Source organism: Ylistrum balloti, unplaced genomic scaffold (genome assembly GCF_031769215.1).
Source record: "Ylistrum balloti isolate Yb309-2 unplaced genomic scaffold, AGI_CSIRO_Ybal_v1 Utg371644, whole genome shotgun sequence".
In the NCBI taxonomy this organism is placed as follows: domain Eukaryota; kingdom Metazoa; phylum Mollusca; class Bivalvia; order Pectinida; family Pectinidae; genus Ylistrum; species Ylistrum balloti.
In genome coordinates, this window is record NW_026782836.1 from 153,836 (window position 1) to 298,014 (window position 144,179).

General features: G+C 34.8%; 3 protein-coding genes and 1 pseudogene across 3 annotated transcripts; all 4 read right to left on the bottom strand.

Annotated features, from left to right (window-relative positions):
* Window positions 1–10,793: 10,793 nt before the first annotated feature.
* Window positions 10,794–13,833, bottom strand: LOC132563235 (uncharacterized). Its single transcript, XM_060227989.1, has 6 exons — window positions 13,620–13,833; window positions 13,257–13,329; window positions 12,439–12,614; window positions 11,976–12,127; window positions 11,330–11,522; window positions 10,794–10,834 (listed from the first exon to the last, which is right to left on the bottom strand). The coding sequence occupies exons 1-6, from the start codon at window positions 13,831–13,833 to the stop codon at window positions 10,794–10,796; spliced, it is 849 nt and encodes a 282-aa protein (XP_060083972.1).
* Window positions 13,834–17,290: 3,457 nt separating this feature from the next.
* Window positions 17,291–21,027, bottom strand: LOC132563236 (uncharacterized). Its single transcript, XM_060227990.1, has 7 exons — window positions 20,970–21,027; window positions 20,469–20,481; window positions 19,967–20,095; window positions 19,404–19,532; window positions 17,885–18,016; window positions 17,551–17,682; window positions 17,291–17,414 (listed from the first exon to the last, which is right to left on the bottom strand). Exons 1-7 carry the CDS (start codon window positions 21,025–21,027, stop codon window positions 17,291–17,293), a joined length of 717 nt encoding a protein of 238 aa, XP_060083973.1.
* Window positions 21,028–27,435: 6,408 nt separating this feature from the next.
* Window positions 27,436–42,741, bottom strand: LOC132563237 (uncharacterized; annotated as a pseudogene).
* A 4,555-nt stretch (window positions 42,742–47,296) lies between these two features.
* On the bottom strand, window positions 47,297–98,165 carry LOC132563242 (transmembrane cell adhesion receptor mua-3-like). Its single transcript, XM_060227997.1, has 77 exons — window positions 98,132–98,165; window positions 97,354–97,515; window positions 96,544–96,705; window positions 95,612–95,773; window positions 94,923–95,084; window positions 94,374–94,535; window positions 93,512–93,673; window positions 92,659–92,814; window positions 92,312–92,473; window positions 91,491–91,649; window positions 91,012–91,173; window positions 90,223–90,384; window positions 89,805–89,966; window positions 89,393–89,551; window positions 88,740–88,904; window positions 88,443–88,598; window positions 88,030–88,191; window positions 87,591–87,746; window positions 86,858–87,022; window positions 85,906–86,064; window positions 85,337–85,498; window positions 84,314–84,475; window positions 83,999–84,157; window positions 83,417–83,578; window positions 82,966–83,127; window positions 82,485–82,646; window positions 81,638–81,802; window positions 81,312–81,470; window positions 80,313–80,474; window positions 79,669–79,824; window positions 79,219–79,380; window positions 77,736–77,897; window positions 75,659–75,820; window positions 75,272–75,433; window positions 74,320–74,481; window positions 73,890–74,051; window positions 73,140–73,301; window positions 72,702–72,863; window positions 72,002–72,163; window positions 71,420–71,581; window positions 70,790–70,951; window positions 70,351–70,512; window positions 69,651–69,812; window positions 69,349–69,507; window positions 68,910–69,068; window positions 67,810–67,971; window positions 67,366–67,527; window positions 66,467–66,628; window positions 65,973–66,134; window positions 65,526–65,687; window positions 65,037–65,198; window positions 64,599–64,760; window positions 64,253–64,414; window positions 63,598–63,759; window positions 62,483–62,644; window positions 61,862–62,020; window positions 61,502–61,663; window positions 60,674–60,835; window positions 59,801–59,959; window positions 59,164–59,322; window positions 58,733–58,894; window positions 56,324–56,485; window positions 55,877–56,038; window positions 55,520–55,681; window positions 54,974–55,135; window positions 54,402–54,563; window positions 53,764–53,925; window positions 52,703–52,861; window positions 52,292–52,453; window positions 51,767–51,928; window positions 51,313–51,474; window positions 50,840–51,001; window positions 50,273–50,308; window positions 49,382–49,690; window positions 48,764–49,078; window positions 48,208–48,372; window positions 47,297–47,496 (listed from the first exon to the last, which is right to left on the bottom strand). The coding sequence occupies exons 1-77, from the start codon at window positions 98,163–98,165 to the stop codon at window positions 47,297–47,299; spliced, it is 12,513 nt and encodes a 4,170-aa protein (XP_060083980.1).
* Between the last annotated feature and the right edge of the window lie 46,014 nt (window positions 98,166–144,179).

Sequence of the window (144,179 nt, forward strand, 5' to 3'; positions counted from 1 at the left end):
GCGACCTTTAGTAATCCTTTGTAAATACTGAAGCAACCTTGGCCATTTTAAAAACGACTTTGTACCGCTTCTATATCCTTTTTCAGAAGGAGATTGTCCGTCTGCCTAAATCCTAAATATATGTGTAGAACAGTTCTCAATAAAAATAATCCTTTTATCTCAATTTCGAGTTAAAGATATGTTTATCTCATCAAAATATCCAAATATTCGATTTTCATGCAAATTACTGTTAGCAGTTCATCGAGAACCCAAGACTTTTTTTTTCAAATTCAATATAACTTTAACGCAGATTGAATAAAAGACAAAAAATGGGAAAGCACCTGTCAAGACAAACTTGGAATCTGATACATTATAGCTTATCAATGAATCAAACTATATCAGACAGCTGTTCCGTATTAACTAGTCAATCATTCTTTAGACCGAAATTTTCAAACGTAGAATGCGGTTGAGGAAAACCGAGCTTGTTCAAAAGAAATGTTTAAAAAATGATAGGAAGCTGAACGAACCTCGAATTCAATAAATTTCATGAATTTTATATTGAATGATTTAAAAGCATCATATCGTACAGATGAATCCTAATATTCTGTACCGTGCAACTATCGTATTCTGAACCGTACCACTATTGTATTCTGAACCGTGCCACTATTGTATTCTGAACCATGCCACAATTGTATTCTGTTCCTTGCTACTTTAATAATAATAATAATAAATTTATTCAGGAAAGATTTGCACAAATGTATACAAAGCATGATAAATAAAATACATGTTACATAGTACATAAGGTGAAAAATTGACATAAATAAAACATGCAACACCGGAACATAAAATCACAATAAAGACAGCTGATATATATGTTAAACAAATCTATCCAAGGATAGCCCAAAAAGCGTAACAATATACGCTTATTTCCGTTGGGGTCCTTCAAAATGTAGATAAAAAAAAATTATCTGTCTCAATAGTAAACATAATCACTGTTATGTTTCTCTTTCATTTTGTCTTGAAAGTGACGTTTTACTTGAGATTTGAATCTAACTTTTTTGGGTATTGTTTTTGTATTTTCTTGAAGTAGATTCCATTCTTTAGCTCCGACAAACAAGAGGATGTATATTCAGCTCCATGAATCATTGGCAGAGTAAAATTATATGTTGATGAACGAGTATTTTGCAGACATGGATTTTTTTCAAAAGATGCATACATATAATTCGGAGCTTTTTCATGGAAAATATTAAACATATGATTCATTCTGAGCTGACTTACTCTTGAAACAACATCAAACATGTTTACCCGAAGAAAATCATTATGTGTCAGACTGTACCTATTGTGAACATTCAAAATAAATCTAATTACTTTGTTTTGTGCTACTTGTAAATTCTTTTGAAGTTTTTTCGATAAACCTTCGTACCAACTAGTACATGCGTAGTCAAAGTGACATAAAATCAAAGAAGAACATAGAGATTTTCCTGACCTAAAAGATAAACACTGTTCATTTCTATACAAAAATTTGAGACGTTGGTTGACCTTTTTGACAATTGAATTTACAATTTCTTCACCCGATAATGAATCGTCGATGTCTATGCCAAGATATTTCACACATCTTTTGACTTCAATTACATGATTATTACACACAATTTTAAAATCCGAATTTTTTGCCACTGGATCTAATTTCCTTTTTGGACCAAATAGAATGCTTTCTGTTTTACCTAAATGCAATGAAAGTTTGTTATCTACTAACCAATCTTGACAGGACTTCAACATCAAAGACAAAGTTTGAGAAATAACTGCTGGGTCTCGGTGGGAGAATAATATTGCAGAGTCGTCAGCGTACAGTATTATTCAAATGACATAAACCTTGGCATGCAGATTACTGCCATGCTTTTATTGAAGGCTAAACTGAGATGCCAAGCAGTTCATGATACCATATATGTATAAAGATATATATTTTCCAGGTATTATAATCAGTTATCTAGAATATTGCTTATAATATTCTTATCGCTTAGTCAGACCTGGCGTGAAAGGTGCTTGAACAAAGGTTTTTTTATCGCTTAGTTGGACCTAGTGAGAAAGGTGCTTGAACAAAGGTTTTTTTATCGCTTAGTCATACCTGGCGTGAAAGGTGCTTGAACAAAGGTTTTTTTTATCGCTTAGTTGGACCTAGTGAGAAAGGTGCTTGAACAAAGGTTTCTTATCGCTTGGTCAGACCTGGTGAGAAAGGTGCTTGAACAAAGGTTTTTTTATCGCTTAGTCGGACCTGGCGTGAAAGGTGCTTGAACAAAGTTTTTTTTCGCTTAGTCGGACCTGGCGTAAAAGGTGCCTGACTATAGGTTTCTTATCGCTTAGTCGGACCTGGTGTGAAAGGTGCCTGACTATAGGTTTCTTATCGCTTGGTCGGACCTGTCGTGAAAGGTATTTGAATAAAGGTTTCTTATCGCTTAATCAGACCTGGTGTGAAAGGTGCTTGATTATTGGTATGTAACACTTCATTCTATACATACTTATGTAATGATATATTTATATAACCTATTTAGTATACTTTTAATGACATAGACATGTTTATAATGTCTTGACACAACTTTGCTGATAATTACGCGTTTCATCTCAGATAAAAGAACACTATGTTGTCGCGCCATATGCTATCGGATAGAGACAGGACATGCTGTAAATATTGTTGTGAGAAGAGACATTGACTCAATGTGTAATCGAAAGAATAAATACACCAGGTATATCATGATGTATATATCTTTTATAATATATATGGCTTACAAAAGTACAACAATCTTATTCCTACAAAAAGGAATTAAGAAATAAAACACATCAGAATCTTTATATAAGAACATTAAGTTTTTTTCGTAGCATTTCTTCAGGTTAGTAATGTCTATAGAATAGAAATTCTTATAACACAACCAGCAGAAGATAAGAGTGTGACGTTTCGGTGACTACACGGTCACCTTATAGTTCTTATAACACAACCAGTAGAAGATTAGAGTGTGACGTTTCGATGACTACACGGTCACCTTCATCTTATAATACAACCAGTAGAAGATTAGAGTGTGACGTTTCGGTGACTACACGGTCACCTTATAGTTCTTATAACACAACCAGCAGAAGATAAGAGTGTGACGTTTCGGTGACTACACGGTCACCTTATAGTTCTTATAACACAACCAGTAGATGATTAGAGTGTGACGTTTCGGTGACTACACGGTCACCTTATAGTTCTTGTAACACAACCAGTAGAAGATTAGAGTAGGACGTTTCGGTGACTACACGGTCACCTTATAGTTCTTATAACACAACCAGTAGATGATTAGAGTGTGACGTTTCGGTGACTACACGGTCACCTTATAGTTCTTGTAACACAACCAGTAGAAGATCAAAGTGTGACGTTTCGGTGACTACACGGTCACCTTATAGTTCTTATAACACAACCAGTAGATGATTAGAGTGTGACGTTTCTATGACTACACGATCACCTTCATCTTATAATACAACCAGTAGAAGATTAGAGTGGGACGTTTCTATGACTAAACGGTCACCTTATAGTTCTCATAACACAACCAGTAGATGATTAGAGTGGGACGTTTCTATGACTACACGGTCACCTTTATCTTATAACACAACCAGTAGAAGATTAGAGTGTGACGTTTCTATGACTACAGGGTCACCTTATAGTTCTTATAACACAACCAGTAGAAGATTAGAGTGTGATGTTTCGAGGACAACACGGTCACCTTATAGTTCTCATAACACAACCAGTAGAAGATTAGAGTGTAACGTTTCGATGACTACACGGTCACCTTCATCTTATAACACAACCAGTAGAAGATTAGAGTGTAACGTTTCGATGACTTCGAGGTCACCTTTATCAGACAAATGATCAGTGTGGAGCGTAGTAATACTGACGTACGTAGTGTACGAGATGATAAGGGATCGTCTAACCGTTTCCGCTGTAGTATAATCTTATTTACACTATGGTCGAAAATAGTGTGACGAGATTGTAAACAGATTAAAGACAAAAAATACACAATATGATAACACTGTATTTTAGTCTATCTTCTGCTTGTTTTGTCAAAAGAACTTCTATTCCATGCCGTTTTTTCCGGATTTCCTCTCCATTTCTGAACTACACTTATGTTCCCTGGAGCTTTATTCAACAATGCCTCGATTTGATGAAATAGTACTGAATATCTACAAATCAAGGTCTATAAAATTGCTTCTTATCAAGGACTATTTAGTCCTTAGTATATTACCGAATGGGTTATCCTGATTATGTCATTTCTTTGTGATGACGCTATAAAATGCGACGTTGAGTGGTGCCATCATCCGTGGACACCGTACTCGTATGTCTTTTATCGCAAAAATAAAAAACAACAACAAACAAAAGTATTTTAATACACAACCGTGATATATTGAAATAAATAACACTTCCCTGAAATGTTCTACTTTATCCAATGTAGTCATGACAAATTCAAATGAATTGCTTGTGTTTTTCAAGCGAAAATGAAAGTCCTAATCACATTTTTGGTCACCTACTTCGCTGTGGCCAGATCCGATTTCAATACTGAACTAGCCAGCCTCCTCCAGGACCTCACGCCGGAAGTGACGCACGCCTTACAGGAAGGAAGCCATGTAGCGGGGCATCTACTTCATCATGGCCTGGAGGGCTGGGCGAGTAAGATAAGTCATGTGTTATATGAGGAAGTTAATGATATTATCTGTTTGTGATGTTTTCATCATTTGGTTTAGAAGCTTTTATAAAAATTATTCTTTAGAAATTATCCTATATTAGGAATTTTTTTTTATAATTATAGAACAAGTGCATCTCCCGATCTAAATTTTTTTACGTCTTTTCCCCCCGAACTTTTTCACTTTCTTTGGTCACCTCCTACAGATGTAGGTTTCAACACTCTGGGCGCGACACATCACTGGCGCTTTAGAGACGAAATATCTTTTTCATTAATCATTCTGACTGTGTGTATTCTAAATTTGTACAAGAAGGTGTTACTCTTGTGTTTTATGTACATTTAAACGGTTGTTTTTATAAGAAATGAAAATATATCATAACTTAGTATGAAATTTAACATGAAAAGGCCATATGAATGGAATGATTGTATTTTCAGCGCTGTTACGTCCCGCTGACAACAGAAGAGAAACAAGGTAGGCTTCAGTAGATAGACATTCGTCATCTGTCTCGGCAGGTTCGCTGATTTAATTTGTCATACCTTGATATCTTACAAAGGCTCAATTGAGCAGCAAAGGCCAACTTTAACTAAAACGTTTTTTTCATACCAAATTATACAAATGGACGATAAGCATTTCAAAAGTTATAATTGTCACTTAATAACCAAATGTCATTCCTCTATTTACTATGCAAAGTCAGCTTACGGAAGAGGTAAGACAAAAGCTGGAAATCGTCTTGGAAGAAAAAGCCGCCGGGTTTGAAGCCCTTATGAGGGTAGCTCTCGCGAGACTTCAGTCTATCGCCTCAAAGGTAGACGACCTTGATTTCCTTCAACAACCCATCGCGGCGTTGAACAAGGAGATTGACAATGTCATCAGTAAGTTTTATGAAAGCAATTTTATAAAACTTTTCAATCTACACTTTGGTGTATAGATATTCATGCTACAGTTGATTTTAGCTGAAATTTACATCAAACACAATATCACGTGAACTGACATTTAGATCTGGCGAAATCCACATGTATCATTGTTTGATTATAACAACAAAAGGTATGGAAATGTCTTGTCACGTCGCCTTTACATAATAGATAAATTACTTCTAAAACACATTGAAAACTATAAGTAGACTGTTTAGTGTTATGATTAGTCACGTGAGGTTGGTACACGACCCGTGAATTAATAACATTAATAAACAGAACGGATCAAAATGATCGAATAGAAAAAACAAACAAAAAACTACTTGTCAACATAATCATAATCCAAACAACTTGGGCGAAATATGAACAAAAGAAAAAATTACGCGGAGACTCCTGACAAAGTACAAGGAGAATAAGACCAGGTGTTCCGGAAGAATAAGCATGTCATAATCAAAACTCAAACCCAAATAAAACTAGGGCAAAATATGAACAAATGGAAGATCTACACGGATATTCCCATACAATACAAGGAGAATAAGACCATGTGTTCCGGAAGAGTAAGCGTGTCAACATAATCATAATCTAAATCCAAATTCAATAAAACTACAGCAAAATGAACAGAAGAAATCCTTTAACACGTACAAATGTACAAGTTTACTATTATGTGGAAATAAACATCTCTTTTACACGTGCCTTGTCAATAATGATTTCCTCTTTTAGCAATAATTAACATGATGTACATGTCTATCGATAACATCAGGTAGTAAACATTTCTATCTATTTATAGCGGGTCATCATTCCCTCTCCGATTCATTAATGGCTGGCATCACAAACGAAATCAAGGACATACTCGCGGGATCAACTACGTCAAATGACCTTGACCTTGCAGATAATTTTGCCACTACCATGAAGCCACATTTGAATAATATCGAAACTGTAAGTGATTGTTTATTGCTACACCTGTGTTTGTATTTTGACCAAATTAATCGGAACTCTATTTCTCTTCTTTGGTACTAATCAGGAGAAATTCGACAGAGCCCAGTTATATCGTATCCGTGGTTTATTATCCTTGTATCAATAGTGATTTTTTTCAATTGTTAAAATCACATTCCTAATTCATAACACATTTTCATCAAAATACCTGATTTTATACCTATTGAATTACGAGTTGGAAACTTTCCGGTTTAGGCTGTGGCAACCATGGGGTCGACTCTGAAACAAACACTCGGTGACATCATGTCCACAGTTCAGCAATCCATTAGTTTACACGGTAAGACGTCACACAGTGTGTTATAATGTCGCTAGGATTTACCTATACACAAATCTTATCAAACAATTTTCGGATTCAAAATCTAACAGTATGTGAAAGAGAACATAATCCTAATACAGTCGGAGGGATTGATAAGTTAATTGTCTGTATGGCTTAAATAGATATTTTATATTATCCAATATTCAAATAGCTGTCTAGAATGAGCTACCGAAATCTTTTGTTGATATTGAAAGGAATTCCCATTCGATATGAAATGAAATCTTTAAACGTCTTCGGTCGTATACACTGTAATATTTTAAAGCTTAACAACATTTTTTAATCCTCAACTGCTTGCAACGATGTTACATTGACTTTAATGTAACAGACGGAAACAAAACTGAACTAGCTTGACTTGTCTCTGATATTGCCTCTGATGGAAAAACAGACTGATAACCTGCCAGTATCCTCTGGTAGTAACAAATAAGGACATAAAGAATGACAAACTTATACATCCCCACGGTAGTACAACATACGGACATACAGACTAACAAGCTGTAAATCCCCTCGGTAGTACCACATAAGGACATACAGACTGACAAGCTGTAAATCCCCTCGGTATTACTACTAACGGACATACAGACTGACAAGCTATAAATCCCCTCGGTAGTACCACATAAGGACATACAGACTGATAAGCTATAAATCCCCTCGGTAGTACTACTAACGGACATACAGACTGACAAGCTATAAATCCCCTCGTTAGTACCACATAAGGACATACAGACTGACAGGCTATAAATCCCCTCGGTATTACTACTAACGGACATACAGACTGACAAGCTATAAATCCCCTCGGTAGTACCACATAAGGACATACAGACTGACAAGCTATAAATCCCCTCGGTAGTACTACTAACGGACATACAGACTGACAAGCTATAAATCCCCTCGGTAGTACCACATAAGGACATACAGACTGACAGGCTATAAATCCCCTCGGTAGTACCACATAAGGACATATAGACTGACAAGCTATAAATCCCCTCGGTAGTACCACATAAGGACATACAGACTGACAAGCTATAAATCCCCTCGGTAGTACCACATAAGGACATACAGACTGACAAGCTATAAATCCCCTCGGTAGTACCACATAAGGACATACAGACTGACAGGCTATAAATCCCCTCGGTAGTACCACATAAGGACATACAGACTGACAGGCTATAAATCCCCTCGGTAGTACCACATAAGGACATATAGACTGACAAGCTATAAATCCCCTCGGTAGTACTACTAACGGACATACAGACTGACAAGCTATAAATCCCCTCGGTAGTACCACATAAGGACATACAGACTGACAGGCTATAAATCCCCTCGGTAGTACCACTAACGGACATACAGACTGACAGGCTATAAATCCCCTCGGTAGTACCACTAACGGACATACAGACTGACAGGCTATAAATCCCCTCGGTAGTACCACTAACGGACATACAGACTGACAGGCTATAAATCCCCTCGGTAGTACCACTAACGGACATACAGACTGACAGGCTATAAATCCCCTCGGTAGTACTACTAACGGACATACAGACTGACAGGCTATAAATCCCCTCGGTAGTACTACTAACGGACATACAGACTGACAGGCTATAAATCCCCTCGGTAGTACCACTGAAAACTATTCAGCAATGTTATACAGAATTTTACTGTTTCTTTTTCAGGCGGAGTATCACAGGATGCAATATCCCGTCTGACAAACGTTATACAGACTGGACGTCAGACAGTAATGGACGTAGGTCAGCGGGTGACAAATTCTCTGGCTAATAGTGCCATTGAAACAATAATAAAAAATGCCAGCTGATGATTTATTGAATACAAATAAAGGTGTAAAATGGTCTCCATATTGTTGTTTATTGTTTTTTCTACTAGTACCAGTCGAACTACAACAATTTAATCCTTAAAGCCTGTATATGTTGTTCAACAATATAACGAAGAATGTCGTTGCCGGTTGACTAGTTAGCGCAGCGGAATAATTTTCAGAGGAAAATTGTAGACTAAAGGGGTAAAACGAATGCTGTTAAGTGTTGATCGATTCATAACATATTTCACTGTAATCTTTGTGTGTGTGTGTGTGTGTGTGTGTGTGTGTGTGTGTGTGTGTGTGTGTGTGTGTGTGTGTGTGTGTGTGTGTGTGTGTGTGTGTGTGTGTGTGTGTGTGTGTTTTTTTTTTTTTCTAATGTTTTTAATGATTTGTAATATTATTAAAAGCTATTAGGAAATAGAGAATACATGGTCAGTGTCTTAAAGTAAAAGCCCCTGGCCCGCCACTTTTGTCTTTCTACAGCTTATATCTTAAGACACTGACCATGCATCCTACTTATCCTGCAACATTGTTTGAAAATCGAAAACAAACAGATTTGTTGCTCAATCTGTGTTTACCTGACAAAGACGTTTCGCAGCATTTTGCCTGATGACGGACGCCAAAAAATTGCTCCACGCGGAAACAGTTCCAAACTTAATCGGATACAACAGCGATTTATTGATTAATTCAACTTATTCATTAGAACATATTTAATCGCCTATTTCAACAACTATTTATATCTGTAAACGTAATATTGAAGTAAATTCAGTGTGTAATTCTGTCGAATTATCGCACGTGCTAAAATACGACTGTTTTCCGTCACTGCCGAATACAGGAAAACTATATGTGGCAGGTGTATTTCGACAACGACAGTTCCAGATTCAGGACGAAATAATAGATATATTTTACGAATTTCGTTATATGGACTAGCATGTTAAGTAATTCCTGTTTATCACGAACTTATTTCATCCTAAAAAAAGAGCTGTAAATGAAACCAAATAAATAAGTTTCTGAATTAATTCTTCGACATCATTTTTTATTGTTGTATTAAGTTTTAGATTTGTCATATGAACAAGATAGATTTAACCCCATGGTGATTTATATAGTGTCAAATATATAAGATGAGGTCAGTGTACTATATACAGATGTCCCGTTCCCACAACGAACCTTATTCCTGTCTTTATATAGGACGTATATCACGTGATCTCCCTGAAATCCATGACCCACGAGATAATTCAGATTTATCTGTTACAGAATACATCGCCGAGTTTTCATTTCAACATATCATATATTCATGAAGATCTAAATTGACACATTGGACGCCATTTCTGTATTTATGTAGACATATTTTGTATCATCTTTTTTCAAAAAGAACAAGTAGTTTGAGTATAGTTTATAACACTGACAACAAATACCCCGGACGGAAGTGTTTTTACTTTAAATGTACATAACACACTTCAATGAATTGCGGTATCATGCTTTGGAAAAAAAAAAAAAAAAAAAAACAGCAGGAATTCAGCCTGCACAGATTTTCCACAGACAAACGAATCTCCGCGTAAATCTATCTTTTTTGGTGTGATCAATATTCGGTAGTTAGTCAGGCTTATTTGTTTCTTTAAACTAATTTTGGTTCTGTGGCGTCACATTTCTTTCTTAAATTTATTGCAATTAATATGATGGTTGCTGTTGATGACAAAAAAAGATGTTTCCCATGTGAAGCGTCGTTTTATAGGTTTTATGTTTGAATTAAGATTTATTAACGTGGAGGTATTTTGCTTTTTCTTTTTCTTTTTTTTGTTATTTTTTGTTTTTGATTGTTTGCTTTTTTGTTTTTGTTTTGTTGTGTTTTTGCATATACATATATATGTAAAGCAGGGACATCAACCTATTGACTATCGCAAATATTGAGAATATTTTAAACGACGATCTAGACCCTATTTCTTTCTTTTTTTAACGAAATACCATTGCAATCGATAAAAGACGCTGACACATTTTAATGAATGTTTGATAAAGTGTAATATCATAATTGGCATATGGGTTCCTTTCCCCTGAGCAGATTGAACAATTTTGTAGTCAGCATTTAGTTGAGTACATCGGGATGAACATTGGACATTGCTTGGTCTGAAAAAGATAACACGTTACATATTTCTTTTGCCTCTTAATCTAGTCTACTGATTGTGAAGCTTTGTGTTGATGGCAATTCGTCAACTGATCACAGCACCTCGTGTTACATAGGATAAAAATAGATACGATTGTTTGTAGTACAAAATTCTTAGTATTTCACACGTCCACAGCTCATGAGGATTTTACTCATAAAAGAACATGCAAATTAAAAAAAAGAAAAAAACAAATGTGTACCAGCACAGTCTATACATACATGTACTTTCTCTTATTTTCTTCTTGTGTATTGCAGATTTACATAAATCAGCGCTAGTTTAAATTATTTCTACGTAATAATGGTTAGAAACCTGTAAAGAATCATTATACTGTCCCTATATATTCGGCAGATTTAGATATGCTTCAGTAGGATACGTAAAATGAACAGAGCGTGGATTTTACAGACTTGATTTGAAACGCATACAAGTACGTGTGAATTAAGAGCAAATCTGTACGTACGGGTAAGAGCTGACGCCACGCCTTTCAGCGTGTTGAGAGCATTGGTGCCTTGGTTGATGATGACGTCACCGGAAGTGCCCATATGAGATAGTTGTTGACCCAGTTTTCCTCCTAGCGTTGACAACGTTTCTGCCATGGACTGAGCAACGGACTGTGATTGCTGTTTAATGAGGGACCCTGCATTGTCTAGAATCTATAACCAACCGTTTAATTTGTTGGAAAATAAAATTAAGATAGATTAAGATACAAAAAAGAGAAAATGAAATCAAGGAAAAAAATATTGAAAAAGAAACATATTGAGAATAAGACAAAGTGTCCTTCAGCAATACAAGGCTGTATATATATAGAAGACATCTACCTTGTGAATTAAATACTACAGTTATGAATTGTACGTATAGAGATAAGAACTAGAATTAGCGATGGGAAGTAACATTAATGATAATGTAGTTTACTTTTGATGTTTACTGTTTCCTGATTACATATATCGATATCAAAATCACTTCTTGAAAAGTAAACATAAACTTGTTTATCAATCTTCAAAAATCTATCAAAGTTGAAGTTTTAAATTATGTTACGTGCATGCTTATACTAATTGTAAGAAACCCAAATGTTTACTGTCTCTGAATTCTGTGTGTAAAAATCTTACGTTGTTCACAGCATGGACATGGGACGCGAACAGTGACACAATGTTGTTTCCAACTGTAGACAAGGTATCAGAGAGCGCATTTCTCTTCTGGTGGGTAGCCAAAACAGATTGAAGATCATGGAGAAAGTGGCCAGCTAACATACCATGTGATGCTGTAATAAGCAAATTTCTTCACTTAAATATAAAATTATATTAAGCATATGATATAGGTATAAGTATCCATTGTTTGATGCATTTTTATGATTCATATTGGAAACTACACTTATTTTTATTCGAACATGTTGGCAGAAAAAAAAAAGATAAATGATTTTAAAATTCGTTGCACAACGTTTACATATCGCAAATACTTAACGAGAACGAATTTTAGAGATTCTTGCAGTTTGTAATATCGTGACAATATTTCGTCGATGAAGTTGGTATGTTAAGTGAATCTGATCATTATTCGATCAGTATTCTAACTTACAGACAACACTGTCAACCTTAGCTGAAATTTCTGCTGGCGACAAATCGGGGATTTGGTGAGAAATTTCCTCCAATCTGCCCAAGGCACTCTGGAATAAACCCTGAAGCTGGCTGCTTTTTGCGTCAATAGTTTGCTGTGCGAGGTTTAAATATGGCTGAAGTTGCTGTGTTACTGCACTGAATACAAAGCACATGTATTTATGTCAAAAGAAATTTTATTAATACAAGTATTTACCAAACAGGCAGGAATCAAACAGACATCTGCATCCTTTCAGGATAGTGTTGTAGTGTAAGAAAGGATTTGTGTGAGTATATTATGTTACAAACATGTTGACCTATACAATAAAAACCAACTACGATAACTACACAAGGGACCTACAAATATAACATTTCGAACTACCGGAAGAGGCTTCTAAATTTTGATATTATAAAAAGCATTCTTCTTGAAATCTTGTACAACAAAATGGAAATATCTTCATTTTAGATAAATTGGCAGTAAGCCAAACATATTCAAAGAAAACCTGATAGACAAATACATGACGAAATGATGTAAAGTGCAGCATCGGTGCAATATATCCCAGAAATCCACATTCCTGCCAGCTAACAGAGCATGCGCACTGACACTAGTTAGGTCCAGACTACATATTGTTATACATGTTGACTCGATCAAAACCATTAAACAAACTCATGATACATATAATAAGATAAATGGACCCTCCTCAACCAATCAAGAAAATATATTCACTGTTTCATTCGTTAATATGTAAATGGCCTAACTTTAAAACACAATAAATTTTACATATCTGAAGATAAACTCACCTCAGGTCGCGCTTTGTGGCTGCTGGCGGTGCTGATGTTCCTGTGAATGCGTTTATTGTACCAACTAGCAAACCTAAACGAAACAGGGATGGTGCGTAAAATATTTAAGTCTTTGTGGAGCACCATTTTGACTGTACTGTTAGACATTTTCATATGTCTGTGTTTCGTGTTTCTGATTGACTGTCAAAAGGAGTCATATGAGGAAATAAGACAGAAATGAAAACCTATCTTTTTGTACTTAATCCTAAATTGCTCCACTTGCGAAAGACCTTGGATTCCAGTCTGACTTGTCTTTATTCTGAAATTAAAATTGTTTTTAACTTTGGAATATTCACATTTAAAAGAAAAAGATAGCAAACATACTGTGAGCTGTCTGGCCTAGTAATTGCTTGCCCTGTTCTGCAGCCTGGTTCAGCAGTTGATTGCCAACATCCGTGGCCTGCTGGCCCATTTGATGGAAAGTTTGCGTAAAGGCGTCACCGATGTGAGAGAAGGACAGTTTTAGATCGTCCATAAAGGATCCCTGGGTAGTACAAGTGAGTGCTAGGCACACAGTAATGGCTACCAACAGTTTCATAGCTAGGCTGTATTGAAGCTGAAATTAGAACAAGTTAGATAACTTTATTGAAGAAGGTCTTAACAGCAACTGGAGGACTGAAAGGTTTTAAACCAGGTAATTTTTTTTTTACCTTTTTATGATTTTTTGTCTTAATTTGAAGAGAGTTTATACACGCTGAGATAGAAGGACATACCTGTCTAAGATAAGAGTATATAAGTGTTTCTGACTTACGTTATCTTGTGTCTGGGACAGTCCACACCAAACTGACCTTCGTGTTGTACATCATTCCTGTTTCGTAGTAGATAATAAGATAATACCAGATTAGGCCTGGATCAGAGAGATAACGACGTACTTTTAAAATATACAAGATATATACAGAATATGCAGCTATAGCTGATGCCGCACATTAATTTTAATAATTGTTTGTATGTAAATGCAAACTAACCTTATTTATGGAAATCAACGTAAAATTTACAATCTGAATGATAAATGTACAAACTGGAAAATTCGGGTGAAGGATGATGTGATTGCATATTTGAACCCAATGGTAATGGCAAGAGAGAAGTGACTCAAGGAGACACACATACACACACACACACACCCTCACACACACACACACACACACATATATATAGATGTCGACCAATAACCAAAAACAATAACTAGGTAAAGCGCAGAGACAACGGAAATTTTAAATTCAGTGTTTTATCATCAAGCGAAGAGAAAACAAAAACATTGGACGGCAGTTTCAAACAAAGTACCTTTAAAAAAATCAAAATGTTACAATAATCATACTGTAACATGATCACAGGAAGAGACGTAGTGTAGACGTTTTCTCCTTACTAAGTACTGTAACTCGATGACAGGAAGTGACGTAGTGTAGAAGTCTTCTCCTTACTAAGTACTGTAACTCGATGACAGGAAGTGACGTAGTGTAGATGTCTTCTCCTTACTAAGTACTGTAACTCGATCACAGGAAGTGACGTAGTGTAGATGTCTTCTCCTTACTAAGTACTGTAACTCGATGACAGGAAGTGACGTAGTGTAGAAGTCTTCTCCTTACAAAGTACTGTAACTCGATCACAGGAAGTGACGTAGTGTAGACGTCTTCTCCTTAATTAAGTACTATGACTTTGAAGTTTACTTTTCGTTGAGAACTTAAGCTAGTTAAATTGAAAAGTTGAAGTTGATTTAAAGTCTGTGACTGACCCTGTAAAACAAAAGGAAGCAATAACTAAATGGAATCATGTTAAAGGTGTATATCTTTAATGTCAATAATCAAATAATACAATTTATACAAAATACATGGTCAGATATAAGCTGTGTGTTTTCGCGAGGGTGGTAGAAGACAAAAGTGCCAAGCCTATGCTTATGGATGAAGCTAGACATTTGTGATATGCACCCCTTTTTGTTGTATATTTTAACCCATTTCACCTTCATATCCTAATTAACTACAACCTACATATGTTTTGAACTATTCAAGTATTGGATTGAATATTAGATTGAAACAGAGATTCCAGATAACACCAATGATCCTGATAGAACATTTACTGTACACATTTTGAAAAGAAATATAGGGATATCTCAAACTGATAAAAGTGATATTTTTTATCACTGGTAAAAATATCACTTTGACGATTGACCAATCAGAGAGCGCAATATATCGGGGCCAAATCAGCAGCCATTCCCATATGTCGGGGCTTTGTTCACTGGGAACATAACCTTCAACTCTACCGTTAATTCCCATTTTCATGGCAGTCAGTAGACGATGCTAGCCAGTAACTCTAACTATGTTATCAGTGGTCAAACCCATCCCCGTTCTGAGAGTCTTAAGTGTGGACCAAGGCATTTTAAAAGAATCCGTGTCATTGATAGTGATAGCGACTAGGATGGCGCCATACTTTTTCATGCGCGGAAGAATTTATCAAACATTGTTTTTATTTTTTTTTTTTTAGTTAACGTTTAAACCATTTTATTGTGTGTAAGTGACATCAATAAATTACAAAATCCATGTCCAAACACAAATAAACATGCATTATGATTTATTTATGAGTCTGTATATTTTTACTGATTTTTCATAAAATGGACTATTTTTTGCCGCGCACAACATCGTTGTATAATGAGTGAGTAGTGTGTGGAAAAAGCATGGTCAACTTACCCATTTTAAAGTTATCGTAAGTTTGCCATTGTTTTGATTTATTTTTGCGATGAAAATGTAATAAACAGAATATTTATTAGTGTCTTCAGTAATAATAAATATATTTCACTCGTGTTGCTAATATGTTTGGTATACCAAAATATTAGCCACACTAGTGAAATATATTTGTTATTACTGAAGACACTATTAAATATCCTATATTTCATCAATATTACTTAAATTTTATCAGTTCTATCAGTTTAACTAAAACAGAGGACGAAACCAATTATATTTACTTTTTATTATAAAACAATCCTTAGACATTAAAGATTGTTTTTTTGTCGTTGTCTCCTTGTACTTTTTTAATGTTTTTTTTTCCCTGTTATGCTTTCGTTGCATCGAATTTTTACCTTAGAGAATGATTGTGCTATCTTTTTACAATTTTCGTGTTGTTTTTCACCTTGGCGTGCCTTAGTTGTTTTTTCGTCGTGCAATATAAATCCGGACGTGTTCGTTAGTATGCCTGGTGGTTCCTTTGATATTTACACTGTTCTCATCTGGCAAAGTGACAATGATTTACTTATTTGGTTTGACCAATATTTATATAGCAGGTGTAAAAAACAGAAGACGCCAACCCTTCCGGAACACCTGGGGGTTTTCTTCATGTACGTTTCCAGGTGTCTTCATGTGCATCTTTCTGTAAATCGTTCTTTTGTTCATATTTTGCAATATATTCATCAAAGTTGTGTTCGAATTATGGGTTTGTTAACAGGTCGGTATTTTAAATGTTGTTTTTTCTGTCTGTCTATTTTATCAGTGTTAGGTTGATATTGTAGCAGTATCGTTACATTTGAAATCACTCCAAGAGTATCATGATAACTATACAAAGGAGGGCGGTAAAAGTCTGGTTGATATACATCCTTTAACTCTCAAAAGAAAACTCAGGTTACATTCTTTATCCTGAGTTTATTTCCACTCGAGCAGCAAGTCATTTTATAGAAGCCGATGTCTATATCATTGCACAACATACGGAAGACGCGTCGCATGCCGTGTCTTGACCAAGCCTACAATTACGTCAGCACAGACCTGTCCGTTTCCCAGCTTCCTGGCCATTTGAACCACGCTCTTCAGACAGTCATTCCAGGTGACAAAGGCCAATGACTTCCAGACTGACCTAACGCCCCCTCCCCTATCTACATAGGTAAAGACAAAAGTGTGATGTTGCTATTATACGCATTAGTGGCAGAAGACTCTATTCAACAAATCACTGACAACTTTTGAAAATGTTTACATCTTTTAATAACGTCACTGACAAATTTGTAAATACATTTACGTTGTCTATGGTGCTGGGGATGTGACCAGGTTATGGAGAGCGGTTTCAGCAACGTGAGCCGCAGTTTCAGCAAAGTGCTCCCCAAGCAATGCCAACTGTTGCGCAAACTCATTCAGAAAATCGGTATCACTAATAATAAAAGAAAATAATAAACGCATATTTCTTAACAAAACGCTTTTCTTTAAAGAATAATAGTTTCATCTAGTTTTTTGTTTTTTTTTGCAAACATTTTAGCATCATTTAAAACACACACTAGATGAAATACCTCCTTTTCGGGGATGCTGAAGGTGCTAGATTGTGTAGAGCGGATTCAGCGACATGAGCAGCGGTCTCAGCAAAGTGTTCACCCAGAAGAGCCAGTTGTTGAGCAAATTGATTCAGAAAATCGGTGTCGTCACTGAATAAGAAACATAAAAATATTTGAAGACAAATAAACATCAATGTGTATCGGTGTCACTAACGAGAAAGGAAATCCTGCCCAAAGAGACGCTTTTGTGTATGATACGGGTCTTTTTGTATATCGACATATTAAATATCACATGAAGATTTCACCTTTGTATGTGTATCAGTTGGTAATATACATAAATATCTCTAAATACCTCCTCTTTGGGGATGCAGACGGAACTAGGTTTTGCAATGATATCTCAGCGACATGGGCTGCAGTTTCAGCAAAATGTTCACCAAGCAGAGCCAACTGTTGAGCAAATTGATTGAGGAAATCGGTGTCGTCACTGAATAAGAAACAAAAAGATTTGAAGACAGACAAACATCAATGTTTATTTATAAAATCTTGTTTCACATGTATATATCTAAGTATGGAATCAATTAACACGGTTTCTTTTCAATGTATTGAACAGGTCTAAGTCTGCAGTTACCAGAACTTGTAAATGGATTGCGTTAAAAATATAGTTCCGACATTTTGAATAAGATGATGATAAAAAAGTATTAAGTAGGCAATTCACGATTATACGACACATCATATAAAATATAAAGCCACCGTTTACTTGTAATGATAATAATGTCAATTTCTCCCTCTTTTGACAAAATGATTGAAACTAACAATTGTATCGTCTACGAATTACATATCTTCATATTTATAGTATAGATATATGTCACGTGTAGCATATTAATTATTCGTGATGTTTTTTGGACAAGAGTCCATACGTTGCTAGAACTTGTCTCTGATCCACGTATCAGCTACTGATGATAAAATATGTTTAGATAAAATCAAAGAATCTTAAAAATCAGGAAAATTCTCCGACAGTTTGGCAGAAGAATGACGTTTATACTGAGATCAGGTGTTGAGTTCTACGGTCGTCTCCCGTTACGCTTCGAACTAGGCAGCAGCCATTTAAAAGTGTCATGGAGTGTATTTTGTGGCCTTTCTCTGAGGCCTATGTACTCATGACATCATGAACTCAGTCATGAAGCAACTCTTTATCAAAATCTCTCAGTAGGCGGTCTTGGCCTGGTTGGAAATTTTCATTTTCAGGCAGTGGGAGGGTAAATAAACATTTGTTTGATGTTCGGCTGAAAATGACCATTAAGTCATATCTGTATTTATTTAATAGATTATTATAAATATTCTTTATCATGTTCTATTCAGCAAATCTGGAGCAAATTTGAAGACATTTATGCAAAGTTTAGCATAAAACATTCGTAAGGGTTTCTCCTCTAAAAGAATCTGTGTAAGACGTATTCATACGGCGATATCAATATTGATGTGGTCAAAGTCATCGGCAGATGGAACGGGCCAAATTTTGTAGTTTGAACGAGTCCAAATTGAGTAGAAGTTGGAATATTTGGAGAATTAGGCGTTTAATTGTTCATTTAAATTGAATTTGTTTTGTTGCTGTCCTGTTAACCGCCAGTGTTAAATAAAGTTGTTTAACAATGTTTGGTTGCGGAATAAAGCCGTTGTACCTGGTGACAAACCCTCGACCTGCGTCCAGTACCTAGCGACTGCGGACGTAAGCCTAGAACCCATGACTCAACAGGTTGAGGACAAGTGATAGAAACAGTATGACGTCTAAACCACTTGGCCACCTCGGCCCCAAAATTTGAAAAAAAGTATACAGCAATAGCAATGAAGGTCAAAAGTAAAACTGATGTACTCGCCTCCTTTTCGGGGATGTTGATGGTGCTAGATTGTGTAGAGCGGATTCAGCGACATGAGAAGCGGTCTCAGCAAAGTGTTCACCAAGAAGAGCCAGTTGTTGAGCAAATTGATTCAGGAAGTCATTGTCACTGATTATGAAACAGAATGAAAATATAGCTATATTCCTTTACATCTTTGTGATCATTTTAAGCTGATGTTAAAATTACACATCTTTTATAGCTTTTCAACAATATGAATTTCAGTGATACGATTTCAGTAGAATGCCGAAGAAGTTATTTCAAACTTAACTGGTTTTTCTATGTTATATGAATAAAACACAACTTACAATCAAAATGTGCTTTAACCTATAGTTCTACAACCGATCAATGAAATATGACATGTTTGTTTTGTGTGCTTTTTGTGTTTTGTTTTTGTGTCTGTGGAAGTTACAACGTAAATGTAGATTTGGACACAACTTTTCGGTTTATTTTTCGGTATTTATAAACGTTTGATAGCAAAATTTCAATGTCAATAATACAAAGACCTTGCTATGATGATTAAGTTCTTATATTAAGCAGTATACCTTCTCTTTGGGGACGCTGATGGAACTAGATTTTGCAGAGCGATTTGGGCTGCATGAGATGCTGTTTCCGCAAAATGCTCTCCAAGCATAGCAAGCTGTTGTGCAAATTCGTTCAGGAAATCTGTATCGCTGACCAAAACAATGAAAGCAATTTTCAAAGAGATATTGTGATAAAATTAAATAGTGTTTTTGATGATGTATCATTATACTTTGTAGCTCGTCATTAAGATATCGAATACATATTATTTAATGTTATAACTAATAATGAATAAGACATAAGTATCTTTTATGTACATAAATACGGAATTTACTTATCACTTCCTAGTGAAAAGAAGCAAGTACATACATTTAATAGTAGTGTTACTTTTATTACAACCAATGGTCAGAGATTTGCCTGAGTTATGTTAGCACTACGATTAAATTGATGTGAAACTAGACATAAAGATTAATTAGTTTCAAGAAGGACATTTTTATATTAGGTTCAACATGTAAGCGACCTTACCTTCTTTTGTTGTCTGAAATTCACAAAACATCGTAAAGTATTATAATTAATACATCCATCATTCTTTTCCGACAAAAATCGAATATCTGAGATGAAAGGCAGCAAATCATACAACAATTATAATAACCTTCACCAAATGTAAAACCAAAATGGCGTAAAAAAGGATGATTTCAAGTGAAGTGACTCACTTCGTCACCTAGATTTTACAGGCATATCCTACAATCACTATCGGCTACTCTCAGCTGTCTTGTATCCTTGCGAGAAACAGTTCATTACTATATAAAAAACACGTCCTCATTATTTTGCTGAATTCTGTATTTGTAAAACTTATAAGTGAAATAGCATGCAATCGAGTGTCGTTGAGGTCAAATGTTTTATAACAGGAGAGTAACATTTCCAAATTGAAGGAAAGGGGATGGAAATGATATAACTGAATGTTTAATGGGAAAACCAATCACATGTGCAGCATGTGCATCGAAGCTTTTCGTTGTGATTATTTACCTGGGACAACAGCTGCCGCCGTCAGAGTCACAACGGAGAGCAGTACACACAACCTCATATTGCTAGAAAAAATAATGCTGTAATATAATTATATGTAAAACAATATTTTTATATAAATAAAATAAAGAAAGTTTAAATCTTTAATGTCATAAATATCAATACATTATCTTTGTAAAAAAAAAACCCAACCAAACAACGAATTCAATTAAATCGCCACCGGGCAATATCATTGTGACGCTCTCATTTGTGTTATGAACATATATACATAACGTCCATTAAAGTTCAACGTTCCCTTGAACATGGGTAACTCAACTAGATAAAGACGATAAAACATTACAACACATTCCTGCTTAAGATAAATATCACTATTTACAGAAGTTCCATTATATCTCTCAATTGCAAATAATTGTGGATGATCCCGAACAATACACGCGGGAGAACATTCACATTTTACTGTGTTACTGTTACAATAGCATTGTCGATTCCACTAGATACATAAGTATAACCTACCTACCTTCTTAATGTCGTAATGGACAGAAGAGACGGTGTCTCGGTTCTAATCTCAAGTCTTCACAATAAGCACGTGACTATAGCTGATAAGATCAGGAAACTTATTTCATATGTTGATATAAAGAAATAATTGAGTCATTTCTTAGGCAGTATATTTTGAAATATATCAACATGAACGATGGTTAGCGGTTTGGGTTTTATCGTATTCAGACATAATATTTTTACATTTCCATGCCATTCTCTTGGAAACGGTAGACTGAGATATCTCCAACCGTCACGTGATTGGCGAGTAAAGTCTGTAAGGCATAGAACCCAACCGCTTGAATGGCGGCATTTTGTAGAAGTCAGCTGCCAACACGCACACATATAAAAATCAAGGAATACCACAGCTTCAAATTTTGAAGTAGAGGAATATGCGTTTTACGCGTGAACAATATTATTGACTTCCTAAAAGAGATGCTGCTGAGCAAATCTGAATCAGCACAAAGGGAGATAATCCAAACAATTGTAATTGAGGTAATTTACCTGAAGAATTTGGTCGACATTTCGAAATGCGGAACAAAAAACTGCGAAACTTGCAATATCCTTATTACCTGAGCAATAAAGAAATGCTATATCAGGATGTTTTTCGAGCTGAAGTAGCAAGTCCCTTGATTTTGGAGAGGAGTTGATGTGTCTTCATTTCTATAGAAACTCCCATTAGTTTGACTGATCCATACCATGAATGTCTGGTTGGTAGCATGCCAAGTAAGATTCCTTAGCTTTTTAAATATGTTTTGCTATTAAATCTTCTCGAATATTTAAAAAAAATGCAATGGTTCATTTACCTATAAAGTTTATACTACCAGAGGTTTCTTACCCTAAATTGTAAAAATACAAGCTTTGCTTATGGTATTGGATGTGCTCTGTGTTTTGTCGAAACAAAAGGATAGTTAAGACAACGTAAGCATTGTCATCGTTCAGCAGTCAGCAGTGGAGAAAAAGCAATATTTGTGTCAACGTTTCAACCTCCTGGACCATCTTTAATGTCGATGAATGTCTGTATTTTGGAGAAACAAATTACCACCATGGATGAAGTAACACTTATGTTCAGTATGTATTCACTCCTGAATCTAGACGTAATCCTAGCCACGGAAATATGCATTAAAATAAATATGGCAGTTTGAAAATCTAATGGATACTTCACAGAAACCATTAGGGTTGTCAAATGGTGCAGTGGTAACGCACTCGCCTTTCTCCAAGCCATCCGGTGTTCAATTCCAGGCCACGTGGGTATTCCCCGGGTACTCTTGTTTCCTCCCACAACAAGACCCCTTGTGTGCTTCCATCCAGGCCAATAAAATGATTGATATATGTAGGAAAAATTTGCGACGCAATTGTTGTAAAATAAATCAAACCAGTTAGGCATCCATCATGTTTGAACTACGTTACATTACTGCTTCTGTGACCTGTGGAATCTAGATTGGATACTTCATAAAATTGTTCATGAGATGGAACAAATAAGACTTTTTAAACCTGCCCTTACTGACTGCTGTGATCCTTCATCAACTCGTCAATTAATGGACGTTAAGATGTAAATAAGGGAGTGTATGCTGTACACATCAGTATTATTTCACACCAGAAATATTTTCAAGCTGACATTCCAAAGTACTTTCAAAGCAGAAACAATCCTCTAACTCTAACTATCGTCCAGCTGTTGATTCAAGCATTATTCAAAATGGCAAGCTACGAAGGTGTTTCATGAAGGGTCCTAAATACCGTGAAACCCCGTCCGTTAACTGCAGTATACATTTCAAGATACTTATGGACTTTGTTGTAAACGATGCAAGAGAATGGATGGAAAAGTGAAAATGTTATGTTCGATACACTTTCTGATGGGGTGAAGTCCTTTCGGTCCATCATTCTTAAAATGATTTGCAGTCTTAAATCTAAACTGAAAACAAAACATGTTACATCTTCAAGATTCACATGCTATTTTTTTTATTGAGTCCAATAACTTGACCCTTGTCTACAAACATTATTAAATTTTTCTCAAAAAGAACTTGTCTTTGACATTCAAATCATAAAGCATGTGGTATGCATGTTACGCTAATCTAAGGGGATTGAAATCCACCATTTTAAGTACATTTTCTTCAGAATAGAACTTGTAGTATGATAGAAGCACTGTTTGATTTGAAAAGAAGTGTTTATAACAGTAAGACCCCTCAAGTACTTACCTTCGAACCAACAAAAGTGATTAGTAGAAGTTGCTATAAATTGTTTCGCAATTTTACCCGTGCTTTTCGTTATCACTCTGTTCTGTCTCTCTTTTTTGCATTCTGCTATTGGATTTCTTTTCTATGTAATACTGAGACCATATGAATTAGAATGATGTGCAGGCATTTCTGTGACCAGAAGTAGACTGTTCATCAATTTGATGCCAATGACAACGTGCAGTGTTGAATAAGTCTGCATTCTTTATTGCTTTTCATAATACGAAAGTGGTTTAAAGGATCTTACATGAATCAGTGATAAAAGTCTTGTGCTTTTTAATTTAGTCTTTTGCTAGGTAAAGTGGAAAATTCATCAACAGTTTATAAAAGAGAAGATGATGTAAGATTCTGTTCATCACACAACAAAATAGCATTATGTGTTAGCATTGAAATGTATTCAGAGACTGAAGCTTGTGTTATTGTTAGAGTTATACTTACAATAATATATAAATAATGATTTTTGTTCAAAGATAGTTTGTTTATGATATATACGAATAATTGTGGTAAAAAAGGATCATAATTTTTCATTCTCTAACATCAGAATACTATTGGACGATTGCACATTAAATCAATGTAATTTGTTCCCATATCATGTCACAACAAAGATGGTGTACAAAATATAGACACACTCGTGATATATTAAAGAATTAAAGACACAAGGCAAATGATGCTTTCACATCGAAGGTTAATTGTACTGGCTCATATTCAACAACATAGATGGGTTTAAGTGAGAGAGTTTTTTCCCACTAAATAACAAATTGATAAAACACTAGAGATATAGAAATGTGGAGAACATGAACCAATTTTTGTGAGTGCAGATGGCTGGACGTGGACCAATGAGACAACACCTACACGATAAGCTTGCACGTGGCAGTTGAAATCGTGACCAGTCCCTGGGGAGAAGACATAGGCTGTAAACAGTTGGAGATTATCTCTGTATCTATTCATACTAGAGCCAAATAGATTTTAATAATTACTCTTTTTTATGAAGTTTGGAAAATTCGAATACTACATAAATAATCAAATAATGAATACTATCTTACACTAATGTATTTATTTTCTATGAAATTAATTTTTGAAAATAATCTCATTTGACTGATAAAAGGTAAAGTGACCTCATTTTCATTCAATATTGTTTCTTTGGTAAGGTCACAATATATATGATGTCATGAGGTTATGACATTGCAATTTAAATTTTGAAATCTCCAGGCAATCACGGTCATTATCTATATGTGTAATGAAAAATACTATGTAATGGTGTAATTATGCTCCTTCCAGAACACTAAGTGTTATTGTCATTGTACTGCTGAGTTCAGGGGAAGAGATTATGATTATTTTGACATGCTGGTATTTTCTTGGTGTTCCGGAAGAGTAAGTGTCCTCTGCTTCATCAACGACACACGCCATGTAAACCTGGGTCAATGCCCTAGGGTAATGTCTCAAGTGACAAAGGGTTCTGTATACAATCGTTTTTGATATCAATCGTTTCGAATTATGGTTTTACCACACTCCAATCTACATATATATAATCAAGTAATGAAGTAAGGACGTTTATCCGTTAGCCCGAACGCAGCTATTTTTTATAGTATTGGAACACGCGTTTTTTTTAAAATTTTGGCCTACATATATTATTAAACATTCATCATTGCGTGGACAATGCTGCGTGCTTGTAAGTCATGTTAATGACACCTGTTCTGATCGCACGTGCCGGTGACCTGCTATGATCTATCATTGTAACATGAAAAGACCTGGATAGATAAAATCAGGACTTCCTCCTCATTGTACATAGATATATGTTTAGATAGTATATGTATCATTGCCAGGACTATTCAGGGAGTGATTTAGAATGGATACATATACTCAACAAAAACAGAAAGGTTAACATGTTTCCTGGCGAATACCTGTAAATGAGTGAAAACAAAATGACGTTTGTGCAATATTAGAAAATGGTAATGTTTTACATTACAAAATCCAAGGGGGTTACCAAAATCCTTCAAGCGTGAAAGTCTGTATTAGCGAAAGCGCTGCACGAGGGTTTCTTCGACTAACTTGTATCTTCGCTTGAATTTCATAAACATTCAAACTGACAACTGTCCCTTAGATCCTTCAGACTTAGAAATCACCGAATCTTGCTATCTATCAACTTTATCATTATGCCCCGGCTGTCACAAGTACAGAGAGAAAGGGCTGTAGGCATGATCCAGGCTGGGAAGTCTCGCCGCCGAGTTGCACGGCATTTTGGTTGCAGTGTTAAGACAATTTGCTAGTTGGTAAGTCATTTAAACCAGACTGGGTCAACATCCGATCGTCCTCGAAGTGGCCGACCCCGTAAAACGGCCGCCAGGGATGACCGTCGTATACGATTGATACACTTGCGCAATCGATTCGTAACCGCAGTAGAGACTACAAGGACATTGTTTGGGCGTCGTGTGTCTCCCCAAACAGTCCGCAACAGGTTGAGGGCCTACCAATTGAAAGCGCGGCGTCCCTACACTGGACCCAATTTGTTGCGACGTCACCGTAATAATCGGCGTAACTGGACCCGTGTTCACCGTCGTTGGGCCTTACGACAATGGAACAATGTTCTGTTTTCAGATGAGTCCAGGTTTTGTCTGCAACACGGTGACGGAAGGTGCAGAGTGTGGAGGCGACGAGGGGAGCGTTTTGCGAACTGTTGCGTCGCAGAACGGGACCGCTTTGGCGGCGGAAGTGTAATGGTTTGGGGTGGTATTTGTTGGGGGACTCGTACCAGGCTTGTTGTGTTAAATGGCAATTTAACCGGCATTCGATATCGGGACGAAATTTTAAGACCAGTGGTTCGGCCATTCCTAAGACGCCATGGCGTTGGCGCCATTTTTCAACAGGATAACGCACCAGCGCACAGCAGTCGCGTCAGCAGAACTTTCTTGCAACAGAATAACGTACAGGTGTTAGATTGGCCATCTAAATCTCTGGAACTTTCTTGGGCGACGCGTGAGAGAACGTCAAAATCAGCCGTCAAACTTGCAGGAGCTGGCCCAAGCCTTGATCGCTGAATGGAACATCTCTCCTCGAATTATCCGCCGGTTTACGAGTTCCATGCGACGACGCTGCAATGCTGTTTACTTCGCAAACGGTGGCCATACCAGTTACTAATGGTGTTACCTTTGAGATTGACCCCAACGTCCTATACAGTCGAATAAAATCAACTGAATGCAAAGTTTTATAATGAACCATGACTGCAGTTTTATCAGAATTGATCAATTACTTTATTCGTACATGATTGGTAAGGATTTATGTAGGGGTTAATTAATCAATCACAGAATAAAGTAGTGTTACCTTTCTTTTTTTTTGTTTAGTATAGTTGTCTATACCAAATATATTGTGCGTCTTATTATCATTCGTTTTTGACATCACATTTAACTGATCATTAATAATGATGCTATCTGTCAATTATTAGATATAGGTATGAAAATACTCTAATTCATAATCATTTGAATTCACACCTTGTATGAACATTCACGTAAAATGTCAGTTACTAGTTACAGGTATGAAAATGTCAACATTTTCATAACCAATAACTTGCAGTAATTAAATAAGAATAAACAACAAATTCTTTGATAGTAAAATAAATATATTTCTTATTTGTTAACCATAACATTCAGTGACACGAATTCAATACGCTCTCTGAACTGGACACGCGTAGATATTGCATTTACGTCAGTTTACTTGCGACCTGTAAGATATAAATACGTATCGGTGAAGAAATTATAGCAATGTTGATTTCAACAAATTGTACTGTCAATAAATGTAACAAAAATTTAGTCAATAGGATCAAACAACAGGCAGAGCGAATATAATTTCTCTCGGAGGTGACTAAAGTGTAATAGGTCATATATAAATAGAAATAACTAGTATTAGAATAGACGCACTTTCATCCATTACACACTTCATAATACCATATCATTATTGGCAGACATTGACCAAAAATCCATGTCCATAAATATACACGGTGGTTATAGCTGTCAATATTTTTAGTTATATATTGAAAATACTGTAATGGATATATATATGTCAATTTTATAAAATATTTGCTGCAAAACAAGGACAAATATGTTTAACTGGAAAGCCAAAGTCCGAACCAAAAAATTCAAGTATTGTATAAATAAACTGCAATCGAAAATCGAAATCGATATAAAGAACTTCAGATTGATCAATAATGTCATCAATGCGTCTTGTATCATATCTGATATATTCCCCTTAAATGAATCTGTTGCGATCTGTTGGAATCATATTTGATCAAATATTTTTGTTAGACAGTATGCTAACATTTTTTTGTCTACATTAAGTACTGTGATAGAACTCCTTTGGTTCAAACCATATATACATTCAAAACTATTAGGGATAGTTAACCTTGTTTAGAATTTGAATGAAACCTGTCATATATCCATTATTCAATGCTTTTTAGTATATTATCTTTTGAATCTATCCAATTCTCTACCTTCAATTGTACCAGTAAGCGTCGAACTCTGTAGATTTGATTGTTTAATTATATATATTTTTTATAGCTTGATAAATTCTGCTGCAGTTAATAGATCATCATATGTTTTACTTCATGTGTTCTTAACCTTAACCATCACATGTTACAGTTTGTACCTAATATCACTATCAAACACTTACCAGCAAGACCACCTAGAAGAGCCTGCTCTCCTGTAGTCACGGCCGTTTGAAGAAGTTGTTCACCGACCTGTGTCAGCTGGTGTCCAAGATCGTTCCAAAAATTGCTAAAAGAGACGAAAAGGTAGAAACGATTTTGAAGTAAATTGGTCGCTTTACCAAATATCAAGTGCTTCATATGTTCTTATAATCACGTTCGAATGCTAGTAGCTGTATGATCCAGTCTATTTATTGATTTGGATTTTGGGTATCTAGTGTTATGTTGAAATTTGCTATTGTCTTTTGTGTCCTTACTGCATTTCGGAATACTTGAATACATTGGGCTATAAAAGACGTCATTTAAAATCAACATAGTTCAGGACACAATACCAAAAGCAGTGTATAATTTCTTTGATATTAACGATTCCTATATGGGCACATTTTTTCTACATTGCTAAGATTATGATTTTGTATCTGTTTATGTCTTTTCTTTTTGCAACATAAATGCTATATGACTATATTGAGAGTGTCAGAGGGGTATTTATTTAATCCTCCTAGAAAACCGCAATAATTGTAGACCTCCAAAATTAACCTTGCCAGACAGAACAAACTGTTAGGAGATCGTTAGCATTTAACTGATATGTACCTTCTTTTTCCTAGGGCACTAGTAAGTAAAGCTTGTTCTCCGGTCTGAACTACCTGTGTGAGAATTTGTTCACCAGCATGAGTCAGTTGTGATCCAAGATCGTGCCAGAAATCACTGAACGGAAACAAAATAATACATGTTAGCGAACCTTAAACAAACGCTTCTGACATATGTCTACTTCAATTATCTTATTTTCAGTTGATTAGTGTTTCCCTTGACACGCATTATGTTGTTTCTGGCAAGAAATGTTTGATTTTGAAATCAATGTTTTGAAATGATAAAATCTTAATGACAAGATCTATGAAGACCTTTTCTAATGTTTTGCCTTTAAAGTTTTACTTCAATAATTAAGTAAGGGTTACTTTTAAAATAAAAATAATAAACAGAACAGAGAGAGAGAGAGAGAGAGAGAGAGAGAGAGAGAGAGAGAGAGAGAGAGAGAGAGCACCCTTACAGGTGGCAATTAACAAGATACCCATGTAACTTTAATGCTTGTCTGATTATTTCACATGTACCTTCTCTTTCCAAGAGCAGCACCGAGTAAAGCCTGTTCACCAGTCTGTACAGCGGTTGTGAGAAGTTGTTCGCCGACATGAGTCAGTTGTTGTCCAAGATCGTGCCAGAAATCACTGAACGGAAACAAACAAAATTACTTGTTCGCGAACCTTAAACAAACGCTTCTGTCATATGTGTACTAGAATAAACTTTATTTTCAGTTGAGTAGTTTTCTTTGACACGCAATTCATTATTACTGGCTATAAACGTTTGATTTTGAAATCAATGTTTTGAAATGATAATATCTTAATGACAAGATCTATGACGACTGTTTTAATATGTCACTTTTATAGTTTTATTTCATCGGTTATAAAATAAATGCTTAAAGAATAAAGAGTTATTTTCAAAACAAAATACTATCAATAACAGCTATAGAGAGCATTCTAACAGGTGGTAATTAACTTGATATTCATGTGAATTTAATGCTTGTCGGTTTATTTAAAATCTACCTTCTCTTTCCGAGAGCAGAGGTGAGTAAAGCCTGTTCACCAGTCTGTACAGCGGTTGTGAGAAGCTGTTCGCCGACATGAGTCAGTTGTTGTCCAAGATCGTGCCAGAAATTACTTCAAAGAAACCAAACGAAATTGAATTAATAAACGGAATTCGTGGTTGTCGATTCGTACGTCGTTCATGGTTTTTACCCATTTCACACGAAGCGTATAAAACGCGTACGGAAGTATGTTCATGATAAAAGTAATACACATATGTTCATATGAATTTGTTGTCATTACAAAAATAATATTCCCGCTACCAGTAACGGGCAATACGAGAGACAAACTAAAATATAGAGTTGCGGAATGATGCTCTTCTGTAAACATTTGTGGAAATGAATATTTATAGAATAGTTTTATCTCTTACCTCCTCTTTCCGAGAGCAGCACCGAGTAAAGCCTGTTCACCAGTCTGTACAGCGGTTGTTAGAAGTTGTTCGCCGACATGAGTCAGTTGTGATCCAAGATCGTGCCAGAAATCACTGAACGGAAACAAAAAATACATGTTAGCGAACCTTAAACAAACGCTTCTGACATATGTCTACTTCAATTATCTTATTTTCAGTTGATTAGTGTTTCCCTTGACTCGCATTATATTATTACTGGCTATAAATGTTTGATTTTGAAATCAATGTTTTGAAATGATAATATCTTAGAGAGAGAGAGAGAGAGAGAGAGAGAGAGAGAGAGAGAGAGAGAGAGAGAGAGAGAGAGAGAGAGAGAGAGAGAGATGTTTTGCCTTTAAAGTTAACAATATATCCATGTAACTTTAATGCTTGTCTGAAGGATTACTTTTTAAAAGTTAAAAACTAATAAGAGCAGTTGGAGAAGAGAGAGAGAGAGTACAGAGAGAGAGACAGAGAGAAAGAGAGACAGAGAGATAGAGAGAGCATTCTAACAGGTGGCAATTAACAATATATCCCTTTAACTTTAATGCTTGTCTGATTATTTAACATCTACCTTCTCTTTCCGCTTGCAGCGCCGAGTAAAGCCTGTTCACCAGTCTGTACAGCGGTTGTGAGAAGTTGTTCGCCCACATGAGTCAGTTGTTGTCCAAGATCGTGCCAGAAATCACTGAACGGAAACATAAAAATACATGTTAGTGAACCTTAAACAAACGCTTCTGACATATGTCTACTTCAATTATCTTTATTTTCAGTTGAGTAGTGTTTCCCTTGACACGCATTATGTTGTTTCTGACTATAAATGTTTGATAAGGAAATCATTGTTTTGAAATGATAATATCTTCAAATAGTTTCCAGAAGAGAGAGAGAGAGAGAGAGAGAGAGAGAGAGAGAGAGAGAGAGAGAGCGCGCATTCTAACAGGTGGCAATTTACAAGATATCATGAAACTTTAATGCTTGTCTGATTATTGAACATATACCTTCTCTTTCCCAGTGCAGCACCGATTAAAGCCTGTTCACCAGTCTGTATAACGGTTGGGAGAAGTTCTTCGCCGATATGAGTCAGTTGTTGTCCAAGATCTTGCCAGAAATTACTGAACGGAAACAAAAAAATAATGTTAGCGAACCTTAAACAAACGCTTCTGACATCTGTCTACTTCAATTATCTTTATTTTCAGTTGAGTGGTGTATTCCTTGACACGCATTATATTGTTTCAAACTATAAATGTTTGCAACGGAAATAATTGTTTTGAAATAATAATATCTTAAAGTAGCATCCAGAACAGACACAGAGAGAGAGAGAACGAGAGAGAGAGAGATTGAATATTCTAACAGGTGGCAATTAACAATATATCCATGTAACTTTAATGCTTGTCTGATTATTTCACATCTACCTTCTCTTTCAAGGTATAGCACTAAGTTAAGCCTGTTCAACAGACTAAAGAGCAGTTGGAGAAGCTGCTCTCCAACCTGGGTCAGTTGAGTATCAATATTTTGCCAGAAAGAGAGAGAGAGAGAGAGAGAGAGAAGAGAAAAAAAAGATAGAGAGAGAGCATTCTAACAGAAGGAAATTACAGATATCCATGAAACTTTAATGCTTGTCTGATTATTTAACATGTACCTTCTCTTTCCAAGTGCAGCACCGATTAAAGCCTGTTCACCAGTCTGTACAGCGGTTGTTAGAAGTTCTTCGCCGACATGAGTCAGTTGCTGTCCAAGATCGTGCCAGAAATCACTGAACGGTAACAAAAAATACATGTTAGTGAACCTTAAACAAACGCTTCTGACCTATGTCTACTGAAATAATCTTTATTTTCAGGTGAGTAGTGTTTCCTTTGACAGTCATTATATTGTTTCTGGCTATAAATGTTTGATTAGGAAATCATTGTTTTGAAATGATAATATCTTAAATATAGAGAGAGAGAGAGAGAGAGAGAGAGAGAGAGAGAGAGAGAGAGAGAGAGAGAGAGAGAGAGAGAGAGAGAGAGAGCGCATTCTAACAGGTGGCAATTTACAAGATATCATGAAACATTAATGCTTGTCTGATTACTGAACATATACCTTCTCTTTCCAAGCGCAGCACCGAGTAAAGCCTGTTCACCAGTCTGTATAGCGGCTGGGAGAAGTTGTTCGCCGATATGAGTCAGTTGTTGTCCAAGATCTTGCCAGAAATTACTGAACGGAAACAAAAAAATAATGTTAGCGAACCTTAAACAAACGCTTCTGACATCTGTCTACTTCAATTATCTTTATTTTCAGTTGAGTGGTGTATTCCTTGACACGCATTATATTGTTTCAAGCTATAAATGCTTGCAACGGAAATCATTGTTTTGAAATAGTAATATCTTAAAGTAGCATCCAGAGAGAGAGAGAGAGAGAGAGAGAGAGAGAGAGAGAGAGAGAGAGAGAGAGAGAGAGAGAGAGTGTGTTTTTTTAACAGGTGGCAATTAACAATATATCCATGTAACTTTAATGCTTGTCTGATTATTTCATATCTACCTTCTCTTTCAAGGTATAGCACTAAGTTAAGCCTGTTCAACAGACTAAAGAGCAGTTGGAGAAGCTGCTCTCCAACCTGGGTCAGTTGAGTATCAATATTTTGCCAGAAATCAGGGATCGGAAACAAAAAAAATATACACGAGAGCATTCTAACAGAAGGAAATTACAGATATCATGAAACTTTAATGCTTGTCTAATCATTTAACATCTACCTTCTCTTTCCCAATGCAGCACCAAGTAAAGCCTGTTCACCAGTCTGTACAGCGGTTGTTAGAAGTTCTTCGCCGACATGAGTCAGTTGCTGTCCAAGATCGTGCCAGAAATCACTGAACGGTAACAAAAAATACATGTTAGTGAACCTTAAACAAACGCTTCTGACCTATGTCTACTGAAATAATCTTTATTTTCAGATGAGTAGTGTTTCCTTTGACAGTCATTATATTGTTTCTGGCTATAAATGTTTGATTAGGAAATCATTGTTTTGAAATGATAATATCTTCAAATAGTTTCCAGGAGAGAGAGAGAGAGAGAGAGAGAGAGAGAGAGAGAGAGAGCGCATTCTAACAGGTGGCAATTTACAAGATATCATGAAACATTAATGCTTGTCTGATTACTGAACATATACCTTCTCTTTCCAAGCGCAGCACCGAGTAAAGCCTGTTCACCAGTCTGTATAGCGGCTGGGAGAAGTTGTTCGCCGATATGAGTCAGTTGTTGTCCAAGATCTTGCCAGAAATTACTGAACAGAAACAAAAAAATAATGTTAGCAAACCTTAAACAAACGCTTCTGACATCTGTCTACTTCAATTATCTTTATTTTCAGTTGAGTGGTGTATTCCTTGACACGCATTATATTGTTTCAAGCTATAAATGCTTGCAACGGAAATCATTGTTTTGAAATAGTAATATCTTAAAGTAGCATCCAGAGAGAGAGAGAGAGAGAGAGAGAGAGAGAGAGAGAGAGAGAGAGAGAGAGAGAGAGAGAGAGAGAGAGAGAGAGAGAGAGTGTGTGTTTTTTTAACAGGTGGCAATTAACAATATATCCATGCAACTTTAATGCTTGTCTGATTATTTCACATCTACCTTCTCTTTAAGGGTGTAGCACTAAGTTAAGCCTGTTCAACAGACTAAAGAGCAGTTGGAGAAGCTGCTCTCCAACCTGGGTCAGTTGAGTATCAATATTTTGCCAGAAATTACGGAACGGAAACAAACAAATACTTGGGAGCATTCTAAAAGAAGACAATTACAGATATCCATGTAACTTTAATGCTTGTCTGTTTATTTAACATCTACCTTCTCTGCCAACAGTACTGAGGATTGCACTGAGATACATATGACTGGAGTTAATTGTGTGTGGTTCGTTACTAAAACATATATCTAGATTTCAAATGCCTAAATAATATTCAATTCAAGAAATAATAAATTCTAAAAGATTTTAACATTTAGATTATTATTAACTTTATTTTCACTGCAATTTAAGTGAAATGTCCTGGGGAATAAGATTACATGGCTATGTGCAATGGCTGTTTTAACAGTGATCTTTAAAACATGCTATTTCAATAAAAAAAATTAAATGACCAGGACAAAGTAAAGATGTCTGTCAAAGTCATATAAAACATATATTGTTTTGGATTTGATTATTACTCTTATCTGATCATATATATCACAAAATGATTGCTACTTTTTGATGATATCTAAAATTGCAAATTGATGTCCTTGTAGGAATTTTAGATTATTATTAACTTTATTTTCACTGCATTGCTGTTTACTAACATTAAATTGAAAGCCAATTGACAAATCCGCAAACATTAAAAACATTAATGTCCAGTTACTTTTTTAAATCGAGAACTCATATTTATAATGTAGATATTACTTTAGCATATTTATAACGATTGTTTAACATTAAAATGTTGTTCGTGGAATTGGTACCAGAACATTGTTTAAAAAGTAAATTTCATAGGCTATGATAACCACAACAATGTATCAGAAACGGAAATCAATGCTACCAATTGCATTCTCTGATTAATATATGTTAATAAATGTACTTACCTTCGTTTGTTTTCTGTAATGTAAAAGAGATATGATTGGCTGATAGTTGTTAGGAATTAGCAATCTGTATGGAGTTCAATGGCATATGATTTATAAATGTATTCACATTGAAAGCGAAGGTTTGAAAACATTTAAGATGAAAAAAAATAAGTGTACTTTTAGGTAAAAGGGGTTATAACCAAAAATAGAACGAACGTTTACCTCGTAATACGGCCGCTGAGCTCACAGCTATCAAACAAAACAAAGCTAGAAACCTCATTTTGTAATCTGAAATTGACAGAATAGTTTATAAAAGTAATAAACAAAATAAAAGATTAACCTCATTTTGAAAAAAAAATCAGTAAGTTAATAATTTACAATCGTAGTGAATTTAAACAAAAATACATTTATTTTCCTAAATCAGAGAAATTCAACATATCCCACATGCCTAATGAATACATAGTAATAATAAAAGAATACATGTATCTATGTTTAGGTGAACAAATCAAAGTATATTTCTAGGATAAGCTAGTCCAAGAACATATATTTTTGAAAACAGAAGTCTGCCGGATACAAGTTGGAGGCTTCCAATGAGTTACACTTTGGAAGAGTTAATATATTGAAATACCTAATTTTATAAGGAAAGATAAATATGTTTAAAGGGATAATAATTTTAGATCAAAAGGTTAACGATATCGGAGTTAATGAAAGTAAAACAATAAGAAATTTATATTGATTTGATCAATTAAATGTGTTAAAAACTGAAGCGGAATGGATCCAGGCTTTAGAATCATTGTTATATCAAAGCGATGAGACTGAATTGTCGATAATATTAAAAAACATGTGTTAGATCTAGTTCACCATAATTCATTCTTTGTGGCTAAGCATTCTTTTGACACCAGTATCTTAATTCTTTTTAAAATCCCGATTGCCTTTTTTGCTATTTTACTAAAGTTGTTAATACAATATAATATTCAGGTTGTTACCTGGGAGAGCAAAGCCAACAGCTCATTAGAAAATGTTCAAATTGAAAAAAAAAACTGTTACCTATGATGTGCAATTTTAAATGTAAATTGTTAACACTGTATCTGTTACCTTCCATATAATGTGTTCGAAGGTAAACCAGCATAATATTATGAAGTTGTTCCTTACTTACCTTATTCATTACAAACCTACTGATATTCGGAAATATTTAATTGCAAGATTTAAATCAAACCATCATATTGTATCATTGTATTATGCATGTATTCTATCATTACGATTCGCTTTCGTCAAATAAATTCACCTCAAAGTTCAGCAATAATACGCGTAATGAATATTAAATTAGATGATTTAGAAAATCGCCTACCTGATCCAAGTCGGGAACTTCAGTTTGGCGTGGACTAATGCGGTTTTATACTGTACATACGGAATGTCACGTGATATCTAAGTTGAAAGTTGGTTGATACGTGTGTCTTATCGCATTTCAGAAGCTTGAAGATACGGCTACCAATAACCTTTTCTGCAAACTTTATTCCATTTTTTATTTGTATACATAAAAGAACTAGGCTTGCTTGATAACGAAGGAAAGCCCACCTATACATTCTACTGTATTTCAAAGTTCAAAATACTGACTAACCATGCTTCGGTATTACAATCATTTATACTGCCTATTAATGATAATATGACCTACCCCCCCCCCCCCCCGGACCTCCCCCCCTTTTTAAAAAAAAAAAAAATTAACTTCCTAAACTGCATAATACTCTATATAAGCAACGTTTTATTGCAGGCTCTCCAAGTTGTAACTAAACTTTTGTCAATATCACTTACCTGCTGATCCTGTATTTAGATTTTAAAGAACTCTAGAGAGCTTTTGGCCAATCTTCAACACTCTCTCCTCTAAAATAATTTCTTCTGTAAGAACAATTGATTTTCAAACCTACACACCCCAATACTCAATTCTAAACTTAAAGAATTACAACGTAAACGCATTTGTTTTCTTATTACTAGTAGTGAAGAGCTTGATTTTCCTGGAAAGGTGAACGACAGTACAACTAGTACAACTATATGGTTGTGATCTATACTGAAGCGCATTTCGTAAAAAAAGAGTTCAAACCAATGAAAAAATATACAGTGGACGAAATCCTAAAAACATGATTTAGTTTCTAGTTTACAATAACTTCGTCTAGTTTGGTGGTAAAGTCTAGCAACAGACAATTGGTATACCTATGGGGGCTTACTATTCTCCTCTGTTGGCTGACATTTTGGTCCCACTCGTGGCTGAATTTATCGAAAAGTTTATCTAGACAGGGAGGGGTACTAGCAAAATAAATAAATTTCGTAATTTATACATTTATGAAGATTTTATAACAACGGCGAATACATATATATATATACTGGAATATCTTTCACTATTAGGGTAATACTGGTTTAAGGCCATTTGGTATCACTGACAGATCCTTGAAGTACGAAACAGCTGAATGATGAATTTTATTCCAATGCTTCATTGTATCTAACGCTATGTTTGTATTAAAACTTTTTATTCAGTTGAATGGTTTTCGTACAATCTTTGATGCCTTTTTTTGCTTACTGCGATACTGACATAATTGTCTTTAGCAGGTATTGCATTTTATTTTATTTTCAAAGAGTTAATCCGGGACATGTGTTTTTTCCCGCCAGAACAGCAATGAGAGCTATCTTTACGATCGGTATCAATTCCAACTATGATTAAGCTTACCTCAAACGTTAATCTACATATCAAAGATGCATTACTGAAATATTATTAAGTCTCCTTATAACTACTCTATAGAACGCATACCTTTACAGCTTAATTGTGACGTTATATTCATAAGTACCACACATTCACCACGATTATGGCTGCTCAACGTTGAACACATAAACTCATAACGTTTGTTTAAAACACACTTATACTGCTTTAATTTAAACCTTATTGTAAATAATTGGTGTCATAGCCATTGCTATTTTTTTGTTTTTTTTTTTTTTTTTTGTTTTTATATTTATTTTTTATTAATTTCTTTTTTGTTTTTTTATTAAAGGTATTGGATACAATATGCTATGCTTTTAACTTTACTATAACGAAACGGTGTCATTATTTATTTTAGATGTTTGGTAATTATTTTAATATGGTTAAATATAAGATCTTGAATCTTGAGTGTGTTTTTAAATATCATGTATGGTGATAGTACTCCCTTTGATTACTTTTACTTTAAATGACATATACTTTTCTATCTCTGTTACTAAGATCGGCACTATACTTCACAAGGAATTTGGAAGTTATCCCTAAGGTCACATTCCTAAGGTCAAGGTCAATACCATAAAGCGTTCGCACTCGTTTAGAGTGGATGGCAATGAATATGATTGGCTACATCTAGCTACATCTTTCGCTTTTACAGTGACATTGTAAGCCGTCAAAGTGAAAATGCTTATAACAAATCATTTGTGTCTTATTTATTTAGTAGATTAGTATCACTAGCAGTGTTAAAGATGATACTTTATTTTGCTTATTTTACATTCATGTTGCTTGAGTTCCGCATATAATTTAACTAACTGAGCATTAAGGTTGTCTTATGTTTTATATCATTACTATGTATATATCGGGTGCTAAGAGACTGAATAACGAGTTTGGTGTTGATACGAAAGCTATGTCTAAGTCCTAAATTAGTGTTTTTCTCTCATCACATCGGTTTTCCCTGATCGTGTTTAGTGCCCTGTCTACACTCCCACGGCTTACAATTTGGGTCACATTCGTTGGAGGGCGGACGGAAATTTTCACATGAAAACGACTCAGCACATTTTAAGGGATGGGTCGTAAGAATAGGAAGTGTCTAGTGGGTTTAGTCAGATAAGAGTAAAATATTATTACATTGTACATAGTATTTTTTTTCTGAGAGAAACTTAAATTCTCATTTCCATAAAGTTGTGAAAATTAACAATCCCTGGCGTAGTTTGAGGCTTTCACCGACTTCGGTGCATGAGATGATTTGTCAAATAATCAGAAAGTCGAGAATTCCCAGCTGGTGCCATGCATGAAAACCTTCCAGCAGGCTAAGGCTTAAAACCCTGTGGATTTCTACACACAATTCCATTAAATATCACTATTAACACCTATTAACGCCTAATCTAAAACATGAATGTAAATGAAGATTTTGACGCAATTTGAACGAAAAATGTTGCAAACATTGCATCAAAATTCAGACAGTTTCCTGGCAAATTGCATCATTTTAACATGTGCAAAGACACCTATTATGGTTTTTCGCCAGATCTAAATAGGTCGTTTATATATTCGTTTGACATACAGAAGATAAATACATTTGTTTTAAATTTTACCATTCACTTTATATTCTAAGCCTGATTGTATCCTGATAAATGATTGTTTCTGTTCGGGTAAACACGTGCATTTATTTGCTTTATAGTGCTCGTAGTGAGAATTCCTATGGATATCTTTTATACCCTTGTTCTTAACCACACTGTGATCTCGAAATAAAAATTTATGCAAATAATCGTTATTTCATATATCGCCCATATATCAAGCTATTGTGTGAGAGTAGAATTTACAGTGTGCTTCAGTCTCTGAAGCATCTAGAATATTTTGAGTATCGTTCATATTCAATCTAAACAAAGTATGAGCTTGTGGAGTTTAGAATGTGTTCTTGACGTTGAGAATGTCCTTGCTGCTATGTTCAAAGACGAACCGAAATGTTCAAGTCGCAGAGTCTGTCAATGTCATATGACGAGGTACCGAAGGGAGCTTATTTGATTTCTTACATATGAAAATGTCAGCATCAGGAAACAAAAATTGATAGAAAATAAATTTGGTTCGATACCATTTTCCTTGGAAGAGGTAAATATTGACCTGATTAATAAATTCACTCCATGGATTTAAAGACTACAAGCGAATCAATGTGTCACTGTTTGACACAGATTTGCTGGTGACAAGTAAATCATTCTAGGGTGATTAATAAAAACAAAGAAAAAAAAGTTTTTTATCAACCATATCTGCATCTCGGAGTGGATATTTGATATCACTTTAGAAACGACAAAATGATATATTTTAAGTCTGTAACAATAAATAGTTGTAATTTGCATCATGTGTTGGCAGTTTGACAACATAAACGTACGTAATTATAGACCTTGACTACCGCAATTTACATAGATAAAAGTCTGTTAAGTCCACAATCGAAATTGAAAACTCCTAAGTCAACTTAATCCTATGTGCGTCGATAGAAATTGACTTTTTGTATATGTTTTATTTTAAGTGGGGGGTGATTTATATCTCCCCTTTATGTCCCCTGAAGAATAGTGCAGTGCCCTAAAAGTTTGCTGTTATAGAGATAAGAAGTCCACACAATATGTCAAAATATCAGGTACAGATATGAAGTGCCGAACATTTGACAGGAACCAACGTAAATCGATTTCTCACGATCCTGACTTTGACTGAAATTAAGGACATCATTACATTTATTTTTAGATTGCGATATGTGTCAATGCATAACAACCGCACGTAAGCAATATTTGAATTTGTCCTACAACATTATATATTTATACCAATTCACAAAACCTTGAACTTGTGGTGGCATGATCCGGCCATACACAGATTCAATATCTAGAAAATTATTGTTATTGTTAAGCTCTTCAATATATTCAACCTTGTAACAAAACAAACAAGATAATAAAAAAGAATATATTGTCAATCAGAAATTCATCACAAAATACTGTTCAGTATCGTTCACAGGCATTATTGTACCAATGTGTAAAAACAAGAGACCGAAAAGACAACGTTCCTTCAGTATGGAATGAGGTATTATGAAATACAGATATCATTAATTATACTTCTAGAGTAGGCAGTGTAGCAATGGAAATTTCATTTGAATTTTTGATAATATTTATTTACCACATTGTTTGTAATTTGTCTTTTATTTTGAATTTTTAAACTGCGAATTTTAATGAGAATGATATACCAAAAGGATTAAATCAATTCAGAAAGTGAATCCTATGCAGCACCGCCTCGATTCACAGAGTCTCGGAGATATATTCCTACTAAATCCACAGGAATTTAGAAAATAACATTCCAATTAATAGAAGGGATTTCACGATATTTTTAGTCCTTCATAAAGGTTAATGTTTGGAAAAGGCTTGAATCGCCCGTTACTATTTGCCCAGATGGATCTAAGTATAAGGAGAGATATAACAAATACATGTCGAAGGATTAATACTCTAAAGATAACCGTCAGTCAGATTTCACAGAGTTTGTAATTGAAACGTTTGAACGCTATGGGCTTTGATTAACTGTAGGAAATAACGATAATGTTAATGATGGAAGGATAATGTAATGCTAACTTGGACAGATTTAGATGTGAAATATTATTGTTGCATTCACTCCGTTATTTGCGAACTAAAATTCTATGACTGGCCGAGTTGCTAAAGAAATGCGGCTACGTCTATGGAGAGTATGTTAAGGTCTTACTTGTGTCACGCCATCAATCATTTTATGAGGTCACTAAGCTATTTCTCAAAGGTCACCATACGTTATCAGTTATAACTGGATCCTGTTGAAGTTCACACCTCGGCGAGAGAGAGCGAATACAACGTAGTTTCAGAAATTAATGCTTTTTTCTAGCTAAAAGTCTTCAAATTGGGCAGTGAACTTGAGAAGTGAATAGAACCACAAAATCCGGGACATCAAAGTTCCAAGTTACCATGCGGTGATTGTAATCAAATGGCGCAGGCATGGAATAAAGTAAAGTGATCTTTATATTGTTTACTATACCGTCTGTTAAGTAAATGATTATTATGGCTAATTTAGTTTACTTACAATGACTCTTCAATCGCAGTCTTTAAAAAAGGTATGCTGTCATTCAGAAAGGCAATGATGACCACAGATATGAACTTGTACATATATAATTACACACCCTATTCGTGACTCTAAATGTTTGGCCATAGCCGTAAAGTTCCCAGGTGTCTGCACTATAACAGCCCGTACTGGCTTGTATACATTTTACTAACGCCTCTCTGCTGACTGTGCCATACAATTAACTTCCAACACCACTATTTATATTATCCAACATTATCCTTACAATATGGATCATTTTTAAGTATTATGTAATGTTATTACGTAATGATCGTTATTTTGGTACAAATGCAATAATGTTTGCAGACAAGGATCAAGTTACTGGTAGCTTTTTTTCATACCTGTTATGTAAATCTTGTGGTGTGTATTTGTCAAGATGATCGAGGAATTCTCACCTGTGTTTTATTTTTATTTTCGATTTCAAGCTGCGTATTCTTTCACGAAAGATGGACCGAATGGACTTAACACACTCAGAAAGTAAATCCAACGCAGCATGTTCTCGTTTTGCCCATTCTCTTTCAGAGTTTTCAACAGACACCATAAGTACATTGAAGTTCACATTCCAATTAATAGACAAGGTTTTACGATATAACAGACTCTTCATAAAAAGTTGCCGTAACTTAACATTTTGAATAATGCTTAAATCACCAGTTACTATGTGCCCAGTTGGACCATAGCTATAAGTAGAGGTAGAAAAAGAACAAGCTAACGCAGGACTTGTTCTGGGTCATTTCCATTCTGTTGCTGCATTATTTGTTTGTAGATGAAATATTTTGATGTAATGGGTTTGGAGCAACTGTAGGAAATTACAGGGGTGTTTCTACTTTCAAAGTATGGTGGAATGTTAGCAGCCTGAACAGACTTCTCGTGTAAAATATTGCTGATGTTTATAGCATCAACTCCCATATTGTGCCACATCATCAATATATTTATAAAGTCTTAAAGCAAGCAAGTTTCCACAGGTCACCAGATGCAGTATTAGCTTAATCCACTTGAAGCTTTCATATTAAGGAGAGAGGAAGCGAATATAACGTAGTTCGAACATGATGGACACCTACCGGTTTCTGTAAAGTATCCAATAGATTTTCAAACGTGACTGTTTATGCGCTAGATTTATCATAATGCCGATATCAGTGGCTACGACTACTATCGCATAGGGAAATCCTTTTCTATTTCTCAAATACCAACTATGATGGTTTAGTTGTCTGGTACATCCATTTACAAGATGATATTGACCCATGAATGATATTCTTAATGACCTGATGTCATCTGCTGTCGGTCACTTTGTTCCTAAAAACAGTAAAAGTTAGAACCAATGTTAATGTCTGGATAAAAAATGAAATCAGGACAAAATAAGACTTATAAATTCTAAGGCATAACTTAACAACAACGCGGCCTTTTGGGACCAATTTAGAACCATTCGAAACCAATTAATTGTCTTAATCTGTGTAGCCAAAGCAAAGTATTCATATCAATTAACGTTTTTGGTTGCTATTTTTTTTTACAACCCCCATCGGAAATAGTGGCTAGTTGTAAAATCAGTAATGAATCTTCACACCAAATGTGAAACTGACTCTTCTTAGGTATCAAACGGTGATCTAAAAATAAATCACATTGATAAAGCTGGAACTTTCAATGATTGCTGACGATTAACCACCTGACAGTCCTTTACCTAGAAAATATTTTGTCATCACTCAATATAACGGAACGGAGCGTTATTCATCAACTGAATCTCCTAATACTAACCAATCTTCTTGGCCTGTCACCATTCCTCCAAAAAATATTAACGGCTTTGCTCAATCTTTTGTTTCATCTCTCTTTCACATGTTTAATATGTATATATCTACATGAAGTTTCCCTGCCTTATGGTAAATGATCATGTAACACCTGTATTCAAAAGGCAGAGTGAAACTAGAAAATGTCTGTAAGACATGAATGCCCCCGCCCCCCCTCCCCATATGAAATAATAGTGAAAGGTCCGAAAGAGATGATTTTGTTAATTTGTATGCAACTATGTACAACTTAAGTTTCATACTTAAAATGACAAGTTGATTTAACGTACATGAATTTGGAATTTTGTTCTCTGGAAAAAATGAGGGAGTATATTAGTTCCTTATGCCTTAAAACCCACAAGTACCAAATTATGTAGAAATAAGATGATGTTCCTCTTTTTTGAGTTATCTCCCAATGGTGGCCATCTTTTTTTAGAATGCCGAGAAATTCAACACTGCATGAGGTCTTTCCATACTTGATATTTGTATGAAGTTTCATGAAAATTGCCTTCCGATTGAAGTTGTTAGGTGGTATATACTGATTTGGGATGCGACGCGACGAGACGGGACGCGACGGGACGCGACGCGACGGGACGGGACGGACGGACATGGGCAACGCTATATGCCCCCGGCCATAAATGGCGGGGGCATAAAAAGCGATACATCTAAGAATAGGCCTCTCTCTTTTACTCCTGTTCAGCATTTAGCGTCTATATATAAAATACACATATCTAACGCCCAAGTATTGATTCCAAAGTTGTACGCTAATTGCACGGTCACTTCGGGTGGATAGACACTGTCATGCATATACAGGTAGGTTCATAGGTACAATACTGTAACTCATAGCACGTGATTTCCATAGAGTGTAGCCACACGGTTCACCTAGTACCTACAGGTGTCGTTGACTGGACCATCTGAATTCATACATGGATTAGACTGAACCGAACCTCATCATAAGTGAATATAGACCATCTTAGTTCCACATAACCGGGTTTCTAGCTAAACTATACCTACGTTAGACTTTTTATATCAAGGTATTATCAAATTTTCAAAAAATACATCCATTTATACATTATCCATTCCATTCGTAAGCATGTAAAATGACGGCGCATTCTGCCTTAATATCCGCTGCATTTCAACATGTGCTGTCCAATCACCCATGACGCCATATATTGTACTAATACATGATAATATAAAACCCGATATAACGTTTATAAGTTATATGATATCATAATTAATAAAGTTTATAATATATATATATTGATTAACAACTACATTAAATTTGCTAATTGTCATATGCATCGTCCTGAAGTAATATTGCTACTAAAGTAATCACATACTGTGTACGCGTATGTAAACACCATACAATCGGTACAATACAAAGGTAAAGTCAGGTTTACTATTTTATAGATAGACTAAAGAAACTTATCACAGATTGGCAACATCTAGGTACATGGTATATCCAACTAAACAATATTTCATATGTGGCTCGTCACAATCTGTAGTTTGTGCTTGCTTTTGTTAGGTGTCATATGGTACCTTTCTAATATGGCAACCTAATTCTATAAAACAACAAAACATTTGATTATGTAGAACTATGAGAATATACATGTGACCGTGATACAGGTCAATTATCTAATAATTATTTATGATGTTTGATTTTATGGTCTAATATACATGTATATATTTATAGAAACAAAATGGCATTAATACCAATATATTGAAAAAGTTTTCATCTTAACTAATTAGTAGGAGACAGAGAGAAGTCATAGATGGACTAAAACTAAACTGATAAATTTTACAAGCAGGATTAACCCAAGGATCAGTGTCAGGTTAATACTTGTTTTTATTATATATCAATATAAATGGTGATGAATTAGTCCCTAATGTGAAATTATTTACTAACAATACGTTCCGATATACTTTGATTGAGGGAGGCAGACAAGACGCCGCTAATATCCTGAAAAATTGATCTGAAAAATGGGGAAGCATTAAAATTCTGAGTCCCTTACACTTAGACGGATTGACTCTACGATTTTTCATCCTGAGTTAAACTTCAACAACTTGGTTATAAAAAAAGGTTCACAGGTATCATCATTTTTGTCTATTTCTTTCAACAGCCATGTTAACGAGTAATCTTACAAAAGAGTTGACTTAGAATGCTAAAATATCGAATTGACAGAAATTCGTTTTAAATCGTTCATTCGTCGAATTATAGAATATGCAGATATAATGTGGGCAAATTGTACTGAACAAATATTTTGGAGTAAATCCAAATTACTGGCTTATACAGAGAATCTGGTTTACTTCCACTTGTAAAATGTCTTTACCTTCATCAAAATATTTTATTTCAAAGATTTTTGTCAATATGTGCCCTGCTCATAATTTTGATTCAATGCACCATTACATCAATAATAATATTGATTAATATCATCTTTCTCATAATAGACGTTTTAATGTTCTTCTAGCAAGAACTCAGATATATATTACTGGTTTTCCAAAAAAAATTGTCTGAATGGAGTATTCCATCTTGTCTGTTTCCCACAATGTCGTTCATGCAATAACATGATGTCTTATTTCAACCCGTTGCAAATGCTGGAAACCAGTGCACTTCATTTAACTTTATTTCAATTAAGAAAGTATGTTAGTAACTGGAACGCCGATTTATTCCATTCTCATCAGGTTGAAGGCTGTTCTCACTTTTTTCTTCAATGTCATCTTTTCACTATCCAAAGACAAATCCTGTTTACTTCGCTTGCCTGAACAAATGTATTCCTCTAAACATTTAAACATTTCATACATTGTTGTGTCCGGTTTTTGTCTGATTTCTATACATTTAGCAAAGGAGGATGAATATGTATGGACAATTTGCCTTACTGCTTTCCATGCAAGTTGACTTTCGGCATGATTCTAGTGGATTCCTGAGTGATACCACTAAAATACAGTATTTATCACTATTGATTTATCATTGGACGGATCTGTATTTTTGTTAATATTAACAACGAGAGGGCTTTCAGAGGATATGCCCATTGTCCATTTCCTTTTGTCAGTAAAACCATGACAATATTTCTAAAGGAAATAATGAACAACAATGTATAAATAAAAATAGAATCAGAAAGACAATCACGCGCAAAATCAACAACGGAAGACACTGTTTAAACATACATGTTTTAATATCTTCAGGACATGAATATAGAAATATTTTGTAAATCATTTGCAACGCTTTGATTATTGTTTGTATCTACAAGCTAACATACAATGTAAGAATAAACATATATGCCTAAAAGCAATGTTAATACTTTCATAGTTCGAAATATGCCTATCATGAAATGAAACTATTAATCAACATGTTCATGAATATGATGACAGGAGAGTATAAACGAGCAAGCACTTTACATTCGAGTTAAAATGTCAGCTTAACATTAATGTATAGAGGATGAAAGGGAAATTAGTCAAATAACATAATGAAAATAATGTGTATTAAAAGGATGAAAATAATACAAATAATCTATTTAAACAATGAAAACGAGCTTCAACTCCAGTATTTACACTATAAATAAGGGCGGTTGCGATGACCAGAGAGTCCGGATGTAAATAACTTTATATTACACGAAAGGTGATTCCGGAGCTACAGCTTCGGTATTACTTAAAAAGATATAAAAAAGATTGAATATGATGAATCTTTAAATTTAAATATTTTTGTTTGTGCCACAAAATGATTCCGCGTATCTATTTACACAATAGGGTGGGCCATTCATTGAGAAATATCCATGTTGGCATTCTCGTAAATGTTTAAATCCATGGCTACACAAATAGTACTTTTTACAATCCACTTTATCAGGTATAGCCACGCCCGGTGCCTTGCCAGCACAAGAGTATAACTCCGCATCTGTAAAATCAAATAGAAAATTTCATTAGAAACAAAATTGTAACTTCAAGTTAGAGAGTTCCACGTAAATAGAATCAAATAGTCGCGCTTTCAGGAAACAAATACGACTTTGAAATGAAAATGAAGACGTTATTTGAAACACACACATTTGTAATAAAAACACCGCTGAAATTAATTGTGAATATATAAATGTCTGCAAGTATGTTGCTGTGCTGGATACAATCGCACAATTTACCTATTTGATATTCCAAGAATAAGAAAACAGGATTCCTTATTAATCAGTGAACCGATTATCTATATCATAACCGATCATTTCGTTTAAACACATCATCCTGAGTAATTGTTTTTAAAACCTGAATTATATATTTTTATTTCTTTAACTGCACATCTTGATTACCAGTTTTGGCTTCACATATCATCGGAAATCTTCGCGGGAGTAAACAGCACTCAGCCGTCGGTATGTATACTATATCTCTTAAATAAAACTAAAGGTTCTATGCGCTTTGGTGCGTTTTTTCAATAATTTATAACAAAAAAAATTTTTTTCTCATTTTGAAATTAGAATTATCAAGCCCAGACCTCAAATTAATTGCTCTGTTAACATTATTAAGACTGATTAAAGACAAACATTTAAACCTTGTTTTGTCATTTTTAATTTATGGATTTTGTCCGATATATATATCCCAAATCATCATGAAAGTAATATCTTACCTGCTGACTGGTTCTCAAGTACACATTCTCTCCTTGTCTCGTCAAAGTACAGTCCATCAGGACAATTATCACTCATAATACGTTCTTCTAAGCAGTAGATATACTTCTTACGGGTATACGGGTGTTTTATTCTTGTGTTCAGTTCGGCATGGTCACAGATATTTTCTGAAAGAAATTCGAAGTTAAGAAATCAAAAAGTGTAACTAGTAAGTTCTTGTTAACATACATTATATACATGTATATAGTTTCTTTGCTTTGAACATTTTTCGTTTTTGGAATATTGCAGAAACCTTTTGTTTTTTTACCTTCATACGCAAATCTACATCTGTCCAGTTACCTTTCACTATTTTGCGATAGACGTTCTATATAGACTTATGATCATTAAGCAAATGCTTCCAAGTAAAATATCACAGGAATCAAGGTTTCATTTAAGTTTGACTTATTAACAACATCTATCTTTCGCCTAACGTCTGCATATTGCTTATTGTTGTATACATTGTTTACAATACAAATGGATAGACTCAGTCCACTAAAGTGTTAGTTTACGATCACATACCAGAAATAAGCCAGATGTCGACTTCTGCATATTGCCTCGAACCAATGGCTTGACACCGTAGTTTTGCACCGTTCCATTTCATGGTGAATAGAAAAGTAGTATTAACGACTTCGTGTCGAACGCAGTCAGTGTCAGTTACAACGTTTCTGCTGCTATGGAATACGAAATCTTTAAACGTATTCTCATCCTTAAATTTAACCTTCCACCCAAGTTTTCCGTTTGGATATCCCGGATTACCAGAACAAGTGAATACAGTTCGCCTCTCTCCGAAGATCTCACCATCTAATGAAAGTTTTGGAACTCCTTTGGCGAGTGCTGATTAATACAAAATACAGATAGTAGAATTACATTAATTTACTAAATAGTTTCTTACAAGTGTATAATAATAGAAGGCAGTTCAAGAGATACAGTATCGTTGTCCTGCTTTGTTTAGGAACCAAGTACATTTCAATATTTTTTGTTTGAAAGTGCAAAACTTGCTTTGAAAATAATTTCCAACCTGTTACTAAAGAGTCACTGGAAAAGAGTTATTAAGATAACCGACCTCTGAATACAAATATCGATGAAATATTTATGAATAATTTATTGTCCTTAAACAAATTATATAAATAAACGTACTTTTTGCTACAATTTGGGCTGTTTGAGTATATTGTCCGTCAACCGCGCATGAGTATGTGCCTTCATCTTTACACTGTAGTCTACCGAACCGGAAGAAGATTCCCGCTTTGTTCCCTCTCATCATTGGTTTGGCTTTCACAAATCGATCGAAATTAGACTGTAGTTTACCAGTAGATGACGACAGTGTTATCATGTCTACGTTATTTCTTGATATCACGAGTGATTCCCAGTCGGTGAAATTTTCTATATAACATTTAGATGTTACTCTTCTATCACCAAGCACGCCTTCATCACCCTTGAAAAATAATCCTGTCCAAAACATAAGATAATAAATAGGATTGAATTAAAAATGGTGATAAACAAGCTCAAACACGTATGACACAAAACATAATATATACATCCTTTCAATTACTTAAACATAACAACAACATGACATTGGATACTAGGTAACTTCAACAATTTATTTTATAATTGTTATAAATGACCGTCACGGTAATGTTCAAGAGATACTGATTCATACAATGATTATACTTGCGATTATTTATTGATTACTTTGTTTACTTCAAATAATCATCAATGTATTTACGTAAACAATGTTTTATTACTTATGATATGCAAGGATCGACGAAACAGGATTTATTAATATATGCAGTTCTAATGAAACTATGAACGTCTCAGACATGATTCATGATTGTTCTTATATTAATCGATTTTAACGGAAGTAGAAACATCTTTCGGTTATAATGTTTTAAGTTCGAATACAAATGTAAGCTTTTTTCTACATGTAGATTTTTCAATATACTTATGTAGTGAAGCCAATTTAATCAGACAGCTTTACTACATCGAATTCCAGCATTTTCGAAGGTATCTTATAACCGCAATTTTACGTACCTTTTGGAACAGGTGGAGGCGTGGTAGTAGTTGGCCCTGTATCATAGAAACATAATTTAAAACTTTTATCTTTTGTAATCCTCTAAATGATACAGCAGTAGACTTGCTACAAAGTGCACTGCTTGTGCATTTAAATACGAGTCGAAGTGGAAAAAATAAAAAAAAAGTTGAATTTGAGTTTACACACGAGATATAGTTAGAAAAATCCAAACGCCGAAGTGGATGAATTGAATAAAAGGAATCAAATCTATGTGACCCATAATTACTCATTTTAGGATAGTTGATTTGATTTAAGATTAGGACAGCATTTGAATACACAAAATGTTTAGTACTCTAATAAATTTGTTTTGTTAACATGTAGATATTCTATGATACTCTAGTGGTTTTGAAACTTGTTATGCAACCTTTATATGCTTTAGAAAATGGTGAAGTTATCCTATATGATACATTGGTCACATGACAAATTTATGTCCAATGAAAATCAATTCTCTATACGTTGTAACTGTAAAAATATCTCTTTGCAACACACAATTATTGACTTGTACATTTTATGTAAAATGAACTTACGAATTTGGCAGGAATTGGTGGTGTTATCCCAGAAGAGTAGAATTTCATCAACGCATCTGCATGAATATTTATTAGGTCCACCCATCTCCCGGCATTTCAGATGTTCATTGTACATACAACTATCAGGATAGCCAGACTGACAGTCGGCTCCGTAGGTAGGTCCTTCATTAACAGATACACACATATAACATACACATGATCAATATTCCTTATCAGTAAAGTTTAGAGATACTTCCTTTATCAAACCTTTTAAATTGATATTGCTTCCTGTAGACTTCGGAACTTTTTACTCCAAAAAAGCAACAATATTGAACATTTATCTACTGTTTAATGTGTTACCACTAGATCGTTATGGGATATAAAGCCGTTTATTGGTTAATTTCTATATATGTAAAATGTTTCCTGATTTTTTGGAAAATGAATAACGAAAATCCTAGCTTATTTGTTAATACAGGTACTATAGTGTTACTTACTTGTTTTACACGTCGACTCTTTGTGATCCCAGTATTGAATATCAGTATCCCTACAGCGACAAATGGTACCAGCCCCATTACTGTTAGGTAAACATTGTAGTTCCGCGTTGTGGTTACAACTATTTTTGAATTCTGCCTGACATGATTCCCCAAATTCTGGTCCTGTAAAACACAATTTTCATTATTATAAAAGATGTGTGCTTAGTAGTTTTGTATGCCTTTTACATTGTAACAAAATGCTGCAAGTTGTTTTTGTATGAGTTATTGTACATGAAAAAAGGAAGCATAACGGCAGTTTTAGTTTATGTCGGTTATGCAAAATAAGAGTATAACACAGATAAAACAATAAAAAAGAAGAAAGAATTAATGATTTGAAAGAAATAATAAACCTGCAGATTTAAGATTTTACGATACAAACAACACAAATATATTGTATAGAGAAATAATTGCTTACTGATTTTGCAGTCCATTGTTTTCGAATCCCAGAAAGTACTGTTTTCGTTTTTACAACTACATGTGCTGTCACTCCCTTGTGTTTCAGGAGAACACACAAGCTCGGTGTTGTGAACACAGCTGTTTTTAAATCCAGACTGACACTTTTCGCCATATTTTGGTCCTAAGCAGAGATGTTAAACAAAGTAGTTAGTAACTGTTCAATGTTTAAATCTTTAGTCGCGAACTTTGTTGTCTTAATATCTATATATATCGACACGAAGAATGTTTTGTAGATCCCATATCGACTTCCTTCACATGATGACAAGTGTTCACTGAAAACGTCGACTTTCGAAATTATTTAAATAAATTTTATGTTTTCACGGATAAAACATGCTTTAAATATTTTGTGTGCTATTGGTAGTAATGGTTATGCTAGAAATATTTATAAGATTATCTAAATCACAATTTTGCATAAAAACTTGCTGTTTTTTCAAACATAAAAAGGAAGTAAAACTATCTACAGTTGTTAGATATATCTACGTACGTGGTTTACATTTAGATTTGTTGTGATCCCAGAACAAAGAATCCTCATTTTTACATTGACATTTAAAATCATTGCCTGTTAATGATTTCAAACATTGCAAATCCGAGTTGTGTTGACAGCTGCCAGGAAATTTGGACTCGCAAATGTCACCATAGCCTGGACCTACAAAGACGATATGGCTAAAAGAATATATGTTTCGCACAGAAACTTCTATGAAAACTATTAAAGTTGTTTATTTCAAATTATTTGCATCATTTATAAATCTATCATCAACTTGTCATTTTATGATTACAGATATCTTTAGTTTTCTATTTCGAATTATTCTCAACAAAACTGTAGAACTAAGGTCCAATAAAAGTTGGAACGAAAGTGGATAATACATTTGAATGCTTTTAGGAGATGTTAACATACGATTAGTGCACTTCGTTCTTTCCGTTTGCCAATATGTCGTCGTCTCATTCTGACACTGACATCTCGAATCACCAGTACTTGATACGACACATACGAGCTCTGCCTTATGAACACAGCTGTCTGGAATGTCAGCGTTACATGTCGCACCGTACGCCGGGCCTGTTGAAATTCATTTTCAAATATATATGCCAAATTACGACCATTAATTGGCTTTCTATTCAATTAGGGTAAGAAGTGATTTGGCAGTAGATTTTGATAACTGCGCAATAAGTTAACAAAAACAAGTCTAACTGCCGACCCCAACCCTTGTTAACAAAATGTTGATAAATATATATCTAAAACAAAATCAATTAAACTAATCCATTATTTTGACATTTCAAATTGTATTTTTCAACCTCATCATATTTTTCTAATCAATCTGACCATTCCCCGCATATTTCATTGATGATAAGAGAGTGATACAGGTATAAAGTGCGTAATGTCGGTTGTTTACCTTAAGTACACATACTATTGTATAAAACGTAAGCGAATATTTGCCCTGATATTACAAATAGTGAAAACGCGGGTATAGAAAGTGGGATACCTGAAATGATAGGAGTATTGTAAATCTATTGTCGTGCCATCTCCCTTCACATCCATAAAAAGAGGGAATATCTCAGACGCTAGATGTTGAATTTTGTGTATATTTACACGCAGTTAAACATTATCGGTTGTAATATCTAAGACATTTACAAATCAATAAAGAAAAGCTTCCATCATTTCAAGGATTACCTTGTATAGAACGAGCATGTGATTACTCCATGTTTAAAACTCCTTTAGTGTTGTATGATTACGTATTTTGAATCTCTGAAATTTCTGTGTTTGAGTTGTCTACCCTTGCATGTGCATTTTCAAAAGAAGGTAAGTTGTTAGAATTGTGATTAGGGTAAATTCGATCACATGTCGTGTACATGCTATGTCACCAGATGACTGATTAGTTCATTGAAGGTATATCCACGTGATCAAAATTACCCTGTTTTAATTAACAGCATAATACATATATGATAAAAGATATGCCTTACGTTCTTGACACGTCTCTGTCGTATTGTCCCAAAACGTTGATTTTTCATCGGAACATTGACACTGATAGAGCCCAGTTGTTGTCGATTTGAGACAATTAAGCTGGGAATTGTGACGGCAACTGTCCTTTTGTTTAGCGTCACACTCATCTCCATACGCTGGACCTGAAAATTAAGATTCATAATTGTTATGAATTATTCCCCTTTGTTATGGTTGTATGATGCAGTTTGATTGGTTGTTTGATTGTATCAACTAAAGTTACATTTAATGATTCTTACTCACGACTCATGCTGCATTGTTAAAGAATGAGGGTGTTCATGGGAGTATTCCGAAGAATTTGTACACCATGGAAATATAGGTATTCTGAATCAACCTAACACCTGGTGTTAGTGTGGAGATTTATGCTGATATATATCTCTTTATCAATCACCGACAACTCAGATTGTTGTTCCCTTATGTGTCAAGGATATCAGCATAGTAAAATATAAATGCAATTTATCTAAATAAATTGTGTCAGTCCCGAAACCTAATGTTTTATAAACGCATTCGTTAACATCAAATTCATTTTAAAATTGCAGTTCTTGTATATGACTCTTCCCAGTTGCACTTTGGGGTTTCGTAAAAGTGCATGTATTCTTACGGGTTTGACAGGTGCTAGTTTTTAAATCCCAGTAGGTGTCGATCTCATCACTACATTGGCATCTAGACAATGTTTTGCCGGGAGACGACACACATTTCAGCTGGGAGTTATATAAACAGCTTTCTGTTAGACCAGACGCACATGTATCACCATATCCTGGTCCTGTATATAATACAGAAAATATTATCATAAATATAGGTAAGAAGATTTCGAATATACATACATCAAGATTTATTGCTAAAATATCATAATCCATTTAAAATAAATTACATGAGTATGTGACTGTAAGCATTCTTCAAATGAACCAGGATAAGTCGTTCAAATATATGGATAAGTATCGAATTAAGCGTGTGTTACATCAATCAATCATTTAAGTTTAAATCGTCAAATGCAAGGTAAGCCAACTATAGTTAATTACGATTATTATACACATCAAAGACAAACTCTCGGTGGAGTAAAATATTTGAATGGATCCATATTCAATAGTCAAGGAATGAGACAATGTCTTTACTTGTAACCATTTGTGGTCGATGATAAAGTGAAATAACAAATGTAAATAGTCCTATACTTACGTCCATTGCATGATTGTTTATCGGGATTCCAAAAGGTAAGAGTTTCATTTTCACACTGACAAATGAATTCTCCGGTCGTAGTTGAAGGTAGACAAACCACATCAGATTTAAACATACAACTGTCTCGAAGGTTTTCCTGACACGTATCGCCATACTCCGGCCCTAGAATAGAAATTGTAACATTCAGGCTATAATGGTAAGGTTGGCATTTCGATGGTACAAAATTTTGCGCTTTTATCCAAATGCTTGAGTAAACAGGATGTATACGTGAAGTAACATGGTCCATGGTATAATTATCATCATCGAAAATATCCTTAAAATTAATACCCACGAATTCAACAAGTTTCATAGTATCTAAATACCTTCGTATAGATTTGGCATTATCGTCGTGATTAATTAAAACATATGTACACAGTATCTCGAAAAAACAGTCCATTTTAATATTTTATTTCTTGTTTTCAAATACACAATAATACGACATTGAAACTACATTATAAAAGTCTTTATATAGAACTATGAAAAATATCTAATGAGATTTAATCTTACTTTTTGTGCAAACAGAGCTATCGGGATCCCAGAATGTTTTAGCTTCATCTGCACATTGACATGTGTGTTTTGTCGTTGTTCCAGTTGAAATGCATCGTAGTTGTTCATTGTGTTCACAATTTCCAGGGATATCTTTATCACATGATGATCCATATGTTGGTCCTATGTAGGAAAAATAATATTTGTTTCAAGCAATTCGCCGTCCCATGTCATTTCTATTAAAACCAGTTGACAGTGACTTACCAATCTTAAAACGGTCATAACTGATTTTTTGCCAACACTCAGTTTTGTTTTACAATAAAGATTAAAAAAATGCAAAATGTAGTAAATAAACAAAATATTTATTTTTTGCCTTACTTGTTTTACACTGCGATGATTTGCTGTCCCAGTATGTCGATATTTCATCTTTACATTGGCATATAGCATTTCCAGATAATCCTGTATCCATACAAACTAGGTCGCTATTGTACCGACAGCTTTCTGGGAAATTTACATCACACGAGCTTCCGTAGCCAGGCCCTAAAATCGAAAACGTAGAAAGTTTGGATTCTTTTATAGAATATTTCATCGTTTCGTCGTCGACTTGAGATTCGAAACTATTTGTATAATTTATGAACAGAGTACAAAATATTCAATACAAGGATTCAATACTATTGGAACAATTTGGTACATGCATCAATTAAATCAAACGTTCTTATATATATATATATCACTAAACACTTAATACATACAAAAACAGCTTTATTTGTACTAACTTGATACGCGATAAGGAACGAGTTCTAATTTCCACTAAATGTCACTTACTCTGTTCACAGGAACTTAAAGTAGTTTCCCAAAACGTTGTGTTTTCGTCGGCACATTGACAAATGCTAGTTCCAGATTCATGCGAAAAGGAACAAATAAGTTGCGTGTTCGATTGACAGCTATCGGGGTACGATGACGAACAGTTTTCTCCATAGACTGGTCCTTTGAAAGCAAAAAATAGGAAATTTGATTTTACAATATATGATCATATGTAATCACTTAAAGTAGTGTTTTTGAGTACTTCTTTACGTTAGAATTCTTATCGTTTGCATTCATACTTCAGTAATACTTTTAGTCGGGTGTAGTAAATCACACCTGGGATTACACATTCTTTTTTCAACACATTTACAAAAATACTTATTGTCAACGACATTTTTTGGTCGTTGTTATCAAAATTGAAAGACTGTAACGTGCTGTAAAATAACAAGAAAGGTAGATAAGGCGTGACACTGTTAATCATAAGAATGGGAGAAAAGGGGTGACACTGTTAATCATAAGAATGGGAGAAAAGGGGTGACACTGTTAATCATAAGAATGAGAGAAAAGGGGTGACACTCTTAATCATAAGAAGGAGAGAAAAGGGGTGACACTGTTAATCGTAAGAATGAGAGAAAAGGGGTTACACTGTTAATCAAAAGAATGAGATAAAAGGGGTGACACTGTTAATCATAAGAATGAGAGAAAAGGGGTGACACTGTTAATATCAAGAATGAGATAAAAGGGGTGACACTGTTTATAACAAGAATGAGAGAAAAGGGGTGACACTGTTAATCGTAAGAATGAGAGAAAATGGGTGACACTGTTAATAACAAGAATGAGAGAACATGGGTGGCACTGTTAATCAAAAGAACGAGATAAAAGGGGTAACACTGTTAATCATAAGAATGAGATAAAAGGGATTGCACTGTTAATAATAAGAAGGAGAGAAAAGGGGTGACACTGTTAATCACAAGAATGAGAGAAAAGGGGTGGCACTGTTAATCATAAGAAGGAGAGAAAAGGGGTGACACTGTTAATCAAAAGAATGAGATAAAAGGGGTGACACTGTTAATATCAAGAATGAGATAAAAGGGGTGACACTGTTTATAACAAGAATGAGAGAAAAGGGGTGACACTGTTAATCAAAAGAATGAGATAAAAGGGGTGACACTGTTGATAACAAGAATGAGAGAAAAGGGGTGACACTGTTAATCGTAAGAATGAGAGAAAAGGGGTGACACGGTTAATCAAAAGAATGAGATAAAATGTGTGGCACTGTTAATCATCAGAACGAGATAAAAGGGGTGACACTGTTAATCAAAAGAATGAGATAAAAGGGGTGACACTGTTGATAACAAGAATGAGAGAAAAGGGGTGACACTGTTAATCATAAGAATGAGAGAAAAGGGGTGACACTGTTAATCATAAGAATGGGAGAAAAGGGATGGCACTGTTAATCATAAGAACGAGAGAAAAGGGGTTACACTGTTAATCATAAGAATTAGATAAAAGGGGTGGCACTGTTAATCATAAGAATGGGAGAAAAGGGGTGACACGGTTAATCAAAAGAATGAGATAAAATGTGTGGCACTGTTAATCATAAGAATGGGAGAAAAGGGGTGACACTGTTAATCGTAAGAATGAGAGAAAAGGGGTGACACTGTTAATATAAGAATGAGAGAAAAGGGGTGACACTGTTAATCATAAGAATGAGAGAAAAGGGGTTACACTGTTAATCATAAGAATGAGAGAAAAGGGGTTACACTGTTAATCATAAGAATGAGAGAAAAGGGGTTACACTGTTAATCATAAGAATGAGAGAAAAGGGATGGCACTGTTAATCATAAGAATGAGAGAAAAGGGGTTACACTGTTAATCATAAGAACGAGAGAAAAGGGGTGACACTGTTAATCATAAGAATGAGAGAAAAGGGGTGACACTGTTAATCATAAGAATGAGAGAAAAGGGATGGCACTGTTAATCATAAGAATGAGAGAAAAGGGGTTACACTGTTAATCATAAGAATGAGAGAAAAGGGGTTACACTGTTAATCATAAGAAGGAGAGAAAAGGGGTTACACTGTTAATCATAAGAATGAGAGAAAAGGGGTGACACTGTTAATCACAAGAATGAGAGGAAAGGGGTTACACTGTTAATCATAAGAATGAGAGAAAAGGGATGGCACTGTTAATAATAAGAAGGAGAGAAAAGGGGTGACACTGTTAATCATAAGAATGAGAGAAAAGGGGTGACACTGTTAATCATAAGAATGAGAGAAAAGGGGTTACACTGTTAATCATAAGAATGAGAGAAAAGGGGTGACACTGTTAATCACAAGAATGGGAGAAAAGGGGTGGCACTGTTAATTATTAAAATGATAGATTAGGGATGACACTGTTAATCATAAGATGAGAACATTAATGTACATACTTGGATTACATTTTGACACTGCAGACTCCCAGAATGTCGAGTTTTCATTTCGACATTGACATGTATATTCGGTGTCTTTGGCTGATAACAGACATTGAAGCTCCGACGAAAATGAACAGCTATTGATTCCTCCTACTGTACATTTCTGGTCGTATTCATAACCTGTAACCATTATCATCGCATACTTATACATATCCCGACATAACAATCACATCATTTAAAAGAATTCCAGGTATTCGATTGGGTTTTAGAACGAAGTATTCAAAATCATATGTAAGGTTTTCATATTCGTCATATGATATTAACCATTGTTTCTATAATTGATACACAAATGTTTGTTACATATGCAATCGTTAAAGCATTATTCGGTTATATTTTCTCGATATATCTTTCACACCTAATCATACATTAAAATCCATTTTTTTACTTACGTGTGTCACATATCTGTTTTCTGTCATCCCAATAGTCGCCAGTCTCGTTTTCACACTGACACCTACCAAGTCCATTTTCAGTGACAATACATACCAGCTGGGAGTTGTGTGAGCAGCTGTCCGTCAGATTAGTATCACACTCCTGTCCATAGGAAGGCCCTACAACAAATAGTGGATCAAGTTATTCCAATTAAGAATGTTAGCATACGATATTGTACAATTACATTAGAATGTTTGGAAATATTCTGGATATTCTAGATTAGAAAAAATGGACTTCTAAACAATATACAATGTATCACAACAAAGATAATTTGAGCTTTGTGTTGAATTTGAATTACTAATCAATGAAAGGTGAGTATTTTTATTTTGTGAGAGGAATAAAAACATTGCATTAAGACGCCGACTCTTCTGAAACACCCGATCTATTTCCCCCCTTTTTTTCCTGGAATCTCATTGTAAGTCTTTTTTGGTCCATATTTCGCTCTATTTTAAATGCGTTTTGATTCCCATGTTTTTTTTATCTGACATCAGTCATCGCAATGTTAATGTAAATATGTCCCAATAAACAATCTTCTAAATGTTAGGATGAGACATTGCATTTGATGAATTCATGACTGATGTAGAATCCCCCACTCACTGTCAATGCACATAGCTTCGTTTGGATTCCAGTATGTTGATGTTTCGTTCACACACTGACAAGTGAAGTTTCCCTCATTGTTTTCTAAGCACACTAATTGATCATTGTGAGCGCAGCTTTCTGGGAATTCAGGTAAACATTGGCTATCATATGCTGGTCCTATGAATATAATAAAAGATAAAATGAACTCATAAAAGTAATCATAGTACAAAACTAGAACAGACAAAAATAGTAAGAACATACAAGCGAAAGTTGAAAGAAGATCATAAGAATCAATATTATTTATAAAAAACAACAAATCGACCGTTTCGACTTAATCTACGCAATATATTTTCGTAACTGTAGTATCGACTTATCTCTGAATAATGAAGCGAAATTACGCTTTTAATATACAACCTAATAGCTTTTGTTTCGAAATCGCATCTATATTTGACAGACATTTATGAAAACAAATGCAAACTAACATTACCAAAGTTCTATAAACGAGAACACAGTATAATACATTAATGACTTACGCTTTAGAAATGAGAAGCAGATCATACCACAATGAAATGAGGTCACAAACTTTCATGGAAGATTCATCAACATTATATTTTTGTTCAAAACCCTTGTATGGGGTTCCTGTCATGTATGCACAAGACGTTTTTGATTTTATGTATTCAAACAAAATTTATTGCTTTGTGAGTTTTGGGGTCATACTGCAATCTTCAATTTTCCTAATTGAACCTACAAGCAGTGTCCTTCACTTGAAATAGATAGCACTCAACGCTACTGAAATTTGATAATTTATACTGTCGTTATTGTTGTGTGTTTGTTTTCTTGTTTTGATTGTTTGTTTTGTTTCTTTGCTTTTATTATTATTAATTTACTTACGTCTGTTACATGTCGAGGTTTGATTGTGCCAGAATGTTTCATTTTCATTATCACATTGGCATATGTATTTCCCAGATTCAGTGTCTTTACTGCACGTAAGTTGCTTGTTGTGTTCGCAGCTGTTGGGATATGTCGGATCACATTCCTCGTTGTACAATGGACCTGGAATAAATATATTATTCAGAACGTTATATATAGAAATAAATATATTATTCAGAACGTTATATATAGAAATACAAGTCATAAATGAAACTGATAGTTTTAAAAACTACCATTGCCGTCAGGGAAGATGATTGCAGATTGCATAACACAAGTATATACCATACTTCACCGAAATCTGACATGTCAGGTGATAGCATCATTCATATTCTATAGTATCCACAAAAAACAAAACAAACAAAAAATTAAAAAAAGAACAACAAAAAACAAAAACTTCCGCTTTTCATTTTTTGTGCAAATGTGTGGAAACTTCCATAACGATGTAGTAAACTTTGTTCGAGTTACATAATTAATGTTTCTTGAACGTCAATTTTCAATTGAAATTGATAAGATTTAACAAATCTTGGGGGAAGCACCCTTCAAATCTACCATCTAAATTTTGAGTTATCTGCAGATAAATGTTGATCGAAGATTTAACTGAGCTTTAAAAATCGCGGAAGGATTCCTAAAATGACAAAACATAATTCATTATTTGATCTACTGTATATGATTCTATATAAGGTGCTATATTATTGAACTATAGAACAAGACACCTGGCACTTCCACCTTAAAATTTCATAACCAAGTATATTATGCGATGGTAGATCATGGAGATATCATTCAACTCACGTGGTTGACAGGTATGGCTTAAATCGTCCCAGAAGTCGGCAGATATGTTTCTACATTGACAAGTGAAATTATACCCGTCTTCATTTGGGAGGCACTGCAATTGGCTCGCAGGTTGGCAGCTGTCTTGAAATGACTTGTCACAGCTGCCATCATGTTCAGGCCCTGAAAATACAGAGGTACTATTCCTTATCAACATCTTTTAACTTGCATCAATAGATTGAAAATGACACCTTTTGTCGTTTGTGACCAAGCGAATAATTTTGACGTTGATATCGAATACATTGTATCATCAAAGGTAATCGGCTGAAATACAACAATCCGACAAAACTCTACTGAAGCCTTCAGTATAGTATAACTTACTCGGTGTACATATGTTTGAATCTGTGTTCCAGAATGTACTGGATTCATTCCGACACTGGCATATTGCATTTCCATTTTCTGATGTCACACATTCGAGTTCATTTGGGAACTGACAACTTTTTGGAAATTCTGGTAAACAAGTTGAGCCATACTCAGGTCCTGAAATATACAGGATTCAGATTAAAGACTTATAAATTAAAACACTCAATGAAAAGTTATAATTTATGGTATTTATAGAGTTGACACGTGGCATACAGCGAAACGTTTAAAACTGGTTATTGATTTAAGATAATTAAATGAAACTATTCTCTATCGCTAAATAGTTAAAGTGAATTTCAATACGTCTGACGTTCTTATGGAATATATCATAAAATTATGAAATGATGCAAAACAACATTTAATTAGAATCAATGAGCAAAATTATAGCGCCCACAATTTAAGAGGTTATATTTCACACACAATCCTATATACAAAGTACACTATCTGGATGTTAGTTTGTCAAGTAAAGTTGTTCATTTCTGTTAGGACCTCAATAGCGTTTTTTTTTTTTTTTTTTTTACAAATAACGACCTCTAAAATAAACACACGAAAGAGAAAAACATTGCGCAAAAAGATCTTTACTTGTGTTGCATCGATTTTCCTCCGGATTCCAATACGAAGATGTTTCGTTATGACACTGACATCTATATTCTGTAGAAGACTCTGAATAGAGACAGCTCAGTTCATTGTTGTATAAACAGCTATCCTCTAGGTCACCAAGACATTGATTTCCGTACTGAGGTCCTGAAAATGTATTCAACCCTCCTTAATTTATGTGTCGTTTCCCTGTCTCGTTATATTATGTATTAAACAATCAAGTAGATTACATTTTGAAATCAACTTGAATACCAAAAATGGAAATAAATAGATATGAACATAATATGTATTTTAGCATAATACTGGGTCTAGTATACATTTGTTTGTACTGTAGTGGACATTTTTCAAAACTATTGTATTTTACTACAGACGCACCCTTTGCTTCAACTATAAAGTCATATGTGAGGATAAAAAAGCTATATGATGCAGATTCATGTATTGTTAGGCTATCTATATCTACCTCTAAACTTTACGTTACTTTTCACCTATCTATCTTTTATGCAGTTGTATGAATCAACCTACATTCGCAGTCTAGATGAAATACGCTGGTGCAGTATTACTCAAAAGGAACAAGATGATTATCCTTTTGTACCAACAGTTTGCCCACTTTTGTATCAACAGTTTGCCCCCTTTTGTACCAACAGTTTGCCCCCTTTTGTACCAACAGTTTCCCCCTTTTGTACAAACTGTTTGCCCCCTTTTGTACAAATAGTTTGCCCACTTTTGTACCAACAGTTTGCCCCCTTTTTTACTAACAGTTTGCCCCTACATTTCCTTTTCTAACCTATTAAGCAATGAAGCGACTATACGACGTGAAATCAAACGAACAAGAGTAATGAGTTAATACATTATAGTTTACCTTTAGGGAATTCCATCCTTTTTCATACAAAAGTAGGGAAAATATAACATTACGCTAATATAAGACGACAATCGATAAAATAACAATAAAGAAACAAAATAGTAAAACCTTTCTTTGGTAGGCCTAAAAAGACCTTACGTTTCTATATAGAACACAACTAAATCCCTGGTTATTACCCTGACACTTTGACGACCTTACATTGCCAACGTTAACTATTCACCGTAATTTCAGGTTTACATACTAGAATTACAGCGTTCAGAAGAAGGATTCCAGTAGGTCATGGTTTCATTTCGGCATTGGCATGTGTAGTTCTCAGAGTCATCTGATGGTAAACATTCTAGCTGGAACTGTGGTTGGCAGCTCTCTGGGAAATCTCTTTGACATGATGCACCATATTGCTTCCCTGCATTAAAAATACACTTTCTTATGTGTATGGCTGTTAACAGGTTTTTTTTCAATAGATTATAATTTATGATGGGGTGGAATAATTGAAAATACAGTAAAGATATATAAATGTCAATTCGAAACACCATGAAGCAAAAACACTAATAAATAACAAGACTCGAAATAAGGTGGTCCTAAAACTCATTATCATATCTTCTTTCTTGTGTATTGCATTATGATAGCATTATCATATATATGTATTTATATTTTTGTGTATTTGCGAACACTTATAAATGAATGTGTGAAAAAGGTACGTATATATGTCGGTATATCTGTGTGTACCTGTATATGTATGATGATGTTGTTAGTAAAACATGTGAAAAAAATAAATATTGATATTCATCGATAATAATGTGTTTACCTGTAGGAAAAGGAACAAGCTTTCTGGTTCATATTAGTACTAATATTAAAAGAAATTACTACGAAAACTAAATATGAAAAGAAGCACTTACTCGATCTACATTTGGAGGAAGTTGGATCCCAAAATGTGGTTTGTTCGTCGTTACATTGACAAACAAATGTTTGAGACTGGTTGGAATAAAGACATTGTAATTCCGAACTATGCTCACAGCTATTCAAATATTCTGGTAAACACTCATTTCCGTATAAGGTCCCTATATGAAGACAAAAAGGAAATTGTTATTTCTGTTAATAATGAGATGAAATTAAAGGCAAAAACTAAAACAAATGATACTTACCCTATGGTTGAAATGCAATTAGCGTTTATATATAAATTTCAGTGAAGAATATGAAATTTGATTTATATTCAATGACGATGCTAATTCATATTCAACTTACTTGTGCTACATTCCATTTTGGAAGATTCCCAGAATGTAGAAGTTTCATTTTTACACTGGCATACATGGACTCCTTCATCATCGGATGTCAAACATTCCAGTTCTGACTGAGGACTACAGCTTTCGGGGAACTCCGATTGACATTGTGATCCATAGCCTGGTCCTGTTGTAAATCAATTGATAAATATCGAATGCGGGCAAATCTCCAAGCGTCTTTAAATATCACTTCTTCGTACTATTTATCTTTGTAAATATCACTAGCGCATGCACTTAATATTTATGCTATATATAAAGTATAACCATTCTTATTTCTTATTCATAATTCACGTGATTTTCCAATCGAAACAATAAATATTGGATGGTAGTGTAAATATATGAGGATGTAGGAAAAAAACCCAACATACGTGTATAGGCTGCATTGTAGCAGTTATATACATACTTGGTTTGCATTCAGACTTTGCCGATTCCCAGAATGTTGCCGTTTCGTTAATACATTGGCATGTTGCTTTCCCTGTTGTGTTAGATAGGACACATGTCAGGTAAATATTATCCCGACAACTGTCACTATACTCATGAAGGCATTCTTCTCCGTATTCAGGTCCTATAAAGAAATAGAATAAAATCAAGCACGAGTATTAAAATATCTTTTTATCTATTCAATCAGCTCAATAATTTTATAATACAGGCGCATGATAAAACGAAATGCATGTAAATGCCGTATGAGGTATATATGAATTACAATAATGTAAATTTTATAGCTTGGATTATACAGACTATCTATCATATATTTCATTAAACGAAGATAAATACCAATTTGTTAAAGACAAGTCCTTAACGAAAGCCGAGTTTCCTATTAACAAAATAATTATCTCGAAAATGTTGTCTTTACTTAAGTATGTAGACATATTTTAGACACATTGAAACTTACTATTTTCGCATTTATTGTTTCCGCCCATCCAGTATGTTGATATTTCATTAGCACACTGACAAATATGTTGTCCACTTTCGTTTGAATATAAACATTTCTGCTCTGAATTAAACTGACAACTGTCTGGGAAGCTAGAATCACAACTTTGTCTGTTCCTTGGTCCTTAAAAATCAAAATAACAACCATAGTAATTAAGCAAAGAAGCGATTGGGATACCCCATTTCAATCAAGATTGAAAGAAGAGTGAAAGAAAATGAGTATACTACAATGGTAACAATATATGGTTTAGTATGTTTTTATTGACAGCTCAATATGGCAAGCAGCATATCAGTAAAGACGCCAACCAGAAACCTTTGGACACGCCGTAATTATGTTTTTTTTATCGTTTCTGTATATTTCCAAATCTGTAGGGAGAAAACTGAAGTTTTATAATATATATGAACATACTCGGAGAACATTCTGAAACAGTTGATTCCCAGAAGGTAGATGTCTCGTTGATACATTGACAAGTATAATTTCCTGACGTTGGACCTGGTTTACATTGCAGATGGGCATTATGAACACAACTGTTTGGTAGTTCCGGTTTACAAACATCCCCATATTCAGGTCCTAAAAATGTATATAAAATTATCATGTAAATGAGAAATCGCAAACCAAGAAATACAACGCATTATGCAAATAAATCTGCGCATTTCAAATTCGCTATTATTGAAAAAAATGCACGCTGTAGAAAAGGACCAAACGTTCGATTTGCTCGTATCTTAAGGAACCAACATAGGATCCTAATGAATAACAAAAAGTAGTGGTTAAACAGGCATATTCTGTTTCCCACACAGAGTAATAGGACATTTTATCATAACAGCGGTCGACTCTCCTTGATTTAATGGTATATCATTCATAAAATATAATAGAATAGTAAGAATATAAGTAGAAATACATACTTTGGTTACATGATGTCATCTTTCTATCCCAAAAAGTATCGTTTTCATTTTTACACTGGCACGTGAAATTTTCAGAATTGGCGGTTGGTAGACAGCTCAGCTCCTTGTTATGCCTGCAGCTATCTACATAATCGGAATTGCATGTATCCCCGTACTGTGTTCCTGTGATGAAAACGCAAATATTAACACATACTTATTTTGAATTATTAGTATGACGTTCTGATAGCACAGATTTTTTCATATTTATTGATGCCTAACTGTACAATTTACGTGTGGCGTTTATGGTAGAGCATGGCATTTTGAATATTAAAGTAAATGGTAAGCAACATGCATTATACTGCTGGCCAGATAAAGAATTAGGAAAATGCAAAGGTGAAATATTTGTCGTTTTACAAATACTTTCAACTGCTTTAGAGATAATGAGGTCTGTGTTTTGATCGCAGGATTCCCGATGCAATATTTGACCAACACATTGTATGATTAACCAATTAATAGATCTTGTAAAAATATCACAAAATTAACATATTATTTTGTTTTTGATATGTGAACATGTCGTCATCTTCCACAAAGTTCTGATAACATACAAATGATAGCAAGTATAAATACCAGCAATTATGTAAAACAAACATCAATACAATACCAATATGTTACAGATAAGACAGGGTTTTTTTTATTTACTCCAGGTTTCGTAATCAGAATCGATTATGTTTTGTTCAACCTTAGCGCTAATTATCATGGAGAAATTTTGTTTCATAGAGCTTAAAAGTTAGCTTATATGTAATACACAGGTATTATATGATTATATTAATGAAGTAAAGCGCACCTTTCTCTCGTCTGTGGTTAAGAATAAACACATTATTGCATTAGTCGTAATAGAGAACCCTGTTTGTAAGACTTACGATTCGAACAACTTAGCTCATCCCCGTCCCAGAAAGTCTGAGTTTCGTCTGCGCATTGACACGTGTATTGACTAGTATTACCAAAGGGCAAACACTTTAGATCTGTCTTGTGTTCACAGCTGTTCAATAAATCCGGATTGCAGTCAGAGCCATACTGTAGACCTGGTAAGAAATATTCAATACATAAAAATGTGTGGTGTCTTTTTGTGAAAAACAGAAACATAACAGAAGAAATGGTCTGTTTTACAAATTGGCGTTATCGACATGTTACTAGGAACCTTTTAGCTGTATTTATTATAGAGATGTAAGTGCTTAAAGCAGTAAATTACAACAAAGATTTCACAACCGACCAGTCAAATAACATATATCTTATCAGGTTAAAAAAGATGTATTCAGTATTAATAATGTATGGTCATGTACATCCGTGGAAATTAAAGTACGCACGTGGTTTACATTCTGTTGAAGTGTGGTCCCAGTAAGATGCGGTCTCATTTTCGCACCGACATGTCGACTTGTTTTCATTATCAAGAGCCAAACATTGCAGCTGATCATTGAATAGGCAGCTTTCCGGATGATCTGGCTGACACACTGATCCATAGTACGGCCCTGGAAGATAACAAATATGCATACAGAGATCGAACATGGCCAGCTGGACGAATGGTGTAGTGAATGACGCAGTCGCCTGTTTCAATCTCACCAAAATTAAAGTATATTTCTATAGAGATGTTTTACTAATGTCCTATATGTGTATAATTGATATATAAAACAATGGATAACATTCAATAAAAACTGATTTCTAATTTGATAATGAGAAGACATAATGCGATGAATAGGAGTAAAGCATACTTTGAACCAAGCACATTTGATATGATTTGACGTCACGATGATATATTGATATGCAAATTAATAATGATTTCTTGTATTTACCATACGAAGGCTATACAAAAAAACACAACAAAAAACAAAACAAACAAACAAAAAAACCCCAAAAAACAAAAAACAAAACAAAAACAAAAAACAACGACAGCATTTGAACTTGTGAATGACGAAAACAAGGCATATTCATTTATAGAACACATGCATGTAATTGCATGTTATCTGAGATACGTTTTGTCTTTTTACGTTGTTCTATATATTTATGATATATTCCAGATAATTTGAATGTTGTCGGATTCGTTTGTTCATTAACAAAAAAAATTAGTGTGACTTGTGTAGGCGTGATAAAAGAAATAAAGATCTGTTCTGTTCACTCAGGTATCATCCTGTTGTAATGCGGAACGAGGTCTTATCCCGCGCCTTAAACCTAACAATCCTTAATAGACTTACAAAAAGGAATCCCAATTTTGTCTATCAATCAAGAACATGGCAACAGAGTTTCTATGATTACATTTCTTATCAAAATTTAAAACTAGTTGAGAAGGTGTCCAAATGTCTATAAATCTACAGAATGAATAACTTAATATTTCAACTCAAAAATAATTTTCATAAGATTAATGAAATTGATCGCTTATATAACTTATATCATGACGCTATGATATACTTACTTTGTTTGCATTTTGATGTGGATGGATCCCAAAAGGTGACATTTTCATCTGCACACATGCATATGTGATCCCCCGTGTCAGATAAAATACACTCGAGATCCGAATTAAATGCGCAACTCGCGGGTAAATTGGAATTGCATGCTTCTCCATAATGAGGTCCTAAAACGAGAGTTTTTATCAAGAATGACAAACATGTATTACATAAGTACGGAAACAAAAATATGAAAACACCTTCATGTTAACAAATGGTATTGAAACTAAACTGCTCTTCGTGATAGCTATATATATTTTATTGTACGTAATATACTGGCTATACTTAAGTATGTTAAGTATCCACATCCATTGTGTAAATACAATGTTTAACACATTAGAGATCGCCTTTATGTAAAAGTTTTCATTATAAACTGAAGTTATGGCGTCATCAAATTCCCCTGCTTACTTGGGCGACATGTACGGATGGTATTGTCCCAGTAGGTTGCGCCTTCGTCTTTACATAAACACTCGTGGTTTCCCGTTTGTGTTTTTATACACGCTAATTGGTCATTATGAACACAGCTTTCAACCATTCCAGCTTGACATTGTGAGCCATATAGTGGTCCTGAAAAAGACATATGTATCCGTTATAGTACTTCTATAGCCTGAATAAGATATTACTGGGGAGCAACGCCATTGTCTATTGTGAAATGCATTACCAATGCTGCAATTAAACGAAACGTAAACCCGGAAGACATGGATACATACGTAATTTGCATACGGATTCTGCTGCATTCCAGAATAGGTTTTTTTCATCATTACATAAACAGGAGTAATTTCCAGTTTTCCCAGACTTTATGCAAATTAAATGTGAGTTATGTTTGCAGCTTTCCGCATGACTGGCTTCACAGGTCTGTCCATACTCTGGTCCTGTAAGACATAACGATATGAGTATTTTAATTTCTTATACTTGTATGTACAATAATGTGTTATCTGGTATGTTATATCGTGAATCCAGACATTTCAATCAGATACATCACCAATCCAATAAAATCTATAATGACTTAATGTTTGTACTGCTTTAGTTTATCATTCTGCAATATAAATACGTATGAAGTTCTAGTAATTCACTGAATGTAAATGTGAAATATTTGATGTTACATAAAAAGATAATTTGTTTTTATAGTACACTTGTGCCAATGTAACAGAGGTCTTAATTCAATATCTCCGCTAAGATGCTAGGATTTCTTGTAATCTGAACCGCTTGAGTTTCAGTAAGGGTCTGTTTAGCGATTTATTGCGGCCAGTATGTTACCAGGAATATAACAGAATATTTAAAAAGCGTTAATGTTTTATGACGGCACATATAATTCGCCTTAAGTATATGTATCACTTTATTCGCCGATGTTAAATGTTATTGTTTTATTCTGATTTTAGATAAACGATTTGTTTGATAACCTGTACTAACTTTGTTTACACTGCATCAAATTCGGATCCCAAAACGTGTTTCTTTCATCAGCACATTCACATTTATGTCCACCACCAGTAGTCCCGAGAACACACAAGAGTTCTGACTTTGGCTGACAACTTCCAGGGAAACCAGAATCACAGCTGGCTCCGTACTTAGGTCCTTTTGAGAACAAGCATTAGTAGTAATTTACAAAATGCTGCAATGTTAGACAACACGGACAAAAAAAAAAAAAAAAAAAATAAATAAATACATAAATATTCATTTTCTCTTTTATGAATTTAAGCTCACATTAAATTAATCTATCACATTAAAATTCTCAAATGTTAGAATCTAGACTTATAATATAAATTTAACTTCAAAACCTCTTGATTAAAACCTGATTTATACAACAAGTTGTAACTTATCATTTGAACATTAATTTTCCAACATTCCTTACGTTTTTTGCATATTGCGTCGTAAGAATCCCAAAACAGTTTATTTTCATCTTCACATCGACATGAGAATTCGTCTGATGTTCCTACTTGAAGACATTTCAGCAACGCCTGTCTCTTACAGCTGTTTGGTAAATCTGGATTGCATGTTTGTTCGTATCCAGACCCTGATAATAAACGGTGTTACGTAAGTTTATGAATAATGACAAACAAACACTAATACGATATACAATGCAGTGAGGTTGTACCTTATACAAAGGTTATAAAACCTACTTTGTCACTCATGTATTGTAAATCGATAATCGATACGACGATAAACAATTATCACTTTACATGCATATGATATTAAGATCGAAGGACGTTGAAGCGATTTCATAAAATATCGATGCTTCACAATTAGGAGAAATTATCTTGAAACAACCAATATTATGAAATCAATAATGGATTATGATTTCGTGTCGCTTTTATATCTATTAATTTGTCCGTTTGATCCTTTCACCTATTTTTCAGTTGGACAGAAAGTCTTGCTTGTGTTACAATTTGGCCTATGCCATTATTTCTACACTGTTCGAATAGTTTCACTATAGTTTTATTGATGTCGATTACACAGAAACAGATGTGACTGACAAACTCACTTGGTCTGCATTGGAAGGTGGATGAATCCCAGTAAAGCTGACTCTCGTTCTGACAGCGGCATGTGCCATTTTTGCCATCACCATCGTCTATACATTTTAGGTGTTCATTGTGTTTACAACTGTCTGGCAACTCGGCCTGGCAGACACCGTCATGATCTGGCCCTATACATATTTGTATTTTAGAAAAATAGTACTTATGTTTCGTGAAAACCGAAAGACACAAAATGACACGTCTAAGCTCAGAAAATGCGTTGAAAAAAGTTAAGCATTATATATTACAGATTTGACAATGTGCACAGAAACTTAAATACAAATAAGAACTATGAGAGGAAATTGTTGACATTAAATGTGACTCAATTATGTGAGAATCAAAATTCCAATTAATTAAAAGATTTCGTGAAAGTATATAATGCATTTCATACCAACAACATTGGTCTTTTAACCTGGTTATAATAAATATTTGTTCTTTAGTATCAATGTATCACGTGTTTGTTCCATTGGCAAGCTGGTAATTCAAAAACAAATAAATTTGTGAAATATCTAATTTATGCATATGTAATAAGCATCATCAAATTGACTTACTTGTTTTACATTGATTCACAGCTCCGTCCCAGAATAGGGACTGCTGATCTGTACATCTACATACAGGTTCTCCAGTGACACTATCCTTTAGACACTTCAGATGTTCACTACTCAAACAACTGTCAGGAAATTCTAACAGGCATTCAGATTCGAAGCCAGGCCCTGAAAAATGTCAAAAAGAAGTGATATATTAAGCAATATTTGAAACTTAATATTTCTGGAAGCAAATAAAACTTGTTCCTTTTCAAACCCTTCTTAAGCTTAATATATAATAGACTTTTAAAGCTTAATGTAAAATCGGATTTTGCTTTCACTTGCAAAGCATGAAACATGATTTCACTATTTTAACTTTTGATGTGAAAGGTAATTTAATTTTCGAAATGTTATCACAACCCCAATATAAACGGTGTGATGGCCACTAGCGTTGCTCATGTTATCATAACCCTAATATAAATGATGTTATAACCGTGAGCGTTACCAATTTTATCATAACCCTAACAGAAATGATGTTATAACCACGAGCGTTACTAATGTTAGCATAACCCTAATGTAATTGATGTTATAACCACAAGCTTTACTTATGTTATCAAACGACAAACACAATATATATTTAATCAAGTTGTCACAAATGTTTTTCGTGAGATGTTTTGCAAAATGCTGTAAAATAGGAAGTATTTAATATCCATTACCACACACTTACTTTTTTTGCATTCTAAGTTAGCTGAGTCCCAGAACATTGTTGATTCATGTTTACAAATGCAGGAGAAATTGCCTGGCATCGTCGAAGGAAGACACTCCATACCCGTGTATCCTTTGCAGTTGTTTTGCATATTTGGATCGCAGATTTCGTTGTATCCCGACCCTACAGTAAATTATTCGAGTCTCTTTTAATAACTAAGTTAAATTGATCTTTAGGTCAATACTTATCAGTTTCAATTTACACAATGTCAGTCAATTCAGCATGAGTAAAGATACGATATAATTTTATTTATTTGAACATAAGTTTATTAAGAAAATGTTTTTTATCAATGCTTAACTAGAAATTCCTTATGTAATCAACATTTGATAATTAGACTACATTATAACAAAATATTTACCCAGAAAGAAAAGAGAAAATAAACTATGTTTGATGTCTTACTGAGTTTACACGTGTTTGTGTTGCTGTCCCAATAAAAATCTTCTCCATTTTTACAGCGACAGAAAGAAGTGTTCGTAGCGACATCCAATAAACACTTCAGATGATCATTATGTAAACAACTCAACGGAAAATTAGCATCACAGATATCGTCGTTGCCTGGTCCTGTATGGTGTGGGAAAAGTTATATTATTGCATTGAATGAACAAAAATGTTGCAATATCACATAACGAAATTCCGTTTGATATATATGTTCATATACTTGTTTACTTCCTGAAAAAAATAAAATGAAATAAGTTTCTTCAATATGAGTTGTTTCCCTTATGTCGTATTTCCCATTAAATCAACTCTTAGCATTCTTCATAGACATCAAAGTTAAAATACGATAGTTTCTATTATACTTAAATGATTAAGAAACAAATACGAAAATACACGATCTCACATTGTATACAATAAAGATTTCAAATTATCTCCTGTTATCTCACAGTGATGACTTATTATGATCATCAACAATATTCCAATAAAGCTCAGCACAAGTGCAATGTGTTTAAGTCAAAGGGGTATGGGTTTGCGTTTGACTAAATAGATCATATGAAGATGTTATTAGAGCATGACAGTGGCCACAAAAGAAAAGTGAACTCTTAAGAACAATCAGCTTAGATGCAAAAGAGGACATGCACCTGCAGTTAATGTGACCTGAATATTGAATACCATACAGATTAACCATTCATAATGATGTAATATTCAACTTACTCTTGTTGCAGTTTAGATCGACTTTGTCCCAATACTTGTTGCTTTCGTCATCACACTGACAAACGTAGTCTGATGATATTCCGTTAAGCACACACCGAAGTTGGTCATTGTACATACAACTTGATTCAAGTTCTTTTGAACAGTTTTCACCATATTCAGGTCCTATTTGTATAAAAATAGTATGTACTACAAATCTAAACATAAATAGGGAGGTCGAGTGAGGATGATGATCCCCATACAAAATAAATTGATAACGATATCCTTAATCTTTTTATGTTTATCGTCAGAACAAATGCTAAATACCTAAAGAGATACATCTGCCCTGATTTATTTCATAACATAAAAAACGGGATGCGGATGGGTGTGATTAGAATTAATTTTTAAGAATTTATTGATACGACTTAAATTTACAGGTAATTGTTCTGCTTACTTGTTTCACATATGTGCAATTTTGGATCCCAGTATAAAAGGTCGACATCTTCACAACGGCAAGTGGGTTTGCCTGTTACTTCCGACAGTAAACATTTTAAGTGGTCATTGTGCTTACAGCTTTTTGGAAAACCAAGGTCACACTGCCCTTCAAATTCTGGTCCTGTGATATTCAGAAATAAAACAAGAGCATTTCATCATTCCGTGCATTGTACACACTATATGGATTGTATTGATGTTGATAGACAATAACGTATCAAAAACCTAATTTAAAAAGTCTCAGAAAGTGTTCTTAATAATTACCTTAGAATGTACATTCGTATGCCTATATGAATATGAAAACGTAATCGGCATAATAACTTTTTTAGAATGACTAAACCAAATAATTCATTGTTACTTTAACAATATTCTATAGAAAAAAGTTTATCATTGTCATTCATATATTTCTTACTGGAGCAATAGCCGTAAATGATTTTAATATTGTCATAAATAAATTATTGTTTTCATGAACGATTTCAAAGAATACGAATTAAATAATTCAATATTTTTAATAATTTATTGCCAGCTTGAGAGATAACCGTTACTGACAAGGAAAACTTCTATGGGACTATAGTATGTTTCCATACAAAAATAAATTAATAAATAAATGCATGCTCCGTCTTACAAATAAAGAGCAATTCTCCCCCACTACTACTACCGACCGTTAATTTCAAGATAGAATTAAAAATAAACGTAATTTTACAATAGTGTATAATCTTTGAGTAAAATGTTTAAATGTTTTTTACATTCTAGCTCGCTCGTCGTCATGCTCACAAGCCGAAAATCAATATCATAAGCTCCATCGTATATATGTTCTTATAATTAGATAGGACAAAAAAGGTGATTTCAAAATAGAATTTTAAAGGAAATAATTATATGTAAAACGTTTAGAATAATGTAGAAAGGCAAGTTACTTGTTTTACAGTCGGCGCTTGTCGGATCCCAGTAGGTCATGTTTTCACTCCGACATTGACAGACATGCGTATCGGTGACACTGTCATAAAGACAGGCCAGTTCATTGTTGTATGCACAACTACTGACGTGTGTACTGTCACAAGCGTCACCATACTCTGGTCCTGTTAAGGATATAAATGATAATACGATACAGTGAGTTGTTACACTCAATCTCATTGTAAGGTTTAAAAATGTTTATTGAACAAAAAAACAGATGAAAATACCGACAGAATAATAATTAGATATAACAACTGTCAGTGTAAAGCATTGATAACTTGTTTTAGTAAAAAATATTCGTTCTTGATCACTATATATAAAATGAATATATCATTATCTAGTATACATACGTTTCAAACATTTGGAAAATTCTGCGTTCCAAAAAGATCGGCTTTCGTTGGAACACTGGCAGACAGATTTATTAGTAATTGTCGAAAATATACACTCCAGCTCGTCTTTATGTTCACAACTGTTTGGAAAATTGATCTCACAAGCTCCACCGTATATAGGTCCTAATAATGAGAAAAAACAGAAGATCCCGAAGATCAATATACAACAATAAAATACGACAAATTGCGTAGGTAAGGGAGGGGTATAAAGTGAAACGGGGAGATAAAGCTAAGTAGCTTGCCCATTTGAACTATAATACATATAGGCCATAGATAACGAAGGGTACCCGTGTTATAACACCAAACTAGATAATGCCTCTGTCCCGTTCGGTAAGAAAATCGACTGTCGTAAATGGAAAACAAATGTAGTTTTCTCTTAACTCGAAAAGTTTGGAGTTTCATAAAATATTATAATCCAGTCCATTTCATATTTATTTTATCAAAGGAGTTCAATATTTTGACAAGCAAAAAACCTGTCAATAAATAGACAAATAATAAAACACATCACTTCATAAACGAAAATAACAGTTAAGAAAGTTCCAAAAATTGTTAGATGAAAAATTTGCGTTATTTCCCCGCAACTAAAGTGTATGTATATTTATAACTTAACAGAAATATTTACTTCCACATAAATCAAGTCTCGATAGAAAAACACTTGATTGATCAATTCAACATTAGATCTATTTTGACAAACTGATGGAGGAGATTGATAAGTTTAATTTTGGTTTTTGCTGTTTAATGTGAATCTCAAATGAAAACTTGTTGAACTTCTCATGCACAGATGAAAATCTTAATGCTTATCTTAGTTGAGTAATGAAAATTGAAATTAAATTAAGAAATGTATTATTATCTTGAAGGGAAACCTATTTTATAATAATTCATTTGCATTGTCCGCATATTTTTGCATACTATCTCGAATATTAAGTTAAGAAAAGCTATATAAACATATCATTAATAACAATTATGTCGTATACATTGTCTGTAATGGCCTGCTTCAGGACAAAATACACCTACTCATTTTATTAATATGCATACAAACTCACAAAATGATTGATCACTTTACCTTTTGTGTATGTTATATCACATGTCAGGCAGGTAGATCGCTTTCCATCTTTTTTTTTTTTATTAAAATTTGAAATTGCTATAAATTTCTTATTACTTTAGTTATGAATTATTACTTTACTGGGCGCGCTTAATTGATCATTTTGTTCACGGTTATTATAAAACATTCTCCAGAAACTCTCTTAAGTGTGTATAACTTTTATCATTTCTGATTAATATATTTTGTATCACTCAACGTGGTATATTCTTGCCAATTAAGTTATTAATGTACCAATGAATTAGTAAAACAGACTTTATTAAAAAGATATACACTTATATATGTCAATATCTAATATACTGTCCCTAGTAATTGAACTAGTTGAAATTGATCAATTGTAATCAGTCCCACTTCTGTGTTTTATATATTAAGCTGATGAAGATTTCCATCGAGGGCCTCATTCTTTTCCTAGCATCCCTGTAACGTATTATAGGAACGATTAAGTAAAACCGCCGCGTTTACACTTGTGCGCCTTTCTTTTAAGTCTTCATTCATTTGAGTAGTTGTCATAACCATAACCTTGACGTTATTTTGACTCAGTCCTGTTTATCACAATACTGACGTTTTTATCCTTCAATATACTCATTTAATGTTTGTGTAGCACCTGTTGATATATAGCCTATTTAAGCGTAAAGGTAAGATAATGAAATCACGACACATACTCGCGAATGGAGATGTCATAATTGGGAGCATAGATAACATGTCGAGAGGACGACTGTAAATTTACGCGGCAAAATACATCTTGAAACTCGTTAAAATGAATTATTATATGATTTGCATTATAAAACATATATAAAATTGGAGATTCATGTAAGAGCCTATATATACCACGAAATTTATTGAATTAATGGGTTTAAACATCTTCTCATCCATGTAAAAATCTGACATTAACATATCTTAGATCTGGCTTTTATCTAAACCAAATAAGATAATACTTACTTTGTTTACATTCTTTTGTGGTGCCATGCCAGAAGGATTCGCTTTCGTCCGCACATTGGCATGTTGATGTATTTGTTTCAACCGACAATATGCACTTTAAATAAGAATTATGGTTACAACTATCCGGAATGTTTCTATCACAGGTCTCACCGTATTCCGGTCCTGAAATTAAGCAGATACATGTCACTAATCTAAGTGTTTCTTGTTGCTATAGATATTCAAAAAAAAAAAAATTGTGCAAGATTACATTTTAATTGTGTGAGGTTAACATATATGCATGCATTATTTGGTGCGCATGAGCAATATCACGTGACAAATAATTATCTCAGTCGTCCTTCATGTCAGATCGTCTGGTGTTATGGTTAACATATATTTAAGTATCCGGTTCCGCCCTGTAAAGAAAGACATGAATGTACAATAACTTGATAGCAACACTAACAGTGTTCTTGTTTTCATTAATTTCAGCGTGTAAGATAACATTTAGGGGTGTAAGCTATTATAGAACAGTGCGGAAAACATGCAATATTGTTTGTCAATGTCAGTATATGTTACATTGTTTAAGTATGAAAGCAAGCTACATTTTGCACAAGATTACACATTTATGAACGTGTTATTTAAAGTAACAGGATTTCACGCTCTCTAGCATTCAGTTGAAAACAACAAAAATGCTGCTAATTTGTTTTTTGTTTGATTTTATCACAGTGTTTTTCAGATGATGAATTAACCTTATCTACGTGTAATTTGTTATGGAAACGTCAATATGGCATTAATTGTAAATTCCGCCTTGAACTTGAACTCAATTCATTACATGCAAGTATTCAAATCGATAAAGAAAACACTTTGTTTTATTCCAATAACAGCATTCTTGGGTTGTTGTTTTGTAATGAAATGTAAATTCAATTACACTGTTTAGTTATCATACAAAGATGTAGAACGATATTAGAACAGGTGTAAAACTATCATAGCAACATTAAGCTACATGCACTGTTACCTTACACGCTGACACATAACATAGATACATAGCATATTAACAATAAACTGATGATGTTAACATTTTACAATAAATAATGATGTTAACATATTAACAATAAACTAATGATGTAAACATATTTACAATAAGATAATGATGTTAACATTTTACAATAAATAATGATGTTAACATAGACATGATTGTTTAATACAATTGGCAGTGTTATTGAATTAGTTGTCAAGTTCAGGAAATGTTAAGGTAACACGTTAAGCTGACAAGTTCAGGAACGGTTAAAGCGACACGTTTCGTTTACAAGTTTATGACAAGTTAAGATGACAGATTTAGTTGACAAGATCAGAACATGTTAAGATAACAAGCTAAGTTTACAAGTTGACATGATCAGAACATGTGATTTAGTTATTAAGTAAAGCTTAAAGCATCTGTGATTGCCGATCACTGTTAGTTTTCAGTTTTCATACGGTTCATATGTATCATAGCAGTCGCATCACTTACTGTCTTTGCATTCCGTGATCACACTATCCCAATAAGTAGAATTTTCATTCCCACATTGGCAAGTATGATTTCCTAAAGGCCCGGTTGGCAAACATTTGAGCTGTTCCTGATAATGACAGCTCTCATGGTAATCTGACAGACAGTTTTGTCCATAACCAGGCCCTTAAAAGAACATTATAAATTATAAATTGTCTTGGTGTGTCTTATCTGAACTGAAGAAGGCGAAGCTGTTCATCATTTCGTAAAGAGATTGACTCTTTAAAACAAAATTGTTAATATTTCTATGCGAATGTTATCTATAATACAGATATACCTTAAGAAGTACTTTCTGATGTGCAATAACTGTAAAAAGTGAAGATTTAGTCGTTGTAATCAATATCGACTTGAGTAAACAAGATCAAAATGTATATTATAATATATAATATGCTTAACATTGAATATAAGCCATACTTTGATCACACGTTGTTGTAACGGGATTCCAAAATGTCTCGATTTCATTCTGACATTGGCAAATTGATTTGTTTTGAAATAGGACACATCTTAACTGGTTTCCATGTCTGCAGCTATCTGGGAAATCCAAGTTGCATTCAGCTCCGTAAGAAGGTCCTGTCAATATTCAACGAAAAATGTAAGTATCGACTGGTAAGATAAAAATCAACATCACAACATTGAAACGAACTCAGTTTACTCTAGGTCACAACCTATATTAGATATACGGTTGATGCATCGGTGAAATAAAAAAATAAATTGTTAACCGTTATATGTGAATATAAAGAAAACAATTAAAATTGTTGAATATTTTATTTCATAACTTATGAATAAGTATGCTCAACATGAAACTGTCGTAATTTTTTTTTTATAAATAATGTTTATACAAAGGATTTCATAGTAACATAGCTAAATGTATAATTTGTATCAAATTTGTGTGTCTTTTGTTAATTTTCGATGCTGCTGTTGGATCAAAGATCATGACATTTGTCTTAATCTGCATGCCACGTTTGGAATCATGTCTATTTATGTATCAATTGATGCTATTCACGTGTATTTTATACAATCGTCCTTTTTCTGTTTTATATATCTGAGGTATATCTTACGTGGTTTACATTGTTGATTTTCATTATCCCAGTACATGAGATCTGTGTCTGGACATCTACAAGTAAAGTTTCCTAGTGATTCTGTTGGTAAACACTTTAAGTCATAGTTGAATTGACAGCTATCGACGTGTTCTTTGTCACAGGTTTCACCATATTTGGGTCCTAAAACAATCATTCCGAAAATGTCATTTTAATTGTTTGACTGATACCAAAGTTGCTGAATTAAAATTAACATTATGATTAACATTATCTGAACTTTCACCATAGTCTTCGTGTGTATAACCATGCAGGACGAATAGGAGTCAAGAAAAGAGCAAAAACAAAATGTATCAAAGTGATGTTACTGAATGTTATTTTCTTTAGATATGTTTCTTGCACGTTTATATGGTGGTGGCTATCTAATGCTGATTGTCATTTATCAACACTGAACACAAAATTCAAACTAAGATGAGGGCAGCATTCAATTGATAACCCAAAATATCAAGGGGACAATGAAAACAAGCAATGAAGCTGAATCATCGAGAGTAGAATATGTCCTGACACACGAAAATAGATATGTTACGCCGTAAACAATATTACAGAATACACAAAAGTGACATTATCATGATATACCATAACAACTAGATCAGGACACACACAAAAATGTATTTCCGGAGATAAAGCAATCAAATGTTACAAGCCACTAACAAGTAGATATATTCCTTGAGACACCATTAAAAATAAAACAGGCACACGAAAATAATATGTGTAACTGCAATATTACAATAAATAAACCCATACAAATGTGAAAGACATTTAAAAGAAAGAGACATCTCTGGATACACACTGATACAAACGATAACAGAAATTACTCAGAATGCTAATATGAGACGCCATGTAACAGCAAATATGTCAAGAACGTGCACAAATGAATAACAATCTATATAATTGTCATTTTATTGATAGAAAATATATCAGATATTAGGTGCATAGTGTACATTGTATAATCTAGATACCTACTTGGTATACAGTCAAAGTCGATAAAGTCCCAGTATGTAGCTTCCTCATTTTCACACTGGCATGTTGAGTTCCCAGAATCGTTCAATACACATGTGAGGACAGTCTTATATATGCAGCTTCCCGGAAATTCAGTATCACACTTGGATCCATACTTCGGCCCTGAAGAGATGAAATTTGATATGCAACTAAATTTTTATTTGAATATGGTATTTACCTGTTCATTTAGTAATAATGACTTAATTATTTTACATTACAAATAATTGTTATTTGTTTGTTGAAAATCGTCTTAAACGGACTGAAACAATATAAAACATGAGAATACTTACGTTCTATACATTTGGTTTGTTTGGAATCCCAATATGTTGCTGTCTCATTAAAACACTGACATACTGAATTATTTCCCTTTTCTAATGATGTTACACAGGACAGGTCTGAGTTATGTGCACAACTTCCAGCGAAAAGGGGGTCACAGTTCGCTCCATAGGAAGGACCTGTTTGGTGTGAATACATTTATATATGTATAAGCAAAAAGACGCTCTAATAACTTTTATTTGATAGTATGGCCGAGATTATTCATTTTGGACCACGTAATTGTTACGGTAGGTTTAGTCATGTAAATGTTCGAAATACTTGCTTTATATATTATCAAACGACAACCTAAGATATAATCACCAGGAATTACCTTTATATGTTGTTATTCTCAAGGTTGCGAAAACATCCTTAATCGATTTCGTGTTTTTTTTGCAATAAAAGATAAAGCATACCATTAATTTAAACGACTATTTCTTATTATCTAATAGCTTTTATTCCTAAATATTTTGTCATTCCATAGCATTTCAAACATTATACAAATTCCGTCAGCTTTCAGACCAGTAATAAAATTTATTGTACCCGAATTATAAAAGCTAAATTTTCATAACGCAAAAAAAAAAAAAAAAAAAAATCATGGATTTTTCAAACAATACTTCAGCATAATTTCATTGATTGATGATTCGCGCGCACTCTCGGATTTATGCATTTCTTCTTTTTAAAGAATCAAGAAAATAAAGACAATTTATTTTTGTTTTGGTTTGTTTTGTTTCAAATTGTAAACGTAATGTCATATTTTGAATAGCAACCAATAACCATTGTATTCACTTTCAGGAGTGACATAATTCCTCAATATATACATACGTTTCTTGCAAAACGAACTTGTATTATCCCAATAAGTTGCTATTTCGTCCGCGCATTTGCACGTGTGGTTGCCATGCGGACCAGACGGTAAACATTGCTGTTGTGAATTAAACTGACAGCTGTCAGGGTATTTTCCGACACAAGGCTCACCATATTCTGGTCCTAAATCATACAAAAGCAAACGAATGCATTACAGATCTGCGGAGTTTTCATATGTATAAATGTGCAACATTAGTATTGTGTATTACAGTATCAGTGAAGTTTTCTATTTGGTATTCCAAATTAACCAATTATTATCTGGTTAATTTATACCGGACCATACTTTATAGTATAGAATTTATAGTGTATTCAGAAAAATGAACGTTACGGTTAAATAAAATTATTTATTTTACAAAAAACTGAACTCAGATTTCTTCTTAATTTTCAAACAAGATAACGAATTACAACACCTCCGATGTTCCCCTGTGGAATTGTGACTTACTTTTGATACATTCAACAGCAATTGGGTCCCAATAGGTTATAAATTCGTCTGCACACTGACAAATTGACGTGTTTGTTGTGTTGGTTGTCATACACTTAAGCTGTGATTTGTAGATACAACTTTCTGGAAGTTGCGGATTACAGACGCCGCCATATTCCGGCCCTTTAAGATATTATTGAATTCCATAAAGTAAAAACGAATGTTTCTTATTTTCAAAATTATGTTTTAAACTACCTAAATACTCATAATGTGTGTCTAAATTGTCGATATCTGCCATGTTACAAGTAGCATCTGATTATGTTTTATGAAACTGATTTTCTGATATCTGTTACAGTTTAAATATCACCCATACTACACACGCTGTGCACGTTAAGACATTTTAGGAAGACAACATTCGGTTAAATTTACCCAAATCGATGATATATAGTAAAAAATCGATAACAACACTTACTTTGTATACATTCGCTGACTGATTCATCCCAGTAAGTAGAGTTTTCATCCCTACACTGACATAATGTTAAGCTAGAATTCTCTGACTGAAGACACGTGAGTTGCTCGTTATAGGAACAACTATCAGGAAAGTTAGCGTCACATTCCCCTCCATAAGTTGGTCCTATAATACAAAAAATAAACTCTGACTTAACTGGAGCAATGATTCCGGAAAAGAAACATATCTAACTTATTATGGTTAACTTCTTTCACCGAATTTGTGGTATTTAGGGTTTGGAAACAAAACTCCTCCCCTTTCTTGTGTTTGTAGTTCTGATTATTGTTTCGTATTTCAGATGTTTTCTCATTATTTTTATCAGAAATAAATTAAATTTTAAATTTCATATAATTTCTTGTGTGTTCATTTTTTATATACAAATAATAGGAATGACACACATTTCACAGCTTTGTACATAAACTGATATGCTTTATATTTAGGGAATCACGGCATTTATTAGTACTTTAATAATACAAAATCACATTATTTATGATTTATTAACCTTAAATATACCTGATTTGCAGACAAAATAAAAAGTTGACATACTGTTTTTACACTTTGATTCTTCATTGTTCCAGAACGACTGTGTCTCATTTGGGCACACGCAGGTAGACGTATTATTCGCTCCAGTACGGCACAATAACTCTTCATTAAACATGCAGCTATCCTTAAATCTGACGTCACATGCATCTCCATATTGTGGTCCTGTTGGAAATTTCGAAATAATAGGTAATATCATGTTCATGCGCGTCTAATGCATTCTCACCTTTCAACATTTAATGAACATATACAACAGCAAAGCTCATCTTCATATAAAACAAACTAGTTATATATATATATATATATTGCAAAAATGCTTACTTTGTTTACATGTTGAGGTTGACACATCCCAATATAACTCCTTTTCATCATTACACTGACAGGTATAAGACCCATTTCCTCCAGTTGGCAAGCACAGTAATTGTGACTTGTGGCTACAGCTACCTGGGTATGTTGAGTCACAGTCTTCTCCATATTCCGGTCCTGGAACAACAACATGATATTAAGAATCTATCATTTATAGCTACATTTATAAATGGAACAGAAAAAATAATCACGAATTGTATTCAATTCTGCTCAGTATATGCCTATCAAAATACATTGATAAAAGATACATACAAATCCAGGTGTCTATTAGTATCAATACAATGGACTGGATGATACAGCGCTGGTACCAATTTTAAGACATTAATGATTTAATTGTAAATCATGATTGTATCGTTGTTGTTAATCTAAATCTACAACTCTTCGCAATAATTCCCAATTCCTAATACAATCCTTCAATCTATATCCTATAAGTAACAGTTATTCCCGTAGTTGTTAAATAAATTCAGCTACATAACATTAATGCAGGATGTTTCAAAAACGCGAACGATTCTGATGTTAAAGAGTGTCTAACTGGTTGATGGAAAACTGGCTTGTCGGACACCTTTTAATGTGATCAATTACCGTGTCTGACATATAAAGAGTCTACAGGTCAAAGCAATGATAACATTTTTCACGTTTGTGTTACAGTCAGACATCAGTGCAAGTGTGACCATTAACTTCAAGTCGCAGTGATATACTGATTTAATGCAAGCAATTAAACATGTCGGGTCTGAATATACATGTATAATCAATATGAAAGGTAAATGTAAAGGTTAATTAGATGTACGAGGATGTAAAAAGATCTGAACTGTGTCTGTTGATAAGTAGGGGAATGGTAGTTCAACTGCGTGTACTTAAGAACCGCTCCAAGGAAATTTGTAATACTGGATCTATCAACTAATATATAGAGACGATGTAAATACGAACGTATAGCTGTCAATGACATTGAAACAGTAACAGAGAGTAAAGGCATCTTACGTGGTTTACACACGGTATCCACCGGATGCCAGAAAGTGGAACTTTCATTTTCACATTGACAAGTACTGTTTTCAGTGGAATTGGAAAATAGGCATATTAAATTTGTATTGTGTATACAGCTATCTGCCAACCTAACGTCACATGGGTCCCCGTATAATGGCCCTGAAGAAAAAAAGAAATATTGATAAATACAGATTGTGAAGTGGATTTTAATTGATAAACATTTAATATCATATAAAACAAATATTTAATTACAGGCAAGGTACAACTCAGTTTTGAAGAACGTAGAAGACGCTTACTCTCCCGGAACACCTCGTCTTCTTCACCTTGCACTTTTTTCAGTAGTCCACGTGAAAGTCGTTCTTTTGTTCATATTTTCTCTAGTTGTATTGAGTTTGCGTTTGATTTATGATTTTGTCCGCATGGTGGTATTTTATTGTTTTTGTCCCATATGGAATATCGAAATCATCGAAACAATTAGTATCACCTTATTTACCACAACAACAAAAATATTACCAATCATTTCATTTGTTTAAAGCTTCGATTCAACAAAAAATGATCTCACTCACTTGCACTACACGTTTTTTCATCCGGGTCCCAGTATGTTGCGTTCTCATGTTCACATCGGCACGTGTAGTTTCCCGTATCAGATTGCAGGCACAAAAGTTCCTTGTCATATTTACAGCTTTCTGGGAAGTTTGGGTCACACAAACCACCATATGTGAGACCTAAATGTATAATCATGTCATAAATAAAGTCATATAAAACACAAAATTCCAGCCCCGAATCGCTAAGCTAAGAAGACACAAAAGAATGTGAAGATTGCTTCCTAAATATACATGGAGTCTGTTTGTGTTAAACATCGACTGCTTCATTCGCCATGTAAATCTCTTAATCATGTCATGTTCCCCAAATAAGAGCCGGATTTATTTCAACAATACATTCATGTATAAAAGGAACATTTGCTGCTTAACTACTACTAATCGTATGTATATCTTTTTTCCGCATTTATATTATTTCATTTTTGAAGCTTTGGTAAATTGATTGTAGGTTAAGCATATTTTTTTGCAAATGACATAATCGGATGTTTCAACAAATAAACAAACAATTTATACCTCTCTCAATGAATTACATTATAGCATTTACAGCCAGTTTCATGTTAAGATATAGGTAGGTAATTTTTCCATTAAAGATAAATATTTTCCTTAATCCATATTCAATCGTTTTGCATAATGTAATAGTTATTACGTACACTACTGCAGCAATAAGCAAATGAAATTAATAACGGAACATTTATTTTTCTGAAATAAAAGGTATACTGGTTTAAAGTTACTCTTTTCATGAAAAAATGTTTTGTGAGAAAAAAACAAAAACAAAAAAACCGACAAAAATCCCAAAACACAAAATAAAAAAATGATGAATATCTAATGGTATCTTTATGGCCCTTAGAAGTTTTTCTTATCTAGATATTTGCATATAAACTAGACTGATTCTCATTACAATAACTATGGATATACATACGTGCAGTGCATTTCTTGACTATTGAATCCCAGTATGTCGCTAGTTCATCTGGACACTGACAAACAGAACGTGTTGTATCATTGCGTGTCGTTATACACTGTAATTCTGCTTCGTATTTACAGCTGTTTCGTTTCTCAGCGTCACATTCATTTCCGTATTCAGGTCCTTAAACAAACAGAATCCATTTCAATCAAACGTAATTAATCTGGAAAATTAAGGTGTGTTGTTGTTTTCAGAACAATACACGTGATTGTTTACTCATCAATATCCTGAGGCGTGGTATCATCATTAGGAGTAAGTAATTAATGACAATCATTGTCGCCTATGTTGGGGATTAATTACAATCTTAATCATTGAATGATAATTACATTAACTTCATTTCATTTCAATCTGAGATTATATGTTTATGCGTTTAAAACTCAATTTTCTAAAGATCATAATTTTATTGATTATTACCAATCAAGGGAAATACGATTACTTTCTTTCATTTCTATATGTAATAAGTGATAAGAAAAAAATACGTAAATAATATCAAACAATACATAAGATTGAAATATTAACATTTAAATACGGAAGTTTTAACTAAAATAATTACAGTTTTTGATTGATGCTAATGATTTTCCTGTTATCAATTTAAGATGTACGTCACCAATATAGTGATGAAAACCTAATTAGCGACGATCTTAATCACGAGATATGACACTGATCCATGAGGTGTCAATCAGACACTTACTTGACTTGCATGTAGATACCGTCTGATCCCAGTACTGTACCGATTCGTCCATACATAGACATGTGTGTTCCCCCGATACGTCAGATCGAACACATTCCAGATATGTGTTATACATACAACTTCCATTGTGATAGCATAGTCCCCCATACTCTGGCCCTGAATAATTACAACGTTAATTTGATGCGATTATGCTCTCAAATAGAATTGACTGGATTTTGACTGATTAGAGAGGTAATACATTTTGTGTGTCTGTACTTTGATTACCTGATGCAATAATTGTTTTACAGATACAACTGTTAAAGTAATACAAAAAGTAATTCAAAGCATGTACTTTTGCATGAAACTTCTAAAACAGAAACACCAGGGAACAATCACTTTTATGAGCAGTATACTGCCATCTTATTTCAGTATCGTCAGGTACTGTGAAATAATGACTTACTCGAAAAACATTTATGTTCATCAGGTTTCCAGAAGGTCTTATCCTCGTTTATACATTGGCATGTGGAGTTGCCTCTTCCACCGAGTTTCAAGCATCGGATATCTGTATTATGCTTGCAACTAGACGGAAATTCTGACTGACATGGTTGTCCATACTCTGGTCCTGTTACAAATACCAAATACAATGTTACACATCATCTGCTTTTACGAGTGATGACATAATCAAAGATTAAAAGCTGCTTCCAACCAAAGACGGCATGGTATACTGGATGACATGGTTGACTTTATGTTTGACGATATATTTGAATATTAGGAAATGAAAACAACATGGAAAATATTCATCAGATTATCAATTAGTTCAAATGAACATTACGAAAAATGTTCCCTAGTTAGATAATCATAAACTAGACTTACTTGATTCACAAGACTTCATATAGGGGTCCCAGAATATTTCGTCCTCGCGTTCACAACGACACGTATACTTCCCATCTTTTTCTAAACACTTGAGGTGATCTTCATAGTGACAACTACCTTGAACGCCAGGAAGACAGGTCGAGCCATAGTCTTGTCCTGAACAGAGAGACAATGATTTTATCATAAACCGGTCTAATCTTTAATTTCACAAAAAATGACTTGTGATATGTCCAGTGGATTATTTTTTTCAAGATAACAATTTTCACCTTCATCAGGGAAATCTTAATAGTTTCTTACTTGATTCACAAGAGTTTGAATTGAAATCCCAAAACATGTTTTCTTCGTCTGGACAACGGCATGTGAAGTTGTTACCAGCTACACCGGAAGGCAGACACTGAAGCTCGTCTTGGTATTTGCAACTATCGATGAAATCGGCGTCACAAGAGTCCCCATATTCAGGTCCTACAATATATCAAAAGAATCACTATACTCAGGTCCTTCACCAAATCAAAAAGAGTCCCCATATTCATTTCCTATAATACATCAGAAAGAATTATACTCAAGTCCTACAATACATACAAAACATCCCGTCTTTGCATACGTTAAAAAGAATTCCCATGATTAGGTCTTTCAACATATCATAATCAACATATTCAAGTCCTACAGTACATCAGAAAGAATAAAAATATTCAAGTCCCTCGATACATAAAAAATAGTCTTCATACATGTCGTATAATACACCAAAATGTCATTTTTTCTAAAGTATCTAATAAAGAAAGGCTTGCGGATTGTAAATATATCAATACAATTTGATCAGATTGAGAGTTATTCACTGTAATAATAAATACAGATATGTTTATCTTTCTAGTGAAGATGCACAGGGTATCGGGTGATACAAAATGATGGGACACGATATCAAATAAGATTTTAGCTTTGTATGAATGACTTACGGAGTTTACAAATTGATTCAACAGTATCCCAATACGTGGAATTCTCATCTTTACACAAACAAGTGCTTTGTCCTGATTCATCGAATATACAGGCAAGATATTCTTTGTGAATACAGCTTTCTCTGAAATTAGGCCTGCATTTTCCGCCATACACAGGTCCTGCAACGTTGATATAATACAGTTTAAGTATGAAAATCTAGTTGATACTTTATAAAATGTTAACATCGCATTTACGTGAGGAGACAGATCATGTAGGCTCTCAGTTAACCGACCAAAGCCTCAATCAGATATCAGGAAATAAGCATAACAAATAATGTACATTACTATATTGTCAGCAGAATACGGTTATAAGCTACAATTAACTAACTAGTGGTATGAACAGCTGTTATTTTCCCTTTTGTGACAAACCTACTTTGAAAACAAGTCGAATTTTCCTGACTCCAGAAAGTCGTTGACTCATCATTGCACTGACAGGTAGACACATTTTGGCCTTCATCCCAAACACATTTTAGTTGAGGTTGGAATTGACAGCTCTCAATATATCTGACATCACATGAGGTACCGTATCCGGGTCCTTAATCATCAAATTTGTTGTAAGAAGAAACGTAACACAAATCTTAGCTTTAACAATGATGTCCTTTGTTCTGTCATTTCTACTGAAGATTACCATAGAAAATTGTCATTTTATGAGTAATATTCTTATAAATTTCATGACATTTAGAATTTAACTTTAGTATGAATTAAACAATGACCAGGGTAACAGTTTTTTTCATTATAAAAAAAATGATTCCTGAAACAATTTCATAAATATAGACATTTTTGCTACTTACGCTCACGACAGCTAGCAGTATCAATGTCCCAGTATAAAGCTGACTCATCCATACACTGACACGAAAACGAGCCATTGCTTATATCTAACAAACATTGTAACTCTGAAGAATGTTTACAGCTGTCATGAAGTTCTGCATCACATTTGTCGCCATACTCTTTTCCTAAGATAGTACGGAAATAAAAAACTTGCTTAAAATTAGTTTCATTTTTCACCAAATGATTTATTGCGACTAACTTATCTCCCTTTTCGTTGATACATTAGAAAAAAAAATTGGCATCACATAATATCTAACACCGATTTGTATAGAATGTCTCGAAAAGATACCAGCAAAATGCGCTGGGGAGCGATAGTAGATGAGATTTCCCTGTCCAGCGTATCGAATATATGAAGAAGTTATATCATTCTATTGAAAACAAACTATCATGAAATGTATGTATTTTTATGACAATTAATGTTAATCATTTTTTCTTAAAAACACAAGAAGAAGCGAATTCACGAAACAAAATACATAAAAAAAATGAAATTATTTTTTAGCAAGCATTGTTACTTACGGATAAATCAAACCATATGCATCGTACAATTTTTGTTCGATCTACAGAAATGCCATACTATATCCCCATGTTATATAGTCAAAGCTTACATTTTCAAAACCTTACAAAGGCTATTATTATAACGATATATATATATATCAATGTTTGATTCATTTCGCTGTTGGTTATTATAAGCAATTATTTCCTCGTATAAAAATATACAAAAGCAACTACACTATCTTTGATAATATATTTACTTGTCTTGCACGTATGTACGGAATTGTCCCAATATTTATTTTCCACATCTGGGCATTGACACTCATACGTGCCAGAGGTGTTGGACATAATGCACTGTAGATACTCGTTGTACTGACAACTGTCTTTGTAATCTGAATCGCAACTCTCTCCGAATCCCGGTCCTGTAGTTACGTAAAAGAAAATAAGTATATTAAAACCGTGTTAATTACGTTAAAATAAGATACCATCCACCCCCCCCCCCCTTTTTATTTTATAGATATACGATCTTTTCGTTTGTAATTTCCATGACAGGAATATTCAACCTTCATCATTATTCATTTATTGTAAAACATCTAACAGCATTCAGCATGACAATAGAAGCTACCACATATACCATATTTGGAAAAAAAGTCTTTAAACTTGCAAATTTTTCTTAGTAAAAATTATTCCATATCTTATGTAAATGTATTTAGAGTAACTTAGATGTTGATCTTCTTACTTGTAAGGCATTTGTTTGTCTCGGGGTTCCAGAATAGTTGTGTTCCGTTTTCGCATTGACATGTTGTATTACCAGAAAGGGAAGGTAAACATTTCAGATGGTCACTATGACTACAACTCTCAGTGAAGTTATCATCGCAGGGAGCACCGAATATTGCTTCTAAAATCAAAACTCATTCTTATAGTACCGGTTTGACGTAATCTTTTCACAATAGCATGATCAATCACGTGTAGAATAAAAGTTCACAGATGAAAAAATCTACGAGAGAAATACATTGTGATTAATGGGCACCATCACTACAAATAACACAGCACACAATTAATGAGTCAGTTTGTGTCGTTGTATATTTAACATATCTCACTAAAGGTCATTTTCAACACATACTTTAAAACAATTCTTTTTTAACAACACGTAATTGTTGTAGATATGAGTTGATAAATGCATGCCCGTGATAAACAAAAGTTGTTTCTTTTTCTTGACGCAGGCCTTTTACTGAATAAAATCATCTCTTTTTAGTAATACTTATCAATATCGATCTGCATTAACCCAAGGTATATTAGTCAAAAACCTCTCGAAGCATATACTTATAAATTGAAGAAAAATGAGATACTTTAATATATATTTTCTTTCATTATATCGTTAAAAGTATTTTATCAACTATTGTTCTGAATAGAATGTGTGTATATTTAATATCATTTTTTAAAAAAATTTTAAACACATCAATATAAAAACAACAACAAACAAGGAAAGAAACCGCAATGAATCGGCACATGAATATGATTGGCAGTAAGACAACGCCCTATTCGGCGCCATTAACTTACTTTCTTTGCACTTGAAAACAATGGAGTCCCAATACATTGCGTCATCATGAGGACATTGGCATGAATGAGAACCGTCGGTATCAGTTGACAAACACATCAGTTCACTATCGTGGAGACAACTGCGAGATGTACTAGGTAAACAACTTCCTCCATAGCTTGACCCTGTGGCAGATGTTATAGATTGAGCCAGTTAAAACGATGTTTCTGTTATTCACTATGTAGAAAGTGCTATTTGTTAGATATGTCTGCATATCATTACGTAGGACAGGATTTGTATTGTCTCTGCCTGTTTTCCAATCCTCTGTTATTATGTCAATGCAATATTTTGAATTTGAAATCATACTTACGTTTAGAACATACAGAGCTATTTTGATTCCAGAAGTATATATCCGAATTGTCGCATTGGCATGTCTTTACGTCCTTGTTTGGCGACTGAATACATTTTAACTGCGAGTTGAATTTACAACTCTCTTGTTCTTCACATGTATTTCCAAAATCTGGACCTGTTGAAAAAAAGAAATTAGCGCTTACTGAAACGTAACATGTCAGCATGAAAGGGTATACATCAGTAACGGTATACCCTTTGACTATATCACAAACGTCAATGATTAGAAATAAATAAAGGAACACCCCATCGATCCATAAACAAAGATAATTACCATTTACTTTTCTGTATATATTCGATTTATAATCATCAAATAACTGATCTAGTCGCAATATGACTTCACAATTTAACATAAATCGCTCTGATATGCAGTCAGAAATAAAGTGTAATCAGATTTTTTACCCTTTCAGTAGCTCCAGCGTCAACGTCATAGCTTCTTTTTTTCGGAAACGTTTGAATAATCAACACTATCATGAATCTTATACATAACTTATATTTTCAAATATGATCAAGGATTGTACAAATGACAAACACATTTTAATACAGTTTCTTAAGTAAAATACGGTAGAGCTAAACAATGAATTCAACTTCTAGGACTCGTCAATGATGGACTTAGATTTTAAAGCTAGCAAGCGACGAGGAAAACTCAGTGATCGATAGAAATATAATATTTTAGATGGGAAGGTTAACCCCATAATTCAGTACATTTTCTTCAAATTAATTATCTCTGACAAGTTTACAAGAACAAGGCTGCACGTTTGTATGAGGTGATAAAGCCTACTGCAATCTTTCATCTACGTATAATAGTCACTTACGTGATTTACATACTCTCGTTATCGGGTCCCAGTAAGTTAAATACTCATCAACACACTGACAGATACTCTCTCCAAAGCCAGCCTGTGGCTGACAGACCAACTCAGGTGAATACAGACAACTCTCGGGAAACTCTTCGTCACACGTTTCTCCATATCCTTGTCCTGAAAAATGGGTCATTATGTCATAATTCTTCTACCGATGTCGTGATAAATTATATTCTTGTAAGGTTAGGGTTATACTGGACTAGTTCAATTCCATTCAGAATCACTCTTCATAATGTTATCGATACCATAATTATCGTAAAAAGGCAGTTAAGGTGTATGTATATTTGTTTTGTTTTTCTTTTATATTTTTTCATGTACAAACCAAAGAATATGAATCAATTGGACAATTGATGATGTTTCCTGGAAATTCCACTCGATTAGATATCAAAAGACTAATTAATTTATTCATAAAATATAATCCCCATCGGAAATGTCAGATGAAATTCATAGCCTACTGATAGGTATTGTATTTCTATTCACAATATTGAGTGATATTTATTTCGTAAGTTATATAAATATATTACACCTTTGTATTACAAAAAAGGATAAAATAGCTCTAAAATGTCACCACTAATAGCATGCGTACTTTGCACTAAATCAAATTGATAAATTCAATGTAACACGTAAAGATCAAAGGAAAAATTTAATACTGATGCATTACCTGGTACTTCAAATCGTATCTCATCCATCAAAACTCTTCAAACGTCAGAGGGAAAATGGGATGGGGAAAAAGTCCCATATTAATTACTTTAATGTGCTATTTGTAAAAAGATTTTTGAAATTTACTTTTAACAAATTAAAATCAAACTTTACTTACTGTCCGAACACACTTCATATAAGCTATTCCAGAACGTTTCCTTCTCGTTTGAACATCGGCATGTAAAGTTGTCGGAACCTTCCACCTTCATACACTTTAACTCGGATGGAAACATGCAGCTTTCCACAAAACTCGGTTTGCATGGATCGCCGAATGACGGTCCTGGAATGATAATAAATGATACTTTGTATTTCTGATTCACGCTGATTTGTGATGGAACTATCTTTATTTGTTTTAAAAGAAGTGTATTGGATTTTTTTATAATATTTGCATTGCGTCCTTCAGCAAATTCAACCCGAAAACGAATACATTGAACTGTTATAAGAAAACCACGAAAATATATTACCACGCGAACAGAATCCTAACTAGGGAATAACATAAAAAAAGAAGAAAAAAATTGTTTCTGAAGAGTATGCGTCCTCTGCTTTATCGGCGATACTCGCCATGTGTCGTCACGTTGCCAAGTGAGATCAAGGTACATGTATAAAATATCGAGTTTCACATACGATATAACACACTAACGGCAGTAATGGACAAAAAACAACTTACTGGTTATACATCGTTTTTTCAATGTATTCCAAAATTTCTTTTCTTCGTCGTCACATTGACAGGTGAAGTCACCACTTATTGACGATATCAGACACACCAGTTCATCATTATGTTTGCAACTATTTATGAAATCCTTTGAGCAGTGATCGCCATGCTCTGGCCCTGAAGAGATAGTTAACAATATAAGTTAGAATTGCTATGAAGATGTAATACTGATCCTCTGTTACATATAAGAGTTATCCAATGGGAAGCTAATATGAATCACAACGTGTTGGAAGAACATGCTTATTATAATATATAAACAAAACCTTTGTGTTTTCCGTGATATACATCTACAAATAAGATAATGATACCAAAATAATATCCCTAAAATACATAGAAAATATTATGAATATGCTATAAAATCATTATTAAAGCTTAAAATCGATGAAATAAAAAAAAAAAAAAAAAAAAGGAAACAAGATGTTTGGAGAATAAGGTTAGGTGTTTTTCAGTGATTATACATTAAAATCTGTACAAGCATTTCGTGTTGTTACTCAGTAAATATTAATAGAACAATCAATTCATAGATAATTAGCGACTACTCTGCTGGACAATCCTTTATTAATTTGCTGATTGATTTATTAATTGTTCAGTTTTGATATTACAACATTCAATTCTATTGTAATCAGTTATTATGTTATACTTACGTGCTAGGCATGAATTAGTGTTTGGGTTCCAAAAATGGGTAGTCTCATTTACACATCTACAAATATGTTTACCGGGAAACTCAGATTCTAAGCATTGCAGATGACCACTGTGTAAACAGCTGTTTGTAACGTTGTTGTTACATTCATTTCCATATTCGAACCCTATTTGAATAAAAGTAAAGATATACAATGAAATTATAACTAAAAGCATCAGGAGAGGAATGATTTATACGGAAATATTGTAGAATTGGTTTTAAAAGCCTCAAGAGAGGTACGTTTTAAACGGAAATATTGTAAAATTGGCTTTTCACTTTCAGTATATGATCTGCATGTCACAGACAGTAAGAAAATACCTCTCCGTTAACGAAATCGTAATTAAAACTTAAATCCATGAAACTATGACAATCACAAGATACACTAATGAGCATGGAATACGTGCATATCCTTATTATAGCAAAATATTACAAAACATGATAATGATGTTAATGATTTTACAAAAGATACACAGGTAATTAAACATGTTTAATACAAAATTAAAGTTAGATACAATAGTGCCATACAATGAATTAAACTGTATCATGTAGCTTCCTTTTAGGATTCGTCAGTGATTCTAAGGGCCGACAATATGATGGATTTTATGCCCGTTTTGTTACTATAGACATATCCCCCGCCCCCAGGCTGTTGGTATTTTGCTTCCTAACATCGGACTGAGTTAAAAGTATAATTACATTACATTCGTGATTAGGGAGTGGTTTAGCCTTGTGAGCTACAAATTTTATATAAATCCAGCTATATTGTAATGAGTTAAGCCTTATAGTTTGTTTTCTCGTCTATAAATTTGAAAATAAAATGAATTAACGACAATTAAAAAAACAATGTATGATATATATCATCTTTTATGACTGATGTCTTTACACATTGTTATCACGTACGTCTGAGGCAGAGTTTGGCTTTAGAATCCCAGTACGTTTCATTTGTGTTTTCACATTGACATGTGTGGAAAGCTGACGACATTGAAGGTAAACACTTGAGCTGATGATGATGTCTGCAACTATTTACTATATCCGGTTGACATTGTTCAGAATGGTCAGGTCCTGGTAAAAATAAACACTGAAATCTAACACTCATAATTAAATTAACATTACCCATGGTTGAGGTATCAATAAAATCTCAAATCTGACCCCGTATTAATAGCAAGGTAAATATGCAAAGTGTGGCGTAATGTTTTCAACCCATTCGACTTAACGCCTGCATACAAAACCAACTACAACAAATAAATAAAACAGCAAAATTGATTGAAATGCATAGAATAACACCTAAACAACAGCAATCTAATTATATTTCATGACAAATAAGCCATTTGTGTTTCTATATATTGTAGAGTTGAAAAGTCTAATAGCAGTCGTATTTTGTACATAGATTTATACTTTAGCTATATACACGCCTATATACATCACACATGTAAATGTCATTGATACTATTTTGTTTAGTTTCCTTGCAAGTATGACAAGGGAATATGATTCTTTACAAATTATCATTATTTTGTAGATGAGTGTTTCGTTATTAATTCTTCTCACTAAATTAATCAAGTTTTAATCAGAACGTAGATCAAACATTCATATCGATAACACTTCAACTTTACCTTTGAACAAGTTCATGATAATAGATGAAAAGACGTGTCGCATTTATATTTATGATATAATCCTAAATAAGATGTATTCTTTTCCCTTGAGCTTACTTACTGGGTTTACATTCTTTGACAACAGAATCCCAATAGACACTGTCATCTTCCCCGCACTGACAAGTGTACCTCTCAGCATTATCTGACACGATACATTTCAGATGGGGTTTGTACTGACAGCTCTCATAAAAGTCAGGAAGACATTCCTCTTCAAAGCGAGCTCCTATCGAGGGTACAAAAAAGCCGTAATCTTTACTATCCAGATAAAAAATAATGGACACAATGAGAGCAGTACATGGTATTATAAATACTTAATGTAAGCAGTAAAGTTTTGTACAATTACGCAAAGAGCTATTCGTACTAATATTTTTATATTAAAAAATGCACTCATCAATTTCACAACGTTAGAATTGCTGATTGATTCAAACAGTAATTTTAAATTATGAATACGACCTTAAATCTTTTCCAAATTTCTTTAATAAATTTGTTTGATTCGATCGAAAAACTGACAAGGAGCAATGCGCTATTAAATGTGTGTTTTAAATATGTGTAAGTCAATACTTAATGTAATGAATTAATACACATTTTGAAGTTTTATAACGCATTCCATTCATTTTAAGATATCTTTGTAAATCAAATTAGCTCTCCGTTTCTGCCAAAGCTTTAGGATTGTGGGGTTGTTGGATTGTGGAATTGTGGGAATTACCTTGTAATACAAGTTAAAAATAGATTATTAGTAAGAAAACAACCAACAAAACAAACTAAAAAATAACAAAGGTAATCATAGAAAATCAACTTATCATCAATGTAGAATCATTCACGATATATGTTGTACATACGTGATCTACATTTCTTCTTATCCCAGAATTCCATTTCGTCACACTGACATCTGTAGTCGTCTGTTAACTTCGTCTTTAAACATTTCAAATTGGCCTCGATTGCGCATGTTCCAGGGTCCTCAGGAGAACAGCGGTTGTTATGGCCGAGAGCTATAATGAGAAATAAATCAAAATATATAAAATACGTATAGTTTACCACAAAGTGTGAAATCGTATGTGTTCATCCAAACCATATTCATAAGAAAACACAACAGATATTTTTATATTAGGTCGTTAAAAACGAACACGTATGTTAAATACAGGTAAACGTCCATATAGATGATTTGTATAGGAAACATTTAAACAGTTACAATTAATATACATGTTAATACTTATTATACATATTAACTTTGAAGACAGAAACATTACATTATCATTATGAAACGTTTTATATTTGATATTGGGTTACACACGTGTAAAACATGCTACATTCATATCTATTACACTACATTTCTTGTGGTTTCCGGTTAACATATTTGGCTAAACCGATTTCTGCCAAGCAGGCACGTATGCAGAGCATAGCATCTACACCAACACAATACAACACAACGCAAATGAGTAACAGTTGAAAACATCGTTTAACTTGTTAAAACATAGTGGTATCAAACGTGGCACATTGCGTTCACATTCACATGTTACATCTGAAAATGTATTTTCTTGGTTATACATATTTTATCAGAACATATTTTACAGAAACAAATTCAACAAATGTTAACAGTATGATATTATATTCAAACGTAAAAGACATGAAATGATATATCAATTGTTATAGTAAATGTCGCCAAAGAAAACAACGAGATAACAAACAAGTGACATACAGAACAAAACACACTGAAATATGAACCCCCTCTCTTACAGCCGTATATTAAGCTGTACCAGCACGCAGAACCATAGCGTGAACAAGTACCTCCGTCATCGGTGGCGTTCCGAGTATGAAGATTACAAGCCCTTTCAGGCATATACAATGTAGGTATGCACAATTTATATTCAACATATACATTCATAGCTCCAATATTGAAAGCAATTTACTGATCCCTCTGCTTACCATCTCAAGCAAAGTCGTTGGATTGTGAGAAATTATTCGAAAGTCATCGTCGCTTACCTTCATTAGAATGTCTTATATGTATTGTGTGTATCAAAGAAGATGTAATATCATGCTGTATTATGTCATGAAAGAGCACATTATTTTTTAATATTGATATTTGTAGAAGTTTTTCTTGATTTTTATCATCGGTGTAGTATAATGAAGTCGTCTCTTCAATGATGTAGTTCTGCTTGATAATCGTTGGGTGCAGATCAATCCGTTTCATGGAAGTCTTCATTGCATATTGTAAACATTGATTACGTTGTTGTCACCGCAGTTCCCAATTCCGATTCTTTCCTCAACATTTGACGGCCTTCCTTAGTTGTACTATTATACTCCTCTCTTTGGGTCTATGGCTCCATCGTTTTCCATTGGACGATATATATCACTTTGTCGAATCACAATCAAACAACGTACACTTTGTTGCGGACAAAGTCTTCTTCTCTAGCACAAGTCACTCGGAATGTCTAAAGCTTCTGTTTAAGTAATGATAACGTAAGTCAAATTGGTATAGTTGATGAATTAAATTATGTTGTACGACACCATGACCAGTTATAAGTAATGAGTATGCTTTACCTCGGGTATAACTCAGTATGTGATACAATGTTATCAGGAACCAATGAATTAAGTGTTAGTTTTGCTACAAGTTACATTGATAAATGACATAAATGTAGCATATGTTTTAACCATATATCCTTGCAGCATCCATGATGTTAAACGAAATGCAATATGATTTCATACGTAAAATGCTGTGTGATGCATTTACATTAACAATATTTCTCTACCGTATCTAAAGTCACCTGTTTCTAATTCTAAATGGTATTAAAAGATGTAACTCACTTGTGTGCCTAATGGGCACTTTTCAGAACATATCATCTATAAAGATAATTGAAAATGCGTTGCTGTGTCTGCCTTTAATTCAAACTGTTTTGAAACGCATATTGATTTAATTGTTACGGTTACAGATACGCCTTAAAAGCTTACAATTAATTAACAAATTCGGATTGTCGAGATACTCTTTCAGATAGAGACCTTGCTATATATGCGTTAGTTCCGTAAATCATTTGAAACAATTCTTCGTACAACTTATAATAATAGTGTTTTAAAACGCCATGTTTTGTTCTAGCCATACCAATGTCTATATAAAGTGTGTAAAAGTCGGTCGAGCATGAACAGTGTGTTCTCCAAAGTTATTAACTTTTTATATGGTTCCCTGCACAAGCTAATCACGTTAATTAGTCGTCTAATCAGTGTCACTTTCACAGGTGTTACCAATGTACTAAACGCAGGTAAACGAATTTTCTGTTAAAATGAATAAGGTTTTTAAACAAGTTTATGGAAACACAGGTAATACAGCGTGATAATTCGTCTGTAATAAAACCTGCTTTCCCTGGTTTGGTTACTGCTGACTATATATGTTAATCTTGCGTGTCCTCAAACACAATATGACATTCTGAAGTCGGTGTTATTGCTCACATTGAGCTCTGAACAATCACTAATATCATAAGATACTGGAGTTATTGCTCACATTGTGCTCTGTACAACCACTAATATCGTATAGATACTGGAGTTTTCCATACTGAGTCCTATTATTTTGATGTTGTGTTACTATTCGAATTAGACGAATTTCAATTTCAACAATGCTGTCACTAAAACTATTTTATTTATAAAGATTTGAAATTACTTTATTATAGCAGACACGACTTTATTCTCTATCATACTTTACATTTCTTAACAAATGTCTACAATTGCGCAATATTCTTTCTCTTGTAGGAGCGTTTCTGGACGTATTCACTGTTTCTTGTATACTTATCAGTCTTATCACTTTTCTGGCAGTTTCATTCTCACTGTAAAATAATATTTTACAAGGTTTTGAGCTATATTTAGTATCAACTTCCAAATCTAGCGAGCTTTAGCCATAGTTGTCTTATATTTAGTGAATAAAATCTGATTCGTTGTAACAATTTTTTGTTTCCACTTAACGATTTAGACGTGCATCTTACAAGAAAATCCTACAAATTTCGCCAGCTTAATCCTCGTTGCATACATAATTGCTTTTACGATATTTACTCGTAAGTCTCCATAATTTTCATATATTGCCTTTTAGCATTTAGCAATCTATCGGATGAGTGTAGCGTAAACGCAAAATAATTGTGATTGTTTAATGATCTATTATTTGTGATTCTAAGAAGAGAGTTTCAATATACTTAATATCAAAATCAATACTTGTTTTAAAACAACAAGTCAGTAGATGTTTAGTTCTTTTTTTTTACATTAAGTTCAATTTTTATGATGATGTTCTTTCTCAATATAAATTTGATAGGTTGGTATGGATTTTTCGAGAGTTAACTTTGCTCCTGTGCGTCTTACATATCACTCTGTGCATTGTCTGTTTCATACATGTCGTCAGTCCCCAATGACTCATGCTGATTATCAAATGTAAATGAGACAAATGTATTATGGTTATGTAAGTATAAAAAAGACAGCTGTTATTATTTTGATACCGTTGGAAAAGATGCGACTGTATTTGTTAAATATCAATGCGATGAAGCAACTGTATCAACTTGATGTCATTGTAACCGAGAAAGCTATGTTATTTCGATGTATTTGTAAATGAGGAACCTATCTGGATATCAGTAACTGGAATTAGTAACGTGCCATTGATGTTAGTGTTTCAAGCTGTACTATAACTACTCTAAGCAATGTTGGCTTTGCTTTGTACAACGATTCTGTATACTCACTGTTATCAGATGTTACGTTTAGCTTGTCAAACTGATAATCGTAATCGCTGTTATTATTGTGCATAGCAGACAGGTTCATGTTATCACTTCTTTGAAGCACGTCGTACGTTCTGTTATCATTATGCAGACTCATCTCATTTTGATTGTGACTTTGTGTGTCATTGACATCACCGATATCTGAATCTGAGCCATTAGTTCCATTATCATCTCCTCCTGGAATAATCACGCTTATTCCACTTTTATCATCAAAACTGCTTGTTGCATTATCCGATCCGAACACAACACTCTCTAACATTCCTTTGTTTGTTTGACTGGTAACATTTTCCGAATCCCCACCGCTCCTTAAATCTGTGACTGTTGATTTAGTAGTGTTTGATGAGATAAAGCTATTAACAGTGAACAAATTAGTTTCTGTTTCATTGTTCTTTTCTATGATCATTTTTTGTGCCTCTCCGATCACCTTCAATTTCTCTTCCATACCTGAATCACCATTATTATCACTGAAAATTCCATCTCTAGCTTTATCAAGAAGTGTCATGTTCCCGTTTTCTTCTCTTGATCCAATGCCAGAGTTGTTATGTGTGGAGTGATTTTGATTAATATTTAAGCCACTTTGTGCTTCTAGTTCTACGAGTCGTTCTGTCTTTTCAATGCCTGCAGGTGTTTTGTCTCGTCTATTTGTATTGACGCGTCGATCAATCCCACCAGACTTAACATCATAGACACCATTAGTATTAGAGTTTGACCTGTTTGTGAGGTCTAAAACATCTTCATCTAAATGTCTCCAGTTTGTGGCGTTTCTTTTTTCTTGATTTGTCATGTCGGTACCCGACGCTGGGACTGTCGAATTGGTCAGAGTCTGCCGCGAACCTATTCCATCACCATTAGCCTCTAAATTACTACCATTCCCCAGAATATTATTTCCCTTATCAAGGTCATATGTTGAATTTTCTGTACGGTTACTTCCAAGGTGAATTCCTAATACAACCTCACTTTTATCAAGGTCAGGGCTCGGTGGTGATGTCTTATATTCGTTTAGGTTAGTAGCGCTAGGTATGTTACTACTATTCTGGGCTGAATTATCACCCGTTGAAACATTAGAATGATTAGGAGGAAATGATTCATTATGATATATGTTATAAGATGTTGAGCTTTGGTTATCATGTATATTATCAGTATTTCTTAGGTTCTTGATATTCTTAATATCAAATACATCAGCGGTTATGTTCATATTGAAATGAACCGTCCTGTTTGGAAAGGATTCGCTGTCATTGAAGGTATTTTCGACACTGTCGATGTTATGTCTACTTGTATTTGAATCATCAATATCAATGTGCATATGACCTGTGTTTTCCTGAACAACGCTTCCATTGTTTACGATCATGGTGACATTATCAGATCCATCAATTAAGCCTTCATATTGTCCGGTCTTAGCTTTTGCTGCCAACCTGTCTGCTTGGTCTCTTGTCGAATCCCTATCTCTTTTGTACGTTTCACTGGATTCATCACGACTACTGTTTATATATCTATTATTTTTAATACCAATTCCAGTTTTACTTAGTTCGTTGACATCATCTGTGATTGTCTGATTAGTAGAGGTTATATCACTGGATTCATGGTGTATTAGTCCATCAATGTCATGATATTCTAACCTATTTGTAATGTCTATCTCTACGTTTGAGCCATTTATCTGTTCAGCAGGTGTACTATCAAACTGGCTAGTGTCATTACGTATAATATCTACGTCAGTGCTCTTCGTCACATTAGCATCTGTAAATACGGCGCTATCCCCTAACGTAGTATTAAAGACATTACTACCCTCAGTGAGTGTGGAATCATCGCCGGTTGGTAGTACTCCAACAGAAGAATCACCACTGTTTGTCGATGATATGTTAGTGCCATTAAGCTTGTTCATATAATTCCCCTCTATACTGCCAATTTCTTTCCTGGTATCTTTGGATTTATTCACCGTCCCTGGCGAATTCGACAACCCTGTCGTTTCTGTAGCTCTATTTCCATGACTGTTGTTGTATAAATCACCAGGACGTTTACCTGAGTTGTCATATCCATTGCCAACATAAGCGGTAGTTAAGCCAATGCTGCTTTCATCAGCTGTTACATTGTTGTTGAAATTTAAACCTACATTCTCGTCGATTGTCATATTTTGATCTGAATGTGTTTCTTGTTGTGACTGTCCACTGTCTGTTTCTGGTTGCTGTCTAGTTTCCGGATTATTAACTTGGCTGGTATCATTGCTGTGGAATAATGATGCAGAAATGTTCCCAGTACCGATAACAATTTTGTTAGTGTTCGGTCGGTTGAAGTCTTGATCTGAACGTCCTCGACCATTCTCTTGAGAAGGGACATCTTGCTGGTTATACGTTTCGTTATCAGATGATGAACTTGATGCATGTTTTAATTTGTCATGTGATCCGAGTATGTTCTGAGGTCCCTGTAATAAACCGTCGTAATCGAACACTTTGTTTTCCTGCAATGGTGTGTTGCTTAGCAATGTTTTGTCCTTGTTCAAGTTTTGGCTTTCTTGTGATACACTTGAGTTCGGTACTATATTGCGGACAGATTCAGATACAGTTTTGTTCTGATCTCTTGATCTGTTTTCTGTTGTAGAAAATACAACAGAACTGGTAATACCTGTATCGTTGTTGAACAAACCATCATCCATTGTTTTGAATGTTTTACTTGTATTATTATCTAAAGAATTGTTCGAATTTATATTAGTTATTTTAGTGTTAACTGATTCTCTTGTATCATTACCTGATGCAATTATGCCACCTGTTGACGATGTCATACTAGTGTTTATATAAACACCAGACTCAGAACTATAAGTAATCGTTTCTAATTTGAATAGATCACCATGATTATCATCACCAGTTTCTTTATATCCATTCATCGTGCTGTTTGTCCCGTTACTTTGTTTTCTGAATTCATTACTAAGAACATATGTGTTGTTTAAATCGTTTAGATGGTCTGACATTCTTTCTCCTTGACTGTTTTGAAGAACACCGTGTCCAGGAGTGCTTTGAGGATGTTTGCTCATATCAACACTCGATGTATTAAAGTTATTTCCTTTGTCAATAGTTATATTCAACGTATCCCTGTCGTATATTTTATTCATTGAACTATTATTCCTCTCTGTTCCAACCTGTTCAGCGGTTGACGTTTTATCGGTGCCTTTAAGGGATACATTTCTTTTTTCTGATCCATCTATAGACGATTTATCGATCACTAAGGAATTATTGGAATTAACAATACGTAAAATTTCTTTACTAAACACGTGATCACCCTGACTATCAATATGATAATCAGTCCTATTAACAGTATTCATTTTTAATACCCCTTTAGCATCCACACCGTTGTATTTAAGCGATGAACCTGTAGTATTTTCTTTTTGCCTTATATTGTTAAATGCTTCAGTTATATGGGTGTTATTCCGATTATTATTCCATGCATCAGTGCTACCACGCAAAGCATTATGGGTATATGATTGCTTGTACTCACTAGCACCAGACGATTTGTTTGTGTTTTGGAGCGTGTTCTCTATATTTGATTTAGGGTCCTGTGAATATCCAGTTAAAATATTTTGGCCATCGTTTGTAACATTTGGGTGTAGTGTGATACTACTATCAAATGCGTCGTCACTGACGGCATCACTGTGTGTTGGGCTGGTCAACGTTGTAACATTTTCAATACTGTCCGATGTATCACCACCTCCAAAAAAGCCACTGTCATCATGTTTAGATTCTAACCTTTGTAAAGGATCCGTGCCCACTTTGATGGAGGCATTGTTTAGACGATCTGTCGCAGTACTCATGTATTCCTTCTTGATAGTATTCGAACCGACTCCATCAACGCTTCTCTCTGAAGATGCTGATGTGTTGCCGCGTCCGACGCCTTCTGTATCTGTTGAGTTACTGCCATAATTCAGCAAATCCTGATCGGGTTCCCCAGAACGCCTCCCAGCTTTCGTCGAGTCATCAACACTTGCTATTTCAGTTATCTGATTGCCATCGGTAGACTCACTTCCGTTAGATATACTGTTAAATCCATCTGTATCCTTGTTGTGTACATTACCACTTATTTTTTCGCCTTCGTTGACAGTATTAACATCCTGTGCGTGATCTTTACCGACTATCGGGTAACTATTTGATGTGACATTCAATTTGTTTTCCACACTACCGACCCCATTTTTATCTGCACCGTCATTTCGGCCAGAGATTTCATCGATGGGCATTGCTTGAAATGTACTTGTTTCTCTAAAACTTTCTTGTTCCGAACTTTTGCTATGTTTAGCGTTAGATGCATTATTATAAGAAATCTCTGCCGTATCACTTGAAGTATTAAAACCATTACTTTGCATTGATTCTTGTCCTTTAGGGCCAATTCTGCTGTCGTTCTTATCTTCTTCGATATTTTGACTGCTGATAGTAATTGCTTCATTGTCAGATGTGCCATTCCTAGATTCCCCGTCGACATGACCATGCTGGGAGCTATTAGATATAGTTTGCGTCCTACTAATACCATGAATGTTTCCGCCTGCTCCACTACTGCCATCCGACTGTTCGGAACCTCTCCCTTTTGTACTGACTGTTTTCGAAAGACCCATTCGTCCAAATGAACTATCTGAAGGTTTAGAATTAAGCGCTGGTCCACCACCTGAATCATGGGAATGATTGGAATTTTTCATAATTTCATCTGAATTATTCGAGTAGTTGTTAAAGTCCATGGGCACACTTTCATATTTGGAATCATCTGATATTCCATCTGAACTATTGTGATACGCATTTGGAGCACCGTTTCCAGCATCAGCAGTTGATGTGTTAAATGTACGGGTAGACAAGTCTGAAGCATTTGAATGCGTTGGACTGGTCGTAAGTCCTTCAGAACTGTGTCCATATCCCTTGTTGCCTCCATCTGTGTAGCTTGAACTGCTACTTTGTCCATCATAATGATCAGACGTATGTCCAACTGGGTCGTTTGTGATACCTTTCACTTCATCCAACAGTCCATCTGAACCACCGGCAGAGATAGAATTAAACGATGGTCTACCAAAACTATAGGATCCCGAGGATATGCCTGTAAGTTCATTTCGAGGCTTGGAAGTATCATTTGCTCCATCAGAGATGTGCTGGTGGTTGAATCCACGTGCCATTTCATCTGCGTCAGTTTGATAGTCGGAATAGCTTGTCAGTCTGTCTGTACGAGCAGAAAGCTTGGAATCTTTTTCATCTAACTTCTTGAAATCACCCGATTGCTTATCTGAAGCATTGGAAGACGTAGTCCTTCCCACAACTCCATCTTCATATGTAGAATTACCGGGAAATGCATCTGAATTGTTAAAATTACCGGTTAGTGAATCATTTTTAAGGCTACTTTCTAGCCCTGGCAAGTTATACTGATGGTCAAAACTGTCATCTAGACCACGTGAGTAATTATCACTATTCACTTCATTGTGAGATCTATTAACAATTAAACTGCCTGAAAGTCCATTGAGATTTGTAGAATTTCCTGTTGGTAAATCATAACCTGTAGTGTAATTTTCTATTCTATCTAGATATTTGGAGAAAGGTTCAGATTTCGTTGAATGATCTTGTTTTAGAGAAGTATAAGGTATATTTTTTGTGCCATCGAATTTGTTTACTGAATGTGCTTGTTCATATGGAGGATTTTCTGAATGGCTCGAATTACTAGGTGGTGTATCGTTAGATTGCGTAGATAGCCGTCCATCTGTATAATTAGAGTGACTAGATAGACCTTCTTCAGAATGTGTAGAACTACCAGACAGCTGTCCACCTGTATAATTAGAATGACCTGATAGACCTTCATCGGAATGTTTAGAACTACCAGACAGATGTCCCTGTGTATCATTAGAATGACCAGATAGACCTTTATCAGAATGTGTAGAACTACCAGACAGCTGTCCACCTGTATAGTTAGAATGACCAGACAGACCTTCATCAGAATGTGTAGAACTACCAGACAGCTGTCCATCTGTATAGTTAGAATGACCAGACAGACCTTCATAAGAATGTATAGAACTACCAGACAGTTGTCCATCCGTATAATTAGAATGACCAGATATACCTTCATCAGATTGTGTAGAACTACCAGACGGCTGTCCATCTGTATAATTAGAATGACTAGATAGACCTTCATCAGAATGTGTAGAACTACCAGACACCTGTCCATCTGTATAGTTAGATTGACCAGATAGACCTTCATCGGAATGTGTAGAACTACCAGACAGATGTCCCTGTGTATCATTAGAATGACCAGATAGACCTTCATCAGAATGTGTAGAACTACCAGACAGCTGTCCATCTGTATAGTTAGGATGTCCAGACAGACCTTCATCAGAATGTGTAGAACTACCAGACAGATGTCCCTGTGTATAATTAGAATGACCAGACAGACCTTCATCAGAATGTGTAGAATTACCAGACAGCTGACCATGTGTATAGTTAGAATGACCCGATAGACCTTCATTGGAATGTGTAGAACTACCAGACAATTTTACATCTGTATATTTAGAATGATCAGATAGACCTTCATCAGAATATGTAGAATTACCAACAAGCTGTCCATCTGTATAGTTAAAATGACCAGATAGACCTTCATCAGAATGTGTAGAACTACGAGACAGCTGTCCAACTGTATAATTAGAATGACCAGATAGACCTTCATCGGAATGTGTAGAACTACCAGACAGATGTCCCGGTGTATCATTAGAATGACTAGACAGACCTTCATTAGAATGTGTAGAACTACCAGACAACCGTCCATCTGTATAATTAGAATGACCAGACAGACCATCATCAGAATATGTAGGACTACCAGACAACTGTCCCTCTGTATAGTTAGAATGACCAGATAGACCTTCATCGGAATGTGTAGAACTACCAGACAGATGTCCCTGTGTATCATTAGAATGACCAGATAGACCTTCATAAGAATGTGTAGAACTACTATATAGCTGACCATCCATATGGTTAGAATGACCGGACACACCTTCAACAGAATATGTAGGACTACCAGACAACTGCCCCTCTGTATAGTTAGAAAGACCAGATAGACCTTCATCAGAATGTGTTGACAGCTGACTATATGTATAGTTGGGATGACCAGACAGACCTTCATCAGAATATGTAGAACTACCAGACAGCTTTCCATCTGTATAGTTAGAATGACTAGACAGACCTTCATCAAAATGTGTAGAACTACCAGACTGCTGTCCATCTGTATAGTTAGAATGATCGGACAGACCTTCATCAGAATGTGTAGAACTACCAGACAGTTGACCATCTGTATAGTTAGAAAGATCAGACAGACCTTCATCAAAATGTGTAGAACTTCCAGACATCTGTCCATCTGTATAGTTAGAAAGATCAGACAGACCTTCATCAGAATGTGTAGAACTATCAGATGGCTGTTCATCTGTATAGTTAGAATGACCAGATAGACCTTCATCGGAATGTGTAGAACTGCCAACTAGATGTCCCTGTGTATCATTAGAATGACCAGATAGACCTTCATCAGAATGTGTAGAACTACCAGACAACTGTCCCTCTGTATAGTTAGAATGACCAGATAGACCTTCATCAGAATGTGTAGAACTACCAGACAACTGTCCCTCTGTATAGTTAGAATGACCAGATAGACCTTCAACAGAATATTTAGGACTACCAGACAACTGTCCCTCTGTATAATTAGAATGACCAGACAGACCTTCATCAGAATGTGTAGAACTATCAGATGGCTGTTCATCTGTATAGTTAGAATGACCAGATAGACCTTCATCGGAATGTGTAGAACTGCCAACTAGATGTCCCTGTGTATCATTAGAATGACCAGATAGACCTTCATCAGAATGTGTAGACCTACCAGACAACTGTCCCTCTGTATAGTTAGAATGACCAGATAGACTTTCAACAGAATATTTAGGACTACCAGACAACTGTCCCTCTGTATAGTTAGAATGAACAGATAGACCTTCATCAGAATGTGTAGAACTGCCAGACAGCTGTCCATCTGGATAGTTAGAATGACCAGACAGACCATCATCAGAATATGTAGGACTACCAGACAACTGTCCCTCTGTATAGTTAGAATGACCAGATAGACCTTCATCGGAATGTGTAGAACTACCAGACAGATGTCCCTGTGTATCATTAGAATGACCAGATAGACCTTCATAAGAATGTGTAGAACTACTATATAGCTGACCATCCATATGGTTAGAATGACCGGACACACCTTCAACAGAATATGTAGGACTACCAGACAACTGCTCCTCTGTATAGTTAGAATGACCAGATAGACCTTCATCAGAATGTGTTGACAGCTGACTATATGTATAGTTGGGATGACCAGACAGACCTTCATAAGAATATGTAGAACTACCAGACAGCTGTCCATCTGTATAGGTTGAATGACCAGACAGACCTTCATCAAAATGTGTAGAACTACCAGACTGCTGTCCATCTGTATAGTTAGAATGATCGGACAGACCTTCATCAGAATGTGTAGAACTACCAGACAGTTGACCATATGTATAGTTAGAAAGATCAGACAGACCTTCATCAGAATGTGTAGAACTACCAGACAGCTTTCCATCTGTATAGTTAGAATGACTAGACAGACCTTCATCAGAATGTGTAGAACTTCCAGACATCTGTCCATCTGTATAGTTAGAAAGATCAGACAGACCTTCATCGGAATGTGTAGAACTGCCAACTAGATGTCCCTGTGTATCATTAGAATGACCAGATAGACCTTCATCAGAATGTGTAGACCTACCAGACAACTGTCCCTCTGTATAGTTAGAATGACCAGATAGACTTTCAACAGAATATTTAGGACTACCAGACAACTGTCCCTCTGTATAGTTAGAATGAACAGATAGACCTTCATCAGAATGTGTTGACAGCTGTCCATCTGGATAGTTAGAATGACCAGACAGACCATCATCAGAATATGTAGGACTACCAGACAACTGCCCCTCTGTATAGTTAGAATGACCAGATAGACCTTCATCAGAATGTGTTGACAGCTGACTATATGTATAGTTGGGATGACCAGAAAGACCTTCATCAGAATATGTAGAACTACCAGACAGCTTTCCACCTGTATAGTTAGAATGATCGGACAGACCTTCATCAGAATGTGTAGAACTACCAGACAGTTGACCATCTGTATAGTTAAAAAGATCAGACAGACCATCATCAAAATGTGTAGAATTACCAGACAGCTGTCCATATGTATAGTTAGAAAGATCAGACAGACCTTCATCAGAATGTGTAGAACTTCCAGACATCTGTCCATCTGTATAGTTAGAAAGATCAGACAGACCTTCATCAGAATGTGTAGAACTATCAGATGGCTGTTCATCTGTATAGTTAGAATGACCAGATAGACCTTCATCGGAATGTGTAGAACTGCCAACTAGATGTCCCTGTGTATCATTAGAATGACCAGATAGACCTTCATCAGAATGTGTAGAACTACCAGACGGCTGTCCATCTGAATAGTTAGAATGACCAGATAAACCTTCAACAGAATATTTAGGACTACCAGACAACTGTCCCTCTGTATAGTTAGAATGACCAGATAGACCTTCATCAGAATGTGTTGACAGCTGTCCATCTGTATAGTTGGGATGACCAGAAAGACCTTCTTCAGAATATGTAGAACTACCAGACTTCTGTCCATCTGTATAGTTAGAATGACCGGACAGACCTTCATCAAAATTTGTAGAACTACCAGACGGCTGTCCATCTGTATAATTAGAATGACCAGACAGACCTTCATCAGAATGTGTAGAACTACCAGACAGCTGTCCATCTGTATAGTTAGAAAGATCAGACAGACCTTCATCGGAATGTGTAGAACTACCAGACGGCTGTCCATCTGTATAGTTAGAATGACCAGACAGATCGACATCAGAATGTGTAGAAATACCAGACGGCCGTCCATCTGTATAGTTAGAATGACCAGATAGACCTTCATCAGAATGTGTAGAACTACCAGATAGTTGACCATCTGTATTGTTAGTATGACCAGATAGACCTTCATCAGATTGTGTAGAACTACCAGACAGCCGTCCCTGGGTATAGTTAGAAAACCCAGATAGATCTTCATCAGAATATGTAGAAACACCAGACTGCTGTCCATCTGTATAGTTAGAATGACCAGACAGACCGTCAGCAGAATGTACGTTTGGATGTAAAAACCTGGCTGGTAGTTGACTGTCAGGATATGTTAGGTTTCTAGACAGTTGACCATCAGGATATGTAAGGTTACCGGATAGTTGACCATCAGGATATGTAAGGTTACTAGACAATTGACCGTAAGGATATGTAAGATTACTGGAGAGTTGATCATCAGGGTATGTAAGGTTACTAGACAGTTGACCATCAGGATATGTAAGGTTACCGGATAGTTGGCCATCAGGATATGTAAGGTTACTAGACAGTTGACCGTCAGGATATGCAAAGTTACTAGACAGTTGACCATTAGGATATGTAAGGTTACCAAATAATTGACCATCAGGATATGTAAGATTACTAGACAGTTGACCGTAAGGATATGTAAGGTTACTGGAGAGTTGACCATCAGGGTATGTAAGGTTACTAGACAGTTGACCATCAGGATATGTAAGGTTAGCAGATAGTTGACCATCTGGATATGTCAAGTTACTAGACAGTTGACCATCAGGATATGTAAGGTTACCGGATAGTTGACCATCAGGATATGTAAGGTTACTAGACAGTTGAGCATCAGGATATGTAAGGTTAGCAGATAGTTGACCATCTGGATATGTCAGGTTACTAGACAGTTGACCATCAGGATATGTAAGGTTACTAGACAGTTGACCGTAAGGATATGTAAGGTTACTGGAGAGTTGACCATCAGGATATGTAAGGTTACTAGACAGTTGACCGTAAGGATATGTAAGGTTAATGGAGAGTTGATTATCAGGATATGTAAAGTTACTAGCCACCTGACCATCAGGATATGTTAGGTTACTAGACATGTGACCATCAGGATATGTAAGGTTAATAGAGAGTTGACCATCAGGATATGTAAAGTTACTAGACAGTTGACCATCAGGATATGTAATTTTACTAGACAGTTGACTATCAGGATATGTAAGGTTACTAGACAGTTGACCATCCGGATATGTACGGTTACTAGACAGTTGACCATCAGAATATGGAGAGTCACCAGCTGATTTATGTGGTCCAATACTTGAGTATGATACATCAGTAATCTGTATACCGTTATAATGTTGAGACCCGTTTGTTACTCTTCCATTAAAACTTTTATGGTTATCATACGGAATTTTATTGAGATGAATAGAATCATTTATGGGTCCAATATCGGACGATGTGGAGCCGTCAGTTAATCTACTATCTGAAAGGTTGGGAATATTATCTTGTTCTCTATGATTATGGTTATTACCATTAATAATGCCACCATCAGGATGTTCAGAGCTTCTTGATAGTCCTCTGACTGAATCCGTAGAATCACCAGACTTTTGTTCATCAGATTTTCCAAAACCTACAGCCAATCCATTATCATCATAATTAACAATATTATTTTTCAGTACACTATCTGGATGTTTAAAATGTTTGTCGCCGTCAGTCAGTGAGTCAGTAGAATGTTTAGAACCACCAGTCATCTTACTATCAAAATCTGTCGGTGTCACACTATATCGTCCACTATCATGATGTTTTTTACTATTAGATTGTCTGTCAGCAGAATATATGGTAACATCAGACAATCCATTACCTGGAAGTCTTGAACCATTAGTACGTTCACCATCAGAGTGTGTGTAATCATCAGATAGTCCATCATCAACATTAAATAAACTATCGCTGGGTCCACTAGAAACATTACTAGACGAACCGTTTTCAGGACGTTTCAGCCTACTGTATGGTTCATTATCTGCATGCAGTTCATTATCACGGCGTGTAGAGCTTCCGAATAATGGACCATCGGTATGTGTGGAATTGATAGTGTGTTCATCGCCAGTATGTGTAGAATTACTTAATAGTTTTCCACCATATCCATTACTACTATTGTTGTTTCCATCAGAACGTGTAGTACTACCAGATATTTTTTCATAACTATGTGTAGATTTGCCATATAGCTGTCCATGATCTTTAGAAGGACTAGGTAGTTGACCATCACGATGTATAGAAAATTTTAATCTTTGACCATCAGGATGTGTAGCACTACTAGATACTTGACCAACAGGATGTGTAGAAATACCAAATAGTTGTCCATCAGGATGTGTAGAACTAAAAGAAAGTTGTCCATCAGGAAGAGTAGAACTATCAGATAATTGTCCGTCAGGATGTGTAGAATTACCAGATAGTGTTCCATCAGGATGTGTAGAATTACCAGATAGCTGACCAACAGGATATGTAGAACTACCAGATAGTTGTCCATCAGGAAGTGTAGAATTACCAGATAGCTGACCAACAGGATATGTAGAACTATCAGATAGCTGTCCATCAGGATGTGTAGAATTACCAGATAGTTTTCCATCAGGATGTGTAGAATTACCAGATAGCTGTCCATCAGGATGTGTAGAATTACCAGATAGCTGTCCATCAGGATCTGTAGAACTACCAGATAGTTTTCCATCAGGATCTGTAGAATTACCAGAGATTTGTCCATCAGGATTTGTAGAACTTCTAGATAGTTTTCCATCAGGATGTGTAACACTACCAGATACGTTTCCCTCAGTATGTGCAGATCTATCAAATAATTCGCCATCAATTAGCGACGAGTGTATAGATAGTTCCGCTTTCGTTTGCGAAGAGTTGCCATACAGTTCACCATCGAAATTTGTAAAATTACCAGATCGATAACCATCAGGATGTGTTGAACTTCTTGAAAGCTGGGTATCACGACTTGTATCATTATCAGGTAATTGTCCATCATTTTGTGTAGAACTTCCAATGATTTGTTCACCAGGATGAGGAGAACTTATTGATAGATATCCATTGCCATATGTTGAATTACTGCCTTCCTTACCTTCAGAATGTGTTTGAGCAAATGACAGCTGATCATCATGTGTAGAACTATCAGCAATACCGCCATGTGCATGAGCAGTGCTATCAGTATGAATTATACCAGATTTGCTAGATGCATCAGTAAGTCTGACATCTGAATCTGAAGATCCAATACCCGATTCATCATAAGAATTGTTAGTACCGCTGGTGTTTTGTCCACCATCTGGATATGTTAAACTGCCATATTGGGCAGTACCTGGATATGTTACATTATCACTGTGAGCACCATCAAAATGTTTAGAACCATTATTCACTCTCCTTTCCAAATAAGTAAGAGTAGAATCATTTATGAGTCCAACATCGGTAATTGTGGAGACATCAGATGATCTACTATGTGACAGTTCAGAAATATCAGTTTGTTCACTATGATGATGGGTTTGAATGTTAGGAAGTCCACCATCAGGACTACTAGATAGTTGTCCATCAGTATGTGTAGAAAGTTGATCATGATGATATTTAGATCTATTGGAAATTTGTCCATCGTCATTCATGGAACCACTAGATGACTGATCATTTGGAAACGTAGAGTTATCTGATAGGTGATAATCAGGATATGTAGTATTACTTGGTACTTGTCCATCCGCTTGTATAGAACTACTAGATAACTGACCATCAGTATGTTTAGAACTATCAGATAACTGACCATCAGTATGTTTAGAACTATCATACAACTGACCAACTGTATGTTTAGAACTATCATATAACTGACCATCGGTATGTCTAGTACTTTCAGATAACTGACCATCAGTATGTTTAGAACTATCAGATAACTGACCATCAGTATGTTTAGAACTATCATACAACTGACCAACTGTATGTTTAGAACTATCATACAACTGACCATCGGTATGTCTAGTACTTTCAGATAACTGACCATCAGTATGTTTAGAACTGTCAGGTAACTGACCATCGGTATGTCTAGTACTATCAGATAACTGACCATCGGTATGTCTAGTACTATCTGATAACTGACCATCAGTATGTTTAGAACTGTCTGATAACTGACCTTCAGTATGTTTCGAACTATCAGATAACTGACCATCAGTATGTTTAGAACTATCATACAACTGACCATCGGTATGTCTAGTACTTTCAGATAACTGACCTTCAGTATGTTTAGAACTGTCAGATAACTGACCATCGGTATGTCTAGTACTATCTGATAACTGACCATCAGTATGTTTAGAACTGTCTGATAACTGACCTTCAGTATGTTTCGAACTGTCTGATAACTGACCATCAGTATGTTTAGAACTATCAGATAACTGACCACCGGTATGTCTAGTACTATCTGATAACTGACCATCAGTATGTTTAGAACTGTCTGATAACTGACCTTCAGTATGTTTCGAACTGTCTGATAACTGACCATCAGGATGTTTAGAACTATCAGATAACTGACCATCTGAATGTTTAGAAATATTGAACAACTGATCACCAGTATGATTCAAGCTATCAGATAACTGACCATCAGTATATTCAGAACTATCAGATAACTGACCTTCAATATGTTTAGAACTATCAGATAACTGACCCTCAGTTTGCTTAGATCTATCAGATAACTGACCATCAGTATGTTTAGAGCTATCATACAACTGACCATCGGTATGTCTAGTACTTTCAGATAACTGACCATCAGTATGTTTAGAACTGTCAGGTAACTGACCATCGGTATGTCTAGTACTATCAGATAACTGACCATCGGTATGTCTAGTACTATCTGATAACTGACCATCAGTATGTTTAGAACTGTCTGATAACTGACCTTCAGTATGTTTCGAACTATCAGATAACTGACCATCAGTATGTTTAGAACTATCATACAACTGACCATCGGTATGTCTAGTACTTTCAGATAACTGACCATCAGTATGTTTAGAACTGTCAGATAACTGACCATCGGTATGTCTAGTACTATCTGATAACTGACCATCAGTATGTTTAGAACTGTCTGATAACTGACCATCAGGATGTTTAGAAATATTGAACAACTGATCACCAGTATGATTCAAGCTATCAGATAACTGACCATCAGTATATTCAGAACTATCAGATAACTGACCTTCAATATGTTTAGAACTATCAGATAACTGACCCTCAGTTTGCTTAGATCTATCAGATAACTGACCATCAGTATGTTTAGAGCTATCAGATAACTGACCACCGGTATGTCTAGTACTATCTGATAACTGACCATCAGTATGTTTAGAACTGTCTGATAACTGACCTTCAGTATGTTTCGAACTGTCTGATAACTGACCATCAGGATGTTTAGAACTATCAGATAACTGACCATCTGAATGTTTAGAAATATTGAACAACTGATCACCAGTATGATTCAAGCTATCAGATAACTGACCATCAGTATATTCAGAACTATCAGATAACTGACCTTCAATATGTTTAGAACTATCAGATAACTGACCCTCAGTTTGCTTAGATCTATCAGATAACTGACCATCAGTATGTTTAGAGCTATCAGATAACTGACCATCGGTATGTCTAGTACTATCATATAACTGACCAACTGTATGTTTAGAACTGTCAGGTAACTGACCAACAGTATGTCTATAATTATCCGATAACTGTCCATCAGTATGATTAGAGCTATCAAATAACTGGCCACCAGTATGTTTAGTACTATCTGGTAACTGATCATCAGTATGTTTAGAACTATCAGATAACTGATCATCGGTATGTCTAGTACTATCAGATAATTGACCATCGGTATGTTTAGAACTGTCAGGTAACTGACCAACAGTATGTCTATAATTATCAGATAACTGTCCATCAGTATGTTTAGAACTGTCTGATAACTGACCTTCAGTATGTTTAGTACTATCTGATAACTGACCATCAGTATGTTTAGAACTATCAGATAACTGACCATCGGTATGTCTAGTACTATCTGATAACTGACCATCAGTATGTTTAGAACTGTCTGATAACTGACCTTCAGTATGTTTCGAACTGTCTGATAACTGACCATCAGGATGTTTAGAACTATCAGATAACTGACCATCTGAATGTTTAGAAATATTGAACAACTGATCACCAGTATGATTCAAGCTATCAGATAACTGACCATCAGTATATTCAAAACTATCAGATAACTGACCTTCAATATGTTTAGAACTATCAGATAACTGACCCTCAGTTTGCTTAGATCTATCAGATAACTGACCATCAGTATGTTTAGAGCTATCAGATAACTGACCATCGGTATGTCTAGTACTATCAGATAACTGACCAGTTGTATGTTTAGAACTGTCAGGTAACTGACCCTCAGTATGTTTAGAGCTATCAGATAACTGACCATCGGTATGTCTAGTACTATCAGATAACTGACCATTTGTATGTTTAGAACTGTCAGATAACTGTCCATCAGTATGATTAGAGCTATCAGATAACTGACCTTCAGTATATTTCGAACTATCAGATAACTGACCATCAGTATGTTTAGAACTATCAGATATCTGACCATCGGTATGTCTAGTACTATCAGATAACTGACCATCGGTATGTTTAGAACTGTCAGGTAACTGACCATCGGTATGTCTAGTACTATCAGATAACTGACCATCGGTATGTCTAGTACTATCTGATAACTGACCTTCAGTATGTTTAGAACTATTAGATATATATAACTGACCATCTGAATGTTTAGAAATATTGAACAACTGATCACCAGTATGATTCAAGCTATCAGATAACTGACCATCAGTATGTTTAGAACTATCAGATAACTGACCTTCAGTATGTTTAGAACTATCAGATAACTGACCATCAATATGTTTAGAACTATCATATAACTGACCAACTGTATGTTTAGAACTGTCAGGTAACTGACCAACAGTATATCTATAATTATCAGATAACTGTCCATCAGTATGGTTAGAGCTATCAGATAAGTGGCCATCATGATGCATTGAACTATCTGATAACTGACCATCAGTATGTTTAGAATTGTCTGATAATTGACCTTCAGTATGTTTAGAACTGTCTGTAAACTGACCTTTAGTATGTTTAGAACTATCTGATAACTGACCATCAGTATGTTTAGAACTATCAGATAGTTGACCATCAGGATGTTTAGAACTATCAGATAGTTGACCATCAGGATGTTTAGAACTACCAGATAGTTGACCATCAGGATGTTTAGAACTACCAGATAACTGACCATCTGAATGTTTAGAAATATTGAACAACTGATCACCAGTATGATTCAAGCTATCAGATAGCTGACCATCAGTATGTTTAGAACTATCTGATAACTGACCATCATTATGTTTAGAGCTTTCAGATAACTGACCATCAGGACGTTTAGAACTATCAAATAGTCGTCCATCAGGAAATGAAGAATTACCAGATAGTATGCCAACAGTATGTGTAGAATTACCAAATGGTTGTCCATCAGGATGTGTAGAGTTAACAGATAGTTTTCCATCAGGATGAGTAGAATAACCAAATAGTTGTCCATCAGGATGAGTAGAATTACGAAATAGTTGTCCATCAGGTTGAGTAGAGCTACTTGCTAGTTGTCCATCAGGATGTGTAGAATTACCAGACAGTTGTCCATCAGGATGTGTAGAATTACCAGAAAGTTGTCCATCAGGATGTGTAGAATTACCAGACAGTTGATCATCAGGATGTGTAGAACTACCAGAAAGTTGACCATCAGTATATTTAACACTGCCTGATAGTTGACCATCAGGATTTGTAGAAATTTCAGGTAGATGTCCATCAGGATGTGTAGAGCTACCAGCTAGTTGTCCACCAGGATGTGAGGAATTACCAGATATCTGTCCATCAGGATGTGTTGAATTACCAGATAGTTGTCCATCAGGAAGTGTGGAATTATCAGATAGTTGTCCGTCAGGAAGTGTGGAATTATCAGATAGTTGTCCGTAAGGAAGTGTGGAATTATCAGATAGGTGTCCATCAGGATGTGTGGAATTACCAGATAGTTGACCATCAGGATTTGTAGAAATTTCAGGTAGATGTCCATCAGGATGTGTAGAGCTACCAGCTTGTTGTCCATCGGAATGCCTAGAGCTACCAGCTACTTGTCCATCAGGATGTGTAGAATTACCAGACATTTGATCATCAGGATGTGTGGAACTTCCAGAAAGTTGACCATCAGTATATTTAACACTACCTAATAGTTGATCATCAGGATGTGTAGAAATTTCAGGTAGATGTCCATCAGGATGTGTAGAGCTACCAGCTAGTTGTCCATCGGAATGACTAGAGCTACCAGCTAGTTGTCCATCAGGATATGTAGAATTACCAGACAGTTGATCATCAGGATGTGTAGAACTACCAGAAAGTTGAGCATCAGGATATTTAAAACTACCTGATAGTTGACCATCAGGATGTGTAGAAATACCTGGTAGTTGTCCATCAGGATGTGTAGAACTACCAGATATCTGTCCATCAGGATGTGTAGAGTTACTAGATAGTTGTCCATCAGGATGAATAGAGCTACCAGCTAGCTGTCCATCACGATGTGTAGAATTACCATATAGTTTTCCGTCAGAATGTGTAGAATTACTAGATAGATGTCCATCAGGATGTGTATAAATACCAGATAATTGTCCATCAGGATGTGTAGAACTATCAAATAACTGACCTTCAGTATTTTTAGAACTATCATATAACTGGCTATGATATTTTTTAGAACTATTAGGTAACTGACCATCAGAATGTTTAGAACTATTTAATAATTTACCATCAGTATGTTTAGAACTATCAGATAACTGACCATCAGGATGTTTAGAACTGTTAGATAACTGACCATCAGTATATTTAGAACTCTCAGATACTAAACCATCATTAAAAGTAGAACTGCCAGGCAGTTGGCTTTCGGGTTGTTTGGAACTGAATGAAAGTTGATCATGAGGATGTGTAGATCTGCCGGGGAGTTGTCCATCGTCATGCATGGTATTGCTAGATGGCTGATCGATAGGAAATGTGGAATTATCTGATAGGTGATCATTAGGAAATGTAGAATAACTTGGTTCTTGTCCTTCTGATTGTATAGAAATACCATGTTGTTGACCATTAGGATGTGTAGACTTACCAGATAGGTGACCATTATGATCAGAAATAGTAGATATTTGCCCATCATGTTGTGTAGGACTGCCATCGACATATAATTTTCCATCTAGATGCGTTTTACTTCTTGGAAGTTGGTCATCATAATCTGTAAAATTACCAGATGGTTGACCATCAAGATGTGTAGAACTACCAGCTAGTTTTCCTTCAGTATGTGTAGAATTACCAGATAGTTGTCCGCCATGATCTGCAACACTACCAGATAGCTGTCCATCAGGATGTGAAACATTACCAGATAGATGTCCATCAGGATATGAAGAATTACCAGCTACTTGTCCATCAGGATGTGTAGAACTACCAGATAGTTGTCCATCAGGATGTGTAGAATTACCAGATAGTTGTCCATCAGGATGTGTAGAATTACCAGATAGCTGTCCATCAGGATGTGTAGAAATACCAGACAGTTGTCCACCAGGATGTGTAGAATTACCAGGTAGTTGTCCATCAGGATGTGTAGAATTACCAGATGGTTGACCATCAAGATGTGTAGTACTACCAGCTAGTTTTGCTTCAGGATGTGTAGAATTAACAGATAGATGTCCCTCGGGATGGGTTAAAATACCAATAAGTTGTCCTTCAGGATGTGTAGAACTTTTAGCTAGTTCACCATCAGGATGTGTAGGGTTACTAGATAGCTGTCCATCAGGATATGTAGAACTACCAGATAGTTGTCCGTCAGGATGTGAGGAATTATCAGATAGTTGTCCATCAGGATGTGTAGAATTACTAGATAGTTGTCCATCAGGATGTGTGGAATTACCAGATAGGTGTCCATCAGGATGTGTAGAATTACCAGATAGGTGTCCATCAGGATGTGTGGAATTACCAGATAGTTGTCCATCAGGATGTGTGGAATTACTAGATAGGTGTCCATCAGGATGTGAGGAATTATCAGATAGGTGTCCATCAGGATGTGTAGAATTACCAGATAGGTGTCCATCAGGATGTGTGGAATTACCAGATAGTTGTCCATCAGGATGTGTAGAATTACTAGATAGGTGTCCATCAGGATGTGTAGAACTACCAGCTAGTTGTTCATCAGGATGTGTGGAATTATCAGATAGTTGTCCGTCAGGAAGTGTGGAATTATCAGATAGTTGTCCGTCAGGAAGTGTGGAATTATCAGATAGGTGTCCATCAGGATGTGTGGAATTTCCTGCTAGTTGTCCATCAGGATGTGTAGAACTACCAGATAGTTGTCCATCAGGATGTGTAGAATTACTAGATAGGTGTCCATCAGGATGTGTAGAATTACCAGATAGGTGTCCATCAGGATGTGTGGAATTACCAGATAGTTGTCCATTAGGATGTGAGGAATTACCAGATAGTTGTCCATCAGGATGTGAGGAATTACCAGATAGTTGACCATCAGGATGTGTGGAATTATCAGATAGTTGTCCATCAGGATGTGAGGAATTACCAGATAGTTGACCATCAGGATGTGTGGAATTATCAGATAGTTGTCCATCAGGATGTGAGGAATTACCAGATAGTTGTCCATCAGGATGTGAGGAATTACCTGCTAGTTGTCCATCAGGATGTGTAGAATTACTAGATAGGTGTCCATCAGGATGTGAGGAATTACCAGATAGTTGTCTATCAGGATGTGTTGAATTACCAGATAGTTGTCCATCAGGATGTGTGGAATTATCAGATAGTTGTCCATCAGGATGTGAGGAATTAATTGCTAGTTGTCCATCAGGATGTGAGGAATTAATTGCTAGTTGTCCATCAGGATTTGTAGAATTACTAGATAGGTGTCCATCAGGATGTGAGGAATTACCAGATAGTTGTCCATCAGGATGTGTGGAATTATCAGATAGTTGTCCATCAGGATGTGTAGAATTACTAGATAGGTGTCCATCAGGATGTGTAGAACTACCAGATAGTTGTCCGTCAGGATGTGTGGAATTATCAGATAGTTGTCCATCAGGATGTGTAGAATTACTAGATAGGTGTCCATCAGGATGTGTAGAATTACCAGATAGTTGACCATTATGATGTGTAGAACTTCCAGCTAGTTGTCCCTCGGGATGGGTGAAAATACCAGTTAGTTGTCCATCAGGATGTGTAGAATGTTCAGCTTGTTCTCCTTTAGGATGTGTATTATTACCAGATAGCTGTCCATCAGGATGTGTAGAACTACCAGATAGTTGTCCACCAGGATGTGTCGAATTACCACCTAGTTGTCCATCAGGATGTGTAGAATTACTAGATAGTTGTCCATCAGGATTTGTAGAACTACCAGATAGTTGTCCATCAGGATTTGTAGAACTACCAGATAGTTGTCCATCAGGATGTGTAGAACTACCAAATAGTTGTCCATCAGGATGTGTAGAAGTACCTGATAGTTGTCCGTCAGGATGTGTATAATTACCAGATAGTTGTCCGTCAGGATGTGTATAATTACCAGATAGTTGTCCACCAGGATGTGTCGAATTACCACCTAGTTGTCCATCAGGATGTTTAGAACTGTAAGATAGTTGTCCATCAGGATATGTAGAACTACCAGATAGTTGTCCATCAGGATGTGTATAATTACCTGATAGTTGTCCACCAGGATGTGTCGAATTACCACCTAGTTGTCCATCAGGATGTGTAGAACTTTCAGATAGTTGTCCATCAGGATGTTTAGAACTGTAAGATAGTTGTCCATCAGGATGTGTAGAACTGTAAGATAGTTGTCCATCAGGATGTGTAGAATTAACAGATAGTTGTCCCTTGGGATGTATTAAAATATCAGTAAGTTGTCCTTCAGGATGTGTAGAACTTTCAGCTAGTTCTCCTTCAGGATGTGTAGAATTACCAGATAGCTGTCCACCAGGATGTGTCGAATTACCACCTAGTTGTCCATCAGGATGTGTATAATTACCAGATAGCTGTCCATCAGGATGTGTAGAACTACCAGATATCTGTCCATCAGGATGTGTATAATTACCAGATAGTTGTCCATCAGGATGTGTAGAACTACCAGATAGCTGTCCAACAGGATGTGTAGAACTACCAGATATCTGTCCATCAGGATGTGCATAATTACCAGATAGTTGTCCATCAGGATGTGTAGAACTACCAGATAGCTGTCCATCAGGATGTGTAGAACTACCAGATATCTGTCCATCAGGATGTGTATAATTACCAGATAGTTGTCCATCAGGATGTGTAGAACTACCAGATAGCTGTCCAACAGGATGTGTAGAACTACCAGATATCTGTCCATCAGGATGTGCATAATTACCAGATAGTTGTCCATCAGGATGTGTAGAACTACCAGATAGCTGTCCAACAGGATATGTAGAATTACCAGAGAGTTGTCCATCAGGATATGTAGAACTACCAGACAGTTGTCCGTCAGGATGTGTAGAGTTACCAGATAGTTGTCCGTCATGAAGTGTAGAATTACCAGATAGTTGTCCATCAGGATATGTAAGACTACCAGATAGCTGTCCATCAGGATGTGTAGAACTATCAGATAGTGTTCCATCAGGATGTGTAGGGTTACTAGATAGCTGTCCATCAGGATATGTAGAACTACCAGATAGCTGTCCAACAGGATATGTAGAATTACCAGATAGTTGTCCATCAGGTAGTGTAACATTACCAGATAGTTGTTCAGTAGGATTATCAGAGCTTAAAAAAGGCTTTCCATCAGCGTATGTATAATTACTGGATTGTTCACCACCCGTATGTTTAGGTGTAGTAGACAGTTGGTTACCACGTGTAGGATCAGTAAATAGTTCATCAGAATGATTCGTAGAATTAACAGGTTGTCTGCCATGATTAAGATCAGTACCATCGGTATGTCCTCTAACAGATTGTCTTGATGCATTTTTGAGTCTGTCATCAGAATCTAAAGAGCTTTTTCTAGATTCATTATCAAAATTTGTAATTTCACCGTCTTGTCCATTGTCTGTATATGTTGAACTACCATATAAAACAGTACTTGAATACGGTACATCAATAATCCGTACTGGATCAGACGGTTTCGAACTATTAGTAACCCTTCTATCAGAATTGCCTGGAACATCGGATGGTCTTTCATTTAAATCGTTAACCATTCCGAAATCGGGAAAGGTAGAGCCACTTGCTAACCTAATATCTGAAAATCTAGAAATATCAGTTTGTCCACTATGATTATCGGTATCGTCATTAGTAGATCCGACATCAGAATATACAGAACTACTAGGTAATCCACTGACTGAATTTGTAGAATCATCTTTAATTTTCTCATCAGAATTTTTAGAACCTTTAGTCAATCCAGTCGAACCATTATTCGGTTCATTATCAGCATATGTTATAATTTTATCACCATCAGTTTGTCCAACACTAGAATGCGCAGACTCAGTCGTTATCTTACCGTCAGTACCTATCGGTCTAACACCAGAATGTTCGCTACCATGATGTATTGCACTATCCAGTTGCCCGTCAGCAGGATATGTGGAAATACCAGATAGTGCACTACTTGAAAGTGTTGAACCATTAGTAAAGCTACCATCAGAATGTTTGTAATCACCACGGTCGTCAGTAATGTTTGTAGAATCATAAGCGTTATCAGGAAGTTTTAGACTACCCGATAGTTCACTATCATGATGTATAGAATCATCAGATAAATCATTATTTACACGCGAAGAACTATCAAACAGTCCACTCTCTGGGCCCGTAGAAGCATCTGTAAGTTGGCTGCTAGAAGGTCGACTATAAGGAATTGTAGAATCAAATGATTGTCTGACATCAGAATATGGAGACTTCAGTCCACTTTCAGAACGTGTAAAATCATCATCTGTTCGAGTAGATGATCCACTATATAGATATGTAGTACCATCAGCTCTATCAGCATTAAAGTGTGTAGAAGCAGTATTTAATTTACTATCCGAATGCGAAGCACCATCGGTGTAAACTGCCGTGGTTCCTGCAGTCATTTCACTATCGGAATATACATAACTACTTGTTCTAAGTTCATTTGCACTGTTAGCTCTGCCATTGCCTAGTCCATCTGGTGTGTTGGAATAAGAGGGGCTACTATTGACATTTTCTGATTGATTTACACTACTTTTAATAGAATATGCTTGTTTTTCTACATCACTTGACTGTAACATTCTACCTCCTTCCATATTTGAAAGGTTTTGTCTTCCTCTAAGTTCATTTGAAATAGCAATACTACTTGTCAGATCATCTAAGTAAGAGCTTGTTGGTGAACCGTCTGGATTTCTTCCACCACTTTTTCTAACAGAGTTGCCGCGTAATCGACTAGATGCACCATTGAACAACTTAGAGGATTCATCTCGATTGTGTTGGTGTATTCTCATCCCATCTGTGTCTTTCTTTATACCAAGATAATTGACACCATCAGGATTTAAGTTTAAGGGATCTGTATCTATTAACTCCAACGAGCTGTCAATGGGTCGCGCAGTTATAAGTTGTGAAGGTGAAATATGAATGTCATAAGTATGCACTGGTTCGATTCGAAGCGACGGCATAATCATATGCTTGGTGGGTATTCGAGGCAGTGGCTCGGAATTTTCAGGAGGCAGTGATTGTTTCAGTGATGCATACTTTGTATTTGATGGCATCAGAGTCATAGAATGTGAGTCATCTGATGAAGATGGAGATGGAAGAACTGATATCAAGCTATCACCACCAGCAGGGGTTTGAGATTGAATGTCATATGACATTTTAGCCTCATGCTTATTGATATCTGTTTTCGAAAATCCTTTTCCAGAATCAAATGTTGTTGGGGAAGGCAACGCTGTCTTTCCTGATTTGGAATGGATAACATCCAAAGCTAAAGTTTTTTGAGAACCGAGCACACTATCATCTCCTGAAACTTCAAAACGATTTTTTGACTCTCGTACTGGTGGTTTATGTGAAGAATCGTCCCTGGCTTGTTTTTTCAGTAGTACATTGATACCCAATGCATCGCTTCTTCCACCTGCTGTATCATTATCCGATGTTGTGTCGTCATGAAAGACTAGTTGATCATTTATATGTTTGTTAGTAGACATGTTTGTCCTTACCTTTGCATTGGAGTTATCTGTCAATAGGAGCGCACCACATGTTTTATTTTGATGAGAAAGGATCGGAGATGTACATGTAATTGATATATCTTGCCTAGTTCTTCCCTTTTTTAATAGCATGCTGAACATTGCTGTCTTTTTTTTTCACACACACTGTGTTAACGTTTAATTATCATTGTATTGATGTGTTTGAACTTACATTGTGTCAGTGGTAATAATGTTATAAAGCCTGCTGATAAATGAGAATATTAAACGCGAAACATTAGTTTAAGTAACTGTGTATAGTAATACCTACCTTTTACATTCGGATTAGTGGTACCAATATTTTGTGAAGATGAAATATGCTGTGCACCTACATACACAGATGCGTGACCTGAGAGGTCACCAACATCAGTAAACAAAGTGTTAGATTGCTTTGAAGTTTCAACATTAGTTTCATAAAGAGTAGGTGTTGGTGTTATGGCGATATTATTAGATTGTGTCCAGGAGGAATCTGCGAAAAAGAAAAATTATTCAGATTGTCAACAAAGCGTAACCAAATACCACTGTGACTGGCTTCAGTTAATACAGTTTTTTTCCTGAGATAGCCATGCTTTAGGATAACTCATATATTCCAAGATATCTACCGCATTAAGTACTAAATACATATTAAAGGCATTTTTTTCTCTTATTTCACAAACAACATCTGAAACGACAATGCTTTGTACAGAATACATTTTTAGTTCAGCTAATTCAGAAGCTGTTCGCTGAAAACTACAAAAACAGAAGATATTTATTGTATTGATGGTCGAGTAAATTTCACCAGCCGATTCTGTAAGAATAAACATATTAATAATATGCTTCGTAACATGCATTAAGACTAATCCCGATACCTGATGCTTTGCTATTCATTTTTTCCCTTTCTATTCAAAATGCCTCTACGTGCACGATTTCTACTATTGAATGATGCACTAAAATGTGATCTAATTCCTGAACACATCTAAATGGGCACAAGTGGACAGCATACCTATCGTACGGTCTTCATCCACAGACTGTTCAATAGAGTTTTTGTTATGTTTTGTTGCCAGTTTATTCAGAAGCCAAGCCCAGTCATCGAAAAATGGTTTTGGAGTGACGTTTTTGACAGGTGAGGTATTTTGTCGTTCGAAAGGTTCATTAGTGGTTACGGACACCTTCTGACCGTATTTTACACCAACTGTTGACCGGATAAGCGCCTCGGCTGTAGTAGGGTCTACATGAGAGCCTCGTGACGTCATCGGAGAGCCTACAAACGCAGCCTTAGTTGTAATCAGGAACATTTTGGAGCTGGTGGGCGTGACGAAACGTGTGTGCAGGCTGCTCTCCAATACTTTTGTGCTGACAGAAAGCTCTGTGAGCAAGCGCGATACACTGTGAACCATAGTAGACGAAGAATGACGTAGAACATCACGTGAACGTATTGACCAATCAGACAAAGACATAGACGGGTACAGTTCCAACGAAGACCTTTTATTGTTAGCACTTTCCACCACAATTTTCCTCTCCTCTGAAGAGGAAGTCACGTCGCCATTTTATTAATAACAGAAAACAAAAATATATTTACTGTACATATAGTTAACAAATTAAGTTTTAAGATCAAAAACATAGTTTCTATAAGCAAAGCGCCACCTACATTTCCTTCGAAACAACGTGTTTCGCGAGACGTGAACAAATTGACATTTAACAGATTGTGCGCTAAATAAGGCTTTGTGCTGGCATAATTTGCGCGAACTATTTAGTAAAAGAATCTATGCAGAACCGTAAACAAAACATAACATTCCATGACAAATAATTAATTGTATTGTAAACAAATATCTACAAAGCAACAGCTGTACTGAACATTTTTTACACAATTGGATTCATTTGCTATATACAGAAAAAACGCCTTTTATTATCTGAAGCATATGAATTTAATGTAAATAGATACAATGTCGATTTTAGTCTACAACTGTGACTTTTTGAGGGAAACAAACATAGTTCAAGTAACAAACTTGTATCTGCTGTTTGCATCAGCAAGTGAAATCTATTATGGCTATATTCCTGGTTTTGCTGTGGGATAACACAATAAATTGTCTTGTTACAGCTCAATACGGGTTCCGTAAAAATAAATAAACAAAATACGGACAATACAAGGATTAGCAGTTTATAGCAGTGCTGACAACAGTGTAGGAATAACCAAATAAAGCTTACCTTTTGGTCTCTTCGGGTGTTGAATGTCGCCAGTTACCGGTATATTTTCGACCCAGATATCCATACTTTTTACATACACGAGGAAATCACGTATGACAAGAAACAGTTTTGATTCTAAAACCAGGCGGTCAGCCTTTCTTAGTATAAGATCCTCGATATGTTTAGGGTCACGGGTTTGAGTATTATCCACAAAATCCAAGGTAAAATATAATCCAACTTTTCCAGAATTATCGCTGTAATAAATAATGATTTTGTTTCTTTTAAAACATCATATCATTCTAAAATGTAAGTCGGAGAATGTATAGTTATGTTAATATATGAATTGAAATAATATAGTTTATCTATCAGGGTGAACACATTTCCCCCGCCATTTTAACCTTGGTCAATCAGGGTAATGTCACGTTCTTAATATGAGAACAATGTATAAAACAGCGGAACCAACAGGCAAACTAACGAGCGTCAAATATGCCCAAATTCATGTCGCACAAATAAATAGAACATGTTGCGTTTTATTTATTAGGTAGCAGAGTACAATGCAAACAAATAAATGTTTCATCACAACGAATATTTAATCATGAAACTATGTATGTACATATATGTGACAATAATTTCATGCTTTTTAGTAAAACGTTTAATTACAACTATAAAAATGATATTGAAAATAATATCAAAATCATTTCATATGTGAACGGTAGATGTGACATTTCAGTATATAAATAGACTTGAAATCCAGAATGTAATATGAAAAATGAGTAAAAGCATGACTGTCCGAGAACAAAATGTTCAGAAATCAAATTTAAAAAAAATCATTCATTAACAATCGAAATAAAGCTGTAGGTGTGTCACTAACAATAATTTATATGATCTAATTAATTTATAAAATATCCATCCATTTATTTTGATATGGCACAAAGCGCCATTAAACTCCTATTGATTATATATGTAAATTAAACCATGATTCACGTTCAATAAATCACTTACCTCATTTTGATGATATTACACGTCAGATAAAAATGGGAAAATTCACTGTACAGAAAATAATTTTCCATCTGAAATTATATAATCAGTTTCAGGATTAAATTACATTTGATTTTTATTCCACTCTACAATTATTTCTCGAGTTTTCGACTATAATCCTAACATATAATTAATTAAATACATGTGCATTTTTCCTTAGATATATTCTCAAATCATTATTACGGATAAAACATGAACATAGGAAGGTTAAGCTTCCTCTGCTGAATCGACGTCAACACCATCTTGGTCATTACAAGACGATAATGCAAAGTTCCCAAAATTAGAACAATGTTAACGACAGTGGAACAATTTGCGATACTCATTATTCATCAATATATTTAAGTCTTGTTACAAGTTAATCTCATGTTGTTAATATAATCACGTTGTGTTTATATTTGGTATTTGTTCTGATTGGACAACTGTCAGCTCAGTTATCAAAAGAAAGGATAAACTACGTATTACGAAGGACGTCAGTTTGGCTGACATTTCGCAATGTAAGTGGTACTGTGCATTATAGATAAAACAATTATAAAAATAAATTATTGTAATAATGTATGTTATTAAATTATTTTACTTTGAAAGGCATTATTTGCATTCTACAATACACTTTTATGATTGATGTGTCAATATTGTATGTAGATTTACAGATGTTAATTGTCTGTAGACAAATAAACGAACATTAGTGTAATTAATGAACGCTTTTCGTGTGCTCATTATAGCGGTGTAATGACCCTCTCTCTATTCATAATTATTCAACTATGAAAACAAATTACAAATAACTAACCTAGCAATTGATGGTGGACAATAAATCCAGTATGACCTAGATAATTCGTTATCAATCATATAAAACTATAATATATGTTACTACTGAACTGTCTACATAAACTGTGCCCTTTTATCACCATGTAATGTACACATTATAATTTCAGATTTCAAATTAATATGGTAATGGTTTGCAGTAACTGATTACGACTGAGGCAAACTCCATATTAATTACCGATGTCGCGGTGGTCTTACCACAACAAACACATTATGGAGTTAAGACCATATCTTGTGAGGTTGGAGGTTAGAATACATAAGATAACGTATGGACTTTGTAGTGAAGAGGGAGTCTCGTCTTGTGAGGTGTTAGTTATCAGGCAACCTTTCATTAAATTGAGGTCTTATCATAATTTGATCACATTTCCTATATTTGTCTTGAATAAACCGGTGGTCATTTTTTTTATTTTAAATTATTTAATCATTTTTTTTCCAAATTGTTTCAAATTGAAATTCCTAACCCGAGATAAAGGTAGGTAGAGTTGAATACAAGTCAAAATTAACATAATGTACCACTGAGGTCATGTGATCCGGATAGCATAATACTCAAGGCTCAGAGGAAATAAACGGTAAATAGGGTATACATTTAATCTGAATTTAAAAGGGCTGGTAAAATATTTAAAATGAAACATGATAAAATTGTGTAAACACAGCAACGACCAAGGTGTCCGGAGACGTATATATTTTCTGTACCACAATTGTCACTACCTGTCCAAACGATTGAACCTCGCAGTAAGTCATAGGTGTTCAGGATTGTTACTATGTACTACTTCTAAATTATACGTTATTGAATTTATTGTGCATATAAAATATTCACACTATGCTGATCGATAACTGGTCTTATTCTCCTTCTCAGGAGTATTTGTTTTGTTAACATTTTGCCATAATTTCATTGAATTGGCGTGTGAATTATGATAAAAGTCGACATGTTTGTATTTTCTTGTTTTTGTTTTCGTTTTTTTGTTTGTTTTGTTTTTTGGTTTGTTATTGTCTAGACCAAGGTACTTTACCCTAAACCTTTATCTTTACTAGGGTGAATGTTCAACAATATTGACATCAAGGTAAATATAATAGGTAGTTAAGATATGAAATGTGTATGAAATAATAGACAAACTGAAATTTAAAATGCAGTTTGAACTAAAAGAGAATCACAACCTATTGAATTTTATCCGTATGTGATCGTAATTAAATTCCTTTATCAATTTTAAAATTATCAACTGAAAGTTTTTAATAATTTTGTACTCACTTCATCACACATAGGTTCTGCAATGGACGCGAACGCCTCAGTTCCTCTATCCTTCATCTGGTCGGTAAAATTTCTGTTGTCAATTGTCAGAGTGATATGAGCCCGTAGAATTGCTACGAAATAAACAAAAGATGCACATGTGTTATTTGTTGTATAAAAACAATGCAGACATGACATCATAATGAAATCCTATTATGTAGAACCCCGTTTGTTCATCGAAAAATTACAACATATGGTTAATTGTACAAGACTGTAATCACATATGGATTTCACTAGGACCAAAACAATCTTATACAACATAACGTAAAGGCCAAAACTGTTCCCTCACAGTGGACAACAATAAGTAAATCATTGACATCAAAAGCAAAAGAAAGTAAATGCCCCCTCAGTAAGCGCTGGTGCTGAATGTACAGGAACAGTAATACAAACATGAAATACTTTTCCTATTAGCGCTTTCATGATTTACAGTTATTGATAATTTGTCTTTGTATGAGATAATGGGTTTTTCAAATCTCAAAGGAAATCTCTTTACATTTGGTAACTATGTCAAAGGTCATATCCGATGATCTTCTGTCTCGATATTACTACCTTCCTGTATCAAATACTCACAAAAATATCCCTTTGAAGGTCACTTGGATTGGGTAAATGAAATAACATGCGCTATTTTTATTCAAGGACGGTTTTCTTGTGCATGGGAGGTAAGTGTAGCTGCGATATATTTACTCGTTAGTACACCTGTTTATTCCTTTATTGTTCTCATTTTGAGAGCGTGACATTTCTTACTTGGATTGACCAAGATTCGCATAGCGAGTGTCGTTTATAAAGCAGACAACTCAAAATTGGATTAAGATGCAGATCCTTATTCTCGGTCCATTGATTTTAATCAGATTTCTTATTCTTTCAGAACTGTTGGTTATATTCGTCTAGTCTTATTTCAACAGTCTCGTAGTTTCATATTTTGCCCTAGTTATATTGATTTTAGGAGTTTGGATTAAATTATATTGACATTTTGGTATTTTCTGTTTTTTTTACTTATTAAATATGAGCTTACTAGCACAGACAACAACATCTTTAACCAAATCATATTGGCGATATTTACAATGAATTCACATATAGAAATTTTAATCTACAGTATAATTAATGATCATACTACTAATGAATATTTGTCGGTCAGGAGGTAAGACAAAATATTGAAAGATATTTCTATCTACACATGGAGGTATTAGTAACAGTGCCTACACACGCCCTATCAGTCCTTTTTACCTTACGGATATAACGCCTGTAATTTTTTGTCGTTAATGTAAATTTAAAGCAAACATATCTTACCACAAGTGACACCGAACGATTATGTAAATTTTGTGTTTTTATTCTTTCAAAGATGTATAATAAACATTTCAAGAGCTAGGCACATCAGGTTTAGCTCGATAACAAATGATAAAAATGGGTGAACTTGACATGGGAATATGCATGTATGTGACGAAGCTGTCATAGGCACGGCACATAGGGAGAGGAGGTCCCAACACAATACATGCGTAATTTTGGACAGATGTCACGTTGATAGTCTTTTTTGCAGACTCATAAACCTTCCAATGCTTTATCTAAATATTCTTATCAACATTTCAAAATATCATGATAATAAATAAATGCTGAAAGTTAACAGACGATTACACATAACTGTAAGGGTAATACATATAAAAGGCACATTTATTTCATGAATAATAATTAGATTGTATCCATTGTTTCGTACTAGGATGTTCGGTGATTTAGACTAAAAGTGTAGCAAATTGTACAAAAATATATCCAATTGAATAGTGATCTTAAATTTTAAAAGTTATATAGAGCTTAACCAAACTATGAATTGACCTGCATCATACCGCTGTTGTGTCCTTCTAAGAATCGTCAGTTAAAGTTTGAAGTCTAGGATGTGACTGGGACATTCAAAGTGATCAAGAAAAAGGTACAAATCTAGGCGGGAAGACGCACTAACACAATATTTCAATAAATTTCGTAATGTTCATATATATGTTAAAACACAAAGGGAATGTGAATATTTTGAATCGTGAAACTATTCGAATGAATTTAAATGCCATATTGTCCGTTATAAGAATTGAAATTAAAGTAAGCAAACATTAGACAGTATGAAAGAAACGTCATTAATTTTAGTAATACGGTTGAATATGAAATGCTATAAATACATATATTAAAATAAGCGTTAGTTATAAGTAGATTTGGATATCAAGTGTAAGAAAAAAAAAAAAAAAAAACAGGAATTGAAGATAATTTGTGTTGGTGTAAAACCAGATGCCTCTACGATTGATCATAGGATGCGATCGAATTGGTTGTTCAATCTTTACTAATCTGTCTGAATACGTTTTCTGTTAGATAATGATAATAATACCACCATTTATGACTTTGCAGGACCATTGTGTTTTCTTTTACTATCTTATTAGCTTTGAGTCAACAAGTTCTAAGCATACGAGTTCGGCTGACAAGCAGAGAGCACGAAGAACAATTCTAGATGTACGTCACGACTTGGGGACAGAACTCATAGCTTTCCGCACTTGAATGATAACACGACTAAAAGGCAAAACGTGATTGAGACAAGACATGCGAAAGATAAAAAGGATTTTTATTAAATAATAATAAAAAAAAAAAACCCCAACAACAGAAAGATCCCAACTGCATCGACTTTACGACAATACAGGGTATCAGCAGATCTGACTGCGTGTTGTCTAAATGTTTTGTGTTAATTTCTAGCTGTGCCTGGTGTTACTATGTCGCTCCATACCAAAACAATGACAATGTGCACGTAGCCAGAAAACCATTATGTGCAGAGGTGACATTTAGCAACGAGGCGAGTAATTTTGTAACGGGGAAAATTTGTATAGATAACGTAGTATAGGCTACAATTACACCTTTGTCTTGAACATGTTCACTTCAACAAAATGTGGAATGCGATTTCAATTTCTGAAGTGCTATCGATGAAATGAAAACTTAATGTAAATGAAATAATGGTACACCGTGTATTTGGAATATTTCGTGAGGGAATTTCCGTTTGCTATATTCTCGGTCGAAAAAGATATCTTAAAAGCTTGATTACTGAGGTAACATTCCTACAGTGACAGAAAATCTCAGAATAAAATGTGATGCATGTGTACATGGGCCCCATCACATAGACTAGCGCGACATGTTTTGATCACTAACTGTCTTGAACCCGTGACAAACGCGGTGAAACTATTAACTTATTGCAGCATCATTCCCATACAAGTTTGTGAAATTCAGAAAACCTTGTCCCTCGTTTCATGAACGTTTGCTTCGCTAACGTTTTACCGGTATTTTACAAGAGTGTCGTAGATAGTAACTCTGTATTGTCCAGATCTATTCCATGGTAGTTCACGACACTAAAGCATATCTTGAAATCCTTGGACATTTAATTGAAAAACATAGACGTAAACTATGCTCTCTTGTCATCTATATTCACGTTAATGTCTTTCACATTTCCCAAACTTACCAGTACATAAAAGCGTATCAACAGACGTCTACACGAAAGGCGGATATCCTACTTCAGACGCCTTTCGTTCAAGTGTGACCTTCTAGTCATTATCTATGATAAGATATGCCATTTGGTTTCGGGTTTACATATGTACTTGCTCTTTTATGTATAAAAATGTATATCCTTGTCGCACGAGGACGTACAATTAACTAAAATTCATTTCATGATTCCAATAAGTGCATCAAATGACCTCACTGTACCTTCAACATACACATGAATCCAAATGTTAATTTGATATGTTTTGACTTCTGATTTCTAATTGCTTTTAAATGAAGTCAGACTGCTGTATATGATAAATATCAAACTATGACATCTGTCTCAGCGAAGTGTGAATTTAATACATAACTTCAAAGTGGAAATTTTAGTAAGTAAACACCAAAGATAACACTATCCTTACTTGATAAAATGAACATTCGAACTGGCTGTCGACCCAACATGATTCTTCACGAAATGCCAATGATAAAACAATAGATAATGTTCAAAGAACACAATTAGGTTTCAAACTTTCATAAACATGAAGTTAAAGATGTCCAATTACAGAAAGAAAACAGGAAGTGAACAATTTACCTTCTGATGTCACTTTATTTCCTTTTAAAGACAAAACTGATACGAATGTGCCCTTAAGTTGTCTCTTGTACCATGTAGTGGGATGCAATAAGTTGAAATCTTAATGGCCCATCTGAACATATTGTTTGGATATGGAAAGAAAACAAAGAAACACATCGAAAAGTAGCCTAGGAATCCTTGTAAGGATTTTACTATCCTGTGTGTAGTGTTAAATTCGCCAATAGATGCTTCATATCATATAATATATTAGAGGAAGGCCATAACAAAGCTTACATTTTAAAATAGATATGTATTTGGAAACGATAGCTTCGTTATGGTCTTCTTCTCAAATTAGTGAATTCCGGGACTAGTTACCTGCCCAACAGTAAATATGACTTCTATTCATTCGATCAATTTGGATTCCTTCAGTCGCCTCTCAGGTTTCACAATTTAGGGCCCTAAGTATCACTGACGAGTCCTAGAAGGACGAAATAACTTGTATGATGTAACATCACTGACGAGTCCTAGAAGGACGAAATAGCTTGTATGATGTAACATCACTGACGAGTCCTAGAAGGACGAAATAACTTGTATGATGTAACATCACTGACGAGTCCTAGAAGGACGAAATAGCTTGTATGATGTAACATCACTGACGAGTCCTAGAAGGACGAAATAGCTGAATGATGTAACATCACTGACGAGTCCTAGAAGGACGAAATAGCTTGTATGATGTAACATCACTGACGAGTCCTAGAAGGACGAAATAACTTGTATGATGTAACATCACTGACGAGTCCTAGAAGGACGAAATAGCTTGTATGATGTAACATCACTGACGAGTCCTAGAAGGACGAAATAGCTGAATGATGTAACATCACTGACGAGTCCTAGAAGGACGAAATAGCTGTATGATGTAGCATCACTGATGAGTCCTAGAAGGACGAAATAGCTTGTATGATGTAACATCACTGACGAGTCCTAGAAGGACGAAATAGCTTGTATGATGTAACATCACTGACGAGTCCTAGAAGGACGAAATAACTTGTATGATGTAACATCACTGACGAGTCCTAGAAGGACGAAATAGCTTGTATGATGTAACATCACTGACGAGTCCTAGAAGGACGAAATAGCTGAATGATGTAACATCACTGACGAGTCCTAGAAGGACGAAATAGCTGTATGATGTAGCATCACTGATGAGTCATAAAAGGACGAAATAGCTGTATGATGCAGTTTAATTCATTGTTTGACTCCACCTCTTGATTTTGCATTAAAGAGTGTTATTCAATGATGTGTCTTGTACAATTAACGAGTCATTTTGTAAACTGTCCAAAATGTTACAACATAGTAATAACTGGGTTTTGTAGATTTATACTTGGCAAAATTGAGGAGAACAGATTTTCTCTCGGGAAATATATTATGACAATTATGCCACCTGCACCAACACTAAGCACCATTTCAGATTTCACATGTGACGCAAGGCATGCGTATTAAGGTCATAGATGTTGAAGACACCTGGATGTGAAGAATTGAAGCGACATGGCGGTATAATTTACTGTAGAACCACACACAGTTTAAGCAGTAAACCGTTCAAAATATGTGTCGTATGTTAATGAGGCCTTTGTAGCATTTCTGCCATGTAGAATATCAGTAAACCCAATAGCAAGGCGATTATCCCTTATGTCTTGTTGATTATAGTAACGATAAAATGGACAGAGGATCAGACGTATATAACAGCTTACATGTGGTGTTAGATACTTTTAAATAATACATCCTCATCACTTGTGTATTACATAAAGGTATAGAGGTGGAAGTCGCTTGAAAAATATCAAATACTATTAATGCAAACATGTCAGCCTTATTGTCGAGTAAAACAGCTGAAAATCATTAAAAACAAAAAAAACTACACGGAATACCGTACATTTTTTTTTACATTGAATAACGCTGATTACATATCATTAAACAATAGTAAAGTATACAATGCCTTCTATGAATCCAAACGACACTCATATCAACAAACAATCAAAAGATAATGAAGGAGGAATAATGTAATTCATTTGAACAATAATGACAAAGAATCTATTGAATATTACTTATATTTTCGTTCGGTTTTTAACTCATTGAAATGGCTTAAATGAACAGTGTTTACCTTTTAATGTCCCTTAAGAAAAGACAATTATCTATATATTGTAAACGTACTTAGTTCGGTACAATCAAATGTTAGCACATTCTCACTTTAAGCTAACAATGTCTGAGGGAATTGTACATCGACAATAATTGTTATTTAAATGACATGCCGAAATGAGCAACACTTACAGCTAAAAAAAGCGAGGAGATAAAATTACCGCTGAAATATATACGGTAAGTGTAACCCTTATATTAATAAAACATCTATCAGTAACCATATCCAATGTTATAGGCATACATGTAGGGTGCTATTCATCCAATAAATCATATATAAACAGGCTTGGTATGTGATAAATCAAGATAAGACAAATTACCTTTGTGATAGGTGAAATATAAGGCGGTCCCAACAATGACAGAAAGTGCGGCCAAAACAGCAATTCCCATTAATATCACAACGATAGTGTTCCTTTTTCGAAGGTTCTTGTCCACCGACTTGGTTGATGCCGTGGAACCAAAGGATGAACGTTTTTCATAACTACCACTGGAGTCGAAATCTGTTTTATCTCTGTCGGAGGATTTGGACAAATCCTCCTCGAATACTCCCATAAGTCCCATTCCATATCCTTTTCCCCATGTTGGTATATAAGTGTTCCTTAATGCAGGCTGCAAAAGAAATACACTCAAGATTATTCAACGAAATCACGTTTCAATGTATTGATCACACCTCCTCCTGTGATACTCCTCCCCCTCCCCCCTTTACATAACTAATAACAATATAACTGACTAGGCGTAAGTCATACAGGCTGGACATAAGAAGTGTACTTTCTGCCCCATTCAATCATCGTAAGTAGCGCTAAGTTTCTATATTAACCTTGGCCTTTGGTACTGCTTTGCTTTGTTCTTTAGGATCTGGTTTGAGTCCTCTGGTCGAGATATACCATTGTCTATGAAATTAGTATTTACATATTCTACTCCCTTCTTAACGCGCCTTTGTTTGGTAGTGTAACGACCGGTTTGACCGTTGTCAGTATTGAGTTTCCTGCTGGGGGCAGTACACTTCAGTGTGACAAAACTATAAAAGTAAGGTTCAGTCAGATATGCGTTATCACAAGGAAGTTACCGAACACACGCACTCACCAAATGCACCACACCTCAAGTACATTGGAATTCTGTCCTTAAATGTCTATACATGTTGATGGAGCATCAAAAAAGTAAATCTCAACTTAGTTTTAACAATGATTTACAAAGTGAAGAGTTAAAAATCTTTGAATTATTTAAGTTCTATCTGACATTCCGATTGTTTCTCTGTCTGATTTTTTTTAATCTTAATTATTTTTGTAGCAAAGACGTGACACCGATGTAATAAAAAGAAATATTTAAACCAAACAAAAACACATTTATAAGCAGTGAGTCACAAACAAATTAGAATGATTATTAGTGTATGTTTGACCAGGATAAGTGAGAGTATATAGTTCTAAATGCTAGGTAGATGTTTCTGCGGCATTGTCAGATTTTAAAAGTGTTGGACATGTAATTAAAAGACAAGGCAATTACGTTAACTACAATGGCTACAATTTCAAATGAAAAGGTTTAATCACTGAAGTTTGTATAATCTGTGGCTTCTGTTACTCAGTTCTCTTGTAATCCTGATTTCAGTTTTCAAGATTCAGCTTAAATTAACATTATTCTCATAACTTGATTCGTAAAAGTTTCTAAACAAATTTGAGACACATAAACCTGTGTTTCTATGCATAGATTATTTTAAGGATATAAGCATATACTTGTTAATTACCATCCTCACAAATGTTTTGTGATGGGTTGATTAACATTTGGTATTCATGATGTCAAACTGTTTGGGTGTTGACGATTTTGGGTTGTACAAATATTGCGAAAGACATTTTTGAAACATAAAGATTGGCAGATATAGTCTTAAATTATCTAACAATGCAATAAAAACAAATTTACATATCAATATACTGACAAAGTTATAATTTTACTAAAAAGATCACACAAAACTCTTTTGCCTTGTTCAGTAGTATCGTTAAGACAGCATAAGATTTTTTTACATCCATCAACATACCATTTCCATGCTAACAGATATGATCAATGACAAAGGTCATGTTATAAGCAACAAAATGTTTGTTTTACACAAATATTAATTTCATAGGCACATCATGTGACAAATGAATGTCATAATTACGACAACAAATAATATAATACTGGCAGCTGTAAACAGGAGAGCTGTTTGTAAAGTACATGTCAAATATAAACAAATGGCAGGGTTTAATGATATATGGGATACTATGATATTCGTGTGCAACATGCTTTGAATAAAAGATGTATAAACGACAAGGAATTAATCAGGAGCAAAATCTAATAATGGCTGAAAAGGAAAGGCTCATGGCTGGAAAGGGTAAAAATGATACAGGGGCGGAAATTTCGTAGTAAATGATGTATTTATTATTAAGGAAGATCCTTCTCCATATCTTATGGCATTTGTCAAATCGAGGAAATTCAACAACTGTCATAATTCTTTAATGGAAATGTAGCGTGTCTTGTCTTGATGTATATTGAAACGGTGTGGTTAGAAATCAGATATAAATGAATTTTGTTCAAGATGCCCTGTAGTGGCAAATTAAATTCATGAATACAAGTTGACTACATATGCACTGTACAACACACTCAAATAGCTTCCTCCGTCTCTTTTCTCTTTGTTGAAGAATCTCGGGAAAGATTTAATTTAGCAGGAGATAACACTTGGCTAATGGAGATGATTTGAATATACACAAAATCTTGACGTTTTCACGAAATCATCTAATACTGATTAATATAAGATTTACAGCGCATTCTCATCTGATTGAATGACATTTACTTTCGACCAAATTAGATTTTTCGCAGTTGTTTTCTAGCTTTCAACAACTTTAATTATTTGCCTTACAGACCAGGAATAAACAGATGTTTAAAGTTTGTTTTATTTTCTCCATATTGCATATTTCAAATATTGTATTGGCTGTATAGGCAGGTACTATTCACCTCTGTTTGTTTATTACAGACTTTTAATTGTGTATGAAATAATCATCGTGTCAGTTTTAAAATATCGTTTAACATGCAAAATGTAAATTTTTCTTTAATAAATATCCCGCTTGGTGCCAAACAACGTCTATCGCCTATAGAACCCGAATATTCTTTTACAAAGATAAATTGTACTTTAGCTGTGATATTGTTACACAATTTTACATTCGACCGCAAGCTGTCGATAAATATTATAATATCGTGATTCTAATCCACTATTTTGAATAAAGATAGCATTGAAGCAATAAATAAGAAATGACTGATGTGCTCAATGAACGTGTTTGAAATGTACATCGATCTAAACAGCAATCGCATTTTTATGTTTGACGCGAATAACTCTTAAATAACATTCCAATAAACGTTTAGCATCCATTGTTTAAAAAAAATGCACGATTGATTCTCACACAAAAACCATTATGTTTATGATTTATATCAACAGATAGTATGCACTAATTAATAAAACGTTGAGCACGTTTTACTTTTATTCTTCATACAATTCAAAATTAAACATCCTTAATTCTGTTTTTCTAAGGAACAAAGCATTAACGATAGTACTATTTGAAGAGTTTGGAATTTTGTAGATAAATAAACATTTTAATGTACCTTTTCATCTTTAGAATAACTTCATACTGATAAATGTAATGGGCAAATGGTGTATCACTATGTAAATTCCATCACAGTCAATGTCGATGAAACTAACGCCCACGAGTCGTGTTAAGAAATAAATGTCAATTTGTGTATCATCATTTCGATGGTTAATTGTACTATTTGGCAGATCAGGGACATATATGTACTGTATTTAAGATATTTAAGATCAGACATGACTTTCTTAAATGACATGAAGGACTATTTCACCTAAAAAAAATCTACATTATCAAAACAACAACTGTTATGAGATGACATAAATAGCTTACTGGTAAAAATAATGCTACACAGTCTTTCTCCTCTCCTAGCATCAACAATGTTTATGATTAAAAACGTGATTATATATTTGATATAGACATTCTAGCGACACGTGTCCAAAATATTATATAAAGACTGCTAGGAATCGCAAACACAAAGACACTGTTGACGACTCCCTGGTTTTAATTGTCCCATGCCTTATATTGTAGAAACGTTAAAGATTCAAGAAGGATTTTAAATAATGAAGTGCAGATACATTTGTAAGATAAAGGATCTCAAACAGCGGTACTGGGGTAATATTTATAACTCTGTATTGTCTCTGGAAAAACAGTTTGTGGTAATCCATTTTGTACTTTGATTATAGTTAGTGCTCATTGTGATTATGTTATGGCACATTCGGGACATTTGGATTTTCATTTATATGATATTGTTATAATCAAATGTGTATATATGTCACAAGATCGATTGACTTTATGTTAGCTTTGCTAAACTGAATAAAGATGTCAGTCGTGCGAAGAATAAAACTAGTCTAAGTTAACATCAATATGATGTACAAAAGTACACAATGTTATTATTACATTTAGAACAAAGTTATTCCAGAGTAACAATATGACCTGACCTTTAACACAATTAAGGAGAGGTCAGCTAAGGTCATCGTAAAACTGACAGATCCATTGACAGTTATTTAATTTTCTAGCAAGCACTGAATACATTAACAAACTCACATTTATCACATACCGCCGTGTATGCCCGGGATTAACAACATCACCAGACAATGGGAGTAAAAATGGTAACAAATAAGCTCACAAGTAGCTGGTGATAGTAAAGGACGTCACAAGTAGCTGTTGATAGTAAAGGACGTCACAAGTAGCTGTGTTGATAGTAAAGGGCGTCACAAGTAGCTGTTGATAGTAAAGGACGTCACAAGTAGCTGTGTTGATAGTAAAGGACGTCACAAGTAGCTGTTGATAGTAAAGGAAGTCACAAGTAGCTGTTGATAGTAAAGGACGTCACATTTCATATCGTATTGCGAACTGGATTTCGTTACAGCATATTGGTTGGTTATATATTAACAATGTGCAATATAGATTTATCGCAATATGTATGTACGTATACATATGTAATACTACCTATTACATCTATATAAACATCCGATGCCTGTCTTAAGGTCGCAATTGCCCGGGCTCTCAACCCAGTGTGAAGATACAGCGTGTTTGCAAACCCTACTCGGTGTTATTCGAATTTCACTGAGAAAATGAACAGTACTACGATGTCCTTGGCTTAGAAACTATGCCCTTATCACTCTAAATGAATTCTGAAGGACTTCTCGTAGGATATTCATTAATTTTCATATATATATATATCAGCTGTAGCTAGAAGACTGTCATCTAAGCTGGACCCTGGCTATTGACGGAAACATAAAAAAGTGGAAGTGGATTTAAAGAACAAAACACACTAG

Excerpts from the sequence above, each read along its gene's own strand:
- LOC132563236 (XM_060227990.1), bottom strand. The coding sequence starts at position 21,027 with ATGAGGTTGTGTGTACTGCTCTCCGTTGTGACTCTGACGGCGGCAGCT. Across the intron at positions 18,017-19,403 it reads TCAACATCCCCGAAAAGGAG|TGACGACACCGATTTCCTCA; the intron begins GCGAGTACATCA and ends TTTCTTATTCAG. Across the intron at positions 17,683-17,884 it reads TCTGCATCCCCAAAGAGGAG|TGACGACACCGATTTTCTGA; the intron begins GTATTTAGAGAT and ends TTTCTTATTCAG.
- LOC132563235 (XM_060227989.1), bottom strand. The coding sequence starts at position 13,833 with ATGAAACTGTTGGTAGCCATTACTGTGTGCCTAGCACTCACTTGTACT. Across the intron at positions 12,615-13,256 it reads GCCACAAAGCGCGACCTGAG|TGCAGTAACACAGCAACTTC; the intron begins GTGAGTTTATCT and ends CTTTGTATTCAG. Across the intron at positions 11,523-11,975 it reads ATGTCCATGCTGTGAACAAC|ATTCTAGACAATGCAGGGTC; the intron begins GTAAGATTTTTA and ends GGTTGGTTATAG.
- LOC132563242 (XM_060227997.1), bottom strand. The coding sequence starts at position 98,165 with ATGGAATTCTGGGATAAGAAGAAATGTAGATCAC. Across the intron at positions 95,774-96,543 it reads AGCCAAACTCTGCCTCAGAC|GGTTCGAATATGGAAATGAA; the intron begins GTACGTGATAAC and ends TTATTCAAATAG. Across the intron at positions 56,039-56,323 it reads TTTAAGTTCCTGTGAACAGA|GGCCTGGCTACGGAAGCTCG; the intron begins GTAAGTGACATT and ends TTTCGATTTTAG.